Raw genomic sequence first — 109,877 nt, 5'->3', positions numbered from 1 at the left:
GAAAGCGGCTGGGCAGCTTCGCCCCGCCTCGCTTCTTTACCCGGAGCAAAAAGTTGCAAAGGAGCATGCGCTCCGAGGCCGCATTTCTTTTGGGGGAGTGGAGGGGTATTTCATTTCCACACGTGCGTGCACATTTGCCAGTCTAGGACAGAGATAACGCTTTACATTTGACAACGTTGCGCGCGGTGCAACCAGGAATCTACCGCTGTTGTGTCTCTTAAGAGAGATGCAGCTTAAAATCCTGTACACAAATCCCAGTCGGAGCATTCTCCCCACCCCCGTCTGCAAACTGGGTACGCTATTCTCCATCTTATCTTCACACCAACCCTGTGAGGTAGGTTAGACTGGAGTGAGGTTGATTGGCTTAAGGTCGGGTTGCCATCTCCAGGTTGGAAAATTCCTGGAGATTTGGGGTTGGAGCATGCAGGGCATAGTTTGGGGAGGGGGGGTGGAACTCTAGAATCCACCCCCCCCCCCAAAAAAAGCAGCGGGTTTCTCCAGGGAAACTGATCCCTGCGGTTTGAGAATCCTAGTTAGCTGGTGAGGCCATTTCTGATTATTAAGACGTTGCCTCCCTTGTGTTCAGTCTGGTTTACTAAAGGGAACAGATGATTGCACGGATCAGCAAGCAGAGGAATAAGAAGAGACACTAAATTTCAAGTGTAAAACTGAAATCCCTTCTTTGCATTACTCACTGTAAGCTTCTTTATGAGAATATCTGAGTCTAAACCTTTTAAGAATAGACATAAGGATCTAAAGGATGGAAAATGCAGACCTGGCAAAGCAAGCTCTAGCAATTCCCCCTTGTTTCCACATACCCTACATTACGTTATGTGCAGAGTTCTTTGCTCTCCTCTCCAAGGGGACGTAGAATTTTTAAAGCAATTTCACCAAAAAGAAAACCTACAAGACCAACAGTCTGTCTAGTCCAACCTCCTGTCTCACAGTGTGGCCAACCAGTTCCTCTGGTGGTCCCAACAACAAGTCATGGAGGCCGAGGTCTTCATAAGAACATCAGAAGAGCCCTGCTGGATCATACCAGTAGTCCATCTAGTCCAACATCCTGTCTCACAGTGTGGCCACCCAGTTCCTCTGGTGGTCATGGAGGCCGAGGTCTTCATAAGAACATCAGAAGAGCCCTGCTGGATCATACCAGTGGTCCATCTAGTCCAACATCCTGTCTCACAGTGTGGCCACCCAGTTCCTCTGGTGGTCATGGAGGCCGAGGTCTTCATAAGAACATCAGAAGAGCCCTGCTGGGTCATACCAGTAGTCCATCTAGTCCAACATCCTGTCTCACACTTTGGCCACCCAGTTCCTCTGATGGTCCAACAACAGGTCATGGAGGCCGAGGTCTTCATAAGATCATCAGAAGAGCCCTGCTGAATCAGACCAGTGATCCATCTAGTCCAACATCCTGTCTCACACTTTGGCCACCCAGTTCCCCTGATGGTCCAACAACAGGTCATGGAGGCCGAGGTCTTCATAAGAACATCAGAAGAGCCCTGCTGGATGAGACCAGTGGTCCATCTAGTCCAACATCCTGTCTCACACAGTGGCCAGGGAGTTCCTCTGGAGGTCCAACAATGGTCACAAAGGCTGAGGCCTTTCCCTGATGTTGCCCTCTCCTGGCTCTGGAATTCAGAGGCTTGGTGCCTCTGAATGTGGAGGTTCCCCTCAGATGCCAGGGTTAGTAGCAAATGACAGACTTTTCCTCCATGAATCTAATCCCCTTCTATGTCCTGAATTGTTACGGTACAAATAAAATACATCTACCATTTACTCAAAAAGGGGAAGAGATAAATGTCTCTCTGCTTAGGCATACTGATGGAAAGCCAAAAAAAAAAAATCGCTAGACGCATGCTGTTTCAATAAGCTATTATTTTGAAAGCGTAGTAGTACCCCAGCCATTTCCTATCACTGTTTTCCTTCACTGGGCTGTGCCTTTCACAGATGCAGCAGGCCCAAACCCCCTCCTTAGCTCTGGAAAATCTCGCCAGACCACTTAGAGGTGCTTGTCATAAATACAGAGAACCCCAGGTCCATCAATATTGTCAGGTACAACCGACAATTTAGCCTCAGTTTCTCCCATCATGTTGATGGGTTCACAGTCTGGGTCTGGCTGCATAGGACTGCCAAGCCCAATTCAAGAAATATCTGGGGACTTTGGGGGCGGAGCCAGAAGCAAGGGTGTGACAAGCATAACTGAACTCCAAAGGGAGCTCTGGCCATCACATATAAAGGGACTGCACCCCTTTTAAATGCCTTCCCTCCATTGGAAATAATGTAGGATGGGGCACCTTCTTTTGGGGCTCATAGAATTGGACCGGTGGCTCAGTGAATTGGGGGGAACGGTGGCTCAGTGGTAGAGCATCTGCTTGGGAAGCAGAAAGTCCCAGGTTCAATCCCTGGCATCTCCAAAAAAAGGGTCCAGGCAAATAGGTGTGAAAAACCTCAGCTTGAGACCCTGGAGAGCCGCTGCCAGCCTGAGAAGACAAGACTGACTTTGATGGACCAGGGGTCTGATTCAGTAGAAGGCAGCTTCATATGTTCATATATGACCACCCGTTCCAATATTTTTGAAACTTGGAAGATATTTTGGGGCGAGGCATCAGATGCTATGCTGAAAATTTGCTGCCTCTGCCTCAGAAACAAAAGCCAACAACCCCCCCTGATACCTACAGATCAATTCTCCCTTATACTCTATGGGAATCATAGGGAATAATGGAGTGCCCAGCAGACACTCCCCCCCCTGCTTTCTGATGACCCTGAAGTGGGGGGAGGGCCTCCAAGCAGAGGGATCCCATGCCTCCACTTTGGGATTGGCAACCTTAGCCTGGCAGTCCCTTGGATCTCCAAGCCCTGGTCATCTGCCACTTGCCACCACCCTTGGGCCTCTGCCCTGTGAAGACACTAACCACTCTGTTGTGGCATAATCTTTTCTGGGACGGAAGCCATTTTGCCAGATGCAGCTCAGTGAGCCTCTGCCAGGAGACATTCCCTTTCGAGGTGCTTTTATAGGCTTACTGTGGGAGGAGGCTCTGAAGACTAACAGACAATTAGCCTCAAAAGCAATACTACTAGCCTCATTTCTTTTCCTAGGAGCAATTAAAATGTAAGAAAATAGTAAACTTTGGACATCCCCAGAATTCTTCTCCAGGGTCGAGGTTTGGTCTTCTTGTTTTTAATAGGAGTAAAAAAGGAGAGAGAAAAGAAGTTTCAGAGAAGTTGAAATTACTAAAATGAGGCTCTCATAATTTGGTCACATTACGAGAAGACAAGAGTCACTGGAAAAGACAATCATGCCAGGGAAAGTGGAAGGCAGAAGAAAAAGAGGAAGACCTGACATAAGACAGATTGACTCGTGACCAAGGATGCCGCAGGCCTCAGTTTGCAAGACCAGCGCAAGGCTGTTAACAGGCTATTTGGGAAGGCATAGGGTCACCACAAGTCAGAAGAGATGTGAGGGCACTTAACACACACACACAGTATTAAAGAGCAGGCTCCCGATTTTTCTCACCATGCTTTGAACCGTCTTTCCTGCATGCCCCCCTCTTAAACTAAACATTTAACTTGAAGAAGAGTTCTGTGGGACTCTAAAACTTAATACTTTTTTTTGTCTATTTTGGAAAACGTGGTAATTTTTTTTTCCTAAGCTGTGACCTCATGCAACAATGGGCAGGCCTAAGAACATAAGAAGAACCCTGGTGGACCAGTCCAGTGGTCCATCTCATCCAGCATCCTGTTTCAGTGGCCAACCGGTTACTCTGATGAAACAACAGAGCATTAAGGCCAAGGCCTTCCCTGCTGGACCAGTCCAGTAGTCTTGTGGTCCAGCTCCTTGTCTCACACAGCCAGTCCCTCTGGATGGCCAACAACAAGGCACAGAGGCTGAGGCCTTCATTAGAACGTCAGAAGAACCCTGCTGGATCAGACCAGTGGTCCATCTGGTCCAGCACATGGACTCACACAGCGACCGAGCAGTCCTTCCGGAGGGCCAGCAACAGACCTGAAGCTAATTTTCAGATCTGATTGTTTCTGTTTGTGCTCCCAACACAGCCCGCATCATTTGCACATTCCAGGGCTGCATGCCCTTGCAAGATGAAGCCGCTGAAAGTGATGGTCTCTTCTGTAGCCGGAGGTAGCAACAGGCAGGCATGCCTGTAGAAAATCTTGTAATTGTTCATGTGTTGATATAACTTTTCAAAACATCAGCATTTTTTTTAAATAACGTAGTATAGTACCAACAGGCAACATGGGGAAAAAAATTACTGTTCATTCATGTACATCTGCCCGGTTCTCTGTACACATTTGCTTATTTTTACTTGTTTGTAAAATTTGCTCTGGGATAATGAAGCGGCCTGGTGGCCTGTGGGAATTTGGATCCCTCACCAACAAACCGGGTGCTTTGCATATTCATTTAAAATAACAGCATTCTTTCTCACAGGGAGACGGCGATCTCAGTGCAAAGATGGGAACAGAAAGTAGAAAAGAAAATAGTGCAGGCAGGAGGTAGAGGCCTGGTATTTTAGGGCTGTCGGAAGCTCTGCAGCAAAGGCACACTTTAAGGGAGCAAGCCTGATTTTGGAAACAGAGCCTTTAATATCTAACAGTAGAGGACGGCCACACTGCACTGCTGAGCGACATCATTTACGAGGCATCATATCCACCACAAGATCACTGTCGGGAGACAGAAAATTACGATCCCGCCTATACTGAGCTTTGAGAAGCACCATTAAATGTATTTTAATTGTTCATTGTTATTGTTTTAAATCGTAATTTTGAATTGTGTTTCAATTGGCTGTTAGCTGCCCTGAGTCCACTTGCCAAGAGGGCGGGATAGAAAACGTAAGGAATAAACAAACAAATAAATAAATAAGAGTGAAACGCTTTCCATGCTGAGGCTACAGGTCTGCTACAAGCAGCAGGTTTTTGGGTATGAATAAAAGACCTCCATTTGTCAGTGGTTTTAACACTCCTGGGGGACAGGGTTGCCAGCCTCCAGGTGAGATCTGGGAATCCCTCAGAATGGCAGTTCATCTCCAGAGTACAGAGATCAGTATAAGAGAAAAGAGGACAAGCTGTTAGCAGTATAGGTAAGAACAAAGAGATAACTAAATAATCTGTCTTGTGAATACCTTGGGGCCGTTTTAGTTTTTAGCTGAAACCACCGAGATATTAGATCTAAATGGATGTCTAAGAACACTGAATGCCATCTGTAACTACGGTAAATGGAAATCAGCACAAAATTGTTTAAATTGTTTTGTTTTAATTTAACGTTTAATTTTATTGTTTTATTGTGACTTTATTGTGCATTGTGAGCCGCCCCGAGCTTGCTTCGGCGGGGAGGGATGTAAATTGAATAAACGAAACTAAACTAAATGAAGGATTTGCTGGTAATGCTGGCTGCTCTTACAGATTATATCTCGCCCTGAGCCTGCCTTGGTGGGGAGGGCAGGATATAAATCTAACAAAAGAAATAAATCATTTCTTAAATTTGGATAATAAATCTATAATTTTAATTTCATGTCACCAGGCAGCATGGGTATTGGTGACTGTAAAACAAAAGGCAAACTGATGTGCCCCCCATTGCCCTGGGGGGTTAGAAGTTCCAGGGGGTGGGAAGATGTTCATATTCCAAAATCTAGACAGGTGCTGATCTCTCTAATGCTTACTGCTGCAAAACTAGCAATAGCCGGTAAATGGAGATCACGGAAACCGCCTTCCCTAAAAACATGGCTAAATAAACGGTGGGAATATTTTGTTTTTTAAAAAATTACTGAAACAAAAAAAAAAGTGCCAAAATCCAGACTACACCTCTTGGTTTGCTGATATCTGGTTGCCATATTTGACATGGACATTTAAATTTACAGCCAATCCATCTTCTCTTTCAGTACAAGAATAATTACATTAATCACAAATTCATGGCCTCTTTTCTCTCCCCTCTCCTCTCCTCCCCCCTTTCTAAATGTAATTTCCTGTCTCCCTTTCATGGTTTACCTGTAGTTAAGTACTCCTACTTACTGAATTTCTCTCAGCCAACATCTAATAATTTGTGAATATGACTAAAGAATATGGGATGATCTTTTTTTCTTTTTGTTGTCGTTTTAAAAAGTAATAGTATATATGCTCCATTTGATGTAATCCTCATCACATTGTTGTGTCAATGCGATGTGTTATTATGCAGTTCCTAAACTTTGTACGACTACTTGAACTTTAATAAAGTATTACTTATTTGGGGGGAGGGAGAAGTTCCAGGGGCAGTCAAACACGGATTGGTTTCCTTTAGAGGAGGAGCTCTGGTAATGTGTGTTCGATTTGCAACTATGCAAAGATAGCATTCCTTTGTGGCAAGAGACAGATTCCCCAGAGGGAGAGATCCTGTAACCCGCCCCCCCCCCCCCCCCAGGGAGCTTCTGTTATTCCTGTTCCTCCCCCAAATACCAACCTGCTGTTTCTTCATTCACAATCAAACCTATGGTACTTCCTCCTCTCACACAGATGAGGGGGATCATGTTCTTGCAGTGCAATCCGAAGCAACTGTTCTAAACCCATTGCCTCCAATGGACTTAGAAGGATGTAACTCTGTGTAGGATTGCACTGGCAGGCATTAAACAGAGCCCTCAGGGAATTATCCCCTTGCAATTAGCGCCCATTGTGGAAGCCTTTGACCAAGGGACTGAGCCATTCGCTTTAGAAAGGAATTGTACTGAGCCATTATCCTTACAAAGGAATGGTTAGCCCAGTTACTGTTTCCCAGAAGAAACCATTCAAACTAATAAATAATATATTGTGCAGTAACCTCAAGGTAAGCAACCTGTAGATCCAGGTAGGTTGCCTGTGTTGGTCTGAAGTAGCAGAACAAAGTTTGAATCCAGTGGCGCCTTTAAGACCCACAATGTTTTATTCAAGGTGAAACTTTGTTGGTCTTAAAGGCACCTCTGTAAGCAACCTACGTATATTATTTTCTCCCAGCAAAAGTCCAAAGATACCGGCTGAAAATTCTCAAGTGTTAAAAGCAGGGTTCAATTTAAAAAACTACATGCTCTATAACAGGGATGGCCAAACTGTGGCTTGGGAGCCACGTGTGGCTCTTTCACACATATTTTGTGGCTCTCAAAGCCCCCACCACCCTGTCAGCTGGCTTGGAGAAGGCATTTCTCTCTTTCAATCTCTTCTCCAAGCCAAGCCTTCCAGCAGCTTGGAGAATGCATTTAAAGTTAAAGTTGCTTTCTTTCTACCTCTCCCCCTCCTCCCTTCCCAGTGTATTTTCCTTCCTCCCTTCCCCCAAACTTGTGGCTTTCAAACATCTGACGTTCATGTCGTGTAGCTCTCAGATATCTAACATTTATTCCATATGGCTCTTACGTTCAGCAAGTTTGGCCGCCCCAAGCTCTAGAACAAAGTCTGAGTCCAGTATAAGACCAACAAAGTTTAATTCAACTTCATCAGATGCTCATGAAACTTATGCCTTGAAGAAAGCTTTGTTGGTCTTAAAGATGCCACTGGAATCAAACTTTGTTCTTCTGCTTCAGACCGACGCAGCTTCCCGCTTGAATCTACTATGTGCCGTATATTCTCCCTAATTCAATGTTGAGTTTTTGATGAGTTGGACTCTGCGTCTGTTGTTCTGCCCTGCATTGAGGTATCCATTTATCACCTGCTCTGGTATGCGCTTTATTCCAGAGATACTGAAAAACAATTCCATCTGGAGAATGAACCCCAGTCTTCATGGAGTCACCATAAATTTGTCGTCACCCCTTCACATTGTTAGTGGCACAGCATGTGTTTTGCACGCAGAGTCCCAGGTTCAAATCACAGCATCTCTAGCTTTAAAAGATTTCAGGTTGCCAATGATGGGAAAGATCCCAGAGAGCCCCTCCTCATCAGAGCAGACAAGTCTAGGCTAGAAGGGCCAGCGGGTCTGACTCGGGAGAATGCAGTGCCATACACAGATGCCATACACATCAAAGTGCAGGCCCCAAATTATCTTCTGAGTTCTGACCACCATCCCATTGGAATGTGAGGGTATCCAAAGACATGCTGGAAGTTTCAATTAGTGCACAGTTCAGCTGCAGAATTACAGATTGGCATTAATTAGAAGGAAGGCGTGTTTGTCAGGGTTAAAAGGATGCCAAGTCTGCTCTAGGCACAATTCACAATTCACTTTTAAATCAATATATAGACCATAAAAGGCCACTGCCTTCCATGGGAACCTGCCCATTCACTCAGGTAAGGCATACTTCTTTACAGAAAGAGTAATTAAAACATGGGATTTGCTCCCAGAGGATGTAGTGATGGCCACAGGCACAGCTAGCTTTAAAAGGGGATTAGACAGATTCATATTGGAGCGATCTGTCCATGGCCATTAGCCATAGCGACTGGGGGAAACTTCCACATCCAGCCTCTGAATCCCAGAGACAGGAGGCAACCTCTGGAGAAACACTTGGCCTCCATGCCGTTGTTGGCCCTCCATTGGAACTGGTTGGCCACTGTGTGAAACAGGATGTTGGCCTAGATGGACACTGGTCTGATCCAGCAGGGCTCTTCTGATGATCTTATGAAGGCCTTGGCTTCTCTGCCCTGTTGTTGGCCCTTCAGAGGAACTTGTTGACCACTGTGTGAGACAGATGCTGGCCTAGATGGACCACTGGTCTGATCCAGCAGGGCTCTTCTGATGATCTTATGAAGGCCTTGGCCTCTCTGCCCTGTTGTTGGCCTTTCAGAGGAAATGGTTGGCCACTGTGTGAGACAGGATGCTGGACTAGATGGACCAGTGATCTGGTGCAGCTTATGTTCTTACCTTTGGGAGCTCTATGACCCCCACTGTTTGAAGCAACATCGCTGGACAGTAGAGACTGGGCCTTCAGTTTGGTGTAGTGGTTAAATGTGCGGACTCTTCTCTGGGAGAACCAGGTTTGATTCCCCACTCCTCCACTTACAGCTGCTGAAATAGCTTGGGTTAGCCATAGCTATCGCAGGAGTTGTCCTTGAAAGGGCAACTGCTGCGAGAGCCCTCTCAGCCCCACCCCACCTCACAGGGTGTCTGTTGTGGGGGGAGAAGATATAGGAGATTGTAAGCCACTTTGAGTCTCTGATTCAGAGAGAAGGGCGGGGTATAAATCTGCAGTCTTCTACCATGGTGTCTTTGTTGTGACATAACCTCTGCTGCAGTTATGCTGCTAGTACCAAACTGGATTAATTTTCAGCACCATCTGAAGACTTTTGTTTGTTTTTGTGTTCCGCATTCTTTTTTACAGTGTTGATTCTTTTTTTCTTCCTGGCTTTTAACATCATTTCTGCACTCCTGGTAATTATTTGATATTGTTGCTGCTGATACGCTAGAGAACTTTCAGTTGCCTTTGAAATTGTCTGGTTCGGCTTCCCCAAGTGCTGCTGCTGTTTGAACAACTGATCCATTTCTATTTAGGACTGAATGCTGAGTTTTAAGCATTTGATATTATTATAATATTTTTATTGTTTCACTTAATTACCACCGCAGAAGAATCCTATTTGGCTGAGAGTGTGGGGGAAAAGCCATCTCCGTCAATAAGAGAGAAATAATATTTCAGAAGCGAAGTGATCATTGCTATTAATAAATGATAAAGTTGGCAACGGGAAAGGCCAAGCGAAGGGGCAGGCAACATTTTAGAAATGTAAGCAAATCAATTTGCACAGATTTAGGATTAGAATTAGGGGCCATGATTTAAACAAAAGTTTCATTGGAGAGATGAGTATTGAGGATGGAATTCAAGAAAGAGCCATAGAAGAAGAAGGAATTGGATTTATACCCTGCCCTCCACTCCGAAGAGTCTCAGAGGGGCTCACAATCTCCTTTACCTTCCTCCCCCATAACAGACACCCTGTGAGGTAGATGAAGATATTGGATTTATATCCCACCTCCACTCCGAAGAGTCTCAGAGCGGCTCACAATCTCCTTTACCTTCCTCCCCCACAACAGACACCCTGTGAGGTAGATGAAGATATTGGATTTATATCCCGCCCTCCACTCCGAAGAGTCTCAGAGCGGCTCACAATCTCCTTTACCTTCCTCCCCCACAACAGACACCCTGTGAGGTAGATGAAGATATTGGATTTATATCCCGCCCTCCACTCTGAGGAGTCTCACAGCGGCTCACAATCTCCTTTTCCTTCCTCCCCCATAACAGACATCCTGTGAGGTAGATGAAGATATTGGATTTATATCCCGCCCTCCACTCCGAAGAGTCTCAGAGCGGCTCACAATCTCCTTGACCTTCCTCCCCCACAACAGACACCCTGTGAGGTGAGTGGGGCTGGAGAGGGCTTTCACAGCAGCTGCCCTTCCAAGGACAACCTCTGCCAGAGCTCTGGCTGCCCCAAGGCCATGCTAGCAGGTGCAAGAGTCCACACACTTCACCACTACACCAAACTGGCTCTCTTGGAATAAGACTCACCCTGAGGATTAAAACTACTTTTAACGCCACATTCCTATTTTTTAAAAATGGGATACTTTAAGTCCCGTAAACAAAAAACTGAAGGCAAAATACAGATGTCAAATATTTGTGTTCTCTGGTGGTGCTGGAGAGTGCTGTCAGGCCACAGCTCACTCATGGCAGGGCCTTCAAGGCAGGAGACATTCAGAGGTGGTTTGCTGTTGCCTGCCTTGATCCTGCCATTGCAGCAATCCTGGACTTCCTTGGTGGTTTCTCATCCAATTTTAGGAGGGCTGACCTTGCTGAGCTTCGGAGATCTAAAAAGTTCAGTCTAGCCTGGGCCATTTGGATGGGAACATTTTTTCCTTGAAGCAGCTGAAAGGAGGGGTAGTTTCAACTGGTGAAATGGTGCAGGGAGGAGAATTACTTCCCTTCTCTGCCCCACCACAGCCTCAGTCCCATAGTGGGCCAGTTTGGTGTAGTGGTTAAGTGCGCAGACTCTTATCTGGGAGAACCGGGTTTGATTCCTCACTCCTCCACTTGCAGCTGCCGGAATGGCCTTGGGTCAGCCATAGCTATTGCAGGAGTTGTCTTTGAAAGGGCAGCTTCTGTGAGAGCTCTCTCAGCCCCACCTACCTCACAGGGTGTCTGTTGTGGGGGGAGGAAGGGAAAGGAGATTGTAGGCTGCTCTGAGACTCTGTCCTTGAAAGGGCAGCTTCTGGGAGAGCTCTCTCAGTCCCACCTACCTCACAGGGTGTCTGTTGTGGGGGGAGGAAGGGAAAGGAGATTGTAGGCTGCTCTGAGACTCTGTCCTTGAAAGGGCAGCTTCTGGGAGAGCTCTCTCAGCCCCACCTACCTCACAGGGTGTCTGTTGTGGGGGGAGGAAGGGAAAGGAGATTGTAGGCTGCTCTGAGACTCTGTCCTTGAAAGGGCAGCTTCTGGGAGAGCTCTCTCAGCCCCACCTACCTCACAGGGTGTCTGTTGTGGGGGGAGGAAGGGAAAGGAGATTGTAGGCTGCTCTGAGACTCTGTCCTTGAAAGGGCAGCTTCTGGGAGAGCTCTCTCAGCCCCACCTACCTCACAGGGTGTCTGTTGTGGGGGGAGGAAGGGAAAGGAGATTGTAGGCTGCTCTGAGACTCTGTCCTTGAAAGGGCAGCTTCTGGGAGAGCTCTCTCAGCCCCACCTACCTCACAGGGTGTCTGTTGTGGGGGGAGGAAGGGAAAGGAGATTGTAGGCTGCTCTGAGACTCTGTCCTTGAAAGGGCAGCTTCTGGGAGAGCTCTCTCAGCCCCACCTACCTCACAGGGTGTCTGTTGTGGGGGGAGGAAGGGAAAGGAGATTGTAGGCTGCTCTGAGACTCTGTCCTTGAAAGGGCAGCTTCTGGGAGAGCTCTCTCAGTCCCACTTACCTCACAGGGTGTCTGTTGCGGGGCAGGAAGATAAAGGATATTATGACCGCTCTTGAGACTCTGAGATTCAGAGTATGGGGTGGGATATAAATCCAGTATCATTATCATCATCATCAAAATCATCATCATCATCTTCTTCTTCAGACTTATTTTTAAAGCTAAATAACAAGACAGGAACTCTAGCATCACATTTCGTTTGGCCCAATGACAGCAAGAGGCTTTTGGGCACGGTGCACCCACTATGGAGTTGAGAAGCATGGCTGCAACAGCAAAAGAGGGTAGAAAAATCAAAGAGAACAAAGTCAGGATAATAACACTGAAGGGGCTTGTGCCGGATGGGGATGCTGGGAAGGTTTAACTGCGGCGCCTCCGTATCTCTTGTGATGTCACAAGAGGTTTTCCAGGCAGTAGCAGACAGAACCTTCACAGAGATCGTGCACAGAGGACAGAATCCAAAACAGACCGGCCCAGTTCTCCATGGCTTCCTCTCTTTTCGTATCTGACATTAGCATCATCACAAATCAATCAGGTAACCTAAGACGAGCGCTTCTGGGTCAGACTGGTGGTCAACCTAGGCCAGCATCCTGTTTTGCACAGTGGTCAGCCAATTGCCCTGGAGGACCAACTCACAGGGCACAGAGGACAAGGCCCTCCCTGGATGTTGCCTCCCAGCGCTGGGATTCAGAGGTTAACTGCCTTTGAATAATGAGGTTCCCTTTACCAGTCATCCCTGGTAGCCGCTGATAAGTCTGTTTATCCCCTTTTGAAAAGCCATCTGTGCTTGTGGCCATCGCTACATCCGCTGACAGCAATTTTGTGGCGCCTTGTGGTAAGCTGCAGCACTGCAGTCCAAGCTCTCGGCTCACGACCTGAGTTCAATCTCGGCAGAAGCTGGGTTCAGGTAGCCGGCTCAAGGTTGACTCAGCCTTCCATCCTTCCGAGTTTGATAAAATGAGTCCCCTACTTTTAACTTTTTAAAGTATTTCCTTCTGTCTGTCCTGTACCTCCACATTCTAGTATTCTGGGAGAAGCTGAAAAAGCTGTCCGCTTTCTCCATCCCATGCAGGACGTTACAAACCTCTATCACATTCCCCTTTAGCCAGCGTTTTTTTTTTCCTAAACTGAAAAAGTCCCAGATTCTTTAGCCTTTCTGCACAGGCAAGCGGCTATGAACAGCTATAATAGCTCTTTAAAAGACAATCTGCCAGGTCTAGTTGTCCTGAAGCTGAAAGAAAGCCAAGCATGGCTTGAGACTAGGGCAGGCCTGTAGCTACAGGGGGCCCAGGCCCATCCTTTCAATCCCCCCCTCCAACTATATGGCCCCTCCATTGGAGGACCCCCAATCTGTCCCCTTTGCTCACCACCACTCTGAATAGGCTTCCCAACCCTCCCGCCCTGGCGGGGGACCCCAGGATTTCCAGCCTCTTCCCCCGCTCCCCAAAAAAACGGAAGCGGGGGAGGGGGGAAACGGTGCCAAGGAGCGTGGCAAACCGCCCCATCTTGGAGCGGGCGACGCCGCTGCGCGGCTGCCACCTCTTCTCCGCTTCACCGTGGCTGCTCCTCCGAGATGGGCTCAGGCTAGGCCCATCTCGGAGGAGCAGCTGGGATGGGGTGGGGAGGGGGCGGCGGCGGTGGCGCAGCATCGCCCGCTCCGCTCCGCCTCTGAGGTGGAGTCAGGGGAGAGCGGGCCAGGAGCCAGGAACAAATCCTGCTGTGGGCTCCACCAAACCTGAAATCCTGACTACAGCCCTGGACTAGGACTGTCTTTTCCCAGGTGTTCTTGCCTGGGAATTATGATCACAGGGAGAGAAAGCCCCTCCTGACTGCCCCACGCATCAAAGGAGATTGCTCGCTGGGTACACAAAACAGGGCCTTTTCAGTGGCAGCCCCACGATTATGGCACAATGTCCTCACTTTTCAACTCGAGGAAGCAGTTGAAGACTTATTTAGGATTGCATTTGGTTAAGGTATTAGCAGTCCTGCATTGAAAATCTAAGCTCTCATTTTATGTTTTTTTTAAATGTATTTCATTCTATGTTTTATCGATCTTTGTAAGTGCTTTCAGTTCTGTAAGGACGAAAGACAACTAACAAATGTTTTAAATCAATTGAGACAGAGAGTTCCTCCCCTTCAAAAAAAGCAGGAGTGAGATTTGAACCCTTAATTAAGGCAATAACCTTTAGGTGGGGCCCGGCTACCTCACTATATCAATGCATCTCCGGATCACAGAAATCAGTTCCCCTGGAGAAAATGGCTGCTTTAGAAGGTGGACTCTATGGCGTTGTACCCCACTGAGGTCCCTCCCCTCCCCAAACCCCGCCCTCCCCAGACTCCACCCCCAAAATCCCCATCCAGAGCTGCATCCCTGCTCTTCATCTCCATACAGTATTGTAACACTGTCTTTGCTTCCTATTATGCAGGGCTTTTTTTGAGCAGGAACGCACAAGAACGCTGTTCCGGCTGGCTTGGCATCAGGGGGTGTGGCCTAATATGCAAATGAGTTTCTGCTGGGCTTTTCCTATAAAAAGGCCCTGTGTGAAACCATGGTGATGTCAGGGGGTGTGGCCTAATATGCAAATGAATTCCTGCTGGGCTTTTCCCACACACAAAAGGCCCTGCTATTATGGATGACTTCTTCCTCCGTTTCCACTGTGGCCACCGTTGAACCTCCTCTCCATTCCAAACGTTATTTCACTCTCCTGCGCAGGCCACGGTCAGCCACAAAATGTCTGTCCAGCGTTTTGAAAGGTGAAAAGTGCTCCCGGAGGACAATTTTATTGTGGGCATTTATGAAGAACTCTCTACAGAACTAAAAGGGCATTGTGTTTGACCACTGGATGTCACAACTCCTCAATATGCAACACAGCAGAAAAGGTTGGGGGGGGGGGAGAGAAACGGAGTGGAGTGTGGGATTGCTTATATAGCACCAGGGAAACCAAGCCATTTCTAGAAAAAAAATGTTTGGGTGTGTTTTTTTAAAAACTCCCTGCCCTCAGTATGTGGTCGCTAATGTGCTTGGGGTTGTTTATTTGTTTGGGGGAAATGTAGAATTAATTAAAAAGTGCTTTGCTTCGTTTTCTACACCATACGTTATGCAATGGAGGGTCAGGTGTTGCAGCTGGGCAGTGGAAACACACTCTGTCAGCGTTTCTGCCGGCCACTGAGAGGGCTGCCACCTTTCCCAGCTAGCCTTTGTTCCTGCAGCTGGGTCTGTAGGGTTGCCAACTCCAAGTTCAGAAATACCCCAAAATTTTAGGCTAGAAACTGGGAGGGTGAGGTTTAAGGAGGGCAAGGAACTCCGCAGGGTATAATGCCAAGCAGTCCACCTTCCAAAGCAGCCGTTGTCTACAGGAGAAGAAATAAATGTGTTAGATAAATAAGTGATAAATTAAAAAAAGCAATGTCGTCTGGAAATCAGTTGTAATCAATACTCCCTCTAAGCAGTGGCGTCTTGTGAGCAAAAATTCTGCTTTGTGAGCTCCTGGCATTGAAGTTGTGAGCTACTGCACATATTCGCTTGCTCCGGGGCCATTTCTCCTGAGCTAAGACCAAAATGTGTGAGCCAGAGGCTAAAAAACTGTGAGCTAGCTCACACTAACTCAGCTTAGAGGGAACACTGGATGTAATTCCACGGGATCGCTGGCCCCTATTTGGAAGTTGGCAACCTTATAACATTGGCACATGAATGCTCCTCTGTGTGCAAGGAGAAGCTTCACTGCCTAGTTTTTGTGGAGCTAGCATGCAGTTAAAAGACTTACGAGCAGCCACTGCTGTTTTCTTAGTGGCCAGTTGGTAATTCTGATCCCAGTTGATCAAGAAGCAGCAGCAAAACCTGAGCGTTTTTATATTTGGGAGTAAATATCAGATAGCAACCATGTTTTAAGATGGGACATTACAGAGGGTACATAATAAGTAGAGAACCTTTGTTCAGCAGAGCTTAAGTTCTATACATGCAAAACATCGGAGCTAAACAGAGCTCTCTAGATAGTGATGGAGATGCCACCTGAAGAATTCTGTGCAACCTAAAAGATTACATCTGTACCTAAACAGGTTTGCCTTCTATTTCACGTTTTGTGTAACTGAATGGCAAAACTGCATGTATCACACAGATTGTAGAAGATGAAGATATTGGATTTATATCCCGCCCTCCACTCCGAAGAGTCTCAGAGCGGCTCACAATCTCCTTTACCTTCCTCCCCCACAACAGACACCCTGTGAGGTGGGTGGGGCTGGAGAGGGCTCTCACAGCAGCTGCCCTTTCAAGGACAACCTCTGCCAGAGCTATGGCTGACCCAAGGCCATCTCAGCAGGTGCAAGTGGAGGAGTAGGGAATCAAACCCGGTTCTCCCAGATAAGAGTCCGCACACTTAACCACTACACCAAACTGGCAAACTGTATAAGATTACATTCCCATATAAAAACATCAGCACATGAGACAAAGAAGAAGAAATTGGATTTATATCCCACCTTTCACTACCTGAAGGAGTCCCAGAGCAGCTTTACAGTCTCCCTCCCCCTCCCCACAGCAGACACCCTGTGAGCAATGTTCCCTCTAAGCTGCAGTCTTATGAGCAAAAATTCTACTTTGTGAGCTACTGGCATACAAGTTGTGAGCTACAGCATACACATCTTTCCTAAGACAAAAATCTGTGAGCTAGCTCACGCTAACTCAGAACAATGCCTGTGAGGTAGGTGGGGCTGAGAGAACTCTGACAGAAACTGCTGTTGAGAGGAACAGCTCTGTGAGAACATGTGACTGACTCAAGGTCACATCAGCAGGTGCATGTGGAGGAGTGGGGAATCAAACCCCCGTTCTCTCAGATAAGAGTCTGCCTACTTAATGACTACACCAAATTGGCTCTCATTGTCATTGAGTATATTGTCATTTGCCTTTTACTAGCATTATGACACAAGAACCAAACTTTTTCTTTCCCTAATGTTGCAAAAGAGGTCACAATGCCTTCTAGCTTAGAGGGGTTTGGAAAGAGTGAGACAAATTCATGAAGGGCAAAAGCTAGTCATGGCAGCTGAATGGAGCCTCCATATTCAGAGGTGTTATACCTCTGAATTGTCACAGGCTGGGAACAAACAGCAGGGAAGGACGGATAGCTTTGCACCTTGTTTGTATTCGCTTCTCAGAAGTATTTTAAAATAAGTATATGAAATAGTTAAAAAGAGAGAATAAATGCAGAGTGCAAATGTATTGCCCTTTGGAAAAGAGGGCAATTTTGAACCCTCACCCGATTGACCACTACCTCCTGGTTTTCTTTCATTGTTTTAATTGAAGTTCTACCTACCTAATCATGGTTCCAGCAACATGTCTTATGATGTCTGCGCAGCATTCTCTCCTCCCCACTGTTTGTTGATGTTGCAGGCATGTTGCTGACCTCAGAGCAAATGCAAATAATAATGCTTATTAAACTTGATGAAATGGTTATTACTAACTAAGGATAACAGTGATTGTGGTTCATCCGAGGGTGGGATATAAATCAAATATCTTCTTCTTCTTCTTCTTCTTCTTCTTCTTCTTCTTCTTCTTCTTCTTCTTCTTCTTCTTCTTCTTCTTCTTCTTCTTCTTCTCCTCCTCCTCCTCCTCCTCCTCCTCCTCTTCCTCCTCCTCCTCCTCCAAGGGAACTGATCTCTGTAGTCTGGAGATGAGCTGCAATTCCAGGAGATCCCCAGGACCCACCTGGAGGCTGGCATCCCTAACAGAGGCATCACAGAAGCATGTGGGCCTGGCGCTCCCTGCCATTCCAGTTCATTTCAGCAGCTTCCTGCTGGCCTGGGATCCCACTTGATGCGTGCGAGAACAGCTCGTGCATTCCCCTCCCCTCGTGTCTTCCTTTGACTCTGGAGGAGTCATCGGTTTTGACATCTGCACTGGACTGTGCAGGGGCCAGGCTCACCAAACAGGCCCTACAATGCATTTCATAATCCTTGTATATCCAGGTTGGGTAAATAGTCCTTCAAATGGAGCTGAGGGTGAAATGTCAGCAATTTGTACCTGTTCATGCCCCCAGGATTCCACAATGACCATTTGTGAGCAAGAGCGTCATGTGCTGCTCCAGCAGGGCTTAAAAAGACAGTGATTGGAAAGGTTTACCTTTTGGGTTCACACCTTTTATCAAGCGCTTCTCTTGCAGAGAGCTCCAGGGCTTTCTTTGTAGCAGGAATTCCTTTGTCTATTAGGCCGCACACCCCTGATGTAGCCAGTCCTCCAAGAGCTTCCAGCTTCGTACAGGGCCTACTGTAAGCTCCAGGAGGATTGGCTACATCATGGGGGTGTGGTCTAACATGCAAAGGAGTTCCTGCTACATAAAAAAAGCCCTGACTCAGTCAGTTAGGTTTCTCTAAAGGGGGGAAGTCGCAGACAACCCCCTAAAATTCCATTGGAGATGCAGAGCATTTTCTCTCCAACCATTTTAAGGGTTGCCAGCCTCCAGGTGGGGCCCAGAGATCTCCCAGAATTACAAGTGATATCCAGACTAGAGGTCATTTCTCCTGGAGAAAATGGATGCTTTGGAGGCAGGACTCTGTGGTATAACATAGATTTTTGGGTGAAATCCTACTCCAAACTCTCCACAGTCACTACCCCCAAATCTCCAGGAATTTTCTGGACTGGATTTGGCAACCTTGCCAGAGCCAGATTAAAAATTAGGCCAAGGAGGCACTGGCCTATAGGACCCCATGCCTTTGGGGGCCCCGGACTGGCTTTTCCTGCTGTTTCCCCCCCCTGCTTGCAGCTCTCCCAGCTTGCACGAGCAGCCAGCAACTGAGCCTCTCTTTGCCCAACTTGCCTGGTGCAGCTGCTGCTGGCGTTGTTGCCAAGTTTGCCTCTCTCTGTCTTTCCCCTGCAGTTTAGTCAAAGGGGCTTAAAAGAAGGTGCCTGCAGGCTGCAGCAGGGGCTGTGGGTGGCGGGGCAGGCACTCTGTAGACTTGCCAATCCCCAGGTCCCAGCGGGGGTTCTCCCGCTTTCCCAGGCTCCTTCCCGCCCCCAGTCAGGTGGCCGGCGGGAGGAAGCCCTGCCCCCACAGTCACCATGTGACTTTCCACCTCTGGAGGCTTCAGTCTCCGATTGAAAGGCTTCCTCTTGGGATGGGGTGTCTGTGTTACTTTGAAGAAGTTGTCAGCAACTCGTGAGTAGAGACGCCAATCCCTTGCTTCAGAGTCGCCAGAAACGGGGTGGGGGGGGAGGGAAATGTCTGTTGGGCACTTCATTATTCCCTATGTGGAGATCGATTCTCATAGCATAGGGTATAATGGGAAATTGACCTGGCAGTATCAGGGGCTCTGGGGGGGCTGTTTTTTGAGATAGAGGCACCGCATTTTCAGTATAGCATCTAGCACCTCTTCCCAAAATACCCCCCAAATTTCAAAACGATTGGGCCAGGGGGTCCAATTCTATGAGCCCCAAAAGAAGGTGCCCCTATCCTTCATTATTTCCTATGGAAGGAAGGCATTTAAGAAGGCATGCGGTCCCTTTAAATGTGATGGCCAGAACTCCCTTGGAGTTCAATTATGCTTGTCACACCCTTGCTCCTGGCTCCGCCCCAATGTCTCCTGGCTCCACCCCCAAAGTCCCCAGATATTTCTTGAATTGGACTTGGCAACCCTAGCACCCTGAGATAATTTGCAAGGAAGCCCCCAAGATTTTGACTGTCTAGGGACCTCCACAGGGTTTAATCCAGCACTGAACCTTGCTCACAAACCAGTTTCTTATCAACATGTCAGAATGGGCCTTCTAAGAACGCCAGCCTCCAGGTGGGTCCTGAGGATCCCCTGGAATTACAGCTCATCTTGAAACTTCAGAGATCAGCTCCCCCGGAGAAAATGGCTGCTTTGGAGGGTGGACTCCATGGCATAGGACTCTACTGAGGCCTCTCCTCACTCCGAACCCAGCTCACCCCAGTCTCCACCCTCAATACCTTCAGGAATTTCCTAACCCAGAATTGGCAACATTGGTGTTTACCAGTGTGGTGAACGGCAGGTTCTGCACTGTGAATGGATTGCATGTTCATGCGGAAGCAATTATGTGGATGCGCAATAAAGACAAGAAACGTTGAATTCCCTAGCCTCTGCTCAGAGACAGGACCTTCTGGACGCCGGAAAGAGACAAAGGATGATGCCTAACAATACCTCTAGCAACTCACACTAAGGAGCAAGGCAGGAGTCAAGTGGCCCTTTTAAGACCAACCCATTTTTATTTCGAACGTAAGCTTTCGTGTGCTCTTAAGCACGCTTCATCAGACGAGGAATCCAGCAGTTTTGTGCTGGATTCCTCGTCTGATGAAGCGTGCTTAAGAGCACAAGAAAGCTTACGTTCGAAATAAAAATGGGTTGGTCTTAAAGCTGCCACTTGACTCCTGCTTCGTTCGGCTGCTTCAGACCGACACAGCTGCCCACTTGGATCACACTCATGAAGTTGTCAAAAGGTATCCATCAAAACGAGGGCCAATTACAGTGATCTGCCGGGGACAGGAAGGTTACAGAGAGGGCAGGCCTCCCATACTCTGAAGTGTTGCAGGGCCCAGAGGGAGGGGTGTGGCTCACCGCTGCTCACCTGACCCACCTCCCCTGTCACCTGGCTGTTTGTATGCCTTTCCCCATCAATTTGGTTGGAGTGCTCAGCCACCCATGCTCCCAGGGGCTCAGCATCACTGCAGAAAGGCATGGGGACTTAGGGGTGCCAGGTCTGACTCAGGAAATATCTGGAGACTTTGGGGGTGGAGCCAGGAGCAAGGGGGTGATGACAACCATGACTGAACTCCAAAGGGAGTTCTGGACATCACACTTAAAGGAACCGCACACCTTTTAAATGCCTTTCCTTGGAAATAATGGAGGATAGGGGGCACCTTCTTTTGGGGCTCATAGAATTGGACCCCCTAGTCCAATATTGGACCCCCTGGTCCAATATTTTTAAAACTTGGGGAGGGGGGGGGTTGAGGAGAGGCACCAGATCCTATGCTGAAAATTGGGTGCCTCTGCCTCAAAAAACAGCCCCCTCCCGAGCCCCAGATACCCACAGATTGTTTCTCCGTTATACTCTATGGGGGCCAGTCTTCATAGGGTATAATGGAGTGCCCAGGCTAGGGTTGCCAGGTCTGTGTTGGAAAATACCTGGAGCCTTTGGGGGTGGAGCTGGGGGAGGGTTGGGAAGGGGAGAGGCCTCAGCATGGTGCGATATCCGAGAGTCCATCCTTCCAAGCAGCCGTGTTCTCCAGGGGAGCTGTTCTGTTCCAGCTGGAGACCAGTTGTAAAAGTGGGAGACCTGTGACTGCAGGCCCCGTCTGGAGGCTGGCAACCCCATGCCCAGCAGACATTCACCCCCTCCCTTGCTTTCTAATAACCCAGAAGCAGGGGGAGGTCCTCCAAACAAAGGGCTCCTCTGCCGCCAACGGGAAAGGTGTGGGGAAGGACTGGTGGTGAGCAGATGGGGGCAATGTTCCCTGTAAGCGGCAGAGTCTTGTGAGCTCCTGGAATTAAAGTGGTGAGCTATTAAATAAATGAGTGTGCTCTGGGGTCATCCTTTCTGAGCTAAGACAAAAATATGTGAGCTGGCGGCTAAAAATCTGTGAGCTAGCTCACACTAACTCAGCTTAGAGGGAACACTGGGTGAGGGCCACTGGGCACCTTCTGCCAGGGCTTCTCCGAACCTGAAACCAACCGTGGACAGAGTGTCCTTGGAGCACGTGGAATCCAGGTGACTCCTACCGAGGGAGCTCCCCTTGGAGAGTCCTCCATTACAGAAATCCAAGTGGAGATTGCACTGGCAAGATCCTTGAACAGGGTCTGGGCTAGGGATGCCAACCTCCTCCAGGTGGGACCTGGGGATCCCCTGAAATTACAGTTCATCTCCAGACTACAGAGAGCAGCTCCCCTAGCGAAAATGGATGCTTTGGCGGGTGAACTCTGTGGCTTTGTACACCACTGAGTTCCCTGTCCTCTACCCCCAAATCTCCAGGAGTTTCCCAACCTGAAGCTGGTAACTGTATTCCCCTTATTCCTGGTGGCTGAGAAGGAGGGGGGGGGGGGGGGCTGGCAAACCTAGTTTGGATTGGGACCACAGTGCAGGGGTAGAAAGGGCTTCAGTCACCCCCTTACCATCTTCCAGTTTGGTGTGGTGGTGAAGTGTGTGGACTCTAATCTGGGAGAACTGGGTTTGTTTCCCCACTCCTACTCCACACGCAGCTGCTGGGTAAACTTGGGTCAGTCACAGTCTTCTCAGAGCTGGTCTCTCAAGAGCAGTTCTAGAAAGAGCTCTCTCAGCCCCATCTGCCTCGCAGGGTGTCTGAGCCCCTCTAAGACTCCAAGTGATGGGCAGGGTATAAATCCAAGTTGTTGTTGTTGTTGTTGTTGTTGTTGTTGTTGTTGTTGTTGTTGTTGTTGTTGTTGTTCTTCTTCTTCTTCTTCTTCTTCTTCTTCTTCTTCTTCTTCTTCTTCTTCTTCTTCTTCTTCTTCCAGAATTGGTCCCAGAGTGAGGAAGGAAGGAGCTGGCTGCCAATGTTGGTGGACCTGTCTTATTCAAATGTGGTCCCCTTTTGGGGCGGTCCGCCAAAGTGATCAAAGCATTAAACATTAATGCTTGCAGGACTTACTGCACAGAAGGTCAATGCCATCTCCCCAGAGAGGAGAAAGCGGGCAGGGGAAAGGTACATATCATAATGTTACCTCTGTGCCATTAACCTCGTGATCCTCTCCCTGGCTCCACGCTGCTATTTTGCGGTTCCATTAGGACGTTGGCAGCCTCTCCCAGGTGGGTCGATAAGACGTTATTAGGGTTTATAAGCTGGCGGTCCGATAGTGAAAAGTGTACGTTGGTCTTTGTTATTGTTTCAGCGGGGAGTGTAGAAAGGTGGGCTGGACTTGGGAGTAAATTGTTATTTACTCTCTTTGGGACTCTCGGAGAACAAAACAGAACAATCCCACCGGCTGGGTTTCCATTGCAGGCTTTGCACGAACCATGCGGACGAGAGAGTGGCTTCTTCACCTGCTCCTGCTCCAGCAGAGCGCTTCCCATGTCCTGCACTGGACATACAGAGGTAACGGGGAAAGAGGGGATGGTTACCTTTTCCAAAACGTGATGGCCAGCAATTTGCTAGAGGGGCAGACCAGTTCTGTAGAAATGCTTGGAGATGAACTGATTTACAGCCTCATTTCCTCAGATCTCAGAAGCCAAGCAGGGTCGGTCCTGGTGAATACTTGAATGGGAGACCACCAAGGAAGTCCAGGGTGGCTACACAAGGCAGGCAATGGCAAACCACCTCTGTGTGTCTCTTGCCTTGACAACAATGTTCCCTCTAAGCTGCAGAGTCTTGTGAGCAAAAATTCTACTTTGTGAGCTACTGGCATTAAAGCGGTGAGCTACTGCATGAATTAGTGTGCTCTGGGGTCATCCTTCCTGAGCAAAGACAAAAAATGTGTGAGCTGGAGGCTCAAAATCTGTGAGCTAGCTCACGCTAACTCAGCTTAGAGGGAACATTGCTCGAAAACCTTATGGGGTCTCTGTAAGTCAGCTGTCGCTTGACGGTACTTTCCACCACCACTACCGCACCCTGACCCTATGTGTTCTTGCTCAGAAAGGACTACAATTTATTCCCAGTGGGATTTCTTCCCAGATTGGTATGCTAAAGGTTGCAGTTTGCAATGTCATTGAGCCAAGGTGACATCCTTTTAAGCCCACTTCCTCCAAAGCCTGCGGAAGAGCACAGCTCTGCTGTTGATCTCAGGGCTTGAGTCAAAGAAGAGGGTGAGCCCTTGAATCTGTTGAGAATCAGCATTGGGAGGGGTGCATAGAGAATGCAAACACTGGCCATTTTGGGCTCCAAAGTCCAGCGCAAAGGGATTGCAAGAGGAGGGAAAAACGAGAAGGGTTGTGGTCCAAAGGGAGATCTCAACGATGTCCAAAGGAACAGACGAGAAAGAGTATTGCAAGAATGCTCCCTCTAAACTGCGGAGTCTTGTGAGCAAGAATTCTACTTCGTGAGCTCCTGGCATTCGAGTTGTGAGGTGCTGCATGAATTAGTTTGCTCTGGGGCCATTTTTCCTGAGCTAAGACAAAAATGTGTGAGCCAGAGGCTACAAAACGGTGCGCTAGCTCACGCTAACTCAGCTTAGAGGGAACTCTGATGGCAAGTGTCGCAATACATTCTCAGTGTAGTGCAGAGTATGGCTGATAGCCCACAGCCGTTTGTGCAGACGAAGGAGATGCCTGAAACCTAGGGCTGCCAGGTCTGTGCTGGAAAATACCTGGAGACTTTGGGGATCCAGCAAAGGGTGGGGTTTGGGGAGGGGCCTCAGCAGGATACAATGCCATCCAGTCCACCCTCCAAAGCAGCCGTTTTCTCCAGGGGAGCTGATCTCTGCCAGCTGGAGATCAGTTGTAAAAGTGAGAGGTCTCCAGGCCCCACCTGGAGGCTGGCAACCCTTTGAAACACCAAATCGCTTTCAATAAAATAAGTGTGCTTGTGGGGGAAAGAGGCTTGCTAACCTACAGAAAGGGCCAGGAGGTCTCCTGGAAGAACAACTGATCTCCATACCACATAGATCAGTTCCCCTGACAACAAAAGGTTGCTTTGGGGGGTGGGCTCCATTGTATTGTGCCCCCACTGAGGTCCCTCCCCAACCTCAGACCTCTCCAGGCTCCACCCTCAAATCTCCCTCTATTCCCCAACCTTTGGCAACCGGAGGAATTCTGGAAACAGTTCTCTTCTTTAGGAGGCTGCTGAAGAAGTCGGAGTGTCTTTTTAAGAAATGCCCGAGTTTGGCTGTTCTTTCCCTCAGCAAGAGAGACGGCAGTCAGACAGGATCGATTGCTCTCGCTGCTAATGCTGAAGGGAACAGCCAAAGACGGGAGGAAAGATTTCTGTATTGATTGAAAACAGAGCAGAGCGGTTTGAAGAGATGGGCCTGGAATTTCTACCCAGGTATAAAAGGGCTAAATATATCCAGAAAAGAAAGGCGAAAGAGTCTAGAAAAGGTTGCAAAGGTGCCATAATGACTTTGACAGCAAGGAACAGAGAGAAAAAAAGCCCCCCCTCCCTAAAGCCATCTGTCATTTTCAAGCCTTCTTAATAGCTATCCTGATCTGCCATGATGCCATGGAATGTCCATGGACATTCATGTTGTAAAAGATGCATAGCTATATGGCAGAGTGCATTCACAAAATCCAAAGTAAATAGAAAAATTCTGCTGGATTAGAGAAGGGTCCAGCACCTATTTTCCACTAGTAGCCAGTTAGATACCTGGAGGAAACAATACCAGCAAGCCCCCCCACAATTGTCTCCCCCCCCAATTCTGCAGTACTCTATCCACAGAGTTTCCATTTACAGTAGCTATCAGGATTGATTGCCGTAAATAGACCAATCTTCCAGGAAACCATCTAAATAAAACAATAATCTGCTGGGTTAAATCCTGGCATTACTAATAAAAGGATTCCAAGTAGGCTGGCTGGGAAGAGCATCTTGGAGAGCAGCCACCAACCCAGAGTAGACGATATGGGGCTAAGATGGATCAGTGGTCTGACTCAGTATAATGTAGCTTCATAATCTCTGTTTACGAGCAATAGAAAATTGACAGTCCAGCTCCTGTGAGGGAAGCTGGGGCAGGACGCCAGATCTGCCCTTGGGATCTGCTTTGCTTTGGGTACAATTTGACCCTGCCTGACAACCTGTTCTTATCTGTGGAATGGCAGAAGGGGAGCTGGATGAAGCCCATTGGGGAAACCACTTTGTGGACTGCCTGGGAGAGCGCCAGTCTCCTATCAATATCCAGAGGACGCATGCCAAATACAACCTGCAACTGGTGCCACTGGAGTTTGTGGGTTACGGTGGGCCCTTACAAGGAAGTTTCACAATCACCAACAATGGGCATTCAGGTAAATGCAAGATTTTCCATCTGTCCTTTAAGTGCATAATAAACCAAAGCTGGCAGCAATTTATTGCCCCTTAAGAGTGTTATTTATTGTCCCATAAGGCCTAAAAGCATTGTAGTCTTTTGTGGGCCAGGATTGAATCTACCCGGCTGCTTTAGCCAAGAGCCAGTTTGGTGTAGTGCAGGGGTGGCCAACGGTAGCTCTCCAGGTGTTTTTTGCCTACAACTCCCATCGGCCCCAGCCAGCATGGCCAATGGATGGAGCTGATGGGTGTTGTAGGCAAAAAACATCTGGAGAGCTACCGTTGGCCACCCCTGATGTAGTGGTTAATTGCGTGGACTCTTATCTGGGAGAACCGAGTTTGATTCCCCACTCCTCCACTTGCAGCTGCTGGAATGGCCTTTGGTCAGCCAGAGCTCTCGCAGAAAGGGCAGCTTCTGTGAGAACTCTCTCAGCCCCACCCACCTCACAGGGTGCCTGTTGTAAGGAAAGAAGGTATTGTAAACTACTCTGAGATTCAGAGTGAAGGGCGGGATATAAATCCAACATCATTATCATCTCCTCCTCCTCCACACAATCTCTCCCAGTTCCCCTTTGTTCTATAGCCCTCCTCCATCCCAAACAGTTTTTGGACATCCAGGTTCTTTGATGCTCAGCATAAGTGTTTTTTGGGATCAAATAGAACCCCCTCCTTCCTCTTCCAACATCAAACTGGTTGGATCTGACCCATTGATGTTTGCATTTAAACCAAGGTTTCAAGAATGGGGAAAATCCACAGTTTACAGCCTTTTTCTTCTCCCCGCACGGGAAACTCTCCTCCTTTCTCATTTTTGGCATTAACCACAGCACAACATTGTCAGCACCAAGATTAATGCCACATGGTTAGCTTTAACTAGGGATAGAAGTTCAATACAGACCCTAGATGAAGGTAGATTCAGGTGGGGTAGCCCTGTTGGTCTGAAGCAGCGGAACAAAATTTGAGTCCAGTGGCACCTTGAAGACTAGCCAAGTTTTATTCAAGGTATAAGCCTGGGGTGGCCAAATTTGTTTAATGTAAGAGCCACATAGAATAAACATCAGATGTTTGAGAGCCTCAAGACATGAATGTCAGATGTTTTGAGAGTCAGTTTGGTGTAGTGGTTAAGTGTGCGGACTCTTATCTGGGAGAACCGGGTTTGATTCCCCACTCCTCCCCTTGCACCTGCTGGAATGGCCTTGGGTCAGCCATAGCTCTGGCAGAGGTTGTCCTTGAAAAGGCAGCTGCTGGGAGAGCCAATTCGGTGTAGTGGTTAAGTGTGTGGACTCTTATCTGGGAGAACCGGGTTTGATTCCCCACTCCTCCACTTGCACCTGCTGGAATGGCCTTGGGTCAGCCATAGCTCTGGCAGAGGTTGTCCTTGAAAGGGCAGCTGCTGTGAGAGCCCTCTCAGCCCCACCCACCTTAAAGGGTGTCTGTTGTGGGGGAGGGAGATAAAGGAGATTGTGAGCCGCTCTGAGACTCTTCGGAGTGGAGGGCGGGATATAAATCCAATATCTTCTATCTTCATCTTCTTTGAGAGCTGCAAGACAGGGAGAGAGGAAGGAAGGAAGGAAGGAAGGAAGGAAGGAAGGAAGGAAGGAAGGAAGGAAGGAAGGAAGGAAGGAAGGAAGGAAGGAAGGAAGGAAGGAAGGAAGGAGGGAAATGGAGAGGATGTGGAAAGAAAGCAGCTTTAACTTTAAATGTATTCTCCAAGCACGCAGCTAGCTTGGTGTGGAAAAGTAATTTAAAGAGAGAAATTCCTTCTTCAAGCTGGTCAGCAGGGCAATATGTGTAAAGGAGCCACATGTGACTCCCAGGCAACAGTTTGGCCACCCCTGGTATAAGCTTTTATACACAAGCAGACTTCCTCAGTTACCATCTAGATAAAGGTGACCATGGTCTTAACCCTGGTTCAGACCTCCATGTGTGACATCAGCATGTCAGTTGCTCTTAAAACACCTGCTGAGATTTGACGGTGGCTTTTGTACTCCTGCAGCTGAATACCATTTGCAAACCCTGTTGGGCTCTCTCTCTTTTTGTATTGGAATGCAGCTACCTCCCCTGATCTCGTTTATTTCAACTTCCCGCTTTGTCATCTGTTTCTTTTTTTATTACTATTCTATTCTGCTAATTTTGTGCTGATTTCCTCAAACCAGAGGCGGGGAATCCAGTCAGCAGCATATACACAATCGAGAACATCAGCGCTGTTTGCATTTCTGCACGGGACATTAAAAAATAATGACAATAGGAGGGATCCAGCGTTATATGCCGGTTAATTCTTCCAGCGAGGCACGGGGATGTTGCTAGAAAAAACTTTCTGACAATAAATAGCATCAACATTTCATGCGGAAGAGTAAGGGGACGCTGCAACCTGTATTAATCAGAGTTACAGTGCTTAGCTGGTTTCAGAGGGCAGCTGTTCATCTGCAGTAGAACACAGAGACTGGAGTCCAGTAGCACGTTCAGGGAATAAGCTTTTGAAAGTCAAAGCTCATGAAAGCTCATACACTGATGCTTTTGTTGGTCTCTGAGGCATCACTGGACTCGAAGCTAAGTGCTTAGCTGAAGAAGAAGAAGAGGAGAGAGATTTTGTAATAGCTGAATGTAATAGCTGAATCCCCTGACCTTGTTCACTAGGAGTCTGACTTACAATCTCCTTTCCCTTCCCCTCCCCAGACCTTGCATTCAGCAGGAGCTCACAGGAGCACAGCTCCTGAACCTTTCTGAGGGCTCCCCCTCTTCCTCTCCGCCTTCCTCCCTTCTCCATTGAATAGTAGGCGCAGCTGCATAACAATCCCTGGATGAGCTCCACCACCTATTTTTGCACAAAATGACCCCTGCCCCTCCCCACAACAGGCTTCCTGTGAAGTAGGTGGGGTTGAGAGCGCTCTGAGAGAACTGTCTTGAGCAAAACAGCCCTGAGAGAACTTGTGTCTGACCCAAGGTCACACCAGCAGTTGCACATGGAGGAGCGGGGAATCAAACCCGGTTCTCCTAGATTAGAATCTGTGCTCTTAACCACGACACCAAACTGGTCATTTAAAGTAGATCAATTGATCAAATACATATTTTGGTTAGTTTAAAAGGTGGCTCAGTTACACAGAGTAAACAAACATATAGCTGTTTAAATACAAGCATTTTAAGGACTGCAAATGGCAAGTCTCCTCTACTCTCTAAAACAAGTGGATGCCTCTTCTAAGAGGTACCTGCTGTGAGACACAAGTGTGTCACTTAAAGACAAAGAAATAAAACAGTGATTTTTTTGTATACAAGTAAAACATATACAAGCTAGGCAGATGGCATTGATTGAAACTAACATGATCCGTTCACTATGATCTTTAATTCGGTAGCAGTCCAGCCATGAGAATCAAGCAAATATATAGTTGTTGTTGTTGTTATCTGCACACTGGCCCCACATATTAAATTACGCTAAAGGAAGCGCTGGAGCAGAATAAAATTTCTCAGTTTGCAGAATGTATTTGGATTTTGCTAGTTAATGAGCTGTACCGAGTGCACTCTGAAGCTTTTCCTTCCGACCATTAGGAACCTTACTCAGGTTCATTCCCCATTCTATACTTAAGAGCAGGGCCTTTTTTTTAAAGAAAAAGCCCAGCAGGAACTCATTTGCATATTAGGCCACACCCCCTGACACCAAGCCAGCTGGAACTGTGTTCCTGTGCATCCTTCTCTAAAGAGAGAGAGAGAGAGAAAGAGCCCTGTTTAAGAGATTTTCTAAACAGCTACCTTTTGAAAGCTTGTCTTCATGTGGACTAGATAGTTGGTGTGTATTTTAAAAAATGAAAACTAAGAATGCTGAGTTTTGACTTGTGGGGAATAGACCCAGGTGATAGTTGCAGGCATAGCTATAAAGATACAAGCAAGTCCCACATGAGCATTAGGGGCTGTCATGGAGCCCACCCTCCGAAGCAGCCATTTTCTCCAGGGGCTCTATCTTGGTCATCTGGAGAGAAATTGTAATAGCAGGAGATCTACAGGTGCCACCTGGAGGTTGGTAAGCCTACTTAGCATACAGCCCTTCTAGCCATGGGGCAGATGAGTTCAAAGTGTGCCTCTCATGATGCTGCAGGAGTTTCTGGTACAGATTTTATAACTTTGGCTCCGTGGCACAGGGTGGTAAAGCTGCAGTACTGCAGTCCTAAGCTCTGCTCACGACCTGAGTTCGATCCCGGCGGAAGCTCGGTTCAGGTAGCCGGCTCCAGGTTGACTCAGCCTTCCATCCTTCCGAGGTCGGAAAAATGAGGACCCTGCTTGCTGCGGGGGAAGTGTAGATGACTGGGGAAGGCGATGGCAAACCACCCCATAAAAAGTCTGCCGTGAAAACTTTGTGAAAGCAACGTCACCCCAGAGTTGGAAATGACTGGTGCTTTTACAGGTGACTACCTTGGCCGGACCTGCCTGTCCCGCATTGGTCTTGTCACCAGCCACCAGCGAGTCTGCAGCAGACGTGGACTACTGCACCTTTTTTAAATCTTCGTTCGCGAAGTCAGGCCGAGAGACCTTTACCTTTTTTTTTTTTTTTAATAGACAGATACCTTTACCTTGCCTAGGACGTCACAAAACCTTGTTGCGGGCCAGCACTGCTTGGTATACAGTATGTGCAGCGCAGCACATGATTTTGGACCACCAGAGAGATGAGTGGTTTCAAAAGTAAATAACCTGAAAAGGGCAGCCTGCTAGAGAACACAGGCACTGAAGCTGTTGCTGAACAAGGCAGCAAGCCTCCCAAATTCTCTTCGTTTCCTTCAAACATATAAAAGGACAGCAGATACAAGACAAGCAGCGGAGCCACGAGACAAACTGTCTCAGAGGCGAAAGAAGCTCTCATTGTATCGCTCATGAAAATAATGGGCCAGGCCGCCTGCTTATTACATACGGCTCCGAATGCCTGGCCTCTCATTAAGAGGTTTCTGCACAGAGGCATTATCGGCTGGGCAGGCTCTTTGTAAATTTGCTGTCTATTTTGGGGGGGGTGAGCTAATGTTTTTTGTTTTGTTTTCCAGCACACATGAGCACATCTTGGTATTTTCTCAGGCGCTCTTGTTAGCTCTGTTATTATTGTCATCTGCTAGACTTAAAACCAATTTTCTTTGGGAGCCAGGCTGAAGCCTTGGGAAGCTGTTGGTCAGCATCAGCAGCCACAAAACTTTCTCTCAGACCCATTTCTCTCTCTCTGCATTGTGGGTAATAATGACACCATTTCTCATGCTAGAACTGTACACACTAACAAACCCTCTCCTCTTGTGTGGGGACTGCATTATTTGGTGCCAAGCAGGCCCCAGAAAGAATTGGAGTGGGGGGTGGGGGTGGGCTAGTGCCTAATGCATTAACATCACACTAGCATGCTCACATCACTTCCGGTCAGGGCTTTTTTTTTGCAGAAAAAAGCCCAGCAGGGACACATTTGCATATTAGGCCACACCCCCTGACATCACCATTGTTTCACATAGGGCGTTTTTACAGAAAAAGCTCAGCGGGAACTATTTGCATACCAGACCATGCTCCCTGACACCAAGCCAGCCGGAACTCCGTTCCTGTGCGTTTCTGCTCAAAAAAAGCCCTGCTTCCAGTAAAAATAGGAAGGGACACAGAAAAGCTCTAGCATTTAGCAATTTCACAGAATGCTAGAGCAGGGGTGGCCAAACTGAGGCTCAGGAGCCAGAGGGCAGCTTGGAGAATGCATTTAAACTTAAAATTGCTTTCTTTCAACTTTTCCCACCCTCCTCCCTCGCCCATCTATTTTCCTTCCTTCCTTAACATATGAACATAAGAAGCTGCCTTATACTGAATCAGACCCTCGGTCCATCAAAGTCAGTATTGTCTACTCAGACTGGCAGCGGCTCTCCAGGGTCTCAGACTGAGGTTTTTCACAGTGTTTTTATCTTTTTGTGAGTCTTCAACTTTTTTCAGGGTGGGCCTTTCTCTTGATATTTTTGTCCTGTAAGGAAGAGTGTAAGAGCCCCATGGCACAGAGTGGTAAAGCTGCAGTACTGCAGCCTGAACTCTGTGCTCATGACCTGAGTTCGATCCTGGTGGAAGCTGGTTTCAGGTAGCTGGCTCAGGTTGGCTCAGCTTTCCATCCTTCCGAGGTGGGTCAAATGAGTACCCAGCTTGCTGGGGGGAAAGTGTAGATGACTGGGGAAGACAATGACAAACCACCCCGTTAAAAGTCTGCCGTGAAAACATTGTGAAAGCAACGTCACCCCAGAGTCGAAAACGACTGGTGCTTACACAGGGGGACTAGCTTTACCTTAAGGAAGAGTGTAAAAAACTCCAATTATGAAATAACAGGTCATGACATAATTATACAATTAAATAATTGTTTAGAATTATAGCATAGTGCAAACTTGGGCTTTTAATGGGGGTACCAGTGGTGTTTTTCCTGAGTGCAACCTGAGTGCAGAGAAACCTGTTTTCAAACTGCTTGACCACCACAGGGCATTTGAACAAAAGCAGTCTTCTCCTGCATCGCAAAGCACAGGGCAAGAAACTGGATCTTCTTGTGTTAGTTTCAAAGGAATGAAATGTTCTTTTCAGGACAAGGCAGGGTAGGAGAGGCCAGTTTTCTCTCCCTCAGGATTTGATCTATGGCTGCTTAAACAGTGACACATTTTATTACTTGATTTTATTAGAGTCTTGCAAATGCAACCATCCATCGGCAAGAGTATTCCTCCTAGCGCTCTTTAAAATAACCCTCATTGTCTCATGTGCTTCAGGGTAATGGAATGTTCACAAATGTTGTTTTTTTTTAAAGAAAAACATTTAGAAAACGGGGAAAAATCCTTATGATTCAAACATATATACCAATTACCTAACACTGCGGAACATAAGAATGTAAGAAGAGCCCTGCTAAATCAGACCAGTGGTCCACCTAGTCCAGCCTCCTGTCTCATAAAGTGGCTAACCAGTTCCTCTGGAGGGCCAACAACAGGGCAGAGAGGCCGAGGCCTTCATAAGAACATCAGAAGAGCCCTGCTGGATCAGACCAGTGGTCTGTCTGGTTCAGCATCCTGTCTCATAAAGTGGCCAGCCAGTTCCTCTGGAGGGCCAACAACAGGGCAGAGAGGCCAAGGCCTTCATAAGAACATCAGAAGAGCCCTGCTGGATCAGACCAGTGGTCTGTCTGGTTCAGCATCCTGTCTCATAAAGTGGCCAGCCAGTTCCTCTGGAGGGCCAACAACAGGGCAGAGAGGCTGAGGCCTTCATAAGAACATCAGAAGAGCCCTGCTGGATCAGACCAGTGGTCTACCTAGTCCAGCCTCCTGTCTCTTAAAGTGGCTAACCAGTTCATCTGGAGAGCCAGCATCAGGGCACAGAGGCTGAGGCCTTCCCCTGATTCCGCCTCCTGGCCCTGGGGCTCAGAGGTTGACTGCCTCCCAACATGGAGGTTCCCTTTATTCACCATGGCTAGTAGCCATTGATAGACCTATCTTCCATGAATGTATCTAATCTCTTTTAATGCTATCCATACCTGTGGCCATCACTATATCCTCTGGCAGTGAATTCCACATTTTAATCACTCTCTGAGTAAAGTGGTATATAAGAACCTAAGTGTAATGATTAGTAAGTCACAACCATTCTATCTGCTCGAAGGTAAACATATCAAAATCAATAACTGACACAGAGAATCAGAATCGTATCAGAAACAAAAACTGATATATAAGAGTCATAATCCTGGTAAAGAAATCTTGTAAATATTAGTGTAGTATTTCATTGCCATTTTTAGTATCTGAGAAGAACCAAATATGCATGATAGTACTTGGTCATAAAGACATCAGTATGTGTCCTTTAAGGCATTAGTCAAATATTTATTAAATTTTACATTAGATGCTATTAATGAGAGGACAAAATGAGTACAGTATGAAAGAAACGTTTAGAAAGTTTGCAACTGTGGCAGTTGTATACCTCTTTCTGACATCACTTCCTGTTTTGTCTCTGACATCACTTCCTGTTTTTGCTCTGTCTTGCAGTACAGATAGACCTACCTCCAACCATGACCATCACCAGCGGGCTTCCTGGGACCTACAGAGCTGTCCAATTCCATTTTCATTGGGGAGGACTAGACCTTGAGGCCAGTGGTTCTGAACATACGATCGATGGGATACGATACATTGCTGAAGTATGAAGCCATTTGGAAATATTAGCCTTAAAAAAGGAAAAGAGTTTTCACGTATTGAGAGCTGACACAGCCTAATAGCAAGCTAAAAAAATAGAATATCCTTGGTTCAAAAATTGCATCTTCTATGAGCTCACTAGTTGGCCTTAAGCAGTTTCTCAGAATCAATCCTCTTGAAAATATGGGGATGATTACTGACCTTCCTTACCTTATTGTAGGGATTGGAATAAGGTAATATATGCAAAGTGCTTTGGACACTTGCAAGTGCTATGCAAATTTTATTTTATTTTTAAATTTAATTTTATGGGATTTATATCCCACCCTCCCCGCCATATTGGATTTATATCCCACCCTCCCCGCCAAAGCAGGCTCAGAGCAGCTAAGTATTATTATTATTTAAAAGGTAAAGGTAGTCCCCTGTGCAAGCACTGAGTCATTACCAACCCAAGGGGTGATGTCACATCATGACATTTTCTTGGCAGACTTTTTTACGGGGTGGTTTGCCATTGCCTTTTGCCATTACCTTCCCCAGTCATCTACACTTTACCCCCAGCAAGCTGGGTACTCATTTTACCAACCTTGGAAGGATGGAAGGCTAGGTCATCCTGGAGCCAGCTATCTGGACCCAGCTTCCACCAGGATCGAACCCAGGTGGTGAGCAAAGCTTAGACTGCAGCACTGCTGTTTACCACTCTGTGACACAGGGCTCCTAAGTATTATTATTAGTGGAAGCCAAGTAAGGAACTCCTTTGCTAAACGGTTGGTACCAGAAACTTTCCGCCCAGATAAGTATATATTGGAGAATTCACAAATTTGTGAATGTTCCCTTCCTCTATAGCACTGCTTAGAGGATACCTACAATCCCCTGCCTAATCCCAGTCTAAACTGAGGCCCTGCAATTCTGCTGTTTACACAAAACAAAAAAAATTGGGAATTCCCATTGCAGAATCGACAGCATCTTGCCTAGTTCAGTTTCAAAAGTGCCACTTTGGTGGAGGTTGGTCTTTTGTACATAGCCCTGTTTCTATAAGAGCAGCTGTCAGACATCAAGAGATCAGATCCTTCCTGCATCGGACCTGCAGCATCCTGTTGGAGAGGGGGCAACCGTTAATTTGGTTTCCATGAAAGGTATGAAGATCCCTCTTTAAGCCCACCGTTTAACAGTTCTGTCTTCATCCTTCACAGCTGCACATCGTCCACTACAATTCAGATAAGTATTCAAGTTTTGATGAAGCGAAGGATAAGCCTGACGGATTGGCAGTCCTGGCTTTTCTATATGAGGTAGGTGGTCACTCAGAAGAGGAGGGAACAGAGCTATAGGCCTTTGTTAGAGCTGTCTGCCAAAACCTGATTCTATTTCTTCCCACTTTGGATCTTGTCACTACAGACACCACTGCCTGTAGTCTGCTCTTCTCCAGTCCTGCCACTTTTGTCCATACATCTCCTGCTCCCTACACCAGTTTGGTGTAGTGGTTAAGTGCGTGAATTGTCTTATCTGGGAGAACCAGGGTTGATTCCCCACTCCTCCACTTGTAGCTGCTGGAATGGCCTTGTGTCAGCCATAGTTCTCACAGAGCTGTCCTTGAAAGGGCAGGTTCTGGGAGGGCTCTCTCAGCCCCACCTACCTCACAGGGTGTCTGTTGTGGGGGAGGAAGGTAAAGGAGATTGGAAGCCGCTCTGAGACTCTGAGATTCAGATTGAAGGGTAGGATACAAATCCATCGTCATCATAATCTTCTTCTTCCTTGCTTTCCCTTATTCCTGAATCTCCCTTCCACTGAACTGAGCCACCCTTCTCTTCCCTCCAATTCCTCCTTAAAGTCCATCTTTTCCTTGAACCCTGTATCCTGACCAAAATTGAGCTCCAGTGCCTGGAACTCAGTTGAAGCCATATTCTTACCTCCACTACCTTGTCTTCACCTTCCTCCCTTCGCTCCCCTCTGTCCAATTTTAGGTTGCCAGCTTCTTGGGACAAAAGTCAGGGGGAAATGGCAGCGAGTTAATTTCGTCTCTCAGTTGCTCTGTGTTTTTTATTTATTTAAACAGAATTTAGCTGTTTTAAAAGAGTTCTAACTGGCTCTTACTTGAACAATTGTCTGATATATACAGACATTCATGAGTTAACTTCTCAGAATGAGGATCTCTCTTTGTTGTTACCCCGTCTTTAAAAAAAAAAAACCCCTCACATACATTAATGGAGCGATATAAACAATGGTTAGTTGATTAATCAGTTAGGTTTTGATTGACAAGGGCGGGAATCTCCATTTAACTAGGCACCAGATGTCAGTTTTGTTTACAATATTTTTAGTACACAATCTTTACTGAAATGGGAGAAAAGAAGCGCCATCTTTGCAGAGGCATTCCCTCCTGGATGACGGAGAAGAGGAAATACTACTTCTACATAAGAACATAAGAGAAGCCATGTTGGATCAGGCCAATGGCCCATCCAATCCAACACTCTGTCACACTGTGGCCAAAAAAACCAGGTGCCGTCAGGGGGCCAGGACACTAGAAGCCCTTCCACTGTGCTCCCCCCCGCAAGCACCAAGAATGCAGAGCATCACTGCCTCAGACAGGGAATTCCATTTATACCCTGAGATTGTTTGATTGATTTAATTGATACCCTGTCTTTCTCCCCAATGGGATCCAGAGCAGCTTGTACCATTCTTTTCTCCCTTATTTTTTCCTCACAAACCCGCTGTGAAGCACTTTAATCTGAAGAGTTCCTGGCCCAAGGTCTCCCAGCAAGTTTCCCCAGTGGAGTGGGGATTTGAATCTGGGTCTCCCACACCCTAGTTTGACCCTATAACCACTACACAAGACTGCCTGATGTGACAGTTTGGTGTAGTGGTGAAGTGTGCGGACTCTTATCTGGGAGAACCGGGTTTGATTCCCCACTCCTCCACTTGCACCTGCTGGAATGGCCTTGGGTCAGCCATAGCTCTGGCAGAGGTTGTCCTTGAAAGGGCAGCTGCTGTGAGAGCCCTCTCAGCCCCACCCACCTCACAGGGTGTCTGTTGTGGGGGAGGAAGGTAAAGGAGATTGTGAGCCGCTCTGAGACTCTTAGGAGTGGGAGGGCGGGATATAAATCCAATATCTTCATCTACCTCACAGGGTGTCTGTAGTGGGCGAGGAAGGTAAAGGAGATTGTGAGCCGTTCTGAGACTCTTCGGAGTGGAGGGCGGGATATAAATCCAATATCTTCATCTTCTTCATATCAATTAAAAGCAATAAATGCTTTAAAAAATAATAAAAGCTGCTTTTTCTAGATGTTGTCAATTAACTGATTGATTGTACAGTTGATCAGCCAAGATTTCTATATGTGGAAGACACAACCCATTTGAGGAGGAGGAAGAGATTCGTTCTTCATAACACCAAGAAATCTACCTCAAGGATGTCTGTCTTAGTTGTCCTTGGGGCAGAGAGGGGGAGCATGACCAGTTTAGAGCCCCTAAACTCCATTTTGTTGCTGTGCCCAAACCCAGACCTCACAGCCAACCGTGGCTAGAGCAAAGACTTCTTAAGCCGCCCCTGAGGGGAGAAAGAAGCCTGTGAGGAAACCGAGGCCTCTCACAAATAGGCTATAATAAATACAACTGATGAGACATCTGTGAAGAATTTTTGGAGGGAAAGTGTGATAAAGGCAAACACTAGATGGCACCAAATGAAAAGGAAAGGAAAATATTAGCAGTAAAAAAACCTGTTTCTAAACTTTCTGCCCTGGCAAAATATTCAGGACTTGCTAGCAAGCTGAGGTGAATGGAAAAGAGAGCAAGAATGTGTGTCTCTTTGCCCTGCTGGACTTTCCCAGTTGAACGGCTGCCTTCTCTTTTTCAGGCTGGGGACTTAGAAAATACTTACTACAGTGATTTCATTGCCAGCTTGGCCAGAATCAAGTATGCAGGTATGTGTGTGGATTTACCCTCAAATCTTAATACTGCGGCTTTTACTTGGGCAAGAGTGCTGTATCTGTCAGGCTGTGTATTCACCACACAAAAACTGTGGTAACTTTTTAAAAAATTGTGACGCTGCTTAAGCACAAATATGAGTGCTATATAAATAAAATACAGAATGGAGGCAGAAAAGAAAAATCACCTCATGGCGACTGTTCTGCACTGTTAGGGTTGCCAGCCTCCAAATGATAGCTGGAGATCTCCTGGAATTACAACTGATCTCCATATGACAGATCAGTTCACCTGGAGAAAATGGCCGTTTGAGGAGGCGGTCTCTATGGCTTTATACCCCACTGAAGTCCCTCCCCTTGCCAAACCCTGCCCTCTTCACGTTCCACACACACACACACACCCAATCTCCAGGAACTTCCCAACTTGGAGCTAGCAGCTCCCCAAATCACCAGAAAATAAGGCTTTCAAAATCTCCTCAGCACCATGTATTTTCTTGTTCTCTCTTTCCCCTCAGGCCTAATCATCTCCCTTTGGGTTTTAGAGAAGAGGGCTTCAGTTGCTGTGGTCCAGCAGTTAGTTGCATGAGGAAAAAATGGAGGATGAAAGAAACATATTTACTATTCCTTGAAGGAAGGACAGGAGAAAAACGTACTTAATAAAGTCCCCAAATTAGCCAGTTTTCCTTGCTAAACAGGGCTGCCGTTAGTTCCCTCCTAAAGGTCTAAATATTAAATAATGTACTGAGAGCCAGCGTGGTGTAGTGATTGAAGTGTTAGACTAGGATCTGGGAGACACTGGTTCGAATCCCCACTTATGCCATGGAAGCTCGCTGGGTGACCTTGGGCCAGTCGTTCTCTCAATCTAACCTACCACACAGGGTTGTTGTGAAGATGAAATGGAGGAGAAGAGAGTGATATAAGCCACTTTGGGTCCTCATTGGGGGGGGGGGAAGGAGAGATATAAATGAATTCAATAAATAAGATTATGGCTCAAAACATCAAATTATGAAGCACAAGTAATATCAATAAAAATCCATAATAAAATATCAAATACCAAGGGCAAATAGTGATATCTATTGCATTTTAGGTTTTGTAATTTATATAGCATTATAAAAAATGTAAATCCATAAAGCAACAAAGTCAAGTGTCAATTGTAAGAATGATGGGAAAACCAGTCAAAATCCCTTCCCGCCTCTACCTTCTATAAAGATTGAATTCCCATTCATAAATTCGGTTATTTCCCTACACCAATGGAAACTTCTAGAACTCTTTTGCCAAGCCTGGTGATTTATGTGCATTTTAATGTTCATAACACTCTGCCAGGAGCTGAAGAAAATCCATTCTTTTTAAATTTACAAGCTCTTAGGTACTTAGAATGAGCATTTATCTTACTTGAATAACCACTTCCTTAAGTTAACCTTGATCATCTTCTAAGCAGGCCGCTGTGCTCAGTCAGCAAAAGGGAGGTTCCGGGGTCATTTAGGAATAAAAGCACTTAGATGCAAAGGTGATAGTGATCTTGAAAAATCCACCTGCAGGAATAAGCAGATGAGCAGCGCTGGGTCTTTGATGTGCTTGGAGTTTGGAGCACAGCTTACATTGCAGAACCCTAGCTGGCATTTTCTTTAAATCAAACATTTATCTAAATCTAAAATTATTATTATTTTTAGGGCAGTCCAGCGTGCTCCACACCCTCAACATACTGTCCCTGTTGCCTGAAAACCGTGCAAATTACTACAGATACTCAGGCTCCCTCACCACACCGCCCTGTTCAGAGACTGTGATCTGGACTGTATTTGACTCACCCATCAAGTTATCCCACACACAGGTCAGAAGGTTTTTATTTGTTTCTCCCCCTCCGGGTTTGGCTTTCTGCTCTCTTGACAGCTGTCACTCAGTCTCAGATGACAGAAAGCGTTTTGCCAGATACAAAGAGCATTGGCTGACATATCACACTTATTTTCGTAACAGCATCTTTTATGGTAAACCCACCCCCCTTTCTGATAACCCTGAAGCGGGGGGAGGGCCTCCAAACCAGTGGATCTCCTGCCCTCAACTGGGAATTGGGATCCCTAGTTTCTCACAAGGGAGAAACTAAATTAAAATGTGAAACCAGCAAGTTTGTGAAGTTCGGTCGGATCTCTAAACTTTTTTACCTGGCTTGAATTAAAATTCGGTAGGGCCAATGAGCCCCCCCCAAAAAAACTCACGCTAGATTTGGTTTCTAAGCCCTTTTCATAAAGTGCTGAGAATGCCCCCTGACAGGAATGTGTGAGCCATTCCCATTATTCTGTCATGCCTGCTTGAGAGAGAGCCAGTTTGATGTCCTGGTTAAGTGTGCGGACTCTTATCTGGAAGAACCGGGTTTGATTCCCCACTCCTCCACTTGCAGCTGCTGGAATGGCTTTGGGGCAGCCATAGCTCTGGCAGAGGTTGTCCTTGAAAGGACAGCTGCTGGGAGAGCCCTCTCAGCCCCATCCACCTCACAGGGTATCTGTTGTGGGGGAGGAAGGTAAAGAAAATTGTGAGCCGCTCTGAGACTCTTTGGAGTGGAGGGCGGGATATAAATACAATATCATCTTCTTCTTCTTCCTTGAAAGAGCCGCTGCTGGGAGAGCCCTCTCAGCCCCACCCACCTCACAGGGTCTCTGTTGTAGGGGGAGAAGATATAGGAGATTGTAAGCCGCTCTGAGTCTCTGATTCAGAGAGAAGGGCGGGGTATAAATCTTCAGTTCTTCTTCTTCTTCTTCAGATTGGGATACTGGAGAATTCTTTACTTGACTGGAAGAACAACACCCTGAGGAACGATTACCGCCGCGCCCAGCCCCTCAACGGCAGGGTGGTTGAATCGTCTTTCCGCGTCAACCTTGCAGAAGGTATGAATTGGTGGGTTAAGCCAGTAGGACGTTGGATTAAGAGGAATTTTACCTTTATAGTCATACAGAGTACACTTGGATTTCTCTGACCCAACAAGACTGTTATGTCCTTCAGCAAGTATCCAAGGGGGGTGGGGTTGCCAGTTCTTTTTGGGTTCCTCCTCTCACAGCACTCAAACCCCACCCAGTCTTCCTATGGAAACTAATCCTATGATGTGCCCAGCTTCTTGAGCCCCCAGGATTAATTGCCCTGTTGTAATCCCCCCCCTTTCCCCAGGCCTCAGTAGTCCTGTTAAATTGGATAGATTAATTTAGCAAGGCTTGGAAAGATTTGTGGTGTCACCAATCATGAATGTGCATGGTGTTTGCCTAGCATATATTTAAGCTTAGGGTAGGTGTGTCTCTGAGTAGATTTCGCTGCCTTGTGTTTACGGTTTTTGATATGCCATATATATGCCAGATTACTTGCTTCCTACACCGGATGTGGGTTGTCATCCATGAAAGGGACAATAAATCTGTTGGTTTCGAAGGTCGCTCAAGACACCTTTCCCCCCACCCTCAAACACAGATCAGCTACGTTTTCCTGAGTCTGCATTTTTGCTTTGTATGTTGCTGGATCATAAGGATTTGATATCAAGTAGAGCGTGCAAGCAAGACTTAAGTTTAGCTCACCCCTCGTGTAGCATATATCTTCAATAGTTTCCTCCCTGGAGAAGTGTTGGCCTCTAGAAGTAGGTGAAAGGTAGTGTCCAGCAGGGAAAATTGGGATTGCTAGAGTGACTGTAACAGAGGGGCTGGAAAACTGGTCCAAGAAGTCCCAACTGGCATGACGTTGTCATGGAAATATGCCCACTATTGAAATAGACCCAAGACATTCAGGGTATCAAAGAGGCGGTCAAAAGGTCCACAACCATATGCCAGTGTGGGATCAGAGCAGCAGAGGAAAGACCTAGCTTGTACCCCTTTTCCCCCTTTCCACCTGATCTTTGCAGTAGTTGATCTTTCTGAGAAATGGCAGTAACTGCTCAGTTACCATGCCACCTTTCTGTCCATCATGTAATTCAGTAATTTTACTGTTGATTGACAAAAGAAAAAGTTTATGGGCTGATTTCTGATAATTCCAAAGTAATCTACACACAAAAAAAAAACAAAACCAACCAAACCTCCCCAATATCATTAAAAACAGTAAGGAGTGGTAGTTTTGGAAGGGAGCTCTTCTGTAGTAGAACAGCTCGATTCAAGTCCAGTAGAACCTTAGAGATCAACAAGATTTTGGGGGGTCATGGAATAATCGAATCATAGAGTTGGAAGGGGCCTCCAGGAAGAGGCACAGAACAGCCTTGTTGTTTACTTAAAAAATGACTACCAGTTCCTTGTTAAGACTGAGACTGTTGTGCATGTGGACTCAAGTGAGAACTGAATTGGGTGTACCTGCCTGGCTCATATGGCCTGGGACCTGCCTACCTGAAGGACCGTCTCTCCCCACGTTCCCCAGAGAGTACTGAGGTCGGGAACCCAAAACCTTCTCGCTATCCCTGGGCCAAAAGAAGCCCGCCTTAAATCGACTAGGGACAGGGCCTTCTCTGTTATGGCCCCTACATGGTGGAACCAGCTACCGGAGGAGGTGAGGGCCCTGCGGGACCTTATTCAGTTCCGCAGGGCCTGCAAGACAACCCTCTTCCGGCTAGCTTACACCTAACTGATATGGGAAACTAATGTAGCTTACCAGATTCTTGCTATTTATACTGTTATAAGGTTTGATGTTTTAAGGTTTTAAATGTTTTGACTGTTTTAACCGCTTATATATTTAAATGTTAATTTAATGTTTGTTTTATTATCTGTCGTGAGCCGCCCTGAGCCATCTTTGTGGGAAGGGCGGGATATAAATCATAAATAAATAAATAAATTGGAGCCCTACGAACAGAGCTTGGGGACGTGGGAACAATGGGCAGCAGGATCCAAATACCTGCTGCCCTGCACCAATCACAAGCCCCCTGCTGGCTTGAATGATCCAATAACGTGCTTGTGTGGGAACCCTGAGTTGTATATAGTTGGCCCCATTGGCCCAGTTCCTCAGTCTTGAAGTGCAGGCTGCCTTATGCTGTACTTAATAAGGAGCTAACGACCACTACCACCTCGCCTCTTCAATGCATCGAACCTACCATATTATAGAGATACACACTTATGGAAATGAAGACTCCCCATCTGGACTCTTCCTGAGCCTCTCTGCTTATCTGTTGCTAAAATTTGGAGAGGGACCCTTTTTAAAATTATTATTATGCCGTGTAAAAGTGCCACAATACTGATGACATCATACATGAACAGGAATCATGGAACTAATCATGGTGGTCCTCGCATTGCTGTAGGGTTTTGCCAACCGGAATCCTTCACTTTGAAACTGGATGAAATACGGGCCCATCTTCAGGAACTAAAGCAGCATCTTGTGGATGTCCTAGGGAAGCCTGGTAAGATGACAGAACTTGTGGTTCTTTTCCTTTCCATGAAAATTCAGCCGGGGCAGCCAGCCACACAAACTGCCGAGTCATAACAAAGCAGGAGTCAAGTCGCACCTTTAAGACCAACCAAGTTCTATTGAGAACGTAAGCTTTCGTGTGCTCTCTAAACACACTTCATCAGACGAGGGGATCAGCTATTGTGGGCTGAAATACATTCAGTTTGTTGTTTAAGAGTGCAAACTGTGATCACATGATAAAACAGTGTGGCTTGGCCATTTGGTCCGGATAGCCATAAAAGATAATAAAGTTCCCTGCCAATTGGTGTTTTTGCAAATCACAGAAGGACATGTATTTCCTAGTTGTCGGCTACCTAATTTACTTATCAGCATCAATCTATACGTTATACACATCATTCTAGTCTGCCGTTAGAAAACAAGAATACATAAAATGAAAATGGGTTGGGTATATGTAATGAGATGAATAGCCAATATCTCCTGAGTATGTCAATATAAAACATTATTCTGATACACTATTATAAAAAAGAGAAATACATTGGAATACTGTGGATGTATAGCTATACTCACTGAGATAAAAAACTAATACTCACTGAGATAAAAAATTAATATCCCTGTTCAATCCTGGGGAGGTGTTTGTTCCAAGTTTCATAATAATTTGCCTTGTGCTGAGTTGGGCTGTTGATCTTCTAGCTCAGCAGTGTTCTCTCTGACTGGCAGCAGCTCCCCAGAGCCTTGGGTAGAGGAAGGTCTTTCCCAGTGCCTGTTACTTGAGATATATTTTTAATGGGAGGTATCAGGGGCTGAACCCAAGACTTTCTGTATACAAAGGTTGTTTTCTGTCCCTGTCTCAGCTATTCTTCTTCTTTAGTCCACCCATAGTCCCAAGTGCTAGGGGGCTGGGATAAACGAGGCCGTTTGAACTATGACTCCACAGAAAAGGATGGAGAAATATTTTCTGATAGAGATTAAATACCAACATGGTATCCTCTAGAGCAGCATTTGTGTCCAGACCCAAAAGCGGGTCACAAAGCCTGGGAAAGTGATTCCCAACCAATGTTCCCTCTAAGCTGCGGAGTCTTGTGAGCAAAAATTCTACTTTGTGAGCTCCTGGTATTAAAGTTGGGAGCTCCTGACAATAACGTTGGGAGCTCCTGGTATTAAAGTTGTGAGCTACTACCTAAATTAGTGTGCTCTGGAGTCATCCTTCCTGAGCTAAGACAAAAATGTGTGAGCTGGAGGCTAAAAATCTGTGAGCTAGCTCACACTAACTCAGCTTAGAGGGAACACTGGTTCCAACCAAGCGTTTGCAGTTTTATTGATCTGTGCATGCAGTCCCCCCCCCCCCCCCCCCGTGAGTTGCCATATCAAATAAATTTGGACTCTTGGGCCACTGTACCAAAAAGACTGGGAACCGAACCATGTGGTCTTTAGCCTATGATTGTGCATCAGGTGGATTGTGTGCCCCTATAGACTTGCCTTTTGCTGCTTTGGGGGGGGGGAGGGGCAATATTGTCTACTCTGACTGGCAGTGGCTTTCCTGGGTCTCAGGCCAAAGACATTTCATGTCACCTACTGCCAGACCCTTTAAACTGGAGATGCCAGGGATTGAACCTGGGACCTTCTGTATGCCAAGCAGATGGTTTACCACTGCGCTATGGCCCCACCACCACAGCTTTTCCATTCCTAGAAATATTAACTTTGTTTGAAAAATCTTTGTTAGAGATTCCTCCACAGAACTACAGTTCTTAAAAGTTTTTTTCCACTGTGAGTCAAGACAGTCAAAGCAATTTGTTTCAAAATGTGTAGGGTAGCCTTGTCCATAATGCAACTCTAGTGTTCTGGGGAGGGACGGTGGCTCAGTGGTAGAGCATCTGCTTGGTCAGCAGAAGGTCTCAGGTTCAATCCCTGGCATCTCCCAACTGAAAAGGATCCAGGCAAATAGGCGTGAAAAACCTCAGCTTGAGACCCTGGAGAGCCGCTGCCAGTCTGAGTAGACAAGACTGACTTTGATGGACCGAGGGTCTGGTTCAGTAGAAGGCAGCTTCTTATGAGACCCTGGAGAGCCGCTGCCAGTGTGAATAGACAATACTGACTTTGATGGAATGAGGGTCTGGTTCAGTAGAAGGCAGCTTCTTATGAGACCCTGGAGAGCCGCTGCCAGTCTGAGTAGACAAGACTGACTTTGATGGACCGAGGGTCCGGTTCAGTAGAAGGCAGCTTCTTATGAGACCCTGGAGAGCTGCTGCCAGTCTGAGTAGACAATACTGACTTTGATGGAATGAGGGTCTGGTTCAGTATAAGGCAGCTTCATCTGTTCATATGTTCAACACTGGAATGAGAGATTATGTTCTTCTGGGTGGGAACTACCTTGTAACAGGAGAGTTTCTGATTGGTAATTCCAAGCATCAGGTCAATTATTGTCCATGCATTATTCTGGTTGGTCGTTCCAGGTAGCCGTTCAAGCCCATTCCAGGCCTTTTACTTCCCCGGTGAGAACGTCGGCAGCTATGTTGAAGTCCGGCCCCTGCTGGAGATGAATTTAAATGCCTTCACGCTTTGCTTCTGGTCCCAGAACCATAACCAAGGGACCCAAACAGTGCTCCACTATTCCACCCAGGACAGGGACAAAGAATTGGTGGCTACAGTGGGCTCAACTGTGGGTGTGTGGATTGGCGGTCAATCCTTGCAATTTCCCTTGCATCGTGAAACTACGGAGTGGGTCCATAACTGCATTACGTGGAACTCTCACACGGGGATTGTAAATCTGTTGGTCAACGGAGCAGAAGGCACAGGCAAGAATATTGAAAAAGGATACGTCATCCAAAAGGGTGGGACAGTCATCCTTGGGAAGGAGAAGAACATGCTGCTGGACGCTTTCTCTAATGGCTTTTCTGGTTGGCTGAGCCACCTCAACCTCTGGAATCGTGTCCTTGACCACTCAGACGTCCAGAAGCTCACTGTCTGCAAGAACGGAGATGCAAAGGGGAACGTCATCGCTTGGGGGGAGACGCCCATGACTTTGTACGGTGGAGTGGTTTTGGATGCCGACAACAATTGCAAATGATGTGCATTTTTTAAAAAAACAGCAGCCTCAGAAATTGGTGCTGGGGAATGCACCGACTCGTACAAATGTAGTATTCGGGGGTTTTCTGCATGCTGTTCTGCACGCTTTCCCTTCTACTCTGAATTTTTGTATTTTGGCTGGTTGAAACATTTTGTGTCAGAGCTTTGAGTAAGATTACACAAACCTTTTATGACAGGGAAATCTCACTGCAGGGAGACAATGCCTTGCAACTTTCTGGTGTCTATGGGCATGTGGTAGAACAGATACATATAGGCAAGCATGGGAGGGCAGGGAGGGGAGAAGACGTTAATCAAAGAGAAGACAACTGTGCGGACGTGTCTCCGTTTTGTATTTCTAAGAACACATTAAAGATTTAATTACAGGGACATCTCACAATGCAGTGTCCCCCTTGTTTTCTTTCTGCAAATGCGTATGATGAGGAGTCTCTGTTATCATGGAGAATGGATAAGAGCTAGATTTGCTGGCCCGTCTAGAGCAGCTGTTTGCATCCAGCTATGCTAGGAAATCTCTGCTCTCCACTTTGCATAGCCACTGGGTTCCCACGCGACTGCAAGTTTCACTTCTCCCCTGCTTTTTTGAGCACCGGTACATGTGGCATAAAAACTGACCTGCATGAAGGGGGTCAGATCTGATATATCTAACAACCTCAGGATGGATCCAAGTGGGGAGCCGTGTTGGTTCGAAGCGGTAGAACAAAGTTCGAGTCCGGCGGCACTTTTAAGATGAACACATTTTTATTCAAGGCAGGGGTGGAATTCTAGCAGGAGCTCCTTTGCATATTAGGCCACACACCCCTGATGTAGCCAATCCTCCAAGAGGTTACAAGGTTCTTTTTTGTAAGCTCTTGGAGGATTGGCTACATCTGGGGTGTGTGGCCTAATATGCGAAGGAACTCCTGCTAGAATTCTACCTGATTCAAAGTATGAGCTTGCATGTGCAAGCACGCTTCTGAAGCAGTGTGCTTTCATACAAAAGCTCATACCTTGAATAAAGCCTTTTTGGTCTTAAAGGTGCCACTGACCTCAAACCTCGGGATGGTGTGGGAAGGGAATATCAATTGTGTGTGCAAACTTGCATGGTGCAACACGTGAGCAAATCCTCCTGTGCATGCAAAAACACACTGCCGGGTGCACAAACGGGATTGCTTTTAGGCTAGATTGCAAATACAAGTCCTGGTAACCTCAAAAGCTGCCAAGGGAGGTTCTGCTCTTTCAAGCTGCTATTGGTTAAATCTGCAGGGTGGGTTAAATGCCGAGCTCGGGTTTCTTAAAACAGGAGGGGGCATGTCTCTCTCTGAAGCAGAAATATTTGCAGAGCCCCAAGGCTGCTTTTAGATCACCCCTAGCTGGGAAATGTGGTGGAGAAACTTGTGCCATGCCGAGGGCCAGGAAGTCCCCCTCGGAAAACAAATGTGCTCTCAGGGGGTTCCTTTTGCTTTTTCCTCCACTGTGACTTGCGGAGACAGCACAGTCAGCCACACAATAATTACCTAAGTCTGCGCTAATTAAAGCTGGCTTGTCTCCACTGCCTTTCATAAGGTCACAAATATGTTAGCTGAGCTTTAACTGAACAGTACCAACAGGGCTTTTTTTGTAGCAGGAACTCCTTTGCATATTAGGCTACACCTCCCTGATGTAGCCAATCCTTCTGGAGCTTACAGTAGGCCCTGTACTAAGAGCCCTCTAAGCTCTTGGAGGGTTGGCTACATCGTGGAGGTGTGGCCTAATATGCAAAGGAGTTCCTGCTACAAAAAAAGCCCTGAGCACCAATATGATAGAAGAGCGTCTTGTGGCTGCAGTTCACAGGCTGGCATAAAGCTGCAGAGACCTGGATTCAGATCCCTGTTTGACTATGCTAATTGGGTGACCTTGGGTCAGTCTCACCTTCTCTCTTCCTCATCCTGGCCTGCCTCACTGGGTTGGTACAAGAATAAAATGAGGAAAGGGAGAATGCTGCCAGGGTTTTAAGTTGTACATCTCAGTTGAGCAAATGGATTTTTGCGGATGGTACCACCTCTGGACACTCTGGGCTCCATCGCCATGTCTCTCCCAAATCAACAGATTCCTGAAGGAACATCTCTGCTCCGGAGTCTCCCCCATTCTTCTCTGGATTCTGCTCACAAATCTCACCAGAATTTGTGACTGCTGAAGGTGAGACACTGCACACAACTGCTTAGAACATCAGAACATACATAAGAACATAAGAGAAGCCATGTTGGATCAGGCCAGTGGCCCATCCAGCCCAACTGTGTCACATAAGAACATAAGAGAAGCCATGTTGGATCAGGCCAATGGCCCATCCAGTCCAACTGTGTCACATAAGAACATAAGAGAAGTCATGTTGGATCAGGCCAATGGCCCATCCAGCCCAACACTCTGTGTCACATAAGAACATAAGAGAAGCCATGTTGGATCAGGCCAATGGCCTATCCAGTCCAACACTCTGTGTCACATAAGAACATAAGAGAAGCCATGTTGGATCAGGCCAATGGCCCATCCAGCCCAACACTCTGTGTCACATAAGAACATAAGAGAAGCCATGTTGGATCAGGCCAATGGCCTATCCAGCCCAACACTCTGTGTCACATAAGAATATAAAAGAAGCCATGTTGGATCAGGCCAATGGCCTATCCAGTCCAACACTCTGTGTCACACAGTGGCCAAAAAAGAAAGGTTGACAAGTGGGGCTAGAAGCCCTTCTGCTTTGCCCCCCCGCCAAGCACCAAGAATACAGAGCATCACTGCCCCAGACAGTTCCAATAATATGCTGTGGCTAATAGCCACTGATGGACCTCTGCCCCATATTTTTATCCAAACCCCTCTTGAAGCTGGCTATGCTTGTAGCTGCCACCACGTCCTGTGGCAGTGAATTCCACATGTTAATCACCCTTTGGGTGAAGAAGTACTTCCTTTTATCCGTTCTAATCCAACTGCTCAGCAATTTCAATGAATGTCCACGAGTTCTTGTATTGTGAGAAAGGGAGAAACGTACTTCTTTCTCTACTTTCTCCATCCCATGCATAATCTTGTAAACCTCTTATCATGTCACCCCGCAATCGACATTTCTCCAAGCTAAAGAGCCCCAAGCTTTTTAACCTTTCTTCATAGGGAAAGTGTTCTAAACCTTTAATCATTCTATTTTTTTAAAACCATTTTATTTAGTAACATATGGTAACCGTATCTATTTCTTGCATCCTTAATAACTTCTTTTTGTCTATCCCATATATTACTTTCTAACCACTCCTCCCCCCATTACTTGATCCCCGCCGGTGTTATTTACTTAAAATAATTTTTAAAGGTACCCTTAACTAATAAAAACAAAAATTAATATTCTTCTTCCTTCTAAGACTTAATCATTATCCAAAATTGTCCAATGTCCTTTTATTTTCCACTCTTGAGATCCAGCCAGCCCAAGCAGGACTTGCTCACCCGGGGTTCTCCTGGCTCCTCCCCAGTCAAAAGGCCAAAAAGCCACCCGCCACCCAAAATCACATAAGAAGTGGAGAAAGGGTGATGTGGGCTTCTCCAGGGGTTAATGAGGGCTGCTGGGGGAGCGGCAAAGCCCCTGGTGGTTGGCTGGCTGCCTGCTCTCCTAATCTGGAGATTGTTATGCAGCTGCACCTACTATTCAATGGACAAGGTAGGTGGGGAGGAGGAGGGGGAACCCTCAGAAAGGTTTAGGAGCTGTACTCCTGTGAGCTCCTGCTGAATCCGACACCTGGACACACACTCCCTGCTCTCTGTACAGGATAAAACAAAGGGAACAGGAGATACCCATGGAATGGGGAAATGCAACAAAGGATTCCAAACTTGCATTACAGATGCCTTGTGTGTTGTTCTGGGGTGATGGGGGGAAACCCTACCCCAAACCCTGAAAGGCACAGATTTCTGCATGATGCACAAATTGTGAAAACGTTACTCCAAATCTAGCCAATCAAATACCCTTTCTGCACCAGATCACTTTGCCATCCCTCAACCACACTTTAAGAAGTTTTTAAACCGATATAACACCAGTGCACGTAACACCCTGTGTCTTTTGCCTTTGGAACACACAGGCATTGCATACCACGTTTTAAAATGAGACTGAGAGAGCCTTTCAAACTGATGCATTAATTTCCTCCGCAAATTTCTCAAGAGGGTCCTGCGTATGATTCTACCTACAGGCCATGTGGGAAACAGAAGAGCCGGCCAGTCATCATCCCTGACATTCTTTTGTAGGCAATATAAAGAAAGTGTAGCAGGCTCTGTTTTGGAGGTGGTAATTGCCGTCATGTCACAGCTGGGTTTACTCATGGTGACCTTTTAGGGTTTCCAAGAGACGAGCAGAGGTGGTTTGCGGTTGCCTGTCTCTGGGTAGCAACCCCGGACGTCCTGGGTGGCCTCCCATTCAAGATCTAACCAGTACTGATCCTTCTTCCGTCTGAGATCTGATGAGATCAGGCTAGCCTCGGCCATCCTGGTCAGGCCAAGATTGGCTTACCTAGAAGATATTTCAAAAAGCACTTTGGCTTAATGTTACAGGGAATAAAAAGGTAAAGGTAGTCCCCTGTGCAAGCACCAGTCGTTTCCGACTCTGGGGTGACGTCGCATCACGACATTTTCATGGCAGACTTTTTTACAGGGTGGTTTGCCATGGCCTTCCCCAGTCATCCACACTTCCCCCCCAGCAAGCTGGGTTCTCCTTTTACCGACCTCGGAAGGATGGAAGGCTGAATCAACCTTGAGTCGGCTACCTGAACCCAGCTTCCGCCGGGATCGAACTCGGGTCGTGAGCAGAGCTTAGGACTGCAGTACTGCAGCTTTAACACTCTGCGCCACGGGGCTGTCTTTACAGGGAATGCAGGCTGGCATATTTAAGCAGTTTAGCCGCTAGCTTTTAAGATCACAAAACCGCTTCCTAAAGGCACACCTTCTGGCAGATCACTTCTGACAACAAGTTATCTTCCCGCCTCGTTGTTCATGCTTGGAAAGGAACATTTCAGAAACAGGGACAAGCCGTGTATTGTTCTCCCAGAGGATCTCCTGGTTAAGTAAGCATCCTTTTACAAGTGTGGCATCGCCACCGATTGGAAATCTGGGATGGCTGAAGTAAAGCCAATGCCTCCTGTGTGAGTTTTTTGCCCCTAATCAGAAGTTGCAGAAAGGATGTCCGGGTTGAGGTGGATGTAACCTGAAGCCCGGAAAAAGCCAGACGAGAAAAGCAAGCGTCATCAGGACTGCTGGCCCCAGAAGGAAGAGAAACAAAACCGTAGCCAATCCCGGGCAACACCGGGGCCTTTTCAAAGAGGGCTGTCCCTTTCTGCTTCGTTCTTCTTGCTGTAGGGCACAGAAACGGCTGTGAAATCCTTCAGCTCCTCTTTGTCAGCCTGTAGCTCAATGCCGTTCCTCTTGGCCATGCTCTGGTTGATTTCCATGAAGGTTTTGTTCTTGGTCTCGGGGACGATGAGGAAGACGTAGATGACTGTGGCCAAGCAAATGCCACAGAAGATCAGGAAGCAGTAGGGCCCCAGCCCTTTCTAGAGACGAAAGAAAGAAACCGGAGTCAGAAAAGGCTCATTCAACCCTTCCCTGCTTCCTGAAGAACTACCACGGAGTTTGAGATGTCAGGGCTTCTTTTGTAGAAAAAGCCCAGCAGGAGCTCATTGGAATATTAGGTCACACCTCCCGACGTCGCTATTGTTTCACACAGGGCTTTTTGTAGGAAACCCCCCAGCAGGAACTCGTTTGCATATTAGGCCACGCCTCCTGACATCACTAGTGTTCCAGACAGGGCTTTTGTAGGGGAAAACCCCCAGCAGGAACTCATTTGCATATTAGGCCACACCTCCTGATGTCACTATTGTATCACACAGGGCTTTTGTAGAAAAAAACCCCAGCAGGAACTCATTGGCATATTAGGCCACACCACCTGACACGCACCAAGCCAGCAGGAACTGTGTTCCTGAACGTTCCTGCTCAAACTCCCCTCCCCCCCGGATGTATTGAGATTCAGCTGAAGTTAGGTCCAGTTTACATACTATTAACAGAATAAAGTTAGAAAGCTTCTAGGACTGCAGCATTTCTGGTGAAGGATCATATTTTGTTGTCAACGGAGAAGAACCTCCCAGAACACCATGAGAGCAGGGGCTGCACATGGCTAGAGTGTTGTCCGGGCCGCCGCGTCCCGCTTTCTCCTGGACCCGTGGTGAACCGGCCTTGCCCCGGGCCCAGCAGCGGGGGACGGCCATGGCGTGGCTAAGCGGCTCAGCCCCTGCGCACCCAAGCCCACCTGGGGCCAGTTGGAAGAGCCGCTCGTCTTGGGCCCAAAGCCCAAAGCCCACCGGGGAGTCATTCCCGGGCAATGGCCCCGCCCCACAGGCCGCAGCAGTCCCGGCCCGGCCCAGGAGCACTGGGGCCAGAGCCACAGGTGGCACAGACGATGTCAGGCAAGCCTGAAGGGGCTGCCGGGGTGCGCCCCACTCCACAGCCTTCCTCGAGGGTGGGGCTCACGCAGGACTGCTCAGGAAAGGGCAGGAGGAGCCTGTTGTGAGGGAGGAACCGGCCAGTGGTGAGGACGGGGTGGGGATGGAGAGGAGAGCACAGGGCTGAGGCATGGAGGTGTGAGCGAATAAAAAGGGAATAACGCTGTTGGCCAGGGAGGAAGAAAGAGTGGGGAGTAACAGGCGAACCCAGAGAGCGAGTGAGAGCATGCCTGACTCTGCGGAGGAGGCGGTGGTGTGTAGGAACGCTCCATTTTCTGAGGCCACAAGCACCCTTTTGCCTCCCTTCGCCTGTCATGGACAACCCCCAGGGCGGGGCCAGCAAGGGGGGGGCATCATAAATGTCCAGCTAGGACAGGGAGATCCAGAAACCTGACCTCGATCACCCAGGCTGGCCTAGTGTCATCCAATCTTGGAAGCTAAGCAGGGTTGGCCTTGGCTAGTGTTTGGAAGGGCAATCTCCAAGGAGTACCAGGCCCTTGACACAGAGACAGGAAATGGCAAACCACCTCTGCCATAAAACAAGCCTAGCTCACCAACTAGTGGTGCATAACGCTAAAAGAGCAAGAACGTTTGGCTGACAGACCATCTTAGGATCTCCTGGCTGTTCCGTACACCATGACATACGATCAGGGCTTTTTATGCAGCAGGAACTCCTTTGCAGATTAGGCCACGCCCACCTGATGCAGCCAACCCTCCAAGAGCTTACAGTAGGCCCTGTACTAAGAGCCCTGTATGATCCAGGAGGATTGGCTACATCAGAGTGGTGGGGCCTAATATGCAAATGAGTTCCTGCTACAAAAAAAGCCCTGCATACGATAATTATTAGGGAGACCAGGGTTCAAATTGTGCTTCAGCTATGATGCTCACTATGTGAGCCAGGAGTCAGTCACTCTGTCTCAGCTGGGGGCTGCCTGGTTTCCAATTACGGCGCGAGACTTCCTGATGGCATCACTGACCCCTACTGCCACTTGGGGGGCGGGGATAATGAAAAACATTAGGCTTCCCAAACCTCCCGCTCTGGCGGGAGACTTCTGGGTTCGCAGCCTCATCTCCCGCTCTTCAAAACTCTGGAAGCGGGGGGGGGGGAGGGGGGGAGAACATACCTTTAGGCTTCATTTTGTAGAGCTCCTGAGCCATCTGCTCAGGATATCTGTCTGACTGTCTGTCAAAATGTCTGCCCCTTTAAGGCTGGGCAGGAAGCAGAAAGGGCTTCTGAGAACGGCCCCTCCCTTTCTTTTGCTTTCGTTTTCACAGGAAGTAGAGTTGTCCGGAGGAAGATCTGGTAAGTGTGTGTGTGTGTGAGAGGGAGGGGGCAGGGGATTCCCTAGTTTGGAGGCCCTCCCCCCCTTTAGAAAGCATGGGGGGGGAGGGAAATGTCTACTGGGCACTATTATTCCCTATGGAGAACGATTCCCATAGGGAATAATAGGAAATTGATCCGTGGGTATCGGGGGCTCTGGGGGGGGGCTATTTTTTGAGGTAGAGGCACCAGATTTTTAGTATAGCATCTAGTGCCTCTCCCCAAAATACCCCCCAAGTTTCAAAACGATTGGACCAGAGGGTCCAATTCTATGAGCCCCAAAATATGGTGCCCCTATCCTTAATTATTTCCTATGGAAGAAAGGCATTTTAAAAGGTGTGCTGTCTCTTTAAATGTGATGGCAAGAACTCCCTTGGAGTTCAATTATGCTTGTCACATCCTTGTTCTTGGCTCCACCCCCAATGTCTCCTGGCTCCACCCCCAAAGTCCCCAGATTTTTCTTTAATTATTTACAGTCATTTCTGGTGCTAACCCGAAAGTGATGTCATGCTGCTCTAGGAAGGAAAACCGCAGAGGTTCCGCCAAGAGTGGGATGGCGTCACTTCTGGGTTTAGTCCCCAAATGCCATCAGGCTGTCGTGAGGGCGGCGCTCCCTCCACGTCCTCCCTCTGGTTGAGCTATGTGAACAGAGAGAGAGAAGTCTCGTGTCGTTCATTTTCTCACCTCCATGAAAGGGAAGACGAGCCCGACTGTGAAATTGCAGAGCCAGTGAACGGACCCTCCCACCATGAATGCAGCAGGGCGGGAGGACTGTAGGAACATCTCTATGATCATAACACTTGGAATGGCACCTAGGAGGAGGGAAAAAAGGAGAATGAGGAGTCTGGTTCTTCATACGTAAAGCTGCCATGCTGCGTTAGGACTACTCTGGAGTATTACTGGAGTGTTACTGGAGTATTACTGGAGTGTTCAGTTTTGGGCACCACATTTTAAGAAGGATATAGACAAGCTGGAACGGGTCCAGAGGAGGGCAGTAAAGATGGTGAGGGGTCTGGAGACCAAGTCCTATGAGGAAAGGTTGAAGGAGCTGGATATGTTTAACCTGGAGAGGAGGCAGCAGAGAGGTGATATGATCACCATCTTCAAGTACTTGAAAGGCTAACATCTAGAGCAGGGGTGGCCAACGGTAGCTCTCCAGATGTTTTTTGCCTACAACTCCCATCAGCCCCAGCCAGCATGGTCAATGGCTGGGGCTGATGAAAGTTGTAGGCAAAAAAACATCTGGAGAGCTACCGTTGGCCGCCCCTGATCTAGAGGATGGGGTGGAATTGATTTCTGTGGCCCCAGAAGGTAGGACCAGAAACAACAGGTTGAAATTAAATCAAAAGAGTTTCCGGCTCAACACTAGGAAGAACTTCCTGACCGTTAGAGCGGTTCCTCAGTGGAACAGGCTTCCTTGGGAAGTGGTGGGCTCTCCTTCCTTGGAGATTTTTAAACAGAGGCTAGATGGCTATCTGACAGCAATGAAGATCCTGTGAATTTAGGGGGAGGAATTTGTGAATTTCCTGCATTGTGCAGGGGGTTGGACTAGATGACCCTGAAGGTCCCTTCCAACTCTGTGATTCTATTATACTATGATACTCACACTGATTGGTACGCAGACTTGGAAGTAATTTGGATCTACGTAATTTATGAACTGAAATGTTGCTTTTCTGACCTGATCCCTCCTTCTCCTCATTGTATTCCAAATTCAGTATTCCAAATAATGCAGAAGGCCCCAGGTTCAGTCCCCAGAATCTCCAGGGGAAAAGATCAGGCGGTAGCTGAAGGGAAAGACCTCTTCCTGAGACCCTGGAGAGCCGCTGCCAGTCTGAGTAGACACGACAGACCTTGACGGACCAAAGGTCTGACTCGGTATAAGCAGCTTCATGTGCAATCGTGTGGTTTAACAACAAACTCGAATTGACTTAGTAGGGAGAAAACAGGTATCTACTAGACAAATATAAAGAAGGGATATATTTTTCTTAGGGCAAAGAGGGGGCCAAGTGGAAATGCATTTACTTACTGGCTCCAACGGCATGGCCAATAACGTAGGAGATGATGCAGGCTATGCTGACGTACGGCATCCACGAGATGTTCTGTTGGGCGATTGGGTCACTCTTTAGATTTACGTCTCAGGAATAAGGAAGCAACATGGAAGACAGAGGCAGTGCCTAACCCCTTCCCCTCCACCCAACCTGATCTGCATGTCAGAGTGAACAGGGAGGGCACACATAGAAGCAACACTCATCCCAAAGGCCTACTGGCAGATATTCTGGGCAAACTGTTGCAATGTCACCGTACCAGCCTGGCTGACTCTATCCCAAGTCATTCAGCTAAATCTTAACAATGTTTTTCAAGAGAGCCAGTCTGGTGTAGTGGTTAGGTGCATGGACTCTTACCTGGGAGAACTGGGTTTGATTCCCCACTCCTCCACTTGCAGCTGCTGGAATGGCCTTGGGTCAGCCATAGTGGTTAAGTGTGAGGACTCTTATCTGGGAGAACCGGGTTTGATTCCCCCCTTCTTCACTTGCAGCTGCTGGAATGGCCTTGGGTCAGCCATAGTGGTTAAGTGTGAGGACTCTTATCTAGGAGAACCGGGTTTGATTCCCCACTCCTCCACTTGCAGCTGCTGGAATGGCCTTGGGTCAGCCATAGTGGTTAAGTGTGAGGACTCTTATCTAGGAGAACCGGGTTTGATTCCCCACTCCTCCACTTGCAGCTGCTGGAATGGCCTTGGGGCAGCCATAGTGGTTAAGTGTGCGGACTCTTATCTGGGAGAACCGGGTTTGATTCCCCACTCCTCCACTTGCAGCTGCTGGAATGGCCTTGGGTCAGCCATAGTGGTTAAGTGTGAGGACTCTTATCTAGGAGAACCGGGTTTGATTCCCCACTCCTCCACTTGCAGCTGCTGGAATGGCCTTGGGGCAGCCATAGTGGTTAAGTGTGCGGACTCTTATCTGGGAGAACCGGGTTTGATTCCCCACTCTTCCACTTGCAGCTGCTGGAATGGCCTTGGGTCAGCCATAGTGGTTAAGTGTGAGGACTCTTATCTGGGAGAACCGGGATTGATACCCCCCTTCTTCACTTGCAGCTGCTGGAATGGCTTTGGGTCAGCCATAGTGGTTAAGTGTGCAGACTCTTATCTGGGAGAACCAGGTTTGATTCCCCACTCCTCCACTTGCAGCTGCTGGAATGGCCTTGGGTCAGCCATAGCTCTCACAGAGCTGTTCCTTGAAAGGGCAGCCGCTGGGAGAGCTCTCTCAGCCCCACCTACCTCACAGGGTGTCTGTTGTGGGGGGAAGATTATAAAGGAGATTGTAAGCCGCTCTGAGACTCTGATTCAGAGAGAAGGGTTTGATTCCCCAGTCCTTCACTTGCAGCTGCTGGAATGGCCTTGGCTTGGGTAACCATAGCTCTGGCAGAACTGTTCTTGAAAGAGCAGCTTCTGGAAGAGCTCTCTCAGCCCCACCCACCTCATAGGGTGTCTGTTGTGGGGGAAGAATATAAAGGAGATTGTAAACTGCTCTGAGACTGATTCAGAGAGAAGGGTTTGATTCCCCAGTCCTTCACTTGCAGCTGCTATAATGGCCTTGGCTTGGGTAACCATAGCTCTGGCAGAACTGTTCTTGAAAGAGCAGCTTCTGGAAGAGCTCTCTCAGCCCCACCCACCTCATAGGGTGTCTGTTGTGGGGGAAGAATATAAAGGAGATTGTAAACTGCTCTGAGACTGATTCAGAGAGAAGGGTTTGATTCCCCAGTCTTCCACTTGCAGCTGCTGGAATGGCCTTGGGTCACCATAGCCCTCGCAGAGCTGTCGAAACGGCAGCCGCCGGGAGAGCTGTCTCAGCCCCACCCACCTCACAGAGAGTGGGGGAAGAAGGGAGAGGAGGTTGTAAGCCATTCTGAGACTCTGGCTCAGAGAGAAGGGCAGGGTATAAATCTACGGTCTTCTTCTTTTCAGCACGTAGAGCACTTTGCAAATTGCAGTTCTTCCCTCTCAGTTTACCCACCCCAGCAGGGTAGAGCTGAGAGCATGATTCGCTCAAGGCTACCCGGTTTTGGCTCTCCGAAGCAAGATGCCAGCTGGCAGCCTTTTCAGCCTCAGGCTTGAGAGTTCCCTTTTGTTTGATCTGAGCTCCCTTCCCGCCAGGTTCCTCAGGCAAAAGCCTTCTGTTCCACACACCTCGAGGTTCAGAGCCACCGTTAACACTGCAAGGGCTACACAGCAGAGCCCAAAACCGACCAGAAGCAGGATCCTCCTCCCCAGAGCATCCACGATGAAAACCTACAGGACACAGAAGAGGACAGAGTCGCTTACCTTTTCAGCCAATAGGCAGTGATTTCCCTCCCCACCTCCCCTCCCCAACATCTGTTTTAGCATTGGGTGAGCTTGGATCGAACATTCTCATAGAATTATAGAGTTGGAACGGAAGGGATTTCGAGGGACATCTAGTCCCACCCCCTGCACAATGCAAGAAACTCACAAAATATGTCCCCCCTCCCCACACACACACAGTGACTCCTGCTCCACACGCAGAAGATGGCAAAAAACCTCCGGGATCCCTGGCCTGGAGAAAAATGGCTGCCTGACCCCAAAGGGACAGTTAGCATTTCCCTGAGTGAGTAAGAGAGGACCACAAGACCTAAGCACTGATGCAACCTTTCCTGCCCTCCCTTTTATGATCTGCCTAAGTTCAGAGCAAGTCTGGTGTAGTGGTTAAGTGTGCGGACTCTTATCTGGGAGAACCGCGTTTGATTCCCCACTCCTCCACTTACACCTGCTGGAATGGCCTTGGGTCAGCCATAGTGGTTAAGTGTATGGACTCTTACCTGGGAGAATCGGGTTTAATTCCCTACTCCTCCATTTGCACCTGCTGGAATGGCCTTGGGTTAGCCATAGCTCTGGCAGAGGTTGTCCTTGAAAGGACAGCCGCTGTGAGAGCTCTCTCAGCCCCACCCACCTCACAGGGTGTCTGGTGTGGGAGGAGAAGATATAGGAGATTGTAAGCCGCTCTGAGTCTCTGATTCAGAGAGAAGGGTGGGGTATAAATCTGCAGTTTTCTTCTCCTCCTTCACTTGTACCTGCTGAAATGGCCTTGGGTCAGCCATAGCTCTGGCAGAGGTTGTCCTTGAAAGGGCAGCTTCCATGAGAGCTCTCTCAGCCCCACCTACCTCACAGGTGTCTGTTGTGGGGGGAGAAGATATAGGAGATTGTAAGCAGCACTGAGTCTCTGATTCAGAGAGAAGGGCGGGGTATAAATCCGCAGTCTTCTTCTTCTTCTCCTTCACTTGCAGCTACTGGAATGGCCTTGGGTCAGCCATAGCTGTGGCAGAGGTTGTCCTTGAGAGGGCAGCTGCTGTGAGAGTCCTCTCAGCCCCACCCACCTCACAGGGTGTCTGTTGTGGGGGGAGAAGATATAGGAGATTGTAAGCCGCTCTGAGTCTCTGATTCAGAGAGAAGGGCAGGGTATAAATCTGCAGTTCTTCTTCACAGGATCCTCATTGCTGTCAGATGGCCATTTAGCCTCTGTTTAAAAGCCTCCAAAGGAGGAGAGCCCACCACCTCCTGAGGAAGCCTGTTCCACTGAGGAAGGACTCTAACTGTCAGGAAGTTCTTCCTAAAGTTTAACTGAAACACTCTCTCAGCTTAAGCTGCCTCGTAAGGTTGTTGGAGAAATAGCAAAATGGAAACGGAAATACAGAGAGCAAGAAGGGACAGAGAGAGATGAGAATGTTAAAGGGCGGCCTTACCGCTAGCAAAGTCATGACGACATTTACGGCGCCTGTTCCAGCAGTGACAAACTGCACGTCCTCTGTCTTCACTCGAGCGTTCTCGTAGATGCTGTCAGCATAGTAGTACACCTGTGGGCCCAAACCATCCATCAGTCCTGCCGAGAGTTGCTAGCCCTGCGTTGGGAAATACCTGGAGATTTTGGGGATGGCTGCTGGGGAGGCTGGGGCTAGCAAATGCTATCTAGACCAAATGTTCTTTCAATGTGTTATTTTCACTATTTTGCCATTGGATTCTAACTTGGTACCACTTGGCATTCTGAACCGCTGCCCTCCAGCTATATGTAGCTCTGCTCACTGCACCCCATTCCCCATTATCTGATGAAGTATGCATGCATACCAAAGCTTACATTCTGAATAAAACTTTTTCCGTTTTAAAGGGGGCGATGGTCAAAATAAACCAGCCCTCCGAAAGCCCTAGATACCCATAGATCAGTTCTCCATTATACTCTGTGAGGACTGGTCTCTATAGGGTATAATTGGAGCACCCAGCGGCCATCCCTCCCCCTTTTCGGTAGCCCTGAAGCGAGGGGAATCCTCCGCCCCCAACTGAGGATTGGCAACTCGAAGTGAACAGCAAGTGTTGATAGGCCTCTAAATCTATTGTCAAATCAGGGCCAGATTAACAATTAGGCCAAGTAGGCACTGGCCTATGGGCCCCCACGCCTTTAGGGGCCCTGGACTGGACTCCCCCACAGTTTCTCCCCTGCTTGCAGCCTTCCCAGTCTGCACATGCAGCCAGCAACTAAGCCGCTCTTTGCCCAACTTGCCTGGTATGGCTGAAGTGGTGTCCAGGGTCGGATTAATAATTAGGCCAAGTAGGCACTGCCATATGGGCCCCCACGCCTTTAGGGCTCCAGGTGGGCTTCCCCCCCCCAATTCTCCCCCCTTGCAGCCTTCCCAGCCTGCACCCACAGCCAGCAACTGAGCTGCTCTTTGCCTGACTTGCCTGGTGAGGCTGCTGCTGGCATCATTGCCAAGTTTGCCTCTCTCTGCCTCTCCCCCGCAGCTTTGTCAAAGGGACTTTTGAGAAGGGGCCTGCAGGCTGCAGTGGGGGCCACAGGCGGTGGGGCAAGTGCTCCCACTCTGAGATAATTTGCAAGGGGGGCCCTGAGGTTTTGACTCCACAGGGGCCCCAACACGGTTCAATCCGGCACTGTGTCCAATCCCTGCAGCTGTGAGGAGCTGAACTTGCCTCCTGGACCTGCAGTTCTCAACTCTTTCTTTCCTCGCCTTCAAATATCATTCAGGCCACCCTCTTATTTACCCCGTTAACTCCAGAGAGCTGCTGGCCCATCATCATAACGATGATCGAGATCAGTTGCCACCGAAGGCCTCGGTAGGTGAAAAGGGTGCAGACGGACATCTTCCCTTCGGCCTTTTCCGCTTGGTCTTCTTTCCTCATCTCTTCCATCTCATCCTCCACATCATCCCAGCCTCGCAGCTTCTTCAGAGCTGGATGGGAAAGGGAAGAGAAGGGACAGGGCAGGAGTGACCCTCTGTGAGCTAGCAGGAAGCAGGCAGAAATGACCCAAGACATTCTAAGCACAGTCCTGTACTGGCACGCTTCCACTGCAATCTACAATGCTTCTTTTCCTAATGCCTAGCAAGCACCAATCACCAAGTGGTGGCTAGAGATCTCCATAGGAGGAGGAGGAGGAGGAGATTAGATTTATACCCCACCCTTCGCCTGGAGTCTCAGAGTGGCTTACAAATCTCCTTTCTCTTTCCTCCCCGCCCCCCACAACAGACACCCTGGCCGGTAAGTGGGGCTGAGAGAGCTCTGACTGACAACTGCTCTTGTGAGAACCACTCTGAGAGAACTGTGACTGACACAAGGTCACACCAGCAGCTGCAAGTGGAGGAGTGAGGAATCAAACCCGGTTCTCCCAGAGAAGAACCCGCGCGCTTAACCACTACACCAAACTGGCTCTCCAGATGTGATAGCTATGGCTGACCCAAGGCCATTCTAGCAGCTGCAAGTGGAGGAGTGGGGAACCAAACCTGGTTCTCCCAGACTAGAGTCCGCCTACTTAACTGCTACACCAAACTGGCTCTCAGATTAGTTCCCCTGGATAAAATGGCCCCTTTGTAAGGTGGATTCTGTGGCATTCTGCGCCCCTGAAGTCCTTCCGCTCCTCAACCCCCACCCTCCACAGGCTCCACCCTCAAAATCTCCAGGTATTTTCCAACTTGGAGCTGGCAACGCTATTTATCATCCTCTGGGGTAGATGTGGGTTTCCCCAGTAGACCAAAGAGTGCGCCCACAAAACTGTCAAACCCCATCCTCAAAGTTGCTGCTTTGCTGCAAAGGAACTTCAAGAACAGAATGCAGAGGGAAATTGCTGAATTACAAATTACTATGAAACTTGGAACAAACACCTGTCCAGGACTGAACAGGGATACTGGGTTTTTTTTTATCTCATTACATATACTAAACCCACTTTCACCAAGTATAGCTACATAGTCACATTATTCCAACGTATTTCTCTTTTAGAATAGTGTCTCAGAATAATGTTTTTTGTATTGACATACTCAAACAGGTATACTGGCTGTTTATCTCATTACATATACTAACCCATCTTCTACTATATTTTAATGTATTCTTTTATTTAATGGCAAACTAGAATTATGTTTATATGTGTGTTACATGTTTAAATCAAACCTCTGAGAAACCTATGCCCTCCTTTTAACCCAGAGCTAACGGAGTCTCATTTATTGCACTTCACACCCAGAATACTTAATGGGTTTAGTACATGGACATCAACCTGCTATTCCAACTTAATTACCCTTCGTTGTTGTTTCAGCCCAGTTAGCATAAACGAACAAACACCAGTCCCCAACCTGTGACTCTTTTAATCTGCTAAAAAAACATCCCCATGATTCTGCATACTAATTCACTGCCCACTTCCTCTGTATTTAAGACTGCTTGCCATTCCATACTTTTGTCCGATGAGGTGTGCTTCTAGCCCACGAAAACTTATGTTCTGAATAAAACTTTGTTGGTCTTAAAGGTGCCACTTGACTCTTGCTTTGTTCCCATCCCCAACGTTGAGGTGGGAACCCCAGACCGCTGTGGCCCTTTGAGTGTGGCTGGGGCATGGCCACTGCGCCATCTGCTGGAAGCACAATTGGGGCTCAGCATCCCCCTTTGTCTTCTCCACCCCCGCTCCTCCCTCCACCCCGAACGCAACCCAGGAAGCACACTACCTGCTCTGGCTTTCTCTTCGTCACCCTTCTGGATCAGCAGATACCTGGGACTCTCCGGGAAGAAGGGCAGGCACAAGAGCTGCAATGCTGCCGGGACCCCTGTTAAGCCCAGCAGGATGGGCCAGCCTGCAACCAGAGAGAGAGAAGATGATATTGGATTTATATCCCACCCTCCACTCTGAATCTCAGAGTTTCAGAGCAGTCACAATCTCCTTTACCAACCCCCAAATGACACCCTGTGAGGTGGGTGCGGCTGAGAGAGCTCTCAAGGACAACTCCTGCGAGAGCTATGGCTGACCCAAAGCCATTCCAGCAGCTGCAAGTGAAGGAGAAGAAGACGACTGCGGATTTATACCCCACCCTTCTCTCTGAATCAGAGACTCAGAGCGGCTTACAATCTCTATATCTTCTCCCCCCCACAACAGACACCCTGTGAGGTGGGTGGGCCTGAGGGGACTCTCACAGCAGCTGCCCTTTCAAGGACAACTACTGCCAGAGCTATGGCCGACCCAAGGGCATTCCAGCAGCTGCAAATGGAGGAGTGGGGAATCAAACCCGGTTCTCCCAGGTAAGAGTCCGCGCTCTTAACCACTACACCAAAGAACAGCATTGCAAGGCCTGCAACAATCCCTATTCTGCCTCTCTTTGCACCGCAGCTTTTGTAATTTACCTTCCGGACTTCCCAAGATCATCCGCATGCCAAAAATTTGAGCTACCAGAATCCCGATGGTGATGAAGAGCTGCGGCACGATCCCTGCGGCCCCTCGGAGGTTTTTGGGGGACATCTCTCCGAGATACATGGGGACAACATTGGAAGACAGGCCTGGGGAGAAAAAAAGAGGAGAGGAAGGATGGAAGGCTGAGTCAACCTTGGGCCCGCTACCTGAACCCAGCTTTTGCTGGGATAGAACTCGGGCCGTGAGCAGAGAGTTCAGATAACAGTACTGCAGTACTGCTGCTTTACCACTCTGCGCCACGAGGCTGCTAAGGTTGTTATAAGGCAGATGCAATTTGACCGCAATTCACACACCCACAGAGAGGGAGGCATTAAATAAAGTGACAACTGACAATTAGGTGTCCTTTGATGACATCTAAAGTCAAGGCCTGGACTAAAGTTCTCCCATCGGACTTCAGGACTCAGCCATGACTGAGTGAAGGGCCCCAAAAGCCCGCTTGCCTAAGATCTGCTTGGCTTGCTCTCTTCTCTTGCAAAAATGACACTGTGGACCGAGAGACTAGATTCTGTTCTCCTCAAAGCTCTACTCCTCTGAGAATATGAAACCGTCCCTGAAGTGAGACCACTGGAGTCTGCGGGCGTTTTCACACAGGGCTTACCCCGGAGCGACATCCCTCTTCACCGCGCAGCGTCTGCGCGGATTTCGCACCAACTGCTCCGCAGAACCCGGAAGAGCCGCGAAGAGCCGCGGCTTTTGCGTCGCAAATGTAAAGTTGGTTTTTGGCGGTTTACATTTGCGATGCAAAAGCTGCGGCACTACGCGGGTCTTCCGGGTTCTGCGGAGCAGTTGGTGTGAAATCTGCGCAGATGCTGCGCGGTGAAGAGGGACGTCGCTCCGGGGTAAGCCCTGTGCGAAAACGCCCTCTTCCTCAGTTCTGAGCAGTGACAGCTCTCCAGGGTGTGAAGCACAGAAGGGTTTTTTGCCCCCAACACCTGACTTTACGACACATGTGCCCTACCAAACCATGGCCTCTTCCCCTTCGATGCACCTTCCTTACCTGCGCAGATCCCGATGATGATGCGGCAAACGATGATCACCTCAAAGGTTTTAGCCACTCTGGAGATTCCCATGAGGATGGCAGGGACGATGGAGAAGACGTTGTTTATCAGTAAAGTGCCCTTCCTGTGAAGGAGAGGCGGAGAGGGAATATTACAATATTGAGAGTCAGTTTGGTGTAGTGTGTGGACTCTTATCTGGGAGAACCGGGTTTGATTCCCCACTCCTCCCCTTGCAGCTGCTGGAATGGCCTCGGGTCAGCCATAGCTCTCTTATCTGGGAGAACTGGGTTTGATTCCCCACTCCTCCACTTGCAGCTGCTGGAATGGCCTTGGGTCAGCTATAGCTCTCTTATCTGGGAGAACCGGGTTTGATTCTCCACTCTTCCACTTGCACCTGCTGGAATGGCCTTGGGTTAGCCATAGCTCTTGCGGAGGTTGTCCTTGAAAGGGCAGCTGCTGTGAGAGCCCTCTCAGCCCCACCCACCTCACAGGTTGTCTGTTGTGGGGGGAGAAGATACAGAGATTGTATTCCATTATTCCATGTGAGAGCCAGTTTGGTGTCGTGGTTAAGTGTGCGGACTCTTATCTGGGAGAACCGGGTTTGATTCCCCACTCCTTCACTTGCACCTGCTGGTATGGCCTTGGGTCAGCCATAGCTCTGGCAGAGGTTGTCCTTGAAAGGGCAGCTGCTGTGAGAGCCCTCTCCAGCCCCGCCCACCTCACAGGGTGTCTGTTGTGAGGGAGGGAGATAAAGGAGATTGTGAGCCGCTCTGAGACTCTTCGGAGTGGAGGGCGGGATATAAATCCAATATCTTCTTCTTCTTCTTCTTCTTCTACCACCCGGGCAGCCTTCAAGAGGAGGCAACGGCTAGCTGGAGGAACTCAGTTGCGCCACCATTTCAGATGGCCAAAAAGTGGAACTTCAACATCCAGCATAGTGGGAATCACATGATACAAGGAACCAAGAAGTTTAAAGAATGGCCCCTCAGGTTTCTAAATCTGGCCTGAAGTTGAAGACTTAGTACAATTTAACTTAGAGGTCTGCCAGGATTACAGAACATTTGTTGTTGATGTTTAAACATCAGAAGAGCCCTGCTGGATCAGGTCAGGGATCCATCTACTCCAGCACAAAGCACATATTAGTTCTCTGCCTGTAGGGGGAGAATACACTGCTTTTGACTTGGGACATTTTGTAGGGTTCTGTGGGCTACACTGGTTCCTTATGTCAGCAGAAACATCCTGCCTTATCCTCTTTCACCCAACCAAAGGCTACCCAACGGGTTCAGGCAGGGGTGGAATTCTAGTAGGAGCTCCTTTGCATATCAGGCCACACCCCCTGATATAGCCAATCCTTCAAGAGCTTACAAGACTCTTTTTTGTAAGCTCTTGGAGGATTGCCAAATCAGGGGTTGTGGCCTAATATGCAAAGGAGCTCCTGCTAGAATTCCACCCCTGGGTTCAGGGTTGAATTTGCATGGTTCAGTCTAGAATCTCTTGAGGAGGTGCGGACATGTCTCAGACACGAGCTGAAGGTGGCTTGGAGACAAAGGTCTTTTGCAACACCTGGTCCATCCAGTTATTTCTGCTGAAGACTCTTGCAAAATGACACTGTTGACCAAGAGACTGGATTTGTTCTTCTCAAAGCTCTACTCCGAGAATATGGAACTGCCTCCTTCGTAGTGAATCTGGGGTCCGCATGCATCCAAAACCAAAACTGCTTTCACACATTTTGAACAATGCACTTTCAATCCACTTTGCAACTGGATTTCACTGTGTGAACTGGCAACTAGCAAACGGTTGCGGAAGTGGATTGAAACGGTGTTATTCCGCATATGTGAATGCGCCGCACAAGTCAGAGCACTGAGACTTGGCAGGATCCCTTCCCCCAATGCATGACAAAGGAGAGGGGGGGAATCTGACTCAGTTTGGTGTAGTGGTTAAGTGCTCGAACTCTTATCTGGGAGAACCAGGTTTGATTCCCCATTCCTCCACTTGCTGCTGCTGGAATGGCCTTGGGTTAGCCAGAGTTATCACAGAGGTTGTCCTTGAAAGGGTAGCCGCTGTGAGAGCCCTCTCAGCCCCACCCACCTCACAGGGTGTCTGTTGTGGGGAGAGAAGATATAGGAGATTGGAAGCCGCTCTGAGTTTCTGATTTAGAGAGAAGGGCGGGGTATAAATCTGCAGTCTTCGTCTTCTTCTCTGCCCAATCTCCCCCTCTTGCAATATTGAGCAGAAAACGAGATCCTTACCTGCCGCAGGTGTTCACCATGGGGCCTACCATAAGGGACCCAAAGAAACCTCCGAGGGGGAAAAAAGACACTGTGAGTGACCACAGGGCCGTCACCAAGTCCTCACTCATGTACTCCCCGTTCCGTTTGAAGTAGGTTTCATTGTAAAAATCCTTCATGAACTGGAAGGTGAACACAAGAGGCTCGTTATGATCTCACACAATCATCTGCACTGTATCAAGTTTGGCTGTCTCACCATTGTTTTGCACAGGGCTTTTTTCCCCCTAGAAAAAGCCCAGCAGGAACTTATTTGCATATTAGGCCACACACCCTGACACCAAGCCAGCTGGAACCGCATTCCTGTGCATTCCTGCTCAAAGAAAGCCCTGAGTGTTTTCCCAGGCTTGCATGTTCCCACTGTGGACATGCTACAAGTCTGTGACCCCGGGGAACGCTGAAGAGGTGTACAAAGGCGCAGAATGGCCACCTTCCGCTCTTAACGTACCGGAGCTGGAGAGTTGATCACGGAGACGTTGTACCCATATTGGAACGATGACCCAAAGGCGGCGATAAAGGTCACGAGGGCGAGCACAAGAGTCAGTCTCTGTAGTCAAGAAAAAGAAGGAATGAATACAAGAAAAGCCTTGCCGGGTCTGACCAGTGGCCCATCCAGCATCCTGACTCACACAGTGGCCAACGAGTTCTTCTGGATGGCCAACAGCAGGGCAGAGAGGCCAAGGCCTTCCCCTGAGAAGAACATCAAAAGAGCCCTGCTGGATCAGACCAGTGAGGGTCCATCTAGTCCAGTATCCCATCTCACACAGTGGCCAACCAGTTCCTCTGGAGAAGACGGCATTGGATTTATATTCCACCCTCCACTCAGAGTCTCAGAGCAGCTCAGAATCTCCTTTATCTTCCTCCCCACACAACAAACACCCTGTGAGGTAGGTGGGGCTGAGAGAGCTGTTGTGGAGGACCCACAACAGGGCATAGAGGCTGAGGCCTTCATTAGAACATCAGAACATCATTAGAACGTCAGAAGAGCCATGCTGGATCAGACCAGTGGTCCCTCTAGGCCAGTATCCTGCTTCACACAGTGGTCAACCTGGATGCCGAACAACAGGGCATAAAGGCTGAGGTGAATCTGAGAAGAACCTTTCTCTGAGGCCTTTCTCTGAGAAGAACCCTGCTGAATCAGGGTGGTGAGGGTCCTCACCAGATGGACTGGTGAGGGTCCATCTAGTCCAGCATCCTGTCTTTGAACATAAGAGAAGCCCCATTGGATCAGGCCAATGGCCTATCCAGTTCCACACACTGTCTCCCACAGTGGCCAAAACCCAGGTGCCATCAGGAGGTCTACATTTCTCCAGCAGAATTTTCAAGGGCTGGACAAGCCCTGTACTTATTGGTCATCGTTCCTTTATCGACTCTGCTTCAATCTGATTCTAGCCTGACTTTTCAAACAGTGCTTGATTTCAGCCAAGCCTCAGACATAATACCCAAAAGCAAAGTGTCTCTGAGCATACACAAAGCTTTCCTTGCCGCCTCTTTCACACATGGCCATATGCTCACATACCCCAGTGCCCCTTTGTAATGGAGAGAAACTAATGGGAGTCAGCATGCTTGTGCTAAGAAGTAAGACTGCCAATCTCCAGGGGGGGGCAGGGGATCCCCTGGTTTTGGCCCTCCCTCCACTTCAGGGTCATCAGAAAGTGGGGTGGGTGGGTGGGAGGGAAATGTCTGCTGGGCACTCCATTATTCCCTATGGAGACCGAGTCCCATAGAGTATAATGGAAAATTGATCTGTGGATACCTGGTGATTTGCGGGGGCTGTTTTATTTGAGGTAGAGGTACCAGATTTGCAGCATAGAATCCGATGCCTCTCCTCAAAACACCCTCCAAGTTTGAAAAAGATTGGACCAGGGGGTCCAATTCTATGAGCCCCAAAAGAAGGTGCCCCTATCCTTCATTATTTCCAGCAAAGGGGAGGCATTTAAAAGGAGTGCAGTCCCTTTAAATGCGATGGCCACAACTCCCTTTGTAGTTCAATGATGCTTTTCAAAACCTTGCTCCTGCCTCCGCCCCCAAAGTCTCCTGGCCCCACCTCCAAAGTCCCCAGGTATTTCTTGACTGGGCCTGGCAACCCTACTCAGAAGCGGGCAAGGTCACATGTTAACCAGCCAATAAACAAGGTGCCCTTCCTCACTCCTGCTAAACCCTGGAGCTGCTGCCACGCCAACAGTGCCATCAGCAGGGGCTGCTTTTAATAGCTCGCTAATGCCTCTGGGTTTGTTTGGCGCTGGCTGGCGGGTCATATTTCCCATTGAGAAGCTCGACCTCTCCTCCGACTGGAGCTAGCCTTCCTATCTGTCCTGTTTCCTTCTCTTTCTCCTCGTCTCTCACCCCTTCCGACATCCTCCAGTGCCCACCCGCAGCAGCTCTAAGGCTGATTTATAGCTCTGCCCTTGGCCTCGTTCACTGGGAGATTTCTCAGAACAGGCCCATGTATTTTCCGGAAGGTCTCACAGGCAACTTCCCTGGAAAGGCTTGCAGAAGAAGGGGGGCAAGGTTTAGGGGTGCCAATCCCCAGGTAGGGGCAGGGGATCCCCCAGTTTGGAGGCCCTTCCCCTGCTTCAAGGTCATCAGAAAGCGGGGTGGGGGGGGGAGGGAAATGTCTGCTGCACCAATTCCCATAAGGTATAATGGAGAATTGATACACGGGTATCTGGGGCTCTGTAGGGGCTGTTTTTTGAGGCAGACGAACCAAATTCGCAGCATAACATTCAGTCCCTCTCCTCAAAACACCCTCCAAGTTTCAAAAGGATTGGATCGGGGGTCCAATTCTCTGAGCCCCAAAAGAGGTGCCCCTGACCTTCATTATTTCCAGTGGAGGGAAGGCATTTAAAAGGCGTGTGGTCCCTTTCAATGTGATGGCCAGAACTCCCTTTGGAGTTCAATGATGCTTGTCTCAACCTTGCTCCTGGCTCCACCCACAATGTCTCCTGGCTCCACCCCCAAAGTCCCCAGATATTTCTTGAATTGGACCTGGCAACCCTAGCAAGCTTACAAAGACTTCACTATAGGATAAAAACTGGATTGGGCCTGATGCAGCTGGGAGAGCCATGCCTCCCCTCTGCTGCAACAGTGCCCTTAGGGCAAGCCACACCCCCTCCTCTGCCCTGCCCCTTGAGCTGCTGTAATGACTGCAAGATAATTTATAGCAGGCCCTTTATATGTATTTGCCAAGTATTATTCATGCGGTGATGACGTTCCCTTAAAACAGGGTTCCCCAAGGTGGCGCCCAGGGGCACCATGCCGCTCACACACTTTTATTGGTACCCACCAAGAATTTATGGGCAGTGGGTGTGGCCAGGTGGGACTGTTGCCTATCAGAGGTTCTGATTGGCCCCTGAAGACCTGATGGACTATGCAGATTAAATAAGGTGGCAGGGCCTGGAGATTCCCCTGAATTATAATTCATTTTCAGGCAGATCAGTTTTTTAATTACCCGCATCAGCCGCTGCCCTTGGTCTTCCGCTGTTTATTATTCCGCTTCCTGCACCAGCCATTTGGTGGTTGCGCCCTTCACCCTGCACAGGGCTTTTTTGGTAGAAAAAACCCAGCAGGAACTCATTTGCATATTAGGCCACACACCCTGGTGCCAAGCCAGCCGGAACTGTGTTCCTGTGCCAGAATTCCAAAGGTGCCCACAGGCCCAAAAAGATTGGGAGCCCCTGTCTTAAAGGGTACAGTTCTCAGGCTAGGGACATAAGAACATAAGAACATAAGAGAAGCCATGTTGGATCAGGCCAACGGCCCATCAAGTCCAACACTCTGTGTCACACAGTGGCAAAAAATGTTATATACACACATACACTGTGGCTAATAGCCACTGATGGACCTGTGCTCCATACACTGTGGCTAATAGCCACTGATGGACCTGTGCTCCATACACTGTGGCTAATAGCCACTGATGGACCTGTGCTCCATATTTTTATCTAAACCCCTCTTGAAGGTGGCTATACTTGTGGCCGCCACCACCTCCTGTGGCAGTGAATTCCACATGTTAATCACCCTTTGGGTGAAGAAGTACTTCCTTTTATCCGTCTTAACCTGTCTGCTCAGCAATTTCATCGAATGCCCACGAGTTCTTGTATTGTGAGAAAGTGAGAAAAGTACTTCTTTCTCTACTTTCTCCATTCCATGCATTATCTTGTAAACCTCTATCATGTCACCCCGCAGTCGACGTTTCTCCAAGCTAAAGAGTCCCAAGCGTTTCAACCTTTCTTCATAGGGAAAGTGCTCCAGCCCTTTAATCATTCTAGTTGCCCTTCTCTGCACCTTCTCTAAAGCTATAATATCCTTTTTGAGGTGCGGCGACCAGAACTGCACACAGTACTCCAAATGAGACCGCACCATCGATTTATACAGGGGCATTATGATACTGGCTGATTTGTTTTCAATTCCCTTCCTAATAATTCCCAACATGGCATTGGCCTTTTTTATTGCAAACGCACACTGTCTTGACACTTTCAGTGAGTTATCTATCATGACCCCAAGATCTCTCTCTTGATCAGTCTCTGCCAGTTCACACCCCATCAACTTGTATTTGTAGCTGGGATTCTTAGCCCCAATGTGCATTACTTTGCACTTGGCCACATTGAACCGCATCTGCCACGTTGACGCCCACTCACCCAGCCTCAACAGATCCCTTTGGAGTTCCTCACAATCCTCTCTGGTTCTCACCACCCTGAACAATTTAGTGTCATCCGCAAACTTGGCCACTTCACTGCTCACTCCGAACTCTAAATCATTTATGAACAAGTTAAAAAGCATGGGACCCAGTACCGAGCCCTGCGGCACCCCACTGCTTACCGTCCTCCACTGCGAAGACTGCCCATTTATACTCACTCTCTGCTTCCTATTACTCAGCCAGTTTTTGATCCACAAGAGGACCTGACATGGCAATGCTGAGCGATCAAAAGAATCACCTTCTTCACTTAGTAAAATGAGGCATTCCTTTCTCCTGCACTGTGTTTCTGAGCATGTGCAGAATGCCTTCCCCAGCACCCCAAATAGCCACAATTAACCCTGCTGCAGGCCTGGGATAAAGCTTCCAGGGCAGAGTAAGTGATCTTCAAGTCAGGCTTGAACCTGAACACCTCTTGCTTTCAAAATTAAACACTAGAATAGGCTCCACTATTTTGCAGCTGAAAAATACAAACAGTTTTTGTAACACTCCAGTTCCCAGTCCAAAGAAGGGAAGAGTTGAGGATCATACACTGCTGCAGGGCTTTTGGGGGAAGGGGTTTGAAAAAGCCCAGCAGGACCTCATTTGCCACACCCCCTGATGCCACCATTGTTTCACACAGGGCTTTTTTGTAGAAAAAGCCTAGCAGGAGCTCATTTGCATGTAGATTTTGAAAGCGAAGAATAGTTGAAGCTTTCTCCATTTCGAGCCTCATCACCCGTTCTTCTAGCTCCATCAATCCTGTTTGGTTTTCTCTAACCGTATTGATTGTGCGCTTCTCCCGATCTTCCATTCTCTCAACTTTAGCTGTCAAACCATGAACTTGTTGTGTATTGGCCAACAGCTGCTTTTGAAATTCTGCCAACTGATCATTGGTTTTCCTAATTTGAGTCATCAAGTCTGTTTTCAGTCCATCTAAAGCATCTTGGTTCTGTTTAAATCCAGCAGTAACTGTACTCTAATTTTTCCAACGCGTCCTGGTTGACAGCGGCTTGCACCTTACCTCCCCCTGCCGGAGGAGTACCTTGTAGGTATTTTTTAATCTTTGTTTCCGTCACACAGAGCTTCTTTGTAGAAAAAGCCCAGGAGCTCATTTGCATATTAGGCCACACCCCCTGAGGTCACCATTGTTTCACACAGGGCTTTTCTGTAGAAAAAGCCCAGCAGGAGTTTATTTGCATATGAGGCCACACACCCCGATATCACCATTGTTTCACACAGGGCTTTTTACTTTAAAAAGGAACTCATTTGCAAATTAGGCCACACCCCCAATGCCAAGCCAGCTAGAACTGCGTTTCTGTGCATTCCTGCTCAAAAAAAGCCCTCCACACTCTATTGTATGACTCAATCTTCTCTGTGACAGCCAGTGCTACAAAACTTTGAAAGCCAAGGAGGTTTTTGCTCTTCGCAGAGTAGCTTATCAAAAGCTCCAAGTAAGCCACAACAGCTGGAGTGTTCGACATGGTAGACTTTGCATAGCATTATGCCAGTGTGCATGCATTTATGTACATGCACTTAAGGTGTAGGACGCTTCTTTTTCAACTCAGATTTTTAACTGCTGGAGACAACAGCAGAGAGTCGAATCCCGAAGGACATTTTGAAGGTGTCCTAATTTTGCCCGGATGTGGATGGCCCGGCTAGCCCACTCTCATCAGATCTGGGAAGCTAAGCAGGGTCAGCCTTGGTTAGTACTTTGGTGGGAGACCAGCAAGGAAGGCCAGGGTTGCTGTGCAGAGGCAGGCAATGGCAAAAGCGCCTCTGAACATCTCTTGCCCTAGGTGGTCACCGTAAGGCAGCTGTGACTTGGGGGCACTTTCCAGCACCATTTTTTTTTTGAGGGCATCGGTTTATCAGGACAAGAAAATAGCCTCTGAAAAGGACACTTGAAACATAGACGCTTGGCATTTGGTGTATGCTCAGAAGCACTCTCTGTATTGCACCTTCATGTGGTCTGAACTGAGCGCCGTGACATTGACAATAAGTTCTGGATCCTGACCCCACATTTGACAGCTCTGTACAGCTGTCTGAAGACGCTTTTGCTCCCACAACTGCCTGCACCACATGGTCTCGCAGATGCATCCCAGAATCCTTGGCAATGCTGCAATACTGGGAGCACAACTCTCGGACTGCACACAACTGGGCACGATTGGAGCATCTTGCCTCCAGAATGCCCTGTGTCCCTGCAAGGGATTCTGGGATGCACCTATGAAATTGACCATCCCTCCTTTGAAACGGTAAAAAATATTGCTACCCCAAGCACTGGCCACTTGCCCTTCTGTGCTACCCTCACAGGCATGAGTCTTGATACGATCCCAAGTTTAAACCGAGCTCTGATTTTCTGGCTGTCTTCTTGGCTGCATGCAGACTTCCTCGAGGAAGAGCAAAGTAACCTTTTGCAGAACGGAATCTGCAGAACATTCTCTCCCCCCCCCGCCCCCCAGCGCTAAAAAGCACTGACTTCCAGCCATGGTTGAGAACTCATCAGCAAAAGCTCTGCTCACGTCGTGCTAAAGTCCTCAATTTTTATCTCATGTTTTGCTTCATTGTAATTTTTATACTGAGTTAACTCCTCAATTAGCCCTCTTTTAAGCAAGTTTAAAGGTCACTCTGATAAGCAGTTAGTTTTATATTTTTCTGTCCAACAGGAATCCTCATATTTCTATCTGACAGGAATCCTCGTATCAATCAAGATAAATCAAGTAGCTTGTTGTTGCTGTTGTTCAGTCGCACAGTCGAGTCCGACTCTTTGCGACCCCATGGACAAAGTCACACCAGGCTTTGTAGCTAGGTATCGCCCAACAGCCACCGGGCTTTGATAATTGACTGTCAATAACTTTGGATAATTTCCTTTTTTCCTTCTTCTTTAAAGCTGATTGTTCATCTGTGTTGTTTTGTGTGATCTGGTTAATGTAATGTGTAACACGTGCCTAATAAAGATTCTTTGATTTGATATGACTTGACTTCCTGCTGTGCTAAGATGTCCCATGCTGTATGGCAGTGTTCCCTCTAAGTGGACTTCATGCGAGCTAGCTCACAGTTTTTTGACTTTAATCAGTTCCGCAGGGCTTGTAAAACTGTCCTTTTTCAACTGGCCTATAAGGCGGAATCCTGAAAGTGACATCTAACCATCTGGATATATATATACTGTACTGTAGCACCTTTTAGAAGATGAAGATAGAAGATATTGGAATTATATCCCGCCCTCCACTCCGAAGAGTCTCAGAGCGGCTCACAATCTCCTTTACCTTCCTCCCCCACAACAGACACCCTGTGAGGTAGATGAAGATATTGGATTTATATCCCGCCCTCCACTCCGAAGAGTCTCAGAGCGGCTCACAATCTCCTTTCCCTTCCTCCCCCACAACAGACACCCTGTGAGGTAGATGAAGATATTGGATTTATATCCCGCCCTCCACTCCGAAGAGTCTCTGAGTGGCTCACAATCTCCTTTCCCTTCCTCCCCCACAACAGACACCCTGTGAGGTGGGTGGGGCTGAAGAGGGCTCTCCCAGCAGCTGCCCTTTCAAGGACAACCTCTGCCAGAGCTATGGCTGACCCAAGGCCATCTCAGCAGGTGCAAGTGGAGGAGCGGGGAATCAAACACGGTTCTCCCAGATAAGAGTCCGCACACTTGACCACGACACCAAACTGGCTCTCCATTTAATTTGTAGTAGTTTTAATTAATTTATTCATCTAATGTTTTAATGTATCTTATTGTATAATTGCATTTTATAATCATGGTACACTCCATGCCTTGTGAGCCGCCCTGAGCCTGCCTTGGCGGGGAGGGCAGGATATAAATAAAAGCTTATTATTATTATTATTTAGCCTCTGGCTCACACATTTGTGACTTAGCTCAGGAAGGATGGCCCCTGAGCACCCTAATTTATGCAGAAGCTCACAACTTTCATGCCAGTCACTCACCAAGTAGAATTTGTGCTTACGAGACTCCACAGCTTAGGGGGAACATTTCTGTTTGGACCACATTACTGGCATTTTGACCACGGAAAGGCACGGGCTGTGTGGGGACGTCTGCAGGGGTGGAAATCAGGTCTCTCCAAATGTGGCCTAACTCACACAGACATCCATGCCTTGTTTTCAAATGACAGATTTCCTAACAGAGTAATCCACGTATAGCTTTTATATCTAGCGCTTTCACAAGTTCAGAGCGCTTCATGGGATCTCTCTTGTTGCAGCCCTTTATAGGGAGGTCAGTGGAACTCTCTCCATGTCTCTGAGTGAGAGAACAGCTCTCTTGAAGACACTGAGCGAGTTTGCAGTAGAAGCAAGATTTGAACTTCTTGATTTGGCTGGTTTCTTAGCTGCTATGCCAATCTCCATTGAGCTCCTTGTGGCTCACTTCTTGCAAACTCCCCTTACAGCTGCATAATCCAACAAGACTCGGTTATACTCTGCTATTCCTGTCTCATACCAATCTGGCCACCTTCCCCTCCCCAGATTAAATTTGTACAGGAGGCAGACTGCTGCTGCAGCTTTGAAGAAACTGAACCAGAACAACTTGTTTTTTTTCCAGGGAGGAAAAGAGAGAGAAAAGAGAGAGAAACATCAAGTATCAGGAACTCACCCCCTTCCTTTCCTCGTTGAAACTTTTCTGATCTTCCTCTGTCTTCATATTCGTGGTGAACATTCTGTTCTCAGAACTCAGTGCCGGAGTCCTTTCTTTGTATTAATGGGCAGAACACATCCAGAGTGGGAAAGCGGATGTGAATATATATACCTTGAGTGTGGCAGAGAACACCCAGCAATATACTTTATAGCCCGATAACATTGGAAGCTTGCCCTCTGAACTTTTCCAAGTCCCGCATGCCTCTCTCGTGCCTCCCTTGTGGAATTCGAGGACCACTGTTTGCAAGTGTGCAGCCTTCAGCACAAGGTGGGCCGGAAGCCAAGGCCAGCAGCCGACTGCATGCAGAAGGTTCCAAGGTTGATCCTTGAGATCACCAGTTCAAAAGGCTGCCAGGTAGGAGGTGCTGGGAAAGACCTTCCTCTGCCAGAGAGCCACAGCTGCTCCAAATCAGCCGTTCAGGGCTAGGTGAATCAGTGGTCCCACTCTGCACTAGGCAGGTTTACTCACCAGCTTTGCAGGCAGCTGGGTTTTTAAGCGTCACTTTGTTGCCGCAGAAATAGAGGCTGCGAACGTGTCTCTTCTTGCAGCATGCTGGATTGAGCAATAACGAAAGAAATTAATTCCAGCAGCGCTGTGGAATAAGGCACTCCAGCCCTCTGGTCTGTGTGGTCAGAAAAATATTTAGCTGCTGACTATCAATCAGCTGGCGCACTCCAGTTCTTGTCTCTGGTAGAAGATGCTGTCCCTGGTTTCCCGTTGGAGGAGTGCTGCAGGTGTCTCTTAAAGGGTTTTGTTAGCATGCATGTGCCAGAAAGAAATACATACACACACACACACATGGGGAACATTCTCTTGCAGTAGTGCAGATGTCTTCTTAAAGCATGCATATCAGAAGCAGTGTTCCCTCTAAGGCGAGTTAGCATGAGCTAGCTCACAGGTTTTTAGCCTCCAGCTCACACATTTTTGTCTTAGCTCAGGAAGGATGGCCGCAGAGCAGTGTTCCCTCTAAGGTGAGTTAGCGTGAGCTAGCTCACAGGTTTTTAGCCTCTTTGCTGTCTTGCAACCACTTGTAATTCCAGGAAATCTCAAGGCCTCAGCTGGAGGTTTGGCAACACAAGTGAGAAACACGGAAGGACGTGAGAAAATCAAGGCTGAGCCTCCGTGTGAAGGCAAAAGAAGGAAAAAATATATACAAAAACCTTATGTAAGTTTTATCTCATTCAACAACCATCACACTTAATAACATCCAAGTCAGGCCTTAAAACGTACACGGAACAAAAATAGTAAGATAAGAACAGGCACATCCCCAAGTGTTTCACCCATATAGTTCAAAATAGTGTTGCAGTCACAACAAATGTCACCCTTTCCAAAATTTCATAGCAAGGGGGCTGTCCTCTGTTCCACAGAATGCTGGAATCACGACATTCAATATTTTAGTCCCCAAAAAGACCACAGCAACATACCAAAGACAAGGTAGCCATGGCTGGAAAAGCAAACGAGTCTCCGGTTACATTGCATGTGTTGCTTCAATCCCCTGGTTCACGGTTATCAGAAAGTGGGGGGGGGGGCAGCCTGTAGGGTTGCCAGGTCTGTGTTGGAAAACACCTGGAGGCTTTGGGGGTGGATCCAGGAGGGGGAGGGGAGGGGCCTCAGCAGAGTACAATGCCATAGAACCCACCTGTTGTGACCTTAGGCCTAGCGCGGCCTAGAGGGCATGGAGAAGCCTGCTTAGAAGCTGCTAGTGGGCTTGCATTTCCCAGGATCCCTTCTGTCCCTCTGATTGGGTGGGCAGCAGTTTCGGAGGGAAAACTCTCCCAGGAAGGTGGGACCAGGGAAGAAAGCAAGAAAAGGCCAAGCTCTAGACAGGGTTGTTCTCTCTGGTGAGGCTACAGTCTGGAAAGGAGGCAGCCGAAGGGAATCCCTCATCCAAGGAAGGTGAGTCTATTGAGATTAGAGCAAGGGTGGCCAAACTGTGGCCCGGGAGCCACATGTGGCTTTTTCACATAGATTGTGTGGCTCTCGAAGGCCCCCCCCCAGCTAGCTTGGAGAAGGCATTTCTCTTTTTAAATCTCTTCTCCAAGCCAAGCCAGCCAGTGGCTTGGAGAATGCATTTAAAGTTAAAGTTGCTTTCTTTCCACCTCTCTCTTCCTCCCCCAACTATTTTCCTTCCTTCCTTCCTTGCGGCTTTCAAACATCTGAAAGCTTGCTGGAGGGGAAGTGTAATGACAAGGCAATGGCAAACCACCGCATAAAAAGGGTATGCTGTGAAAACGTTGTGAAAGCAGCATCACCCCAGAGTCGAAAACGACTGGTGCTTGCACAGGGGATCTTTCCTTTTCCTTATGTTAAGCAAGTTTGACCTCCCCTGGCTCAGAGAGGGAAGGGAAAAGTGCCATGAGCTTCAGCCTAAAAACGGGAGCTGGAGCATGTGACAAATGAATGTGAAGGTTTCTTAAGAGGAGATGTCTTCTCATTAGGCACTCATCTATGCTGGAAGCTTCTATATAAAGTCCAGGAGGCATCGTGATTTCTTTGGAATGTAACCCTCTGATTACTTTGGCTATATAAACATAACGAGGGCCGTTGATATACGGAGATTAGAAGTGTGCGGGATCACCAGTTCTTGCAAAGCAAACAAACCGCTGGCCGACAGCAAGGAAAAGCACTTTGAAGGCCTGCCCATCACAACACAGCTCCATTGATAGCCTGGGAGTGTAGTGAATAATCGGAGGGGGACTTTAAACGGATGCGAGGCAAGAAGAAAAGGGTGCTGTTTTATGGCCAGCCCCTGTGGACTGTCTGCCAAAAGTCAGCCGGGGCTGTTCTTGAACTGGCGCAAACCACAGCACAGCTGCCCAGTGCCCAGGTGCCTTCCTGTTGCATAACACTGGTTTGCTTAGATCAAATGGGGTGTGCCACAGATTTGCATCAGCTGTTTTCTGCAGGGGAACTGATTTTGATTGCCTGGAGATCATGATCATGGGAGATCTCCAGGCACCACCTGGAGGTTGACAACCCCACCTCCCACCCCCAAACAGGACCTCAAAGTGGTGCAGAGGAGTTCACCGTATTTTATGGTCACAACAGCCCTGTGAGGTAGGTTAAGAGTAAGACAGAACTTCAGTAAGGCTGTCATCTCTAGGCTATGAAATACCTGGAGCTTTTGGAGGTGGAGCCTGAGGAAGACTGGGTTTTGGGAAAGGGAGGAATTTCAGTAGGGCATAATGCCACAGAGCTCAGCTTCTAAAGCAGCCGTTTTCTCCAGGAGAAGTGATCTTTCTCATTCTGGGAGCTCTCCAGCCACCACCTGGAGACTGGCAACCCTCTTACATGGCTGAGTGTTGACTTGAACTCAGGTCTTGCAGTTCCTAGGCCAGCACTCTAACTAACAAACTACTACACCACCAATGTTCCCTCTAAACTACAGAGCCGTGTGAGCAAAAATTCTACTTTGTGAGCTCCTGGCATTAAAGTCGTGAGCTCTTGCATAAATTAGTTTACTCTGGGGTCATCCTTTATGAGCTAAGACAAAAATGTGTGAGCTGGAGGCTAAAAATCTGTGAGCTAGCTCACGCTAACTCAGCTTACAGGGAACACTACACCACCCTAATACACCCACTAATGATGTGATATTCAGGAATATAGCCAGGGGTCGTTTTGTAGAAAAACAGGCGGTGGAGCCCATTAGCATAACTCATTAGCATATGCTGCCACCCCCCACCAGCCAAAACCAACCCAACCCAAGAAGGGATAGCCCCAGGCGAGTGAGGCCTGCTTGGGCTGGCTAGAGATCCAGCCAGCCCAAGCAGGCCTTGCTCACTTGTGGCTCTCCTTGGCGTCCCCCCTCCCTGCCCCGCCAAAAGGCCAGCAAGCCACCCACCGCCCAAAATCATATAAGAAGTGGAAGAGTGACGTGGGCTTCTCAAGGGGTTAATGAGGGCTGCTGGGGGTGTGGCAAAGCTCCTGGTGGCTGTCTGGCACCTAGGGCTGCCAATCCCCAAGTGGGGGCAGGGGATCCCCCAGTTTGGAGGCCCTCCCCCCGCTTCAGGGTCATCAGAAAGCGGTGGGGGGGAGGGAAATGTCTGCTGCAAACTCTATTATTCCCTATGGAGACTTATTCCCATAGGAAATAATGGAGAATTGATCTGCGGGTATCTGGGGTGGCTGTTCTTTAAGGTAGAAGCACCAAACTTTCAGTATAGCATCCAGTGCCTCTCCCCAGAATACCCTCCAAGTTTCAAAAAGATTGGACCAGGGGGTCCAATTCTATGAACCCCAAAAGAAGGTGCCCCTATCCTTCATTATTTCCTATAGAAGGAAGACATTTAAAAAGGAGTGTGGCCCCTTTAAATGTGATGGCCAGAACTCCCTTTGGAGTTCAATTATGCTTGTCAGACCCTTGCTCCTGGCTCCACCCCCAATTTCTCCTGGCTCCGCCCCCAAAGTTCCCAGATATTTCTTGAATTGGACTTGGCAACCCTATGGCGCCCTCTCCTAGCCCAGGGATTGTTACGCAGCTGCACCTGCTATTCAATGAACATTGGTAGGTGTGTGGGGGGGGAGAAGGGGGAACCTTCAGAAAGGTTCAGGAGCTGTGCTCCTGTGAGCTCCTGCTGAATCTGAGGCCTGAATACCGCCACGCCTGGTTTGAGAGACATCATTAATGCCCTGGATGGGAAAGAATCTGGAAGGTATCACTCCCCTGTTGTGTCGCTGAACACGTGATTCAATCAGGTATGAAGTTATGTAAGATGTTAGCTTCCTACCTGTTGCTACTGGAGCAAAATTGCTACCAATTACTCCTATCTCATTTCTTGAACTCCAAAACCTGCCTTCACTTAAGATATGACAGCTTCACCCCATATAGAACGCCTCACGTTGTGAAGCAATAAAAAATGAATCGCAGGCTGTAAATTAGAGTTAATGGAAGCATAGGGGGCGGTTTTCTGAGGAAAAAACTAGGAAGTTAACGGAATCTTTAATTAACTCAATTTCTTAAGGTCAAAGAGTGCTAATTCTGTTGTCACCACAGACCCAAAGAACACTACGTGTGGTGCCGGATGCCAGCCATTTTGTTCCTCAGCGGTTGGTTCCATTAAAGAGGCCGCAAACAGAGCCAATTAAGTCCTTTAGGATATTTTTACTCTAAAAACATTTGATGCCCAATTCTGCCACCACAGACTCTCCTCTCAGATTGCTGCATCCAGCAGACCAGGCAAGATTCACAATGTTCATCTTCCAGTCACCATATTGGAACACGTTCTTTTTACAGCATGGTTGCCTGCGTCATGACCTGAATGCATGACTCCGTATGCAGAATTAATTCCTGTCACAGGCTGATAAATTTGCCCGAGAGGACCTATTTTAATTTTATTTACTTCATTTATTCCCGGCCTGTCTCCCCAGCGGGGACCCAAAGTAGCTACCGTCATTGTCCTCTCCTCCATTTTTTCCTCACAACCACCTTGTGAGGTTGGCTGGCCAAAGGCCACCCAGCGAGCTTCCATGGCAGAGTGAGAATTTGAATCTGTGTCTCTCAGATCCCAGTCCAACAATTTAGCCATTACACCAGGCTTGGCACCGTGCTGACCTTCAGATCTGTATTTACATAGTCTCATTTATTATTTGTTGTTGTAGATTTTCCGAGCTGTATGGCCGTGGTCTTGGCATTGTAGAACCTGACATTTCACCAGCAGCTGTGACTGGCATCATCAGAGGTCTAACATAGAAGGCCAGAGTTCTCTCTGTCAATGTGAGAAGAAGATGGTAGGCAGGTAATTTATATCAATTCAGGAAGGTGGGTTAGGCTGAGTCATTATCTTGTAGGAGTTTCCCGGACTGTGACATGCTAATAGAAGAGCTTTCCTGAGGAGGTTCTTTTACATGTGGATTGGCTGTTGAAATTCTAATCTTAGAATCATAGAGTTGGAAGGGACCTCTAGGGTCATCTAGTCCAACCCCCTGCACAATGCAGGAAACTCACAAACACCTCCCCCTAAATTCACAGGATCTTCATTGCTGTCAGATGGCCATCTAGCCTCTGTTTAAAAACCTCAAAAGAAGGAGAGCCCACCACCTCCTGAGGAAGGCTGTTCCACTGAAGATAATCTTATCTGAAGTACTGTTGTAAGATGTAGATCATTTTGTGTTTTTCAGAAATGGAAACCAGTTGTTTCTAACTCTGGGGTGACGTTGCTTTCACAACTTTTTATGGGGTGATTTGCCATTGCCTTCTCTAGTCATCTACACTTTCCCTCCAGCAAGCTGGGTACTCATTTTACCGACCCTGGAAGGATGGAAGGCTGAGTCAACCTTGAGCCGGCTATCTGAACCCAGCTTCTGTCGGGATTGAACTCAGGTTGTGTGATGTACTCAGTGACGAGATGTGCAGAAGGCAACATACTTTATTAGAGGATACATCACAGAACAGGGCAACGCGGGCCGGGCCCCGCTTTATATACATTCGGCCCGGAACAGCCCTCCAGCTGGCCAGTCCAACCCTGGCCAGTCCAACTTCTCGCCACTGATCTTGATTGGCGGAGTCTTTTCCTGCGCTGCGCAGGGCGACCAAGAGACTTCCCCTGGTCGCCTCTGCTGCATGGCCATGCGGTGCTTTAGTTAAGCCCAAGACACTACAGGTTGTGAGCAGAGTTTAGGACTGCAGTACTGCAGCTTTACCACTCTGTGCCACGGGGCTCATATATATATTATGAAAGGGGACCATTTTCTCATCATCCATGATACGTGTAAGCAGAAGCCAGGATTTAAAAGAGTGACAATATCAAATGATGAAAAGGTGGAGAATCGAGCTGTGTTAGGGGTGTGGGGGCATGGCAGCTAATGTCCACAGCTGCACAAAGCAAGGAGCAGTGTGTGAGTGATTCCCTCCCTGCTTTTCCTCCATTCCCAAACTGCACCCTGTGCCCTTTTCAAATTGAGAGCACTGCCCTAGCAAGAATTACAGGCCATTAACCTTTAAGTGAGTTATGCCTCAGCCTAGAGGAAGATGCATTTGTAGCACCATAATTTAATTTTTATTAAGAGGCAAGGAGAGACATTTGGGGGGGGGGGGCAGACTGGAAAAGCAAGCAGAGAAAAAAGCATACAAAGACCTGGGGGGGGGGGAAGGCAGATTTATCAGCTTTTAAAAATTGAACATAAGAACATAACAAAAGCCATGTTGGATCAGGCCAATGGCCCATCCAGTCCAACACTCTGTGTCACAGAAGAACATAAGAGAAGCCATGTTGGATCAGGCCAGTGGCCCATCCAGTCCAACACTCTGTGTCACAGAAGAACATAAGAGAAGCCATGTTGGATCAGGCCAGTGGCCCATCCAGTCCAACACTCTGTGTCACAGAAGAACATAAGAGAAGCCATGTTGGATCAGGCCAGTGGCCCATCCAGTCCAACACTCTGTGTCACAGAAGAACATAAGAGAAGCCATGTTGGATCAGGCCAATGGCCCATCCAGTCCAACACTCTGCGTCACATAAGAACATAAGAGAAGCCTTGTTGGATCAGGCCAGTGGCCCATCCAGTCCAACACTCTGTGTCACAGAAGAACATAAGAGAAGCCATGTTGGATCAGGCCAATGGCCCATCCAGTCCAACACTCTGTGTCACAGAAGAACATAAGAGAAGCCATGTTGGATCAGGCCAATGGCCCATCCAGTCCAACACTCTGTGTCACATAAGAACATAAGAGAAGCCATGTTGGATCAGGCCAGTGGCCCATCCAGTCCAACACTCTTGTGTCACAGAAGAACATAAGAGAAGCCATGTTGGATCAGGCCAATGGCCCATCCAGTCCAACTCTCAGTGTCACAGAAGAACATAAGAGAAGCCATGTTGGATCGGGTCAGTGGCCCATTCAGTCCAACACTCTGTGTCACACAGTGGCCAATATGTGTGTGTGTGTGTATACACACACACATATATATATATACATACTGTGGCTAATAGCCACTGATGGACCTCTGCTCCATATTTTTATCCAATCCCCTCTTAAAGCTGGCTATGCTTGTAGCCGCCACCACCTCCTGTGGCAGTCAATTCCACATGTTAATCACCCTTTGGGTGAAGAAGGACTTCCTTTTATCCGTTTTAACCCAACTGCTCAGCAATTTCATTGAATGCCCACAAATTCTGGTATTGTGAGAAAGGGAGAAAAGGACTTCTTTCTCTACTTTCTCCATCCCATGCATAATCTTGTAAACCTCTATCATGTCACCCCGCAGTCGACGTTTTTCCAAGTTAAAGAGCCCCACGCGTTTTAACCTTTCTTCATAGGGAAAGTGTTCCAAACCTTTAATCATTCTAGTCGTTAATCATTGAATTCTACACTGTAAGAAGTTCACAGTCTGTGAAGACTTTGTTGTACCTTCCTCACTGGGCACTTATGAAAAGAAACGAGTGCATTTTTATACTTCTTCAAAGGGCCATATGAAGGCTATAAATGGTGTTTGGATGGACGCCAGTCTTTGTTTAAAGCTTGATGGCAGATTTTCTAGAGAATCTGTCCTTCTGGGCAGTTTGGAGTGTGAGGCACGATCACCTCCCCTGCTCTCTTCACCCGAGGAAGGCGGCATTGGATGTGCAGCCGGGCACAAAAATAGGGACTGAAACGCAGCCAGCAACCGCTTGTTAATAGTCTAAGCGAGAGGCTGTCTCAGTGCCAGAAAGATCACAAAAATGCAGCCAAAGTTGAGACTGATGGGAGGGCTGGAACCAGAAACCTAGACTTCTTGCAGGCTTGCAAAGGAAAAAAAATATATATAGCTCATGCTGAAGTGTTATAAGTTGCTCCAAAGTCTACTTATTTTCCCACCCCTAAGGAAAATACTGCCAGTCCACTCTGGTGGATTAGGGCAAGGGTTACCAACATGGGCACTGACAGTGTGGTGCCTACTGATATCTTTCCTGGCACTCATCAAGTGTTTTAGGAATTGGATGGGTCAGGTAAGGTTTTTTTACCCAGCAAGGCTTATGATTGGCCACCTAGGATTGGATTGGCTGGGCAGAATTTAAAAAAAATCTAAAATGCCCTTGGTTTGGCAGCAACCCCCACCACAGCACAGGGATTTTCATTTGTGTGACTGAAGGCGAGCTGTGGGAGTCATATTGAGGTTGGCTCCACCTCCTAGGGCAGCCATTTTGTTAGCTGCGCCCATCACTGTGTCAGAATTCCAAATGTGCCCACAGGCTTGAACAAGCCGGAGACCCTGGACTTAGGGAAGGTCAGGATCTGAAACCATTGTTTGAAGCTGACTCGAAAACCATGGTTAGTCTTAACCAGGGGTGGCCAAACTGACTCGGGAGCCACATTGTGGCTCTTTCACACATATTGTGTAGCTCTCAAACCCCCCAATACCCCATCAGCCAGCTTGGAGAAGGCATTTCTTGTTTTAATTCGCTTCTCCACGCCAAGCCAGTTGGCAGCTTGGAGAATGCATTTAAAGTTGCTTTCTTTCTACCTCTCTCTCTCTATTTTCCTTCCTTCCTTCCTGTCTTGTGGCTTTCAAACGTCTGACATTCATGTCTTGCAGCTTTCAGACATCTGATATTTATTCTATGTGGCTCTCGTGTTTAGCAATTTTGGCCTCCCTTGGTCTTAACCATGGTTTCTTGTGATGTGCCTTCACAGATATCCCAGCTTGTTCTGGGGTACTGTTCTCCCTGTGATGTCTGCTGGATCTCTGCATGGGAAAGAAGTGAAGATAACAAAGCCATCGTTTGCTGAGGTCAACAATGATTTGCGTTGGCATTGGTGAGCCACATCCTGATTTTCGAAAACTAACCAGAGTTAAAACAAACAATACTTCTGTGTTTGATTCAAACCGAGCCAAGAACACTGGTATTTACACACATGCGTGCCAATTCCCAACATTCCGTCACGCTGCAAGGTAACCAAGGAGCAGAACCAGCAGTGGGGGGATATGCAGATGAAGAGGTGGGGCTATGCACATAAGCGCAGGCTCGATTCAAAAGGGTTGGTCTCCCCTGGGGCAGGGTTAGCTCCTGGGCATTATGGGTGAATAAGATTCCGTCCACTCTGTGAGAAAAAGGAAAGGGCCAACTCAAGATAGGGATGCTGTTTCAGAAAGGGTTAAACTGGCTCTTCACAGCAAGGACTGGGGATTTGGGGGGGGGGGGTAAAGCCTGAGCAGGGTGGGGTTTCTTCCCTCTGCTCCCTCGGCAGGAGGGTGTGCAATGCGCTGCACACAGGGCCGGCCCTACCTCTAGACAAACTAGGCAGCTACCTAGGGCGCTGGCCTTCTGGGGGGTGCCAAATTGGGTGCCCCCCATGTGACTCAGTGATGTTATCAGTGTGAGAGGGGAGCTCCAGAAGTTAGCCTTGCCTAGGGTTCCAGACAGTCTAGGGGTGGCCCTGGCTGCCCATCCCACGCCAAGTCAGTATTGCAGTGTACAGGTTCTGTTGCCACACACACTGCCTGTTGTACTGACTGACCGCCTCACCGATGTGGGGATACAGGGATCTGCCTTGCAGTGGCTGACTTCCTTTCTCCAAGATCGGGGACAAAGGGTGGTGATAGGGGAGGAAGCATCCCAGAGGCACTCCCTTAGTTGCGGGGTGCCGCAGGGAGCGGTCCTATCCCCGATGCTATTTAATATCTATATGCGCCCCCTTGCCCAGATTGTCAGGAGGTATGGACTGGGTTGCCATCAATATGCGGATGACACCCAGCTCTACCTAATGATGGGTGGCCAGTCTGACTGTACCCTGGAAAACCTAGACCTGGCATTACAAGCCATGGCCTCCTGGCTCAGACTGAGTCGGCTGAAATTGAATCCGACAAAGACGGAGGTTCTCTACCTGGGTCGGGGCGGTCCGGGGAGAGAGATCCAGCTGCCGGCCCTTGACGGGGTGCCACTGATACCGGTCCCCAAGGTCAAGAGCTTAGGCGTGCTCCTTGAGTCCTCCCTTACAATGGAGGCTCAGGTGGCAGCCACTGTTAGATCTGCCTTTTTCCATCTTCGACAAGCACGGCAGCTGGCCCCTTACCTGGAGCGCAGCGACCTAGCGACGGTAATCCATGCTACGGTCACTTCAAGAATAGATCACTGTAATGCTGTCTACATGGGGCTACCCCTGACGCTAACCCGGAGACTACAACTAGTGCAGAACGCTGCGGCACGGCTGTTAATGGGGCTACCACGACGGGAGCACATTCAGCCAGTGCTGAGAGAGCTGCACTGGTTGCCTGTTGTGTTCCGAGTTCGCTTCAAGGTGTTGGTACTAACCTTTAAAGCCCTTTATGGTCAGGGACCTGCCTATCTACGGGACCGCCTTTCCCCATATATCCCCCAGAGAGCACTGCGATCAGGGACAAAAAATCTGCTGTCTGCCCCTGGCCCAAAAGAAGCCAGGCTATGCGCAACAAGATCTAGGGCTTTTTCAGTGGCAGCACCAGAACTTTGGAACACCCTCCCAGAAGCTATAAGGGCCCTGCGGGATTTGTCGGCGTTCCGCAGGGCCTGTAAGACCGAACTGTTTAGACAGGCTTTTCCGGTTGATTGAAAATGGGCTGCCACCGGACATCCTACAGAAGCTGGTGATCATAGTCAGAACCCAATACCGCCAGACTGGATTGAGACAGCGCAAATAGTTTTAAACTGATAAATGTATTATGGTTTTATATGTTTTATGGAATTGATTGTTTTTATGATATTGTAAGCCGCCCTGAGTCTGCTTGCGGAGAGGGCGGGATATAAATGTAAAGTAATAAATAAAATAATAAATAATGAGGCCATCATATAATAATAATATACCGAGTCCGGTACAAGGTGCTGGTTATTACCTTTAAAGCCCTATATGGCCTAGGACCTGCCTACCTTAGGGACCGTCTCTCCCCACATGTCCCCCAGAGAGTACTGAGATCGGGCTCTCAAAATCTGCTTGTTATCCCCAGGCCAAAGGAGGCCCGTTTGAAATCCACCAGGGACAGGGCCTTTTCGGTAACGGCTCCTTACTGGTGGAATCAGCTGCTGGAAGAGGTGAGGGCCCTGCGGGACCTTGGCCAGTTCCGCAGGGCCTGTAAGACAGCCCTCTTCCAGCTGGCCTATAACTAACTGGCATTGGAAACTTTATAGAAGGTTGTAGTGTAGTATTCTGACAGATCGCTGTTTTATTTGTTTTATTATTTTACTGTTTTAATTGTGTAAATCGATGTATTTTTAAAACCAAAATGTTAGATCTTATGTTGTGAGCCGCCCTGAGTTGCTTTGGTGGGAAGGGCGGGATATAAACTGAAATAAATAAAATCATCTTTGAACTTCACAGTCACCAATCTGTGCTGCAGTTCTCTGCCCCAATCGCTTTGGCCAATAAAACTGACTGCCTTTCTTTGTTCTCAGCAGCAGAGTTCTGGTGCACTGTCCACCCATCGTTTGGGGGTCCTTAAAGGCCCACGACAAGACCACGCCTCCCCATCCAGCTCAACCAGTTCTTTGCAATCACATTTGGACCACAAAACTTTGGCTTGCACTTCCCTCCCAGCCAAGACTCCCAACCAAGAACAAACTATAGTTTGCAGTCCTGGTTTGGAGGGGAAGCGCAAACCATAGCTTGGTTGTTTGGATACAGTTGCAGCCATGGATTGATTCTAAACATTCAAAGGGAGGAATGTGAAAACGTCGGGGCTCATGCTCATTACATCTAAACCATGTAGATAGATCCAAGCGGGCAGCCGTGTTGGTCTGAAGCACTGGAACAAAGTAGGAGTCAAGTTTCACCTTTAAGACCAACAAAGTTTTACTCTGAATGTAAGCTTTCGTGTGCTAGAAGCACACTTCATCAGACAATAGGCTGGAATGGCAAACAGTCCTAAATACTCTCTCTATATTTAGGACTGTTTGCCATTCCAGCCTATTGTCTGATAAAGAGTGCTTCTAGCACATGAAAGCTTACGTTCTGAATAAAACTTAGTTGGTCTTAAAGGTGACACTTGACTCCTACTTTGTTCTACATTTAAATCATGCTTGAAATGGCAGCACACACACTGAATCTTTCCATCCGCACTCAGCGGACTTTGCAACCGGATTTTAGTGTATGGAGTGGCGAAATCCACTTGCAAACAAATACTCAAGTGCATTGAAAGTATATTATCCAGTGTGTGTAAAAGCAGCCACGTGCCGATGGCTTAGCTGGTCTATACCTCCCATCATTGGATGAAGAACTGAAAGAAACGCTAATCGGAAAAGGAACATTGATAAGATCTGCTTAAGTTGGATAAAGAACAGAGCAAAAGCCAGAAACAAGAAAACGCTGGGAGTGGAACTCGGCTAGACCAAAACAACATTCATCTTGCTAGGCAGGATTACCCCTCAGCCTCAGTTCCTAGACTGTAGAGTAGGCATAACCAACAACCACGTGCTCATGCAATAATTCTTTCAGGCAGGCCTCGGTTTCCGCAGGAGCTCACAAGAGCACAGCTCCTGAACCTTTCTGAGGGTTCCCCCTCCTCCTCCTCACCTTGTCCATTGAATAGTAGGTGCAGCTGCGTAACAATCCCTGGATGAGCCCCACCACCTATTTTTCTACAAAACGACCCCTCAGGAATATGTCGCATCGCAAAAGACTTATATAAATTTGTCACTGTTACGTATGCGTCCCCAAGTGAAGACTATTATGTGTGTTCCTTCCTGGCTCATTGGAGCCGTACGGACTGAGCTTGGGGACTCAGGAACAATGGGCAGCAGGATCCAAATACCTGTTGCCCTCAGCCAATCAGGGCCCCTTGCAGGTTTGAATGATCCAATGGCGTGCTAGCGCAGGAACCTTAAAGTGTATATAAGTTGGCCCCATTGGCCCAATTCCCCAGTCTTTTAGTGCAGCCCTATACTTGCTGTGCTTAATAAAGAGCTATGATCACCGCCACCTTGTTTCTTCCTTGTGTCGAACGCACTATATTATAGTCACACAATCCTAGTCACTCTTGGATGCAAGCCCTTTCCTGGGGCCAGATGTCGCCACTGGGTCCTGTCCAGATGTGTGCTGCCAGGCAAACCCCTCCCCCCACCCCAGCATTGTAGCAATCATTGCAGAGCAACTTTGCTTGCCCTTTGCTCACAAATTCCTCCGGGTGCCTGCCATGTGCCACAGGGCTTCTCTTTTCACACTGCATTGCAAAAAGGAAGCCATTTATTTTAATACAACTCAATCAGAGAGGCAAGAGGAGGCCGCTGCCTTCGCCACTCACCCCTTCCCCGGCCACGGAGGTCAGCGTTTTCTCAGAGCCCTTCTCCATAGTCACGGCGGAGGGACAGACGATCCACTTTTCGTGGCGCAAAAAAGAAAACGCTGCAAAACAAGAGGGCAAAGGGAGTCTTCTGCGCGCTGGGCACCCCCCAGCCCTGAGTCTCTCCTCTGGCAAAGTTATCTCAGGATCGGCCTTTGGAGACAGCTGATGTCCGTGTGTTCCTTCTCTGAGCAAAGTACTCCACGCCTGCTTCTCAGCTGAGCTGGAACTTGTGGGCGGGGGCCCAGCCTGGCAGCCGGAGTAGGACACCGCAAACCAGGAGGATAAGCTCCTGGCATTGGCGGAGCAACGTGTGGGCACGCTCCACCACCCACAGAGGCGTTCACCTGAGCTGCTCGAGAGCTGCAGAGGCACCCAGCTTTTGCTTTATTGTATCTAGGGCATTTTTTATCCCATACTTCCTCCATAGAAGCTTGGAACAGTGCACATAGCTCTCCCGTTCTCGTTTTTGAGTCACAACAACCCTGTGTGGTAGGTTAGGCTGGAGGAAGAGTCACAAGGTGAGATTCGTGGATTGGAACCCAAGCCCCTCTGATTCTAACTTGGCACTCTAACTAGGGTCACCAATCCCCAGGGTGGGGCAGGGGATCCCCCCGTTTGGAGGCCCTCCCCCTGCTTCAGGGTCATCAGAAAGTGGAGGTGGGAAGGGAAATGTCTGATGGCCACTCCATGATTCCCTATAGAGATCAGTTCCCATAGAGTATAATGGAGAATTGATCCATGGGTATCTGCGGCTCTGGGGGGCTGTTTTTTGAGACAAAGGCTCCAAATTTGCAGCATGGCATCCAGGGCCTCTCCTCAAAACACCCTCCAAGTTTTAAAAAGTTTGGACCAGGGGGTCCAATTCTATGAGGTGCCCCTATCATTCATTATTTCCAGTGGAAGGAAGGCATTTAAAAGGTTTGCAGTCCCTTTAAATGTGAAGGCCAGAACTCCCTTTGGAGTTCAATTGTGCTTGTCACACCCTTGCTCCTGGCTGCACCCCTAATGTCTCCTGGCTCCACCCCCAATGTCCCCCCAAAGTCCCCAGATATTTCTTGAATTGGACCTGGCAACCCTAACTCTAACCACTCCACCACCCAGCTTTGGTGCTTGCTGATTCTGAGAGCCGGTGAGGTACAGCAGTTAAGAGTGTCAGACTAGGATCTCGGAGGGTCCAGGTTCGAATCGCCACTCTACCATGGAGGCTTGCTGGGTGACCTTGACCCAGTCACACATGCTTAGCCTAACCTACCTCACAGGGTTGTTGTGATGAGAAAATGGAGGAGAGGTGAACGATGTCAGCCGCTTTGGGTCCCCATTTGGGGGAAAGATGGGGTACAAATGAATTGGATAAATCAGAATCAAACTGAAGGAGAGTTTTCCATGGAGCAAACAATAATAAGTGCTTTCAGAAGAGCTCAGAAATGGGCACAGTTACCTGCTTTCCTTTTGCACATAGAGGCTACTGACTGTATCTCACACTCACCACTGATGCAGTGTTCCCTCTAAGCAGATTTGCTGGGAGCTAACTCGCAGTTTTTTAGCTTCCAGCTCATGCATTTTTGTTTTCGCTCAGGAAGGATGGCCCCAGAACAAATGTATTTACGCAGTGGCTCACAGCTTTAATGCCGCTAGCGCACAAAGCAGAATTTTTGCTCACAAGACTCCACAGCTTAGAACAGGGGTGTTGAACTCATTTGTTATGAGGGTTGGATCTGACATAAATGGGACCTTGTTGGGCCGGGCCATGTCGGGTTGGGCTGAGCCATGTCGGGCCGGGCCATGTGTGTACCTATTTAAGATTAGGTAGCAGAGATATCAGTTTTATAAAGAACACAGACGAACACAAATATTTTTTTAAAAACTTAAAACGTGCTTATAACATTAGCACTCATCGGTCTTAAAGATGTTTTCTTTGTATTTCTCCAATGGGATCTAGGGAACTGGGCAAAGGAAGCTCTGGCTCTTTCCTTCCTTCCCCAGGGGACTGGGGGGGGGGGAGAGCCTCAGCCAATAGAAGGAAGAGAGGCTTGGTTCAGTAGCTCTGCTGTGCAACTGAGAGAGTCTGGCAAAGCAAGCTATTCCTCCCCCCTTCCTCCCCAAAGGGAGAAACCTCAGCCAATGGAGAAAACAGAGGTTTTGCTTTGTAGCTCCTGTGCGATTGAGCAAGCCTGGCAAAGCAAGCAGTTATGCAGAAGGAAGCAAGACAAAGGGAGAAGGAAGCAGATGACAGTCAGTTGCTCGGGGGCCTGATAGGAACCCTCTGGGGGCCTGATTCAGCCCCCAAACTGCATGTTTGACTCCCCTGGCTTAGAGGGAGTATTGCACTGATGTTCAGCTGATGTTTGGTGCCCGTTTGGCTGATGCTTGGGGAGGTAGCGCTTGCCCACCAGGATGTTGAAATCCCAGTCTGGTCTGAAGGTTTTGCTACCTTCCTAAGTGACCCTCAGCCCTGAAGTTCAGTCTTACAAGGTACGCTAAAAAGAATCACATATACTGAATATTGGTCCAAGGATGGGTGGGAAGGAAAGAGCAGGTCCAAGGATGGGTGGCCAGGATATTAATAAGGGAAAGCAGCAAGTTGAATCCCAGACTGTGTTCTTAAACCCTAGGTCTTGGGACATACCACAGATCACAAAGGTAATATATTGACCTACCTTATGGGTTGGTTGAAAGGACCGCAACATGTTGTAAGGACTGCAGCATTTTTAAACACAATATAAATGCTAAGTACTATTATGATCTGAAGTTACAGGAGTGAGTCCCTCAGAATGTGCTGTATAACTGGGTTAATAGTCAAAACATGCTTAAGATTAGCACATAAGGCTTGTGCTGTGGGAAACCAGATCCTTTTCTGGTTGCCATCCTCCAGGTAGTGCCTGGACATCTTGAATTATAACACCACCTCCAGGTGGGGCCTGGAGATCTCCCACTTACAGTCGATCTCTGGATGACAGAGATCAGCTCCCCTGGAGAAAACAGCTGCTTTGGAGGGTGGACTCTATGGCATTGTACCCCGCTGAGGTCCTTCCTCACTCCAAATCCAGCTCACCCCAGTCTCCACTCTCAAAATCTTCAGGAATTTCCTAACCAGGAGTTGGCAACCTTGGTTGAAAATCCAGTCATGGAATTAACTTTGTAGAGCGGGGGTGGCCGAACGGTGACTTGGGAGCCACGGGCGGCTCTTTCACACCCATTGTGTGGCTCTTGAAGCCCCCCCACCCCATTGGCTGGCTTGGTGAATGCATTTAAAGTTACAGTTGCTTTCTTTCCACCTCTCCCTCCCCATCTATTTGCTTTCCTTCCTTCTCAAACATCTGATGCTTGTGTCTTGCGGCTCTCAAACGTCTGACATTTATTCTATGTGGCTCTTTCGTCAAGCGAGTTTGGCCATTCCCATTGTAGAGATTAGGTGTGCCTCTCTTCACCCATTGCAAGATATGAAGCAAAGCGATCCAGCGGTTTTTGCAGTCTCTGGCTCTCTCTGCTGGCAATCCGTGTCAATAACTGCTGCAGGGTTTTCCCACAAGAGCTATTCGCTCAGCGCCTAGAGGCTGGCAAAGTGCAGAAGCTTCACAAAGCCCCAGCTCAAAAAAAAGATTATCTTCTTATGGCACTGGAAACCTGAATTATGTTTTGGCCTCAGGTTTCGGATGGAGGAGACTCTGTTTTAAGCCCTCGTTCAGTCATAGCGCTCAGCGGGAAGCCTAGGGGCAAGCTTTTTTTCCCTCGCTGCCTACTTTGCAGGGCTGTTGAGAGGTTAAATGAAAGGAGAATACTAAAGCATTTTGCAGCTAAAAAATAAAGCCAGGACGGGGTACAGCTATGTTAGTCCTGATTCAGCTCCAAATCTCCTGATATCTGCCATTCGATGCACTTCTTAAAAATTTTTCATACCAAGCTAGTGGGCTGCTGCATCTAAATCCAGATCTGGGGTCTCTCCTTGGCAATGCCAGAAGTAAGCAACATTCTAATCTGAAATCTGTGGATAATGCCTGTCAAGAGATGCTGCCAATCTGGGTAATAATAAACAGGTCTTGTGGTTAACTGTGAATCCACAAAGAGGTCAAGAATAAGGCATTGTAGCTGAGAGCATGTTTTGCATGTGAAAGGTTGCCGGTTCAGCAATTTCCATGTCCATCATTGCTGGTCTGAATTATAAGCTCCATCTTCTCATGTCTTCCTCAGGTCCAACTGATCACCCTCCCAGGGTTTTGTAGAAAAAAAAACACCCAGCTGGAACTCGTTTGCATATTAGGCAACGCCTCAACCAGCATTGTTTCACATAGGGCTTTTTGGTAGAAATAGCCCAGCAGGGACTCATTTGCATATTAGGCCACACACCCTGATGCCAAGCCAGCCGGAACTGTGTTCCTGTGCCTTCCTGCTCAAAAAAGTCCTGCACCCTCCTAGAATTTATCTTGCCCCTAACAAGGAGTGGACCATAATACATTCGTTATTCTGTTTGCTCCCCCCCCTCCTTTGTTTACACCTTATGTGACACAGAGTGTTGAACTGGATGGGCTATTGGCCTGATCCAACATGGCTTCTCTGATGTTCTTATGTGACACAGAGTGTTGGACTGGATGGGCTATTGGCCTGATCCAACATGGCTTCTCTGATGTTCTTATGTGACACAGAGTGTTGGACTGGATGGGCTATTGGCCTGATCCAACATGGCTTCTCTGATGTTCTTATGTGACACAGAGTGTTGGACTGGATGGGCTATTGGCCTGATCCAACATGGCTTCTCTGATGTTCTTATGTGACACAGAGTGTTGAACTGGATGGGCCATTGGCCTGATCCAGCATGGGTTCTCTGATGTTCTTATGTGACACAGAGTGTTGGACTGGATGGGCCATTGGCCTGCTCCAACAAGGCTTCTCTTATGTTCTTATGTGACACAGAGTGTTGGACTGGATGGGCCATTGGCCTGATCCAACAGGGCTTCTCTTATGTTCTTATGTGACAGAGTGTTGGACTGAATGGGCTATTGCCCTGATCCAACGTGGCTTCTCTTATGTTCTTATGTAACACAGAGTGTTGAACTGGATGAGCCATTGGCCTGATCCAACATGGCTTCTCTGATGTTCTTATCTGACACAGAGTGTTGGACTGGATGGGCCACTGGCCTGATCCAACATGGCTTCTCTGATGTTCTTATGTGACACACAGTGTTGGACTGGATGGGCCATTGGCCTGATCCAACGTGGCTTCTCTTATGTTCTTATGTAACACAGAGTGTTGAACTGGATGAGCCATTGGCCTGATCCAACATGGCTTCTTTGATGTTCTTATGTGACACAGAGCGTTGGACTGGATGGGCCATTGGCCTGATCCAACATGGCTTCTCTGATATTCTTATGTGACACAGAGTGTTGGACTGGATGGGCCATTGGCCTGATCCAACATGTCTTCTCTAATGTTCTTATGTGACACAGAGTGTTGGACTGGGTGGGCCATTGGCCTGATCCGGCATGGCTTCTCTTATGTTCTTATGTGACACAGAATGTTGGACTGGATGGGCCATTGGCCTGATCCAACATGGCTTCTCTTATGTTCTTATGTAACACAGAGTGTTGGACTGGATGGGCCACTGGCCTGATTCAACATGGCTTCTCTTATGTTCTTATGGGGCGCTACAGTGGAAGAGTACAAGTATTAAGCTGGAAGCTGACAGGAAAAAAGTAGGAAAATGTAAAGGATAGCATCCTTGATACACCTTTCTAGTACTTTAACGCAGCGGTCCCCAACCTTTTCGGCACTAGGGGCTGGTTTTGTGGAAGACAATTTTTCCACGGACTGAGGGGATGGTTTCCGGATGATACAATTGTGCACTTTATTCCCAGGGGTCGTTTTGTAGAAAAAAAAGTGGTGGAGCTCATTCAGGGATTGTTATGCGGCTGCACCTACTATTCAATGGACAAGGTGGGAAGGAGGAGGTGGAACTGTTAGAAAGGTTCAGGAGCTGTGCTCCTGTGAGCTCCTGCTGAATCCAAGGCCTGTTTATTCCTATTGGTTTGGTGTGGTGGTGAAGTGTGTGGACTCTTATCTGGGAGAACCGGGTTTGATTCCCCACTCCTCCACTTGCAGCTACTGGAATGGCCTTGGGTCAGCCGTAGCTCTCGCACGGTTCTCCTTTGAAAGGGCAGCTTCTGGGGAGAGCTCTCTCAGTTCCACCTACCTCACAGGGTGTCTGTTGTGGGGGAGGAAGGTAAAGGAGATTGCGAGCCGCTCTGAGACTCTGAGATTCGGAGTGGAAGGCAGGATATAAATCTAATGTCATAGTTGTCTTATTATTATTACTACATTGTAATATATAATGCAATAATTATACAACTTTTCATCTTAGGCGGGCAAGGCAGTTGGCCCCTTTCCTGGAGGACGACGACCTGGCAACAGTGATCCATGCAACGGTCACCTCGAGGCTGGATTACTGCAATGCCCTCTACATGGGGCTGCCCCTGTGCCGAACCCGGAAGTTGCAGCTAGTGCAGAATGCCGCTGCCCGGCTGTTGTTAGGGCTCCCTAGATGGGAGCACATTCAGCCGGGGCTTCGGGGACTGCACTGGCTGCCGATAACATACCGCGTTCGGTACAAGGTGCTGGTTATGACCTTTAAAGCCCTTTATGGCCTGGGACCTGCCTACCTTAGGGACCGTCTCTCCCCACATGTTCCCCAGCGAGTGCTGAGATCGGGGTCCCAAAACCTTCTCACAATCCCTGGGCCAAAGGAGGCCCGTCTGAAAGTGACTAGAGACAGGGCCTTCTCGGTGGTAGCTCCTTGTTGGTGGAATCAGCTCCCGGAGGAGGTGAGGGCCCTGCGGAGCCTTGAACAGTTCTGCAGGGCCTGCAAAACAGCCCTCTTCCGGTTGGCATACAAGTAAATTGCTATCGGAATGCCTGAACATCTAATCTCGAACATCAGACTATCTAATATTGGAACACTGAAGAACTGATTTGAAGAATGGCAGCATAGTATATATTGATGTGAGCTCTACGAGCTTATGTGTTTTATGTATTTTTATATGTATTTTAAGTATTTTATTGTATAATTATAATTACTAATGTATTTTTAATATATTTAAATTGATTTTGTTGGTTTTATGTTGTAAGCCGCCCTGAGCCCGCCTCGGTGGGGTAGGGCGGGATATAAATCGAATTAAATAAAATAAATACAACTTACGGCCCGGTTGCTAACAGGCCACGGACTGGTACCAATCCATGCACCAGGGTTTGGGGACCCCTCCTTTAATGGTTCTCATTGGCATTGGTATTGCATTTGGTTTTTTGAAAAAGCAGCCACATATCAGATCTGGGTGGGTAAAGAGAAGAAGGAGGCAGAAAGGCACTGGGGTGAAAGAGGCCTCTGCTGTTACATCGGGCTTCTTTGTTAAAGGATGGTCATTCCAAACTACACAGCTTACAGGGAAAGCAGACATTATCGGGCTGGATGTATCCACGTAAGGCAGCTTGATATTGTCAAGAACCTTTATACAAATGAAACAGTCATCACCAATGTCCACAAAGTGTGCTCTTGAGAGCAGAAGGCTAACAAGACAGGAATCTCTGTCTTTTTTTGACAGCTCCTGCTGTCAGAGCAGGTGAGCGCAAATGCCTACGTACGAAAAAAACGGGAGCGGAAAAGAAACTACGATCATCAACGCCCGAGTCCAAACTGTTGGGAGAATCCCATTCCATATTCTCTGGCCAGCCTCCCTTATCCTGTCCCCCTTGCTGAAGAAGGCTGAGAATTCCTCCCAGGTCGCTACTGCCCGGCTCGTATAACCTTCAAGCTCCTCTGAGCCATGTGATCCTCCAGAAGCTTCCGGATCTCCACAAAGCTCTTTTTCTTGGTTTCTGGGACCATCACGTAGATGTAAACATAGGCGAACAAGCAGATGAAGAAGAAGACAAGAAAGCTGTAGGGCGTGAGACCAACCTGCGGATGAAAGAGGGAGAGAGAAAGAGAAAAGACACTCAAGGGCATTCAATGATCATGTGTTATTATCGGAAATGTCCTCCAGGGAGTGCACGGTAGCAGACAGCGGGTGCTGATTTCTGCCAACATCGTATTTGTTGTTGTTGTTATTATTAATTTATTTATGATATTCAGTTTATGGGCTGCCTTTTTCTGCCAGTAGGGCTCAGGGTAGCTAACAACATGGCAAAAATAAAGGTAAAGGTAATCCCCTGTGCAAGCACCAGTTGTTTCCAACTCTGGGGTGACGTCGCATCACGAATTTTTCACGGCAGATTTTTTACGGGGTGGTTTGCCATTGCCTTCCCCTGTCACTTACACTTTCCTCCCAGCAAGCTGGGGACTCATTTGACTGACCTCGGAAGGATGGAAGGCTGAGTCAACCTTGAGCCTGTGACTTGAACCCAGCTTCCGCCAGGATCAAACTCAGGTCGTGAGCAGAGCTTGGACTGCAATACTGCAGCTTACCACTCTGTGCCATGGGGCTCGGTATTAAAGATAGTCCCCTGTGCAGGTACTGATTCATGGGGTGACGTCAGATCAGGACGTTTTCACTGCAGCCTTTTTACGGGGTGGATTGCCATTGCCTTCCCTCGTCAAGCTGGGTAGTCATTTTACCGACCTCAGGAGGATGGAAGGCTGAGTCGGGATCAAACTCAGGTCGTGAGCAGAGAGCTCGGACTGCAGTACTGCAGCTTTACCACTCTGCGCCACGGGGCTCCTTATGGTAAAAATACAATACCTTAGATTAAAAACAAAACAGTAAAAAACATTCCATGCATTACAGATGGCGGACATAAATTCTTCAGTGCCTCCCAGGGGAGACTTACGGAGAATGGGGGGTGGGGTGGTATGAGAGTGCCAGATAGGGTTGCCAGGTCTGGGTTGGGGAATCCCTGGAGACTTTGGGGGTGGAGCCAGGAGAGGGCGGGGTTTGGGGAGAAGTCTCAGCGCACCCAAAACAATCTGCAGAAAGCCACCGACCTTCATATGAATAAACATCATGTCCAAAAGGAAGTGGGTGACCCAATGCACGATTTCGCCAACCATGAAGGAAGAGGCTCGGGACGACTGCAAGAACATCTCTGCAATCATCACTCTGGGGACGGGACCTGGGTGAAGACCGAGGAGTCCAGGGTTGGCACGGTGTGCACCACAGCCTATCTATCTGCCCTGGGCTTCTCTTTGCCGGCCACACCCCATGAAGAACCGGAGATGACTTACTAGGCCCGATGGAGTGTCCAATCACATAGAGAATGACAAAAGCTGTGCTGAAGTAGGACATCCAAGGAATGGTGCTCTGTTGGGAGAAAAGTGGGTCACGGTTCCATCAAGGATGAGCGAAGGATGATAAAAGGAGGTCCTTCTTCACCCAAAGGGTGATTAACATGTGGAATTCACTGCCACAGGAGGTAGTGGTGGCTACAAGCATAGACAGCTTCAAGAGGGGAATGGATAAGCATATGGAGCAGAGGTCCATCAGTGGCTATTAGTCACAGCTTATTGTTGGAACTCTTTGTCTGGGGCAGTGATGCTCTGTATTCTTGTGCTTGGGGGGGGGGGGGCACAGTGGAAGGGTTTCTAGCCCCGTTGGTGGACCTCTTGATGGCATTTGGTTTTTTGGTCACTGTGTGACAGGAGTGTTGGACTGGATGGGCCATTGGCCTGATTCAACATGGCTCCTCTTATGTTCTTGTGTGACACAGAGTGTTGGACTGGATGGGCCATTGGCCTGATCCAACATGGCTTCTCTTCTGTTCTTATGTGACACAGAGTGTTGGACTGGATGGGCCATTGGCCTGATCCAACATGGCTTCTCTTATGTTCTTATGTGACACAGAGTGTTGGATTGGATGGGCCATTGACCTGATCCAACGTGGCTTCTCTTCTGTTCTTATGTGACATAATCACAGAGTGTTCTTATGTCATAATGTTCTTATGTGTTCTTATGTCATAATCACAGAGTGTCACATAAGTCCAGTCGGGCACCTTTAAGACCAACCAAGTTTTATTAAAGGTATGAGCTTTTGTATGCAGGCACACTTCGTTTATTTAGATTATGCATGGGATGGAGAAAGTAGAGAAAGAAATCCTTTTCTCCCTTTTTCACAATACAAGAACTCATGGGCATTCAATGAAATTGCTGAGCTGTCGGGTTAAAACAGATAAAAGGAAGTATTTCACCCAAAGGGTGATTAACATGTGGAATTCACTGCCGCAGGACATGGTGGCGGCTACAAGCATAGCCAGCTTCAAGAGGGGTTTGGATAAAAATATGGAGCAGAGGTCCATCAGTGGCTATTAGCCACAGCATATTATTGGAACTGTCTGGGGCAGTGATGCCCTGTATTCTTGGTGCTCGGAGCAGGGCAAAGTGGAAGGGCTTCTAGCCCCACTTGTGAACCTCCTTTTTTTTTTTGCCACTGTGTGACACAGAGTGTTGGACTGGATGGGCCATTGGCCTGATCCAACATCTTCTTCAGATACATAGAAATGGAAGTTGCCAGTCTATACATATAGTTACAGGGTGAGCAGCAAATTAACATAATCACAATGAAGGGGGTTTAGCAGATACAAGGACCAAACTGGAATTACAAGCCTAGTTTAAGGCAGCTTCAATTCCTATATTTGTCCTTTGCTTTTGACATTCCCTGCCCATGCCGGCCCAAGAGATGCCAAAACCACATGACATCGAGGCTTTTTTTGAGCAGGAACACGGTTCCAGCTGGCTTGGCACCAGGGGGTGTGGCCTAATATGCAAATGACTTCCTGCTAAGGGTTGTGTGGTGGTAGAAAGAGCTATCAAGTCGTGGCCAACTTATTTCAAGGCGAGAGACGTTCCGAGTTGCCTGCCTCCCTTCAGGCATGAAATGGTGCTGAGGCAGAGGAAATCCTTGCCTCTCGATTAGACCAAAGCCCGCCATTTTGAACGACAGACCTGAAGTTCAAGGGCCATGGCTAACAGAACGCAGCAGACGCTGCAGATCCCAAAGCCGGTGAGAAGCAGCAGCCTTCGCCCTGAAGAATCAACGACAAAAATCTAGAAGAGACAAAGGCAGGGAGGTGAGGGAAAGAGGCTGTCGCAAAGAGCGTGCTGCAACGAGTGCTTACATTGGAGAGCTCCAAGTTCAAATCCTTGCTTGTCCAGGAAGCAAACGGGTTGACTTTGGGCTAATGACAATCCTAATCCGCCCTCATGGGAATCTTGCAAAAATAAAATAGTGTGTGGGAGACAGGGCTCAGGCATGCCCAGGCATGAAGGCAATGCCACATGAAAAAATACTTTACAGGGCTTGTTTTGTAGCAGGAACTCCTTCGCGTATTAGGCCCCACTCCCCTGATGTAGCCAATTGCCCAGGAGCTTACAGGGCTCTTATTACAGGACCTACTGTAAGCTCTTGGAGGATTGGCTACATCAGGTGGGGCCTAATATGCAAAGGAGTTCCTGCTACCAAAAAAAAGCCCTGCTTTAGGAACAGGGATATGGACATTAATAAGGAGTCCTGAAATTCCGCTTGCCGCGTAAACCATGCCTATTGCCTTTGAGTGATCAGTACTGATGTCAGAAGGTCAGACCCTTAAACATGAACGATGACCTTGAAACCTGATGCAGAGACCTGGGGCATGCCAACATTCCCAACCTCCAGGTAGTGGTAGGTATCCTTGTGCTGCTTGGCGCAGCCCTCTCATTGCTTTACTCCAGGCAGCAGGGGGAAATCCAGTGCTGTGCGTGTCATGACATCACTTCTGGTGAAAACCCGGAAGTGAGATCACAGCCACCCTGCAAAGCTCTAGGGACTCCCCAGATCTCTGTGGTCTTTACCACAGAGTTCCAGGGAAATTCCTAGAGCAATGGGGGTGACTGACGTCACTTCTGGGATTTTTGACCTTGAGATGCATGCAAAACTGAATTTGAATTTTTAAGCATTCTGCCTCCAAAAAGCTCCCACTGTGTAGGGGCCAGCCTGGCAGCTTTATGGCATAGCTGTACCGTAGACAAACTGTTGGTCATTCCCTTTCCCCCAGAGAGCTCTAGGAATTATGGTTCTGTTGGAGGGAGGACAGGTGGGCAGTCTCTACCAAAGTGTTCCGAGCAACAAGTTTTAGTTCCCATGATGCTTTGAGGGAAGCCCCAGTAGCCACAGGGGCCTTGGGAGAGATTTAAAATGGGGGAGGAAAGAGAGATAGGAGAAGTCTACCGTTATGATGGTGATGAAGATGACGGTTGCACTTATCATCACAGTGATGTACCTGACGTAGTCCTCTTGTACGCCTGTAGACAGGTAGATTACCTCAGCATACCAGTGTATCTGAAATCAGACCACAGCAAGAGAAATTCTTAGCGATGGGTGGCCACAGGCTGTTGGGGAAGGAAAGTGAAGAACATTTTGACATTTCATCAATAGCTCTTCAACTTGCTCTCTCAAGTGCAGTTTTCAAAGTTCTCTCAGCCCGCCTATCTCACAGGGTGTCTGTTGTGGGGAGAGGAAAGGAAGGAGATTGGAAGCTGCTCTGAGACGCCTTTGGGTAGTGAAGGGCGGAGTATAACTCCCAATCTCTTCTTCTTCTCTTCTTTATGGACCAATGATTTGACTTGGTCGAAGGCTTGGCGTGATTTTGTCCATGGGGGTCACAAAGAGTCGGATTCGACTGTGTGACTGAACAACAAGGCAGCTTATTGTGTTCTCATAACCAGGGGTCCCCAAAGTGGCACCCACAGTTGTTATGTGCCTGGCAACACTTTTCCTGCTGCCTGCCAAGTGAGTTGAGAAAGTGGGGCTTTGACCTGCCAAGGCTTCTGAATGGCCATTGAAAATTTAATACGTGTGCACATTTTTTTTTTTAAACCCTTGCTTTGGCAGCAGCTGCCACCGCCACACAAGGAGCTTTGCTGTGTGACTGAAGGGGAACTGCAGCATCCATTTTGTGGCTAGCTACACCTCCCACAGCAGCCATTTTGTGGCTAGCTACACCTCCCGCAGCAGCCATTTTGTAGCTAGCTACACCTGCAGCAGCCATTTTGTGGCTAGCTACACCTCCCGCAGCAGCCATTTTGTGGCCAGCTACACCTCCCACAGCAGCCACTTCATGGTAGCTACACCTCCCGCAGCAGCCATTTTGTGGCTAGCTACACCTCCCGCAGCAGCCATTTTGTGGCTAGCTACACCTCCCGCAGTAGCCATTTTGTGGCTAGCTCCATCTCCCACAGCAGCCATTTTGTGGCTGGCTTCACCTCCCACAGCAGCCATCTTGTGGTTGCTCCCCTCCACGCCATGCCAGAATTTCAAAAGCACCCACAGGCTCCAAAATGTTGGGAACACCTGACAGAAGAAGAAGAAACAGCCATTTTGTGGCTAGCTCTACCTCCAGCAGTAGCCATTTTGTGGCTAGCTCCACCTCCCGCAGCAGCCATTTTGTGGCTAGCTACACTTCCCACAGCAGCCATTTTGTGGCAAGCTCTACCTCCCACAGTAGCCATTTTGTGGCTAGCTCCATCTCCCACAGCAGCCATTTTGTGGCTGGCTTCACCTCCCACAGCAGCCATCTTGTGGTTGCTCCCCCCCACGCCATGCCAGAATTTCAAAAGCACCCACAGGCTCCAAAACGTTGGGAACACCTGACAGAAGAAGAAGAAACAGCAGCAGCAGCCGTGGATGACCCAAGACGGCCACGGCAAGGATCGCCATATGGAATTGACTGGCCTGATTAAGTATTAAGAACATAAGAGAAGCCATGTTGGATCAAGCCAACGGCCCAATATATATATTGCCCCCTCACTATAATGACCTTGATCTGATACGTTCTGGATCTCAGTTGGGCCCACATTGCTCCAAGCCCAACTGACTAAACTTTTGGGGACCTCCGCTTGACTTACTGCGTTGAGATCAGAGAGGTGTTGGCTAAGCGTCATGACTACAATGGACAGAAGTTGCCACTGCTGGCTTCGGCAAAGTATGAGCTTGCTCAAGGACATCCGTTTCTCCTGGTTCTCAAATTTGTCCTCCATTCTCAGCTCTTCCATCTCATCCTCCACTTCGTCCCACTCTCTCAGCAGCTGCAAGGCTGGGCAGGGGGAGAGAATACGATATGAGAGGGAGTGGGAGGGACTGGGGGAAGTGTCGTGGTAGTAGGATACTACACACATCCTGCTGTCAGCTCACAAACTCTTGGGCTTGGGCTCCATCCCCCTGGACAGAGAACCATTTTATTTAAAATATTTGTAATTCTGCCCTTCTGCTTGAAACAGGACCCAAAGTGGGCCTCAATACATTTTTTTAAAAATGACCCAGAAAAAGAAGATAGAAGATGAAGAAGATATTGGATTTATATCCCGCCCTCCACTCAGAATCTCAAAGTGGCTCACAATCTCCTCCCCCACAACAGACATCCTATGAGGTGGGTGGGGCTGAGAGGGCTCTCACAGCAGCTGACCTTTAAAGGACAACCTCTGCCAGAGCTATGGCTGACCCAAGGCCATCCCAGCAGCTTCAAGTGGAGGAGGGGGGAATCAAACTCGGTTCTCCCAGATAAGCGTCTGCACATTTAACCTTTACACCAGACTGGCTCACAAGGACAACTCCAAGAACTATGGCTGCCCCAAGGCCATTCCAGCAGCTGCAAGTGGAGAAGTGGGGAATCAAACCCGGTTCTCCCAGATAAGAGTCTGCAAACCAAACCACTACACCAAACAAAACAAATCTTAAGGGGAACTAATTTATTTGCTTCATTTATACACTGCCTTTCTCCCTGGTGAGAACCCAACGAGGCTTGTGTCGTTCTCCTCTCTTCCATATTCATAACTATCCTATGAGGCAGGTTAGGCTGGGATGGTGTGACTGGCAGGAGGTGACCCAGCGTGCTTCTATGGCAGAGTGGGGATTCAAGGCTGGATCTCCCAGATCCTAGTCCAGGGGTGGCTAAACTGTGGCTCGGCATCCACAAGTGGCTCTTTCACAAAAATACCACAAAGACAGCCCTCTAGTCATGACAAAGCGATGCAATCATACAAATAGGACAACAACGGAGAGTTATCTGCTGCAGGAGATTCAGGACAGACAAAAGAAAATACTTCATTCAGTGAGTGATTAAAACGTGGCATTTGCTGCCAGAGGATGTAGTGATGGCCACAGGCGTAGACAGCTTTAAAAGGGGATTAGGCAGATTCATGGATGAGAGGTCTGTCAGCGGCTACTAGCCCTATTGATTAAAGAGGCAGTCAACCTCTGAATCCAAGGCCAGGAGGCAACCCCAGGAGAAGACCTCGGCCCTGTTGTTGGCCACTGTTTGAGATGGAATGTTGGACTTGATAGACCACTGGTGTAAACCAGCAGGGCTCTTCTGATGTTCTTATGAAGGCCTCGGTCTCCATGCCCTGTTGTTGGCCATCCAGAGGAACTGGCTGGCCACTGTGTGAGACAGGATGCTGGACTAGATGGACCACTGGTCTAATCCAGCAAGGCTCTTCTGATGTTCTAATGAAGGCCTTGGCCTCTTTGCCCTGCTGTTGGTCACTGTGTGAGACAGGAACTGGTTGGCCACTGTGTGAGACAGGATGCTGGAATAAATGGACCCTCACTGGTCTGATCCAGCAAGGCTCTTGGTTTAATGTTCTCTTCAGCTTGAACTGCTTGCGTGACTCCTTGCTGTACCCACACCTGAAGGCCTCCATGTACCTTTCCTTGCTTCCGCTTCATCTCCTTTCTGTATCAGTAGATACCTGGGACTCTCAGGGAACCAGGGCAGCAGAAAGATCTGAAATAATGCAGGGATACTGGTGAGGAACAGCAGCACCGGCCAACCTGTGGAAGAAAAGACAATACTCAAATGGCAGGAATGCAACGTGATTCGTAACGGACAAAACACCCCTCAGAAATCCCATATACCTTGCCTGGTTCCGAGGACAACATGGAGACTGAGGGCCTGAGCAACCAAGATGCCAAAAGTGAGGAAGAAATGAGACACCACGATTACGGCTCCTCTCAGGTTGTGCGGGGACACCTCTCCGAGGTACAAGGGGACAACACTGCAGGCTATACCTGGTGAATCAGAGGAGAATTCACAACCCACATACAGCTTATGGCACACTCAGAAATATCTCTGGGCATCTTCGGAGGAGTCCAGAGGATGAGGAGATTCACTGTGTGGCCTCCTGCAGGCTATTTCCTGGAGACAAGTGAGACCGGTTAGAGCAGAGGTCTCCAACCACCAGGCTGTGGACCAGTACTGATCCGTGGCCCGATAGCAACCAGGCTGCACTTTCTGGGTGGATGAAACAGGCAGCACGTTTCCTTGCAGGGGAGCCAGCCTCAGAGCGAGGCAGAGCAGTCCCGCCGCCCCTTTCTCCTGCCTGGAACCCAGGCGGACGAAAGAGGCGGCATGATCTCACTCCAAAGCTGCCTCTCCACTGTCCACCCATCTTGGACTATGAGACCAGGCTCCCAGGGCCTTGACTCACCTGCGCATATTCCAATGACCAAGCGTGCAAAGATGATCAGTTCGTAGCAATGCACCACTTTGGAGCAAGAACAGACGACAGCAGCGACTATGGGGAAAAGGTTATTTACCACCAAGATGTATTTCCTGAAATGAAAGCAAAGGAAAAAAAAAAGAGCAGCAGGAGACACAATGCCAGTGAATGCACGACCCTGAAAAACAAGCAGATGCAGGGCCTGCCCTGGATAGCCCAGGCAAGACCGATCTCATCAGATCTCGGAAACTAAGCAGGGCTGACTGTGAAGAAGAAGAAGATATTGGATTTATATCCCGCCCTCCATTCCGAAGAGTCTCAGAGCGGCTCACAATCTCCTTTACCTTTATTTATTTATTTATCTTTTTATTTATCTGGGATTTATATCCCGCCCTTCCCATCGAGTGGCTCAGGGCGGCTTACAACATATATAAAACTAACATAAAAGTATAAAATTACACTTTAAATTAACAATTCACAATATATAATTAAAATAAAACATTTGTTATAACTATACATAATTAAAACAGCCAGCAGTCGTAAAGCTACACTCCATTCAGCTTCAGGTAAAAATTCAGTATACAATATACAGCATTCGGTAGTCGGTATACAGGGCCGTTAGTTGTGGGCCAGCCGGAAGAGGACTGTCTTACAGGCCCTGCGGAATTGGGTGAGATCCCGCAGGGCCCTTACCTCCTCCGGCAGCTGGTTCCACCAAAATGGAGCCATTACAGAGAAGGCCCGGTCTCTTGTGATCTTCAAGCGGGCCTCCTTTGGCCCGGGGACAACCAAAAGATTTTGAGATCCCGATCTCAGTGCTCTCTGGGGAACATGCGGGGAGAGACGGTCCCTCAGGTAGGCAGGTCCTAGACCATATAGGGCTTTAAAGGTCCTAGACCATATAGGGCTCCCCCCCCCCCACAACAGACACCCTGTGAGGTACATGAAGATATGGATTTATATCCCACCCTCCACTCTGAAGAGTCTCAGGGCGGCTCACAATCTCCTTTACCTTCCCCCCCCCCCACAACAGACACCCTGTGAGGTAGATGAAGATATTAGATTTATATCCCGCCCTCCACTCCGAAGAGTCTCAGAGCGGCTCACAATCTCCTTTACCTTTCCCCCCCCCACAACAGACACCCTGTGAGGTAGATTAAGATATTGGATTTATATCCCACCCTCCACTCTGAAGAGTCTCAGAGCGGCTCACAATCTCCTTTACCTTTCCCCCCCCACAACAGACACCCTGTGAGGTAGATGAAGATATTGGATTTATATCCCACCCTCCACTCTGAAGAGTCTCAGAGCAGCTCACAATCTCCTTTACCTTCCTCCCCCACGACAGACACCCTGTGAGGTAGATGAAGATATTGGATTCATATCCCGCCCTCCACTCCGAGGAGTCTCAGAGCGGCTCACAATCTCCTTTACCTTCCCCCCCCCCCACAACAGACACCCTGTGAGGTAGATGAAGGTATTGGATTTATATCCCGCCCTCCACTCCGAAGAGTCTCAGAGCGGCTCACAATCTCTTTTACCTTCCCCCCCCCCCACAACAGACACCCTGTGAGATAGATGAAGATATTGGATTTATATCCCGCCCTCCACTCCAAAGAGTCTCAGAGCGGCTCACAATCTGCTTTACCTTCCTCCCCCACAACAGACATCCTGTGAGGTAGATGAAGATATTGGATTTATATCCAGCCCTCCACTCCGAAGAGTCTCAGAGCGGCTCACAATCTCCTTTATCTTCCTCCCCTACAACAGACACCCTGTGAGGTGGGTGGAGCTGGGAGGGCTCTCATAGCAGCTGCCCTTTCAAGGACAACCTCTGCCAGAGCTATTGCTGACCCAAGGCCATGCTAGCAGGTGCAAGTGGAGGAGTGGGGAATCAAACCTGGTTCTCCCAGATAAGAGTCTGCACACTTAACCACTACACCAAACTGGCTCTCCTAACTGGTTAGTACTTGGATGGGAGACCTCCTTAGAATACCAGGGGGACAGGGGCAGGCTGTGTTCAGCCAACTCTCTGAATATCCTCCAGACCCCCAGTAGGGGTCAGTCATCAGAAGCTGCCATGACTTCCAGGTGCACAAACACTCATCAAACACAACAATGCCCCCCCCCCCCTGTCCCCAAAAAGCAGGCACTGGATAGTGTGGGAGGGAAAATGATGAAGAAGCAAAGGGAAGGACTCTGGTCTCTGCTGCCAGCTAAGGGCCACTGGGAGATCGTCCCTATTCTCCTCAAGGCAGATCAGCCTGACCTCACTGGCTATTTGGTCCAGCTACAAGTTGCAAAGCCCTCTTCTTCAAGCTATCCTTTGAGCAAAAGGGGAAAAGAGGAAGGGCATCCAGAGAGGCCTAGTTTGCAACTTGTGGCCGTTGAAAAATGGCCATTTGGGAAGCTGTTTGCTATGTAAAGTGGTTAGTTCGCATCTGGGGCTAGACAGCCATCTGACAGCAATGCTGATTCTGTGAATTAGGCAGAACAAGAGAAGGAGGGCAGGAAGAAGGGTTGCTCACTGCTTAGTTCTCATGGCCCTTCCTTACACGCGCAGAGAAATGCTGATTGCCACTTTTGCATCAGGCAGCAGTTTTTCTCCAGACCAGTTTGGCCAAGGATGCTGGAGGTTTTTGCCATCTTCTAGGCACGGAGCAGGGGGTCACTGGGGATGTATGTGTGTGTGTGTGGGGGGGGGGGGGGGCGGGAGGTATGTGTGAAGTTCTTGCATTGTGCAGGGGGTTGGATTAGATGACCCTGGAGATCCCTTCCGACTCTATGATTCTATCTTCCTGCAGTCTAGTTTGGGAAAATGTAAAAGACTGGGGAAGGCAATGGCAAATCACCCCGTAAAAAGGTCTGCCTTGAAGACGTTGTGAAAGCAACGTCACC

The 109,877-nt window shown here is 48.2% G+C and overlaps 3 protein-coding genes across 4 annotated transcripts in view; 1 reads left to right on the top strand and 2 right to left on the bottom strand.

The window, feature by feature from the left end:
- Nucleotides 1–22,422: 22,422 nt before the first annotated feature.
- On the top strand, nucleotides 22,423–46,556 carry CA6 (carbonic anhydrase 6). Of its 2 annotated transcripts, none has more exons than XM_060258875.1 (10): nucleotides 22,423–22,470; nucleotides 22,768–22,860; nucleotides 25,512–25,694; nucleotides 33,699–33,847; nucleotides 35,030–35,125; nucleotides 37,681–37,747; nucleotides 39,418–39,575; nucleotides 40,500–40,623; nucleotides 42,990–43,088; nucleotides 45,547–46,556. In XM_060258875.1, exons 1-10 carry the CDS (start codon nucleotides 22,431–22,433, stop codon nucleotides 46,158–46,160), a joined length of 1,623 nt encoding a protein of 540 aa, XP_060114858.1. In that variant the 5' UTR covers nucleotides 22,423–22,430; the 3' UTR covers nucleotides 46,161–46,556. The 2 variants fall into 2 exon arrangements, with proteins under 2 accessions (XP_060114858.1, XP_060114859.1); XM_060258876.1 differs by lacking the exon at nucleotides 22,423–22,470 and adding an exon at nucleotides 22,475–22,574.
- A 4,840-nt stretch (nucleotides 46,557–51,396) lies between these two features.
- LOC132586780 (solute carrier family 2, facilitated glucose transporter member 5-like) lies at nucleotides 51,397–90,551 on the bottom strand. The gene is made up of 12 exons (XM_060258874.1): nucleotides 90,489–90,551; nucleotides 67,434–67,532; nucleotides 66,950–67,110; nucleotides 64,700–64,824; nucleotides 63,636–63,788; nucleotides 62,966–63,091; nucleotides 61,023–61,210; nucleotides 59,717–59,827; nucleotides 58,149–58,250; nucleotides 55,989–56,061; nucleotides 54,647–54,774; nucleotides 51,397–51,696 (listed from the first exon to the last, which is right to left on the bottom strand). The coding sequence occupies exons 1-12, from the start codon at nucleotides 90,534–90,536 to the stop codon at nucleotides 51,460–51,462; spliced, it is 1,551 nt and encodes a 516-aa protein (XP_060114857.1). The 5' UTR covers nucleotides 90,537–90,551; the 3' UTR covers nucleotides 51,397–51,459.
- A 7,748-nt stretch (nucleotides 90,552–98,299) lies between these two features.
- Nucleotides 98,300–109,877, bottom strand: part of LOC132587284 (solute carrier family 2, facilitated glucose transporter member 5-like) — a 16,289-nt gene continuing 4,711 nt past the window's right edge. The window contains exons 4-12 of the mRNA XM_060259565.1: nucleotides 106,968–107,092; nucleotides 106,396–106,548; nucleotides 106,186–106,311; nucleotides 104,388–104,575; nucleotides 102,712–102,822; nucleotides 101,451–101,552; nucleotides 99,737–99,812; nucleotides 99,497–99,624; nucleotides 98,300–98,473 (exon numbers count right to left, since the gene is read on the bottom strand). Coding sequence (XP_060115548.1) covers nucleotides 98,300–98,473; nucleotides 99,497–99,624; nucleotides 99,737–99,812; nucleotides 101,451–101,552; nucleotides 102,712–102,822; nucleotides 104,388–104,575; nucleotides 106,186–106,311; nucleotides 106,396–106,548; nucleotides 106,968–107,092 — 1,183 coding nt within the window. The remainder of the gene's footprint in view (nucleotides 98,474–99,496; nucleotides 99,625–99,736; nucleotides 99,813–101,450; nucleotides 101,553–102,711; nucleotides 102,823–104,387; nucleotides 104,576–106,185; nucleotides 106,312–106,395; nucleotides 106,549–106,967; nucleotides 107,093–109,877) is intronic.

This window comes from Heteronotia binoei, chromosome 18 (genome assembly GCF_032191835.1).
Source record: "Heteronotia binoei isolate CCM8104 ecotype False Entrance Well chromosome 18, APGP_CSIRO_Hbin_v1, whole genome shotgun sequence".
In the NCBI taxonomy this organism is placed as follows: Eukaryota; Metazoa; Chordata; class Lepidosauria; order Squamata; family Gekkonidae; genus Heteronotia; species Heteronotia binoei.
Note: the sequence above shows the minus strand (reverse complement) of the source record. Positions and strands in the feature narration are given on the sequence as shown.

Bases quoted from the DNA above. Each gene is read 5' to 3' on its own strand.
- LOC132586780 (XM_060258874.1), bottom strand. From the start codon at position 90,536: ATGGAGAAGGGCTCTGAGAAAACGCTGACCTCCGTGGCCGGGGAAGGG. The intron at 64,825-66,949 runs GTAAGGATCTCG...TCTCCTTCACAG, and splicing joins ATGGTGAACACCTGCGGCAG to GAAGGGCACTTTACTGATAA. The intron at 56,062-58,148 runs GTGTGTGGAACA...ATCGCCCAACAG, and splicing joins CGGTGGCTCTGAACCTCGAG to AACATCTCGTGGATGCCGTA.
- CA6 (XM_060258875.1), top strand. From the start codon at position 22,431: ATGCCATCTCCCCAGAGAGGAGAAAGCGGGCAGGGGAAAG. The intron at 39,576-40,499 runs GTCAGAAGGTTT...CTTCTTCTTCAG, and splicing joins TCAAGTTATCCCACACACAG to ATTGGGATACTGGAGAATTC. The intron at 43,089-45,546 runs GTAAGATGACAG...TGGTCGTTCCAG, and splicing joins GGATGTCCTAGGGAAGCCTG to GTAGCCGTTCAAGCCCATTC.